The following is a 143,734-nucleotide window of genomic DNA, read 5'->3' on the forward strand; positions in this document are numbered from 1 at the left end:
CCGGCCAATCAACACCCCCATCTTCCCTTCCTATAGTCATCCCTAATTTATTTGTACCTAGTGCATTCCTCCTTTTTCTGTTACAAAAACAAGTATCAGAGGCGGGGTGTTGTATAAACAAGAGAAGTTTGTGTAGCATTAGAGTCCAAGAGCCTCCCTCTGATGAGTGTCTTCTGGCTACATCATGGCACTGCAGGTGGCGTCGGGCTGGGAGTACATGCTGGGGCAGAGAGCCATGGCCAGGCAGCAAGCAAGAGGGCCTGAGGGGTTAGACTTTCTTCTGTGACAAGGAGCAAGGAGAACTTGCTCCTCCTCCTAGCAACAGGAATTTACCCAGCAACATGCATCCACACAAAAGTGACCTAACGCCTCCTCCTGGGCTTCCAACCACCTCCAGCATCATTGCCAAACCCAGGACAACATGGCTAGCCCATATCCACACCAGAGCAGCAATATCACAGCTAGGCCCCAGCTTGGTCCACTATTTCTCTGTGGGCTCCTCTTATCTCCCCAACCACGGCCTGAGCTCCCCTCATCTTTTCATCCTGCCACCGAGGGTACAGGCAGAATCCGCTCGTTGGCTCCAGGCTTCTAAAGATTAGAATTATCCCGGAAGCCCGATCTCTTGAAGTGCTAAGTGCTGAGCTAAGCACCTTTCAAACATAATCTAAACATCTTCAAGAACCCTCACAGTTCGTACAAGTATGATTCCTGGCTTACGGGTGGGGGTGCTGGGACTTCTAGAGATGGCCAAAAGTCACAGGGGAAGTTCAGCAGTTCGCAGTTTATTCCCTTTAGAGTGATGGAGATGGACTGCGGGACAAAAAGGGCCTGTGCAAGTTACTAGGCAAATTAGGGCTTGTGGAAGTCAGGGAGAATATGGTGTAAGACCGAGTGCACAGAGCCAGCTGTGGTGGCTCTGAAATCAACCCCCACCCCGCCACCTTGCACTCCCCCAGCCCCCCAGCCCCACCCCCACCCCAGACAGACCCTCAAGCAGAGGACTGGATTTTCTCTCCCAGCCTTCTCCTCGAATTTCACATAACAGGTGCCCCATAAGCACTCAGAGACCCAGGCAGGTAGAAAGAAGTATAATTTATATCTCCTTCACCTTCCCCGCTGTGCAGAGGTCCAGATGGCAGAGCCTGGGAATGCTGCAGCCCAACCATTGGCACCCTGTTGACCTTTCTATGGCTGACTGAGAACAACTGTGAGGAAGGAGCCTTGCCCTTGGCTGCTCAGGTTGTGTCCTGAGACCCTGGCATTGTCTCCAGGGGAATATTTTTTTCCATAACAGATGACCAGGGGAAGATACTTCACATTCTTCCATAATACGTGAGACAGCTGTGTGGGTTCCAGATCAAGGCCAGAAAAGGCATGTGTGGGGTTGCTGGAACTTCAGGCAGGAGATGAGACTAAGGACTGACTTCAATGATGTGCTGGTGATTCAGAAAATCTCAAATGGTCAGAGGAAAGTTTTCTTTTTCTTGCAAAAACTTTGCCCAAGTGTATGGATGGATGAGTAGGAAAATGTACTTTTTCTGAGACACGATCTCATGTAGCCCAGGCTGGCCCATAACTTGCTTTATAGCTAAGGCTGATCTTGAACTCCTGATCTTCCTGCCTCTGCCTTAGGAGTGCTAGGGTTACAGGCATGCACTCGGTGCATGCAGGGCTAGGGCTCAAACTCAGGGTCTTATACATGTGAGGCATGCACTTTATCAACCAAGCAGCATCCCCAGCCTCATGGGTTTGAAAACTACCAAGGAAAAAGTGAAGCTGTGCCTTGAGCCTCTGTTCCCTTTGCTTGGGGATATTATTAGGATGTGTTTTAAAAGTTGAATTAAGAAACAAAAATTATCAGGGCATAGTGGCACAAGCCATTAGTCCCAGTATCTAGGAGGCAGGGACAGGTGGTTCTCTGTGAGATCTAGGGCAGCCTGGTCTACATTGTAAGTTCAAGGACAACCAGAACTACATAGTGAGACCCTGCCTTAAAAACAAGCAAACAAGAGAAACAAACAAAAACTTCGGCTTATGCACAGGAAAGGGTTTGTTTCCCTCCCAATTCCACATGGTCCTTAAGAGCAGTGAGGGCAGGAACTCAAGCAGGGCGGCAACCTGGAGACAAGTGCTGACACAGAGGCCGTGGAGGGGGCTGCTTCCTGGCTTTCTCCCCATGGCTGGCTCAGCCTGCTTTCTTATAGAACCCAGGACCACCAGCCCAGGGCTGGACCCTCCCCCTGTCAATCACTAATTAAGAAAATATCCTACAGCTTCTTCTTAAGGAGACATTTTCTCAGTTGAGGTCCCCCCTCTTCAGGTGACTCTAGCTTGTGTCAAGCTGACATAAAGCTAGCTGGCACAGGCCTCTGAAGGGAACTTACCCCACGGCCACTGCAGGAACCCTGAGGACAGGTACCCAGGCTTGGGTGGAGGTCCAACACTAGGACTTAGAATTCAGGGCTTAGTTTGTGGGCAGACACAGTTCTCTGGGAGTGGCCTTCAGAGCCCACAGCAGCTGAGCACGAGGGTTGTAAACTGAGCTTTCACACCTCAGCAGGCCAAGGGTGGGGTGCCTGGACCGCTGTGCTAAAAGCAGAACAGCCAGGCATCATCCCAGCACAGAACAAGTGGCCCTTCTTCCACTCAGAACCCTTCCCTAGCAGCAGCTCCCAGCAGTAGGGGCCAGAGTGAGGAAAACCAGACCAGGAGTGAGTCCAACTAAAGTCCCCATCCACCCACTGGCCTGCCAAGCCTTTGGACCATGTCCCATCGTCTGGGAGGCTTCTCACCAGGTCCTAGCTCTGAGAGTCCCTAGGCTGACCCCACTCCTAAGCCTCTGTCTTGTTACAGAACAAGTCCCCATATGCCAGCTAAGCTCTATGGTCGGTGTGATGAACTACAGAGTGGCTTAGCTTTCCAACTTAAAAAGGCTGGCACCAAAAGCCACCATCTCCTTCTCTACCCTTCACTGAGATGTCCCTGCACCCTCCCCTGCCCTAGTCCTTGTCAATTCCAGCTCTATCCACATCCCCAGGCCTTTCTGTGCTGAGGGTACCCCTCCTGCACCAGCAGCCTAGTCCTGTCTTCTAAACACTCGCCTACATTGCCTTCTCTCCTCTCCATCTCCTGACCAATGCTTAGTCCCTCACCTTGGGCATCCTAGCTTCAGAAAAAAGAAAAAACTATCACTGAATCTCTAGTGAGGACTGAACTCCAGCACCCTGGGTTGATCTTGATGCTGGTGTTTCTTTCATTCGTTCATTGATTCATTGAATCACTCAATGAATACTTAGTGTCTGCTAGGTACCAAGACTGCAGCAGTGAAAAAGAAACAAAACAATATCCCTGTCCCCAGGGAGTCTCCATCCTAGAGCTTGTAGGAAGGAGAGTGATAATAATGGAAAGTCAGCCTCAGGTTCATGGCAGACAAAGGAGACAGCAAAACAGATGGGGAATGGGGTGTCTCACAGCTACAGGTGCCTGACCAGGCCAGGCTTCCCACTGTAGGTCCCCATCACCAGAGGTAGAACATATATGACCACTTGTCCCCCCCCAAGAGCCAAGGGATTCTTAGGTGTGGGCACCATATCTCTCCAGAGAGCTCCCCATTAGTCACCCAGAAGTGTGGGTTCAATAGGTCAAATCAAGGCTTCAATAGATTTCCTGGATTGCCCAACTGGCACCCACCAGCTCAGGCCTTCTTAAAGATAGGTCTGAGGGACAAGCCAATGGTGTGCATACAGCTTTGAACCCCAAAGAAGACTCCTGAAGATAATGAAGCAATAAACACAGAGCCCTGGTAGTCAATGTGTATAAGGGTAGAGGTGCAACTTTAATGCCAGTTAGCCAGGAGAGATCCCTGCCTGAGTAGCTGTATAGCCATGCACCACTATACCTGCAAGCCCTCTCTGTCCTACTTATTATTTATTTAACTTATTCAGGGATCCATCTCTGAGAGGGTCAGCTTTAATGCTACTCTCAGAGTAGTTCTTTTCATATTTCATATCCTTCCCCATCTTTTTTGAGACAGAGTATCATATATCCCAGGCTAGCCTTGAACTTCCTATGCAACTGAGAATGGGCTTGAACTTCTCATCTTCCTGCTACAACTTCCCAGTGCAGTGCTGGGGCTGAACCCAGGAAAACACTCTACCAGTTCCAGCCCTCATTTTTATATTCTTTAGCTTGTTTGTTCATAGGGATTGTTTTTGTTTTGTTTTGTTTTGTTTGACACAGGGCATTGTGTAACACAGGCTGCCTCAAGCCTGTTTGTAGTTGAAGATGATTTTAAATTTCTGATCCCCTGGCTTCTATCTCTCAAGTACTAGGAGTGTGCCACCCATGAGGGAGTGTAAAAGAGATGGCAGTCAAGCTTTCATAATGCAGCTTTGTCTGTGTTCTTATGCTATGACAACAGGGTCTGAGAAAATATAAAACACACACACACACACACACACACACACACACACACGAACAAATACCCTAAAGCCACCATCCTCATGTAGAAACAACCCCCGTTGTCTTGGAGCCCAAACTGCAAGAGAAAGCTCAGTCCAGTGTAGCAAGCATGGTATCAACTTTGGTACATGATGTTGGGAGAACTATGACTAGGCATGTTTGCTCAATGAGTATCTGTCCAACAACCACACATCACCTAATATGTGTGTGGAATTGATCTAAGTGCAGTGAGGATTTGATGTACTTGATAGTTGTTTTTCACCTCCTTTGTCCTAAGAGCACTCCATGGCTCTCAGATTTGCTCTCTAGTTGACCAAAACAGACAAAACTGGGGTTGGAGATTGTTCTGGATAGCTTTATGTCAACTTAGCACAAGCTAGAGCTATCTGAAGAGAGGGATCCTCAAATGAGAAAATGTCTCCATAAGATCAAGCTGTAGGGCATTTTCTTCATTAGTGATGGATGGCGGGAGGACCCAGTCCATTGTGGGGGGTACCATCCCTGAGCTGGTGGTCCTGGGTTCTATAAGAAAGCAGGCTGAGCAAGCCATGGGGAGCAAGCCAGTAGGCAGCACTCCTCCATGGCCTCCGCTTTAGCTCTGACACCCAGGTTCCTGCCCTATTTGAGTTCCTGTCCTGCCTTCTCTCAATGCTGAGCCATGCTGTGGAAGTGTAAGCTAGATAAACCCTTTCCTCCACAAGTTTATTTGGTTAAGGTGTTGCATCACAACAATCAGTAACCCTAACTAAGACAGAGATGTAGATCTATAAATGGGGTTGGAGGTATAGATTTATGGTTGAATGCTTGCTGAGCGTGCCCAAGACCCTAGGTTCAATCTCTATGACAGACAGACTGATAGACCCAGAGAGAGAGAGAGAGAGAGAGAGAGAGAGAGAGAGCACATGTACTCACACCTATAATGTCAGCACTTGAAAACTTGAGAGACTGATGAAGCATTATCCTGAATTCAAGGCCATCTTGGCCTTCATAGTAAGTTTCAGGCCAGTATGTAACTACAAATATTAAGTGTGCCAAAATCAATAGTACTAACGAACCACATGCATGAATTATTTGGTACTTTGTAAAGTAACACATTATGTATACCACTTAGATCTCAAAAGACATAAGATACCAGTAGCATTGACGACTGGGATGTAGAAAAACCAGGACACATCTTTCAGCCCAGGCCCCAGAGGCCACAGTGAGTCAGAGGCACTCGGACTTGGTCTTCACTTCCTTCCCCAAGTGACCCTGGCTTTGGGTACACACTGAAGCATCCCAGGGATCTTAGGAAAATGCACAGTGCTGGGCTGCATCTGACGAAAAAAGACTGGGAACCTGAACTTGTAGAAAGCACCAGCTGATTGTGCAGAAGTTTCCCCAGAACTCTATTTGGAATGCATCATGAGCCCTTCTACCAGCCCAGAGAAATTTGGTCAGGTTTCTGAACCTCTCACCTGAGATCTACAGATTCAATACAAACTGACCAACATTTATTTATTCAGATAAAGATTTAAAAAATAACCTCGGGACAAGAAGGACAGGATGCCAACACAGAAGCGGACCCAAATCATAAAAACAACCAGCACTGTTTGTTCAAGTGTAAATGGACCAGTTAGAATACTGCTGGTTGTGACCAGAAAACTTTCCACAACTGGTTAGACACACGAGATGATGCCTCATGTGACATCACAGTGACAATGCATTCACAGAGGGTAGTTCTTGTCTTCTCTGCTTCGGGCACTGTGCTGGGGATGCAAGATATCCAGACAGGGTCCCACAGTCCTTAACCTCAAGGACAGTCTCAAAGAAAGAGAAACCCAACCAATGCCCTTGAGATCGGTGTTGTGATAAATACTAAGCCGGAGCTCATGCCCTGCCTGAGGCCACTAGGCAGAGAGCTTCCTGTTAGAAGCGATGCCTGAGGTGGGAACAGAGCAGGAGAGAAAATGATGCAGAGGAAAAAGGAGTGGGAGCAAGATTCCACTACTTGTATAAGAACTCAGAAGGGAGAGGCATTGGGTGCTGAGTGACTAGACTGGGAGTGAACATGAAGAAAAGGCAGGATCCAACCCTGAGGCGCACACATCATTGGCAAGCCACAAGCAGTGGCAAGTTACAGCATCATCCATGGGCCTTTTCCCCTTTAACGTCAAGCAATAAAGATTCTTACATCCAAATGTCTGGATTCCATGAAATACAGCATTTCCCTTTTGTTTTAGGACAAGAAATAAATACTACAGGCAAAAACACACTTAGCATCAAACACACGCAGTGACTTATCAAGACCTATGTCTTGAATTCCTAATCTTTGAATCTAGAAATTAAAGATTTAAAAACACAATCCTGGGGAGGGGGCACACACCTTTAATCACAGCACTCAAGAGGCAAAAGCAGGTGGACCTCTGTGAGTTCGAGGTCAGCCTGATCTACAGAGCAAGTGCCAAAACAGGGTTTAGAGCTATACAGAGGAAACCTATCTCAAGAAAAACAACAACAAAAACACAATCCTCAGGAAGAACAAATGGCTCAGCTATTGGGAGTACTTGCTGCTCTTGCAGAGGATGGGTTTCATTCCCAGGACCCACATTGGGTATCTCACACCACCATCCCTCCAGCTCCAGGGTACCCTCCAGGGTGCCCTCTTCTGGTCTACTCAAGCACCCTCATACAGGCTCACCAACCCCACACATCCACATAAGGAATAATAAAGTAAATAAATAAAAGTCTTTAAAGAAATTGCAAGTTGTTAGATGTCTACTCTCAGACTCTGTACAACTGACATTCCAGACCTTGGAAGTATCCTTGTAAGAGCCATGTGTGCTGGCTTGGCAGGTGGGGTTGGAAAACAGGTTACAAGACATGAGCCCAGAGACAGAAAAACAGACAGCGAGATCTGCATAAGTAGAGACTCCTAGAAACACAGAGACAAACAAAAGAAAACATTAAAGGTGAATATTAATCTGTTGCCTTGTTGGAGCCTGGGTTGGCAAGGGAAGGTCAGAGATGCCAGCTCCAAGCCTGGGGAAGTGCAGGTGAGTCTGAATGAGGCTCATGGATGCCTCTGCCAAGGGTGAAGTAGAGCACCCAGAAGTATAGTTAGGTCCAGGGGGTTGGGGATGTGAAAGAATTGTTAAACCATGAATTCTCATCATTGTAGAGTTGGGAACCAGGTGTCAGAGTCCCTTTCTTTATGTTTTAATTTGGAAAGCTGGAGGCTATTTACTAGTGCAAAACTAAAAGAAAAGAAACACTATCATTAATATTTAGACTACAGTGCCAGGCATGGTGGTGTGCACCTTTCATCCCAGCACTCACAGGCAGAGGCAGGCAAATCTCTGTGAGTCTGAGGCCAGCATGTTCTACATAGTAAGTTCTAGAACATCCAGGGATATGCAGAGAGACCCAAACTCAAACAAACAAAGCATTAAAAAAAAAAAAAAAAGTAGATCATCTCAACCTTGGTGGTATTTTTGTGGACTTTTTGTCTTTTTTTTGTCTTATTAATCTTTGGTTTGCTTTAATTTCTATTTTTTGTATTTCTTTGGGGTGTGTATGTGTGTTTCTTGTCTTATTGTTGTTATTTTGTTTTTGCTTTAAAGAGATAGACAAAAAGAACAAATTTGGATGGGTAGGGAGGTAGAGAGGATCTGGGAATAATTGGGTGGGAAACATGACCAAAATACATTATATGAGAAAATTTTTTTGAAAACATATATCTGTATATGTACATATAAATTAGGTAGATGGCTAGATAGATAGATAGATTTAGACTATCTAAAAGCCTGGCTTCATCTTAAGTTTATAATCTCCCCACCAACCACTATTACAAGTCTTTTTTTTCTGGGAAGGAAAATATCAGTGAATTACTTTTCGATAGAATTTTCAGTTATGTGTGTTGCAGGCTTTTTTGGACTGCCAGTTCCCAAATCATGACACAGAGACTTATTATTAATCATAATAGCTCAGCCTTAGCTTAGGCTTGTTCCTAACCAGTTCTTACAATTTAAATTAGCCCATTTCTATTAGTCTGTGTGCTGCCACATGGTTTGTGGCTTTTACTTCTCCTCCGGTGGCATTCAACTGGTGACTCCTCCTTTCTTCTTTCCCTTCTGTCTCCAGAAGTCCCACCTACCTTCTTCCTGCCTAGTCATTGGCCATCAGCTCTTTATTAAACCAATCACAGTGACACATCTTCACACAGTGCAAAGGAGTATTCAAAACATAGGTGTTAACTTTATGGCAGGATAAATCAAATGTGAAATTGCTCAGTTCTGAATACAGTTTCACATACGATTCTGTGAATTAGTGTGGCTAATTCTGCTAAGCAGAAATTCAAAGCTAAATGGAAGCCTTGCAATCAGAAAACCCAGATAATACAAAAATGCAGAACTGATTTTTTTTTTTTAAACATAAAATAGCTTGGCAAAAGCTGGGCACAGTGATGTAACCATAGCATTTGGGAGGTGGAGGCAGGAGAATCAGGAATTCAAAGTCATCCTCAGCTACAGAGCAAGTTCAAGGCCAGCTTGAGCTACATGAGAGCAAAACAAAATATAGCTCTGCAATTACTCATGGGTTTATAAATATCTATGATGTAATTTGTCCTTTAATTCTATCAAGATTCCTGTAGAGAAGAATTTTGTTGAAGCAATCGGTAATGGAACTTAATTTGAAATGCCCAGTTCAAAACTGAGTTTTTAGTGTAATATTAATTGGAAACGTTCCAGGCTATTAGGGTTAATTTGCTTGGTAATTTTAACAGGGGCACACAATGCTTATTGGTGAATTCATTGTGTTTTTATGGTTTATTTTTTAAGTGTCTCATCTATTCCTAATCTAGTTTTGCACTCAGGGGTGATTTGTGGTGCCTGGGCCAGTGCACATGAGTGACCAACTAGATATAAAAACAGACTGTAACTTTAATGAAGATGTTACATTGTTAGTACTTTATACCTCACGAAAGTAATTTTTACCTCTTTTAATTTGTAGCTCATTTATTGAATAGTCGCTCTATCTCTAGGCTGACTTCAGAAATGGCTGGGGATTTCATTGTGATGATCCCAGTGATGATGTAAAACGTGTAGTGGGTGTAGAATGGGTATGGTGGGAGGCTGTGGGCTTTGCAGCACTTGTGCTAACACTGACCGAACCTGTGACTCCCCATCCTGAATGAAATCAAACTTCATTTTCAAGGATTTGTTATGGACCACCACCAGCATACTTTGTATACCTTGCATACTGTAACTTTTGTCCCCTCAGACATTGTGACAATACAAGGAACACCTTCTGAATTGAGCCTAAAATATCTGGAGACGTTGTTGTCCTTCTTATGCCCCCCTGGCAAGGACAGGTAATGCCATGCCCATCAGCCTCATCCTCACTGCAGTCCAGGCATGAGTCATTGCATGCTGTCTGCCCAGATCATGCCTGGACTAGAGAGAGCCTGCCTACACTTCCAGGTAGGTCTAATCTATCTTTTCTGGAAGCATCAGGGTGAAATCACAGTGGCTGGCAGCTTCCCTGGGCTCTCTTCCACTGGAGCTTAATCATGAGATGGCTGGACTCCAGGCCATAGCTGCCACTTGAGCATCATGGCATGAGATCTCCATCCCATTTCCTGCAGGGCTCTGATCCCTGGGCAACCTTATTCTAGAAGGTGAGCCACCCCACATGATGGCAGAAGCCACCAGCCACCAGGTGTGGAAGACTCAACTTAATGGCTCTAGTGTTTTGTTCGTGTTTTTTTTTTTTTTTCCCTCAGTGGAGAAATAAATTTGAGTGGAAGATGCAGGCTAATATAGTTTTACCTCCCTTTCTTTCCTGACTCACCCAGTGAACACTGTCTGGCATAGTTTGGCACTGGTAAACTTTCTGTCTACATGCTGCGGGCTTCATTTTGCTGTACCTCTGCCATCCATCATGCTCTCCGTCATTAACATTCATTTGTCTGGATGTGTTCCCCAGGAACATACCTTCACCAAATGGGCAAACTACTTGTACCACCAGGGTTCTCTAGTGGAACAGAACTAAGAGAATTATTATATTCTATAAAAAGGTATAAGTGACTTGTGTGTGTGTGTGTGTGCGTGCGCGCCTGTATTGCACATGAACAGAGGCCAGAGGTTGACTGTGACTGTCTTCCTCTGTCCCTCTCCATCCTAACTTTTTGAGATAAGGTATCCCACCAGATCTGAAGCAATCATCAAGACCCTAGTACCCTCCTATTTCTGCTTCTCAGCACTGGAATTACAGGCGTGCACCACCGCGCCCGATTTAAAAGGTTTATGAAGTTGGCTTGCACAATAGGGACTAGGAAGACAACAGTAACTGCACACCAGAGACACAGAGAACCCAGTTGCTCCTCAGTCTATGAGGCTAGATGCCTCAGCAACTCAAATCCTGCCTGACGCTCCCGGAAGAGTAGCTGGCATTGAATCCACATAGGAAGGCCGAAGAAGCAGGCATCTGATGCCAGCTGAGGAGAGCAGCAGCAACAGCAGCACAGATAAGCGCATGCGCTCCAGAAGGCAGAGGGGCGCACTACATTTTCCTCAGATCTCTATAGCTGAGCCACCCACTGGAAGATGCTTCCTATCTTGAAAGCTGATCTCCCCTTCAGTCAATCCTTCTTGGAGTACTTCTGTAGACATACCCAGAGATGTATGTTGCAATGATTCTAAATTCCTTTAATCAGGGCAGGGGTGGCACACGCCTTTAGTCCCAGCACCTGGGAGGCAGAAGCAGGTGAATCTCAGTGAGTTTGAGGTCAGCCTGGTCTCCAAAGTGAAGGGCAGCCAGGATTGTTACACAGAGAAACCCCATCTTGAAAAACAATAGATAGATAGATAGATAGATAGATAGATAGATAGATAGATAGATACATAGATTCCTTCAAGTTGACAATCAAGACCAACCATTGTTATCACCTAAAATGGGCGTGTTAGCTTTCCATGACTGTGACAAAATACTTGGGAAAAATCAGTGTAAAAGGGGAAAGTTTTATTGGGGTCCTGATCTCAATGACCTAATTTCCTTCCACTAAGCCAAGAGGATCTCCTTGACTGCCACCTGTATCTCCCGATGGACATCTCATTGGGGCTGGTGTCATCTAGGCAGAAGCTCTTACTCACACCCTTACTCATGGATAAGAAGCATCACCTGACTTCCTACAGTCAACATCATGTGAGGCAGGTGAGCTCTACTCTGATTATACCAGGGTAGCTAAACAGTCTTATCCATCGTTTGAGGTTCAGATCTTTGCATCCAAGGCAATTGGGAAAAAACTTGATAGAGGAATTAGCTAGTGTGTGACCATGCCTAGCAGGTCCTGGTGTCTTTGTAAAGAAAGAAAACAGAGAACTTCAAAATCTTAACTGCCTAAAAATGGAGAAGGGGCAGCCCAAGATAAGAGAAGGCCATTTGGAAGGTTAACTAGGGGCCTGGTATATTCTGCATCCATCAAATCCCATGTAGATACTTAGATCCCAGCACTCAGGAGGCAGATGTAGGAGAATCTCTATGAGTTCAAAAACAGCTTGATCTGTGTAGTGAGTTCCAGGCCAGCTAGCTGTTTTGAAACCCCTTGTTGTTGTGTCAACAACAACAACAACAGGAGTTTGGAAAAATGGCTCAATATTTCAGAGCACTGGCTGCTCTTCCAGAGGACCTGGGCTCAATTCCCAGCACCCACATGGCAGCTCACAACAATTAGTAGCACCAGTTCCAGGGAATCTGACACCCTCACACAGACATACACACAGACAAAATGCCAATGCATAGTAAAAAAAAAAAAAAAAGAAATAAATAATAGCAGCAACAACTGGGAACTACCATTTTTCTCCCCAGTGCCCAGACCTTGTCTTGTTACCCTAATCAGGCCCATCAAAATAGGAGGCTGTCACTCACTGATGAAAATTTTCAATTCATAACATCATCACAGACAATTCAGTCTACTAATAACATGAACTTCTGAGAGCAGATAGCTCAGGTGAGGCCCTGTCAGACAGTAAAGAAACCCTTCCAGACATCCTTGAGCCAAATGCTTAGAAATACTGTGGGACACCTCCTGTAGTACAGGCTCATTTCCAGCTACCGTATCTACATCTGTCAAGGGGGTGTTCTAAGTCATCAACTCTCCAATGGCCTTGGTTAGCACCCCAACTCTAGAGTCATGGTCTATGGCTTAATGCATACTAATCTGCCCCCCTTTATCTCCATTTTGTTAAAATAAGTGACCCGGGTCCCTGAGAGCTTCCCCCGTTGCCAGACACTGCTCCTTTGCAGCCAGAATTCACTCTGCTCAGCAGTTGTCTGCATCGCCCTAGTTGTTAACTTTTGAAAAAATATTTTCAATATCACCCCTGGCAACATGACACACAGTCAGCATGACCCATTCCCTTACCCTCCTCTGTCCAGCCTTCCTGATTTGTCATTCTTTTATGGTCCAGAAAACACTTTATCCACAGTGAGTTCAGATTCTCAGTCACCATGAAAGCCTAGCTACCAGTGCCCTGCTAGGCCTGAGAACACGCCGCAGAGGCTGTCCAAGGGTGCTGGGCTGGGGATTCTCAAGGGTTCCCTGGTGATCAACTAGTTCCGGGAACCTAGTTCTAAATATTCTTATTTGACCAAGAGGAGGCAGATTCCCAATACACTTACAGATGGTGTCTCTCTTCACTTGCTGCCTTTCAAACATTCCTGACTGCTCACATCCTGTCCCAAGGGGTCTTCTTTGCCAACTCTCACTTCCCTGCAAAAACACAAAAAACAAAACACACACACACACACAAGCGCGAGGAGATAGTCAGGCTAAAGTCATCCATGTCCTTTTACTTATATTATTTGGCCCTTTACGGCCTCACAACCTCTAGTTTTTAGATCCTGCTCAAGGCTCGCCTTTGTTCTTCATGATAGTTGATAAGTAGTGACTCCTATGTAGCTCTGCTCCAGCCTGCCCTCAGACTTCAGAGGCCTGGACATTACTTCCTCCGTCTGACAGAAGAAGAGTTACCTGTTTTAATACCATTTCAGGTCAGAGGTATCTCAGACCCCAACAGAATAGAGAGATTCCTTTTGCCCTCTTTTTGTATGGTGTTTGTGTATATACAGATTTGTGTGACCGTGTATGAGATGTACAGTCACATATGTGCACAATTGTGTTAAGGCCAGACATCAACATGGTCTTCCTCTAACTGTTTTGTTTTGGCAATGTGTGGCAGTTTGAATAAAATAGCCCCCATAGGCTCAAAGGGCACTATCAGGAGGTATGGCCTTGTTAAAGGTGTGGCCTTTTTGGAGGGTGTGTGTGTGTATATGTGTGTGGTGTGTGTGTGTGTGGTGTGTGTTTGTGTGTGTGTGTGTTTATGTGTGTGTGTGGTGTGTGTGTGGTGTGTGGTGTGTGGTGTGGTGTGTGGTGTGGTGTGTGGTGTGTGGTGTGGTGTGTGGTGTGGTATGTGGTGTGGTATGTGTGTGTGGTGTGTGTGTTTGTGTGTGTGGTGTGTGTGTGTTTATGTGTGTGTGGTGTGGTATGTGGTATGGTATGTGTGTGTGTGTGATGTGTGTGTGTGTGTTTATGTGTGTGTGTTTGTGTGTGTGGTGTGTGTGTGTTTATGTGTGTGTGTGGTGTGGTATGTGGTATGGTATGTGTGTGTGTGTGTGGTGTGTGTGTGTGTGTTTATGTGTGTGTGTTTATGTGTGTGTGTGGTGTGTGGTGTGGTGTATGTATGTGTGTGTTTGTGTGTGTAGTGTGTGGTGTGGTGTGTGTGTGTGTGTGTGTGTGTGGTGTGTGTGGTGTCAGGGAGGGCTTTCAGAAGTCAGGCCCAGCAACACTCTGTCTTCCTGCTGTCTGCACCACCCAAGTGCTTGGATGTAGAGCTCTCAGCTCCTTCTCCAGCACCGAGTCTGCCTTCATGCCACCATATCACACCATAATGAACCAAATTTCTAAACTATAAGCCAGCCCCCAATTAAATGCTTTCCTTTATAAGAGTTGTCATGGCCGCTGGGTGATGGTGGTGCATGCCTTCAATCCCAGCACTTGGGAGGCAGAAGTGGGCAGATCTTTGTGAGTTCCAGGTCAGCCTGGTCTTTAGAGGGTGTGTCTCCTTTAAGACCAGTTGAGCCATGTACTGAGTAGTGAGTAGTTTTAAGGTTTTAGAGATGGATGCCTGTCTGGGAGTGAGGATTCTTACTGTAATCCCAGTACTTGGGACATTGAAGGAGGAGTATCATTATGAGTTTAACACCAGCCTAGGCTAGACACAGTCTCAAAATAAACACATAATAAAGTAAATAACAGAAGGATGCCTGAGATAGAGAAATAATAATACAAAGGTCGATTACTAAACTGGTAAGATGGCTCTGAGGATAAAAGGACTTATTATGCAAGCCTGACTGGCTGGGTTCAATTCCTGGGACCCACAGTAGAAAAAGAGAGCTGACACCCAAAAGTTGTCTTCTAACCTTCCTAGATGTACTGTGGTATATAAGCACAGGCAGGCAGGCAGGCACGCACGCACGCACACACACACTCACAATTACAATAATAAAATAATTTTAAAAGAGATACTTTATAATAAAAATCCAGTACTTGGACCCTGAGGATTAGTACGGATTGGAGAATTAGTATTTGGACTCAGTGGAGTTCGGCATCAGCAGAAGAAAAAATATCCCAATTGGATTCCTTGAGTTCCCTAAGGTTTAGATGTAATGACCTTGGCAATGTCCCTAGTCATGCTTCTTCTCATATGAGGGCATACATGACCTGAGTATTTGGCTGGACTCCTTAGTGGTACACAGTGACTTGTCCAGGGAGAATTAACTCTTGCCTGCCATTCACGGTCTGCTGAGGTGTTTCATCAGTTAAGGCTAACACCAGGTCAGAGTTTCTGTTTGCACAACCTCCACAGGTTCTGGGAGAGAGGCCAGCTGCAAGGCAACCTAAACTCCTGCTAGGGGGTCTATATTTTAATTCCTGATGATGCCAGTCTAGGCCAGTGGAAGGGGAAGTAAAATACTGAGTTGTGGGATGGTAGTGAAATATGAAAGAATGAAATGGGAAATTTGGCGCAGGTGGACAATTGGGGCAACAAAACAGGATGCAGTCCAATTTTGAGACAAAGGAAAGGAAAAGGCTTTTCCTTGATGAGTGGAGGAAGGAATCGATTAAATCTCATCAGACAAAACAGTCCATTATCAACTACCTGCGGTGTGTGAAGAGAAGCAGGAAGCTCCAAGATGCATGAGCAGCACTGGTGCCCAGGACTGGGAAGACGTAACCATACATTGAAACACAGGTTCTTTTTTCTTCTATTTTCTTTCTTCCTTTCTTTTTGGTTTTTTTTTTTTTTTTTTGTTTGTTTTTTGTTTTTTGTTTTTTTTTTTTTTTAAGACAGGGTTTCTCTGTGTAGCTTTGGAGCTTGTCCTGGACTCTCTCTGTAGACCAGAGATCTCTCTGCCTCCCAAGTGCTGGGATTAAAGGCATTCGCCACAACCACCCAGTAGATTCTTTTTTTTTTTTTCTTTTGATAAAGGAAACTCTTGATCACAAACTAAGGCCATTCTCCTTAGTTTTGATTACTGCTTCCCAGAAAACAGGAAGCACAGAGATGTATCTGAGAGTCTTTAAGTTGGATTTGCTGTGTAACCTCAATAAACAACCTCAAGTTGGACTTTTTATTTGGGCTTTTAAGTCTCATGTAGCCCAGGCTGGTCTCTAGCTCTTTACTGTTGAGGATGAAATTGAACTCCTAATCTTCCTGTCTCTGCACAGGCTCCTGCCCTTTCCCACCTCACAACCCTACCCACCCACCCACCCACCCACCCACACACAATATGAGGGCATCATAGTGCACACCTTTAGTCTTAGCACTCAGGACACAGAGAGATACGGGTCCCCAACTGAAAATGAATGGCCCAATATTAATACATGCTAGATTAAAATAAATTGTATTAAGTTACTATTTTAAGAAATAGTGGAAACTGCAATCATAGCACCATGCTGTGGTTATCTAATACCAAGAAAAGAAGAATCAATAAACCTATCATAAGCTCAATGTGATGTCTCATGCCTATAATCTCAGCAATCAGGAGGCTGAAGCAGGAGGATTGCTGTGAGTTTGAAGCCATTCTAGGTTACACACTGATTTACAGGCAGCCTGGATTACAGACCAAAGCCCATCTCAAAACAAATATAAAAACAAACAAACAAATGGACAATGAAAGTGTTTAACAAAGCCCCAGGAACTTGTAGACAGCAAATAATTCCTCAAATGCCTTTTTTTTTTCCTCATAGCCCCTTACTACACAATTTGCATACCTCGTCAAGGAAGCCTAGGTACCTAGAATCGACAGCTCTTTTATGTACCCTATCCACAGCAACGAATCAAACAAACCCAATTATTTCTAGTACTTCTTTCCTTTAAAACGTTTGTTTAGATTTATTTTATGTGCACAAGCATGTTTGCTTGCATGTATATCTATGTATCACGTGTGCATGCCTGGTGCCCTTGGAGCTCAGAAGAGGGTGTCATTTCCCCTGGACCTGGAGTTAGGATGGTTGTGAACCATCTTGTGGGTCCTCTGTTGCCATTTGAATCCTCCCCAAGAGCAACAAGTGCTCCTAACTGCTGAGTCATCTCTCCTGCTTGTGTGGCATTCTCTTTTTAGACAGCAAAATAACAAATTTTGCAGACTTTCTACAAGAAAAATCTCAAAAAGAAGTTTTAGATGTAAAAGATACCACTTAAGATCAATATAGGGTCAGAGGGTGGTCGCGCACACCTTTAATTCCAGCACTATGAGCTGGAGTCCAGCCTGGTCACCGAGCAAGTTCCAGAAAAGGTTCCAAAGCTACACAGAGAAACCCTGTCTTGAAAAACCAAAACAAATAAGTAAAAGGACCTGGTAACAAAATGGCTGGATTACATAGGGAAAGGCAGCCTAGCCCCTGGGATGGAGAGTTTTGGGGTAAGCGTAGGTGTATGCCAGCCACACCCTATAGAAGGTAGGTACTGAGGAATACTGGGAGAACTGGAGGGGAGGCCCGATTTGATATTTAAATAGACAACTCAGCCATTTGTCCTGGGTTTAAGACCTACTGAGCTATCTTTCTAATTCCTAAAGCTCGCTCACTCTCTCTCTTTCTCCCTCTCTCTCTCTCCTCTCTCTCTCCCTCTTTCCTTCTCCCCCCCCCCCCCGTTTTGTTTTTTGAGACAGGGTTTCTCTGTGTAGCTTTGTAGACCTTGAATTCACAGAGATCTGCCTGCCTTTGCCTCCCGAGGCTGGGATTAAAGGAGTATACCACCACTACCAGCTCCCAAAGCTCTTTTTAAGTCTCACAAATGTAGACAGAGAGAGGGCTCAGCAGGTAGAGGCACCTGCCACCAAGCCTGAGGATCTGACTAGGACTGTTATGGTGGAAGGAGAGAAATGACCTCTGACTTCTATAAAGTGCATCATAGAAAGCATATGCAAGCTCATACACACACACACACACACACACACACACACACACGTAAACTAATAAAAAATTTCTACATCCATTCACATTATGCCTTACAGTTTTCTCATTCTCATTCTGAAACCAGTAGTCATTCACATCAGGACAAAAGTCCTGCTCTTCCCCCCTTGACAAAACAACCCTGGATGTATCAGAGCCCAGGACCTTCCCCTTCGTTTCACACAGCCACCCTCTTGTTGGACCTTCATCCTTTTCCTTCTTTGCAACCTCCTCCTCCTGTAGAGAATCTGTGAGTCCACCATGCTGAAGCCTCCCTTGTCTTCCCCACTGGTTTTATCAAGACTGTCCTCTTCAGCTGTACTCCAGATTTTTCTATGGTGAGCGTGCTGGGTGGCTTTGTCATTCTATCTCACTTCTCCCTGTCACAACTGTGGCTCTCCCCTGAAGATGTTGCTGTGCCCAGTAGGTTCACCCTCAGACCTCCTAGCTCTTCTCTTCTAGCAGCTTTAGATTTCAGGTTAGTCTTTGCCTGAGTCACTCCTGTGTGACACAGAGCTTTTTCCTGGTTTTCCTCCCTGCTTCTGATGGCTTCCAGATAATGCCCATCTGAGTAAACAGCCCTATTATCCAAGCACTTTTCCAGAGCAAAACCGGTTTTCTTCCTGGAGTCTTCATTCTTTCTTAACTTCACCAAAGCCTTGCTTACTCCCCTTTAAAAATATCCAGCCTAGCTCAAAAGGCACCACCCCCACCCCCAATGGCCTCTTGTCTGAAAAAGAGTAGCTTCCTATTGATCTCACCCTCCTGGCTTTCCTGTCATTCTGTGTAAGTCTCATTAGAGCGATGTTTGGAATTCCAAAGTACTCATTTGAATTGATTTGGGGGTATAACTCAGTGGTACACTGATTGCTCAGCATGAACAATGCCTCGAATTTCATCCACACTGAAGTCCAGGTTCCTTAGCATGGAGAACATAGCTTTTCATGAATACAATTGCCTATCATTCCAATTTTATCTATTCCTAGCTTCCCAATTCCCAACTCCAAGCTCTATATACACAACTACTTGAACAACATCAGCAGGTCCTCAAACTTAGCATGCTTTTAGAGTGACTTGCATGTCTTCCCTTGAACATGAACCCCATTATTCAACTTACTAGATCTCTTATAGACTTTGCATCTCTCTCCTCTATAATTGCCCATTTGTCCCAAGTGTCTTTGCTGAATGCTGAGTGGGACTATGTATCAGCCTATGCTTCATTCCTGTCATTGGAGGTTATCATTTACTCTCAAGAAGCATATATCAAAAAAAAAAAAAAACAAAAAACAAAAAACAAATTCTAATGAGATTCAGAGCAGGTTTGGTGAGTCTGAGGGTGTGAGGTAGGTGGTGAGAAAGGAAGCAAACGGGAGTGCTGTAGAGTTCAAACTTCAAGAGCAGAGCCATTCTGGAAACTGCGGTGTCAGGGCAGGGCTAGCCTACTGGCTGCTGAAGTGGAGTGGAGTGAAGGTCGTTGGGACAGCCTGTGAGAGGACTTCATCCAATAGGATGAGCTGCAGTGGCATAGCCAGGTGGATGAAGGCCCTGGGTGGGGTGGGAGGGAAGCCATGAGTCAGGCTCCAGAGTCCTTTCCTAGATGGTTAATTAAGGCAGGGAAGTGTCTCTATCCTGTAGCCCAGCCTGGGAAAGGGAGAGAAAGGCAGGATGATGGACCAGCACTGGCTCTAGGCAGATAATGACAACAACCCAGCCTTACGACCCTGTGCTCTGTGGACACAGCATAGGAAGACACAGGGCCCCCGAGAAAGCCCCAAGATGAAGATGGAGAACTTTCCAGAAAGTAGTAGCATGTACAGAAAAATAGTTTAGTAGAAATGGCTTTTCAGAGAGCCCTGCAACAGAATATGGAATATCCCTGCAGTGTAAATTCAAGTGGACATATTCAAACTGGAATTTGTTAACAATCCCTATTCTGGAAATTTCTATCGTCTTTCTGGTATAATTCTCAGCTGTTGTAAATTTATTCAAGTTAACAGGTTGATAAGGAATGCTAGTCTGAGCCATCAAGCAAAGGAGTCCCAACTCTACCCATGGAATTATCCCCCTACACATTCTTTTATTCTGGAGGAAAATGAGTCTTGGAGTATTTTTATGGCTATAACAGAGATGAAAAAAAAAAAAAAAAAAAAAGAACCCTTATCTTAAAACAAAGAGAGTGGTGGCCCACGCCTTTAGTCTCAGCACTCATGAGGCAGAGGCAGGTGGATCTCTGTGAGTTCGAGGCCAGCCTGATCTACAGAGCAAGTTCCAGGACAGCTAAGGTTACATAGGGAAACTCTGTCTCAAAAAAGAAAGAAAGAAAGAAAATAAAATAAACAACAACAAAACCCCAAACTGAATAGGATGGTGCACTTTGTGATATCAGCACTCAGGAGACAGAGGCAGATAATTTCTGTGAGTACAAGGTCAGCCTAGTCTACATAGTAAATTTCAGACCAGCTAAGGCTATGAAGGTGTGTCAACAAACACCACTAACAAAAGCCTTATAAACAAACACCAGCAACAACAATCTCAGAACCTTGTGGGAGGCAAAGTCTTTAATGAACAGAATTTCAGAATTAGGTAACATTTGCTCTACCTTGAATTTCACTTGCCAAAGGCCAGAGGCTGCACCCACTTTCCACCCTTCCCCAGTTCAAGAGAGGAGGGGCAAGACAACTCTTGTCAACTGCCCTCCAGAGAGTTTGGCTAGTTTTCCTTAGAAGTTTTCGAGTGTTTGAGATGAACTACACTTGGTTGAATGGATTTTAAGTGTTACATGCTGGGGTTCTTTTTCTTTTTTTGTTTTTTGTTTTGTTTTGTTTTTGTGTTTGTTTGTTTGTTTTTTTTTTGATGCATTACCACCCTGTTAACATGCTGATTTTTTTGTTTGTTTCTTGAGACATGGTCACCCTGAAACATCAAGAATCACCTTGATTTCTTCATTCTCTCCCCCACTCAAGTGCTAAGATTACAGGTGTGCACTACTATACTTGGCTCATACACACACACACACACACACACACACACACACACACAGGGATGAGGTTTTAGACAAGATCTTGCTATGTGGTTCTGGAACCCTGGAACTCATGATGTAGATCAAGCTAGCCTCAAATTGCAGCTTCTGCTTTCCTAGTACTGGGATTATAGTAAAACAGGTCCTGTTTACAACTGACACCACGATGGAGTAGGATTCAGGTCTTGAAACCCAGGACATAGGCGGCGGCAGCTGCCAAAATGAGAAAACCTAATCTGTCAAAGTCCATAGTTCTGGGAAAGTCCATTAAATGCACTAACCTTGCTTTTTTGGCTTCTTTAGTTCTCCTTCTGGCTAACTGTTCTTGTTAACTGAGGTGTGTCAACCCAGGATATGATTCTTGTGCTTAAAAACTCATCCTGAGAAAGGCTCCGGACAGCACTGTGGTCCTGAATACCCAGTGTAGTCAATGGCTCCTAATAAAGATTTTCTACTGGCTTGAACCAATGTCTGAGTGATATCCTCTGATGGACAGGTCACAATAGGCATGTGTCATCCTTTTAGTCTCCCTCGTCCTCGTCTGGGCTCTTTTTGAACCTACCACTTGCTAGACAAGACCAGCACTCAACACTTAAACTACACCTCCAGCCCTACTTGAGGGCTTCCACAGCCTCTAACTACTGCCCTTGTGGAATTCCTCAGACCCTTTTAATCAGGTCTTCATACCACAGTCACAGTGATCAAAAAAACCCTTTAAAATGTCAAAACCTGGCCCTTTCCTGCTCCAAATCCTATGAATAGCTTCCCTTTCTCAGGTAGAGAAGTCCTCACGGGAGGCTCACATCACCTTCCTTTCTTTAGGGAGCCCCTGAAAATAGCAACATACCCCATCTTCTCTCCTCATCCAGTGCTTTAAACTATCCATTAGCACATATTATTGCTTTGTTTATTTGCACTTTCTCACAGGAGGAAGGACTGCTGAAGGTTCAACCCTTCCCCCCACCTGTAATTGTCCCTAGCACACTTTAGCTGTTCGAATATCCTGTGAAATTACAAATCTAAAGCAAAGAAGCACACATATGTGGCATTTTGTGTACCATACCCTGTCATACCTTAGTAATGTATTATTTTATTTACTCTGAGTATACTTGCATCAGTTACTACTGTAGCTCTGCATTTTTACTTTATTTTATTATTAATATTTGGTTTTTCGAGACAGTTTCTCTGTAGCTTTGGAGCCTGTCCTGGAGCTCACTCTGTAGACCAGGCTGGCCTCAAACTCACAGAGATCCACCTGCCTTTGCCACCTGAGTGCTGGGATTAAAGGCGCCATTTTTATTGTTTTGAGACAGGGTTTCACACAGTCCAGGATGGCCCGGACCTTCGTAGCACAGGATGACCTTGAACTCCTAATCCTCCTGGGTTCACTTCCAAGTACTGGGATTACCAGCATGCACCTCCATACGACTCTCTGGAAGTAGGATTTGTACCTTGGTTGAATCCTATTTCTTTGGAATATCACATGATTGTTTGTTTGTTTCTGTCAGGAGACCTTAAAATGAAGTTGCAGGCTCTTCACAAGCATGAAAGAATCCGTTTGACATTTTCGAGCCCTCCACAGAAATGAAGTTTTAGGACTTGAGGAAGTGGGCGTGTGTTCCTCCAGGAGAAGGGCTCAGACGCCCAGGAGGGACTGAGTACCAGCCAGCAGGTGGGGGGCACATTGAAGACGACTCTAGCTTGGCTTCTGCTTTCTTCTGTGCCCTCAACTCTTCTCTCGCCTGCGTTCCAGGCGTCCTGAGTCCTCCCAATCGCCCGGGGGCGCCCGAGGCTGCAGAGGGCTCTGCGGTGCCGCCCGACGTAGCACCTTCGGCGGCTGCGCAGTGCGCACGTCAAAGCCGGGCTCGAGCCGGAGCTGGGCGCGGGGCGCCAGGAGCCGCGCGGCCTGAGAGAGTCCGGGGCTTCAGTAGCCGCGCGAAGGCGGAGGCGACCTCAGAGGCGAAGGCGGTGCCGGGCCTCAGAGCCACAGCCGCAGCCAGACCGAGCGCAGCAGCGCGGCGGCCCCCGCGGGAACCCCCTGGGCCACCGTCCGCCCGCGCAGCCGCCGCCGCCGCCGCGGGAGCCCGTCGCCGGGAGCAGCTGCGGGCGGAGGACAACGGAGGGCCGGAGCGCCCGAGTCGCGCCGCGGGAACCGAGCGAGCAGCCCGAGGCGGCGGCGGCCGAGGACGGGGACGGCGACGACACGGAGAGGGAGCTCCCTGGCCCGGCCCAGCCCCGTGAGTGACCCCCCGGCCCGGCCCTGCTCGCGACGCGGACGCTCGCCGGCTTCCGCCCGGCCCGCCTCCATTTTCCCGGGTGGCGGCGGCGGGAGCGGCCCGGGTCAGCCGGAGCTCCGGGCACCGCCCCTGTCCTCGCCGGTACTAGGCTCCTGGGGCCTGCCGGCCGGGGCTGCGCCTAACCTGGAGGGAGCTGGTCTGACCAGCTGTCACTCCCGCCGCGCCGGGGACTTCGAGCACCTAGTCCCCGAGGTCCGCGCAGCCTCCCTGTTAGCGGGACGCAGGCACTATCTTTGTAGGGAACCATTCAGGAAAATGCCTAACTGATTTCTGGCTAGGAATTGTGCGGTCGGCGCGTTCCCGGGTTCGGTTGGAGCAATCCAAAGCGCCGACTGCGTGCCGGTGCCGTAGCGACTCGGAGGTGAACCCGGCCGGGAGGTGGCCTCCCTTGGGGAGTTTTAACGTTGTGATGTGAGAGATAAGACGGGTACACAAATAGCCACGATACCAGGCAGGAGGGCATGAGTCCTGTTTAGGAACTACCGATTGCTGGAAAGGTGCTGGGAGAAGAGCAGACCTGCCGATCGTTTGTTTCCGCCTTCCCACGAATCTGGGAGGTTTCCTGGGCGAGGCGGTGCTAAACCGGGTCTGGAAGGCTCGATTGGATTTGGGAGAAGGAGGTTGCAGAGAAGGGCGTGGAGGGGCAACCAAGCTATAGAGGACAAAGGTACAAAGAGCATGGGAATGTTGCTAACTCCATCCTCGATTGCCGCGATAGGAGGGGTAGGAGGGGTAGTCTAAGAGGCAGTTCGGGGGTCAGGTCTTTGAATGGTGTAGAGCAGCTATTTGAGCGACCTTCCGCGGAAAACTTAGAACTCATTTTTCAGTGACTCATGAAGCCGGAAATGTATGCTAGGGCATATTAAAGGCGCTCTCGTGAAAGAGGAGAGCAGAGAAGGCCACAGTCAGGGGTTGACATTGTTCCTTAAGTATAATGCAGTTTGAGATCGATTTTGACAGCGTCCGAGATATTTAAGTAAATCTATGGCCACGCCAAGGAAAATACCTTTGCTGAAAGTGTCTGTAGATACGTGCTTGTCAGAAGTTATGGAAAGAGGTGCCTAAATTAACCTCCTCTGCACGCACAAGGTGTTTGTGTTAGTGAGTTCTTTAAAATTGCATCAGAACTTCTGGTCCCGTCAGTTGGAATTGAAATTTAAACTGCCAATTCATAAAATTAAAAAAAAAAAAAAACTTAGCAATAGCCTAAACACTTGAACATACACCCTTTGCTAAAAAAGTTAAATTTTTGTTTTTAGTTATGAAAATATTGGATAGTCAGAAGTGAAAGAGGTTTGGTTTAGTTTTTGGGTTTTTGTTGTTGTTGTTGTTGTTGTTTGTTTGGTTTGGTTTTCGAGACCGGGCTTCTCTGTATTGCTTTGGAGCACGTCCTGGAACTAGTTCTGTAGACCAGGCTGGCCTGGAACTCACAGAGATCCACCTGTCTCTGCCTCCCAAGTGCTGGGGTCAAAGGCGTGTGCCACCAAAGCCTGGCTCAGAAGTGAAGGTTTTTAAGCTCTTATTTCATTAAAAACAAACAAACAAGCAAACAAACCTAGCAAGTAATTAGTAACTGCTAGGTGCCTTGAGTATATGGCTTGTGGATTGAATTGACTTAGAACTTAATATTGGTTTTGTAAACTCTTGTATGAGCAAGGAAATACCTGCTTTTTTCAGTTTTACATTTTTCTTTATGAAAGTAAGTCATGATCTAGCTGATGGTAGTGGTGTACTTTTAATCCAGCTCTTGAGAGGCAGAAGTTGGACGATCTCTGAGTTTGAGGCCAATCTGGTCTACATAAGCAACTCTAGGCCAGCCAGATAGATACACAGTGAGACCCTGTCTTTTTTTTTTTTAAGACATGCTCTTTGAAATGTGGAAGTAGGAGGAGCCTATCTTCCCTCATCCCCACCCCACACCCATCTTTAGAAACAGGTTCTTATCATGTAGCTCTGGTCCTTCTCAACTTGCCATCCTCCTGTTTTGGACTTCCAAGTACTAGGATTATAAAAATGGTGTGTGTGTGTGTGTGTGTGTGTGTGTGTGTGTGTGTGTCTGTGTGTCTGTGTGTCTCTGTGTGTGTGTATTTGTTATCTTAAATCTATTGCTTAGATTTTGTTGCTGTCAGCAATTTTGCTTATTTCCTTTTTTGTCTTTTTCTGTGTATAGTTTCTTTACATAAAGAGACATACTATGCATTTATTTATTTGTTTATTTATTGACATTTTGAGACAGCATCTTACTCTGCCCCAGGCTGTCCTAGAACTTGCTGTGGAAACCAGGCTAGCATCAAAACTCCAGATAGTTCTTCCGACTCAGCAGCACCACTCTAGAAGCTTTCTTAAGTGTTTTGTTTGCCTTTTACCTGGCAAGGTTGCATTATTACCCACGGTTTCTTGTTTGAAGTGTATTTATTAGCTTCTCTTCAAGGTTTGGAACCCATTGCTACTTATTTAATATATTTTTATTTGGCAGAATGCATGTATGTGATCATGAAGAATATAGAAGAGCACATAGCAGAGGTACTTTTAGAAGGGCACCTAGAACCTGGAGAGATGGCTCAGTGGTTAAGAGTGTGTATTGCCCTTGCAGAGTACCTGTTGTATTTGTAGAATCCAGTTCAATTCATAACTGCCTGTATAGCTCCAGCAGCCCCACACACTTTTGTCTTCCACTGACACCAGAGCTGGTGTCCACATGCCCACATATGTACACAATTTTTCTAAATTTTCTTAAAAGAAGGGTTTGTGAAAAGATTACATTCATGGCTGATACTCTGTTTCCCATATACTATAACGCTGTGGCCCTTCCTACCCTCCACCTACTACTTTAAAAAAAGTCTCTGTACTAAGGCTGATCACAGAGGTAACTGCTTTTATATTATGATATTAGAAAGGCTCAGGGTGAATATATTTCCTATTGGCATACAAAATTTCTTAGTGAAATATATGTTGTCATGGGGGACTTTATTTTTAATTTTAAGGTAGTTCAGTTTAGTTTATTGGCATTGTAGACTGTAGGTCCCTGTATTAAATCAGCTATTTCATTTGTGTTTTACATTCTAAAATGTATTTATACAGTTCCTGTTTCTTTTTCTAATAACATAGAGATAATGAAGTAGACTGGGTTTTTGTTTGTTTGTTTGTTGTTTGTTTGGTTTTTCCTTTCTTAGTTGTTTTAGTTTTTCAGAGACAGGGTTCTCTGTGTAGACCAGGCTGACCTTAAACTCAGATTGACCAGCCTCTGCCTCCCAAGTGCTGGGATTAAAGGCCTGTACCACCACTACCCAGCTTTGTTCTGTTTTTATGAGACAGGGTCTCATTCAGAACCTCAGACTGGCCTGAATTTAACCTTGTTGCCTAGGTTGACCTAGAACTCGTGGCAATCTTTCTACCTTAGCCAGATATTGGGATTACAGATGTGTGCCACCATACCCTGCACTTTTAGTTTTCATATGATTAATGTGAAATAGTTTGAAAAGTCCAGTTACTTATTAGGTTTGGTTTTATGATTTGTCTTATGTGAATCTGTATATTGGAAATGTGTATACTATATAGCGTCTTCGTTATTTTGTAATACTCAAAGCTTTTCTTTTGGTCAAGTATATTTGTGTTAAGTATAGATTTTTATAGCAGTTACTATATTTTACCAAGGGCATACTTTCCCTGAGAAGTTGATCACTGACTGTTAATACGTGTCCTGCTGACTGTATGAATATCTAAGTATAGATGCAGACACAAAATCACACTCCCCTCCCAACTAGCATAAAAGACACAATATAAAAATCCAGTAGTAGACCAGGATTTCAGGTAGTGTCTTTGGTTACTGTTGTTGATGTTGTAAATCTTAACCTCTTTTTAATCTTTGCCTCTTCTTCATGGGTCATTTTAATAAGGTGTTTGCTTTTAATGGGCACTCTTGTGTGTTATATAAATAGGAATGTAATAGATAATATGAATAGTAGCAAAATTTTTATTTTTGTAGATAAAATTTCATCATATGACAAAGCTTGGGAAAATGGACTATGTTACTTCTGACATTGGATGTTTCATTCTAGAGGTGTGAAGAAACTGTATTTGTGTGTGTGTACAGGGCAGACCAGGTAGTTGAATTTTCATAAGGGCATGTAGTCATTCTGTTGACTTTTGTCATATAAGCCTGATAATCTGGACCTTTAGTGAAAGAATGTGTGAGCCAGGCAGTGGTGGCACACACCTATAATCTCAGCACTGGGGAGGCAGAGGCAGGCAGATCTCTGAGACCAGGCCAGCCTGGTCTACAGAGGGAGTTCCAGGACAGCCAGAGCTGTTACGAAGAGAACTCCTGTGATAAACTTTGTGTGGTTTTATTTTTGTGCTTTTTGTTTGTTTTTTTCTGGGGTCCAGGCATATAGTCCATACCAGTCAAATGGCCCTTGTGCTTCATCCTCCTGAGTGTGTGCTTGGGGTAATAGAGGTGGTGGTCTGGCATCATGCCTGTGTAGAGCAGTCTTGACTATGGAACTGGCTCGTCCTCCCTCCCCCCTCCAGGATGTGTTCCTAATTCATAGCCCTGTCTTAGAACTTTAGACCAGGCTGGCCTCAAATTCAACAGAGATCCACCTGCTTCTGCCTTCTAGTGCTGAGATTAAAGTTAGTGCTTGAATTAAAGGCAGGAGCCATCACAAACTGGTTTAATCACTGTGTCAAAACAGTGGTGGGGGGAACAAATGAGGCAGTATTTTTACTACCATTACTTGTAGACTAGTCTGGGGATAAAATCGTAATGTTTTCCTTCTGCTTCTCAGGCCGTCCAAGGATGAGAAGAGTTATTGAGGTTCTTGGGAACAGAGTTTAGATTGAAGGTGCTCATTGCCATCAGCACTGTGTGTGTATGGGCACTTGTGTTGGCATGTATGGTCCTCTGCCATTTTTATCTTACAGAACTTTTGCTGTCATTTTAACTTTCCCCAGGAAGGAAGGGGCGGAGGAAGATAGACTTGTGATCTATAGCAGCTGTGAACTTAAACTGGCAAAGGAAGGGGGAATGGCTTGCAGAGAATTGCAAGAGGTCAATCAGGTGTGAAGAAGTCCCAGAGGAGAGTGGTACAGCCTGTCCAGGCCATTTATGTGACTGTGTCCATCACATACCTATTCCTTGATTATTTATTCTAATTTGAAACCTTGTTACTCTTGATACTCAGACTCAGTGGATTGTTGTAAGCTGTAGGTTTATGTGTGCTTGTTTATATGTATATGTTTTCCTGGGAGTGAGCACAGGGCCTCATTGTGGCCTAGGTTGGACTGCAGTTCACTGTTGCAGACTGGTCTAGCTTCCAGTGCATAGTCTTCCTCCCTCAGTTTCCTTCCTCAGTACTGGCTTACAGGCATGTACCACCACACTCAATTGTGTGTGTGTGTGTGTGTGTGTGTGTGTGTGCGCGCGCGCGCTTTTCAGTGCATATTACAAAGAAAGGAAACCTAATTAACCAATGTTTAGTGGCAGCCTGGCTTTACTGAGTAGCTATTCTTTGGTGCATGGGTATTATTGACTAAAGAAGTACAGTGAGGTTAAAACACGACAACTCATTGATTAGTTTTGGTAAAACGTTTGCCTGAGAATCAAAACATAGGTTTTGTGGCTTGATGTTAAGTCACTACTTTATAGCCTTTTTTAATGATCGATAGCTTGCCCTCTAATAGGGTGCAGTTAATTGAGTTGGTCATACATAATTCTTCCTCCACAGATTATAAACCTGCTGTATTAAGCACAGGGGAAACAGCCTGAACAGGTTGAGGTTTACAAGTCTATTTGGCCCACTTTTGGGTTCATGGGATTTGGAGGGCAGGGCAAATCTCTGGGTTAAAAGCACTGTGCTTGGATTGGGTTTTAACCCCAGGCAAGTTCCTGAACTCCCTTTTAGCTCAGATTCCTTAGGTGGGAATGGTAGGACTATGTCTGAGAGACTTGTAGGGATTGTGGACCTGGCACATACTAACTGTCCAGGCATCATAAGTTTTGTGATGCTAATAATAGACTGTTCTGGGTGGAAGAAACTTTAGAACTTCAGAAACAATGTAGTCAGAATGGTTCTTTCTACAGCTGGAAACACTGAAGCCCACTGTACCTGGAGGCAGTGTTTGATTAACTTTGCAGGTAGGGTTTTCTGTGAAGTGCAGCCACTTGCCCAGGGTTGTATAGCTTATGAGTGGTGGGGCTGGAGCTGGGTCTGTTTGTTCTTCATGTAGATTGCTTGAATGAAATGTTTGTACTTTATGCAGTAATGTCTTTTTTGAATGTATGTTTTTAAAACAATGACAGAAATTGTACTCGGTATATGTTAGTCTTTAGCACATAGTATGTATTTTTTTTTGTTATAGTATACAAGGGTTCATAATTATGTTTGAGGTCAAGTTGGTATGAAGATTAAAGGTGAAATAGAGAATCAAAGGAGACCTAGATTAATTTCCCATGGCTACTCTTACCTGTTGACATGTTAGATAAATCTAGGTTGGGTAGTGTTCTCTCCAACATTATAGATGGGAAACCAAAGTGAACGACTTTTCTAAGGGCAGTTGAGTTGGGGTTGGAAACCGTGTCCATCCCACTTCAGAACAGGAACTCTCTGGGCCAAGCATTACTTCATCATCTGAAACCCTTTTTCTCAGTAAGGGTTTGGTTTCTTGTTGAGCATTTTTGAGTTAGTGTATTAAAATTAAGGTTTATAAATAAAGACAGTTGAGGATTTTTAATAGATTTCTAAACAATAGCAACATGTTATAATTTCAAAAAAGATGGTTTGTTTTAAATGCTTTAGTTGTATAGTCATAATTGCCTAGTAGTTTATAGTTTAGTTAGGCTGGTGGGTAGCATTTATTTTTTTATGTCACTCCTGTGAGAATGAGAGGCATATGGGCAGTAGGCAGGGCTGGGTGACAGGATGACTAATAATGTTGTCACTCTGGACTTCAGTCATCCTTGCCTCTACCAAGAGGCCTAGGTTGGAAACCCCTCAAGTCTATATTCCTCTTCCTTTCAGTGCTCCTGTTGTTGGGATGTGACTTACCTTTTTCCCTCTAGGATTTGTGGTTTGAAGGCTGTTTCTTTTTGAGAACTTGTAGGCATGTGACTCACTGCACTTGGACGGTTTTTCTCCCAGCTGGTCAGGTGCCTGGAGTTACTTCACACTATTTAAGTACTCTCATAGGGTAAAGGTGAACAACAGTCTGTTTTCTAATCCTCTACCTTTGTAGTTATAAAATGTTGAGAACTGGTGTTAAACTTTAGTAAAAGTAAGTCAACTGAACTTTTTTGTTGTTGTTGTTTTGTTTGTTTGTGTGTTTGTGTTTTGAGACATGGTTTCTCTGTATAACAACCCTACTTGCCCTGGAACTCACTTGGTAAACAGACCATGCCAACCTCAAACACAGAGATCCTCTTGCCTCTGCCTTCCAAGTGCTGGGACTAAAGGCTTGAAAAACTTTTTAAGGGCTCTTCTTGCTTCGCTTTGTATTTTTAGGGAATAAAATATTCTGTAAATAATAAATGATCCAGGCATAATAATATAATGTGGTAAGATTTATAGTTAGCTGAGATGGACTGCTTAACTGAAGTACATTTTCCTGTTCATTTAGCCCTGCTGTATTTGTACTTGAAAGTGATTTACATAATAGAGATTATAGTATAAAGTTGAAGCATACCCCTTTCCTGGTAAGTTTATCATCAAGTGTGTTTTGTGGAATATGATTAGTCTTTTGATAGATTAGTAGCTCTGTTATTGTGGATCTTTTGTGGGGGCAAGGTCTCATGTCCAGGCTAGCCTTGAATTTTCTGATTTTTCTGCTGCTGCTTCCCAGGTGGTGGTTACAGGCATGGACCACAGTTGTTTATGTTGTTTTGTTTTAAGGGTTGATCCCAGGGCTTTGTGCATTCTAGGTGGATGCTCTACTACCAGGCTTTATCTTTAGTCCCCATTTTTTTTTTATTTCATACTTTTAATGTAATTTGTTTTCTTTTATGTGCATTACTGTGAAGGTGTCAGATCCCTTGTAACTTGAGTCACAGACCATTGTGAGCTGCCATGTTATGCTGGGATTTGAACTTGGGTCCTCTGGAAGAGCAGCCGCTGCTCCCAAACTCTGAGCCATCTCTCCAGAACCTCCAACATCTCACCCTTTTCAGTTTATAAAAAGATGTATAAATCTTTCCTTGGGCAGTGTACACTGTTGATAAATAAAATTCTGAGAATGACTTAAAGTAGAATAATTGATTAATGTACTGCTGGGGTTATTTGGGATGAATCCCACTATGGAAAAGGGGAGTGCTGTGGCTTCACAAGGGTTCTCCAGAGATTACAATGACTGTTCAAAAGGCAGGTATCCCCAAGGCTTTGCAAGTGGGGTTTCCTCCATCTGGAATATGATGATCTCTGAGTCAGCCTCATGATTTTGTCAACTGAGATCCCATTGTATGATCCCTGTGGCCTGTAGCACTATTAGAAACAATTCACCTTGCAATTTGAGATACATTTTGGGGTTATATAGCTTATAAAGGCAGGGGATATGAGTGCAACTGTACCATAGAGACAGTTCTGTGGTGAAACAGCTCAAAGGCTCAGTGTTTGAAGGCTGTAAGAAAGGGCTTAAATCCCAGTTCTATGCTGCTGGCTCTCAGTTACCTTATATATCTGTGCCATACATACTTGCAGAGATATTTTATGACTTTGAAAGTAGCCTACAGTGAGCCTGGACTCTTGGATCTGTAGTTGATGTGTCACTCGCTGTGAAATCAGCAGAAAGGACACTCTTAAAAGTTTTACCTCCTAGTTACGAGCTTTAAGGAAGTGTTGCACAATTAAAAAGTTTCTTTTACACAATTCCTTAAGTAAACATATAATTAAATACAAACATATTCATACTAGCCCAGCATCATAGTGCATGCCTGTAACCCTAGCTCCCAGGATGTTGAGGCAGGAGGCAGGTTCACACATTTGAATTTAGCCTGAGCTACATTAGTGACCCAACTAAACAGTGTGCACAGTTGCACAATGATTAGTTTCTTGTAATTCTTTTTTAAATGATTTATTTATTTTTATTTTATGTACATTTGTGTTTTGTCTGCATGTATGTCTGTGTGAGGGTGTCTGGCCATCTCTCTCTCCAACTTAATTGACAGGGTTCCAGTCATATGGCAGGTAGTAGTTGAATAGTGTTTGTGTGTGTGCATGTGTCTACAGGTGCTGAGGAGGCCAGAAGAGGGTGTCAGATCCCCTGAAGCTGGGACCCCTTGGAACTGGAGTTATGAGCTACCATCTTTTCGTTGGGAACTGAACCCAGGCCCTCTGGAAGAACAGCCAGTACTCTTAACCATTGAGCTATCCCCAGCCCTGTTTCTTGTAGTTTTAATTCACTAAAACAAAAATAATACAGGTTATTTTAGTTCTCCTATTAAGTAAGATTTCTATTGTCACTGGAGCCTTAACCAAGAAAAGATACGGATGAGGTCAGTAATGGTAGAGACCAAATCAACTATTGCCTTAAACATAACTGGCTACTTCATGTATTTATGTGACCCACAACACATTTGAATGTTCTAGCCCCAGAGTAAATTCTTTCTTGCTTGACATTTTTTTAAGACTTTAAAAAAAATTATTTTCTTCCCCTCAGAAAAGGTCAGGCATATGTCTTTCATCCCAGCACTTAGGAGTCAGGCTTTTAGTTTGGGACCAGCTTGGTCTACATAGAGTGCCAGGATAGCCAGAGCTGCATAGTGAGACCCTTGTCTAAGGGGGAAAAGACATGTATAGTGTATTTGAGAGAGAGAGAGAGAGAGAGAGAGAGAGAGAGCGAGAGAGAGCGCTCATGAGCACACATGCAAGTCTCCAAGTGCCTCCAGGGCACAGAGGTAAAGAAATGCATGGAGCTAGTTACAGGAGGTTGTGAGCCATCTAACATGATGCTGGCAACTGAATTCAGATCCTCTTCAGGAGCGGCAGGCACTCTTAACTGTTAAGCCCTCCAGATCCCTGATGGACATTTTTATGGGAGTTTCTCAGGGTGTCCCTGAGGACGGCTTCTTTGTTGTGTACAGTGAGTAGTCGATGGAGTCACTAGTCTGGAATATGAAATAGCACATGAATTCTGTGCTGGTGTAAGCAGGTAAAACAAGATGAAAAATAACTGCCAACCTGTATACCAGTTGCCTAGTGCATTGTCAAGACATAGGAATAAGTATTCAGCCCATTTGTAAGAACCTAGTGTTTTCATGTATTTAATAAATGAAACAGTAGTCTCAGTTATAAATCTAGAAAGGTTTCTTAATTAAGAACTTTGGTGCAGAGCTTAACCTTGTACACAGCATAGTTTTTTGTATTGAAAAGACTGGGTTGTAGATCCATCCTGGAACATAGCCAGGCCAAGCCTTCTAGTTGGGCTTTGTTACCAAGTTACCATCAGTGCTGATTAAGGATCAGAGAAGAAATGGAGTCTAGAGAAGTTCAAGTGCTATTCTTCCACAGAGAGAAAAGGTAAAATCTACAAACCATAGAGCTGGAATTTAGTACGATTGCTGTTTGCCACAATGAGCTGATTTGTAGACACTCCAGGCCATTTATTAGCCATTTCCTTTCTTTCAGGATTCTAAGTAAGAAAAAACATTCAGACAGCTTTAAGTTGAAATATTTTTGATGTTTTTACAAAGTAATTCTATTTTGCTAGTTAGGTTGGAAAACTGAGTGAGGCAGGAGGATCACGGGATTGGGGCCAGCTTGAGTTACAAAGAGATTTTTATCTTTAAAAGGAAACTCCTCCAATATTGCTATTTTCTCCCTTCACCTAGCATGCTCTTATTCTGGCCGGGACAGCAGGACAGCAGCAGGCACCATCCATGTATCTTGTTTCCTCACGTTGTTTTCTAAGAGCTTATGCTCAGGAAGAATGGTGTATTTAGCACTCTCTTGGAGAATGCTAGACCGAGAAAGCCTGAGGTTAAATATCCACCAGTGCCAGGCCTGGGCTCTGTGGCTCACATCCTGAACCTCTTATTCTGAATTTCTCTATTTGTGTGACTGGAATAATAATTCTCCTGGGGTTGCTGTGCAATAGTACAGGTGAAGTGAATGGAACAGAACCAGTAAATACCAGTTGTTAACCTCTTTAACAATTCTCTGTTTAATTAAACTTGCTCATATTTTATAGTTTCTAGAACCATTTTGGAAAGTGCTGGGATTGTCAATGTGTCTCACTACACCTAGCTAGTTATAATCTTAAAACTTAGTAAAATGAATAGAGTCAAAGAGCTAAAGAGTTCAGCCTAGTAGCTATATTTTACATAAAGATACTTGATTTCTTGCTACCAGTATTATAAATGTCAGGACAGAAATACTTGGCTATGAAAAAAAAAATGAAGTGTCTAAATATGAAATATTTGGGATCACTTAAAAAAAGCGAAACTTTTAAGAAACTGTACAGTCCTAAGAAAAAATGGGAAGACTAAGCAAGAATAATCTCTCATATTAGTATAGTAAATTGTATTTATTTATTGTACATGCACTCACATTGTGTATACATGCCATGGTGTGCCTGTGGAGATCAGAGGACAGCTTGGAGGAGTTGGTTGTCTCCTTCCACTGTGTGGGTTCTGGGGATCAGACTTGACAGCAGGGCCTCTGCATGCTGAGCCATCTCAGTAAAGCCCACTCACAGACTCATGATATTGAGAAACTTACTTAATGAGTGCAGTCAATCACACATTGTGGGGGAAGAGGAGAAACAGGGTCTTTATATGGAGCCCTGGCAGTAGACCAGGTCAGGATGTAGACCAGGCTGGCCTCAAACTCAGAGAGGTACCTACCTCTGCCTCCTGAGCGCTGGAATTAAAGGGGTGCTTCATCATGCCTGGCCCTGAGAAAAGTAAGAGAGACTTGTTTTCATCACTAAGATGTATTTAGGCACAGCTGACCCTGTGGAGGGCTCTTTGCTCATGCTAGATCAGAATGTGAACAGGAACAAAATGGAGAAGTTGGTTAGATCAAGATAGTTAAATGTTAGTAGGGGAAAAACAAATGTCCTGATTTCTTAGGGGAAAGTATGTCTTTGTGTTTGTCCTCACACAGTTGCTCAGTTAATATCCCTTGGTTCACCAGATTGCCTTGGTTTAGACGACGGTACTATTCTTCCATTAAATGATGCAAGAGTACTGCTATCTCCACCTATTTTGACTCTTAATATATTATCAGTTTTGGAGTCAGTCTACTCACAGGTCCTTTGAAACCAAAAGCAGTTTTAATTTAAGAGATTTGCTTCTCAGAATGAAAGCTGTGATGTTACAGTATGTCTAACTATAAAATGTTCTGCTTAGTCCTTTCAGTCTTGGAAGGAGAAATTCTAAGCAAACTGCCAGTATTCTCTCTTCCTTTGGTGTTACAAAGAGAATTTGGAAATAGTGAAGGAAAAATAAAATTCTATGTTGAAAATTTATAGAGGGAAGAAAGTTTTTAATGTAAGAAGTTCTTCCTCGTTGGAGTGTCTCTCCGCTTATTATCTATTCTCTCTTGGCTGTAAGAAACTATTGTTCACTATATTTGATAGAGATTTCAAATGAAAAGGCAGAATTTCCAGTTTGACTGTATTGTGCTGTCAACACATCAGGAGTGGAATGTTCTTTGAGCAATAAAAGAAGTCATGTGGCCATTCTGTAAACAGCACTGGGCTTTTCAACTTTTGCCTCCATAATACCCACGGAGCTTGACAAAATTACAAAATAATTTTGTTTCCATATCAGACTTCAGACTGTGGCATATAGCTCTCTAGCTGACTTCTGGCTTCCGATCAAAAGTATCAATGTCTAAGAGCCAGTTCAGGGAGCATCTTTACCATGGTGCCTGCCTTTAGCATGCAGTATGCCTTGCCTGTCCTCTGAACTTGGTACTGGTAAGGGTTTTCATTGTTAATGGGATGTTCGTTAGTGTTCTGTAGATTTGAAGTCTGCTCTGTATTGTACCTCTCTTCTTATACTTCATACCATGACCTCATCTTCTAGGTCCATGAGCTGAGTTGTTGGTATGTGGTAGAAAATTTTATTTCCTCCAAAAGCACAAGCAACCGCCAGCTTTTGTGTGATCCTGCCAACTAGTGACAGCTGTGAGGTCTGTTTGCTTCTTCTGATGTTAAGCACTGTTTAGCCTCATTGCTTCATTGAGAACTCTTCTCTCAACCTAGGATCAAGCCTTCATATGCCAGTTAATGTGTTGGCATGGAGGGTAAAAAGGATGTGGTGTCTGAGCAGGACAAAGGTTGTCTCAGGTAGAATGTTCTACTTCAGTGGTTCTCCATCTGTGGGTTGAGACCCCTTCTGAGTTAAATATCAGATATTTACATTATGATTCATAGCAATAGCAAAAATAAAGTAGCAATGAAATAATGTTATGATTGGGGGTTACCACAGTATGAGGAACTATATTAAAGGATCACAGCATTAGGAAGGTTGAGAACCACGGCTCTCGATGATCATAAGATCTAAAGTACCATGCAGTTGTGCATTCTTTCTCCAAATATTTTTGCTGAAAAGGGTTTATTTGCACTGAATACCACTATTTAACAGCTTTCAGGTAGTTTTAAAAAGAAAACAAATCTCCAAATCTCCAGCTGTGGTGGTGCAGCTTGGGTGGGTTTTGCAACATGTTTGTGCTTTTATGGGCATTTGTCCAGAACAAAAATAGTAATGCGGACCTTGAAGGAGAATGATTTCCCAGGTTTATATCTGATTCTGTAAACATTTAAGTTTTTTTCAAAGTACAGTTTTTCATCAAAACGACTAAAGGCAAATTTAGAAATTACCTTTGCAAAAATGACTTTTTAAAGTCACACATTTCTAATACACTATTTATTCTTGAACCTAAAAAAAATCTTCCAGAAGGTAATTTTGTCTGACCACATTTAAAATTTGTTTCAGGTTTTTCTCATCTGTTTACAGTTCAAGTTTGAATGCTGCATCTTTCTTCAGGAATTCACTTTCTAAAGTGCAGGGTTGGCTGTTTGCTTTTCTTATTTACAAAAATGTGGGTGAGACTGTGATGTTTGCCCATGATCATATGGACTATGTTTGCACAGTCTTGTGGCAGAGCCAGTAAGAAGTTTACCTGGGGGGGGGGGGAATTAGATTGCAATTCCTTTCTTGAAGATTAATACCTTTTCTTTTTCTTTCCTTTTTTTTTTTTTTTTTTTTTTTTTTTTTTTTGAGACAAGGTTTCTCTGTGTAGCTTTGGACCTTGTCCTGGAACTTGCTCTATAGACAAAGCTGGCCTTGAACTTTGAACTTACATAGGTCCATCTGTCTCTGCCTCCCACGAGCTGAGATTAAGTTGTGTACCACCACTGCCCGACTACTTTCTCATTCTTTCTTTTAAAAGAAAGAAAGGAAGGAAGGAAGGAAGGAAGAAAGAAAGAAAATTGTTGGCTAGCTTATTGTGTGTGTATATGTCACTGCATGTGCAGATGTCAAAGGACTGTTTACAGGACAGTTCTTTCCTTCTACCATGTAGGCTCCATGGATTAAACTCAGGCTTGTTGGCCTTGGTGACAGATTCAAGATGCAAGGGGAAAAAATTTATTTTTACTTTGCTTCAGGGGATGGGTGTGTCTCTGTGTGCTGATTGGTGTCTGTGTTTCTGCATGTATGGAGGACAGAAGACAGCATTGGGAGTCAATTTTGTCTTTCCAACAACTCAGTTTGTCACATCTGGCAGCAGATGCCTTGACCTGCTGAGCCATCTCATTGCTCCCCTCTCATCTGCCCCCAATTTAAAATGTTCTGTATATTGGATCAAAATCAGAAGAAATTTAGTAGAAATAAATGTTCATTCCCACAGGGGTATTCCAAAATGTAGTAGTAAACAAGGGAAGCTGTAGCATACTATAAGAGTACACATGAAAGATTGGAACTGATGGAATTACTCAGAAAGTTTGTCAGCTACATCCTTTGACTGTTCAAACTAACAGTTGAGCAGGGGGTTCAAGACTAAATGTAAGAATTATGTTGATAAAGTCTTGGCTGGGCAGATCCCATGAAGAGTTGAAAATTCAGTTTGGACAAACAGTTGAGGACCATTAGTACCTGGAGAATAATCAAAGAAATCCCCTGATTGCACAAACTCCCCCAGTGCTCATCATTTTTATGTGTAACCAGATTTCAGCTAGATGAACCATACAGGAATTCTATTGCTAAATTGACTAAATCTTGTGCAGACAACTCAAAGGCTAGCATGGAGATGGTAATATGTATATTAATATGTCTGATTTGACTGATCAAACTGCTGTCTTCATGGCATCTCTCATCTTGTTTCCTATAATCCTGCATTCCTACATCCTAGGATGTCAGGATGTAGGTCTTTTCTATCCCATGCCCCATTGCTGCCTACTACCCTAGGAAATGGTTGCCCTGGAACCCCCTCTGTAGATCAGGCTGGCCTTGAACTCAAGAGATCTACCTGCCTCTGCCTCCCAAGTTCTGGTATTAAAGGCATGTGCCCAGCAGTTGCCCAAACTTTTAATGGTGTATTTTGACAACTTGTAGGATTTATTTCTTATCCTAGACTAGTATGAAGTATAGAAATGGGGGGGTTGTTTGTTGGTTTAATCATTAGTTATTTTAATCATTTACCAGAGCTATATGTTCAAAATTTTAAGTAACCTAAAATCAGAGGCTTCTAATTGTAGGAAAATGCTTGAAATGTAAATGATTTTGCTTAATATCATACTTAATATACATTTAAATATAGTTAGTGCATGTGGAAATATATACTATACACCCTCCTGAAGTAACTTAATTAGATGGCTAACTGAATAAAACCCTAGAATTCATGTGACATAGTGGTCTCATTCTCTCTTTAAAAAAAAAAAAAAAAAAAAAAGCAATGCTCTAATGAAACTAGACAATAAAATGACATTTAAAATGGGAATCCATTAGAATAGCCTATTTGTTTAAAAGAATGCCATTACATTGTTTTATATTTGTAGACATAAAAAAAAATCTTTCATATTCTGCATACTGTTGTAAGTCTAGTAGGAAATCCAAACTTGTTTGTTTTTAAAGATTTATAGGTAAGGCTATAAACAGTGAAAACTGAATCTGGAGAAATGGTTCAGCGGATAAGAGTACTTGCTGCTTTTGTAGAGAACCTGAATCTGGTTCCCAGTACCAATATTGAGGGGCTTTTAATCACCTGTAACTCCATGTCCAGGGATCTGATGGGGCTGGCTGTGAAGAGGACAGGTATCAGATTCTTGTCTCCATTCACTCAGGGACTCCAGGGAGACTATACTGTACCTAAGAGACAGTACAATTGGCTGGGTCTTAATGACCCTGGTAAGTGTTGTTAGACCCATTGTGTTGATATAACCCATTAAAGACTATAGTACATTGTCTTTAAAGAACTTTCTTGTCAGCCAGTTACCATGAAATAATGGCTTCCCATTTACTAGTGGTTTTTTTTTTTTTTTTTTTTTTTTTTTTGTTTTTTGTTTTTTGTTTTTTGTTTTGTTTTGGAGTGTGTCGTCCCCCCCCCCCTTTTTTGATTTTATTTATTTACTTATTTATTGAGACAGGGTTTCTCTATGTAGCCTGGGCTGTCCTGCCTCTGCCTTCTGAGTGCTGGATTAAAGGTGTGTATCCCCACAGTGTGGCTTGATCACAAAGTTTTTTAGTTTAAAAAAGTTTTTATTGTTTCTGGGTGTATACAATTTGTATGTGCCCATGTATGAGACTCATGGGGCTTCTCCTGTCTCCAGTTCCCACTCCATTCTACTGTTTGCAGGCTCCAGCTTTAGTGTATGCTCCAGGCATCTCATTGTATTTCAACAGTAGGCTCTTCTACTACTGCAGGCTCTTTTTGGAAATGGCAGAGTGTGTGTGTGTATTCTTGCATTTATTTATTTGTTTATCATTTTAACCTTGGGATTTGAACCTAGGGCTTCATACAAACCAAATAAGCACTCTGTCAGTCCCAGCACCATGTTTGTTTTTTGAGGCAAGGTCTTGCTCACTAGTGCAGGCTGGCTTCAAACGCATGGTCCTGCTGCCTTCTCCTGACTGTTGGGATTGTAGGTGTTTGCAGCCATACACACTGCTCTAGGCCTTTGTCATTGGATGTCATTTGTACAGATGTGTGTAAAATAAAAGAAGGCCATGGTGTTTGGGCTAAGCATTTATATGTAAAATGTGGGAAATATTGTCTAAATCTGGTCTAGAAATGTCAAGTTGATTATAACTAAAGCCTATACAGTAAGGGAGATGAGCCTAGAGAGGAACAGATCACAGGAGACCAGTTTTCTGAATGAAATACTAAGTTATTGGGTGGAGATGGAAGTTGAACAGGGAAGCAACAATGCTTTTAAACTGTTTAGGAGAGGCGTTACATTGTTTTAAATGTTTTTGCTACTGTTGCGGTTCCTACTAAAATCAGGTTCTTGTCTAGGTTGTAAAATTTCACTATCAAGTGTTTGATTAGCATTGGCCAAAAAAGAAGCTTCTCTTTCTCTCTCTCTCTCTCTCTCTCTCTCTCTCTCTCTCTCTCTCTCTCTCTCTCTCTCTCTCTCTCTCTCTCCCCTCTCCCCTCTCCCCTCCCCCCCCCCCTCTCTCTCTCTCTCTCTCTCTCTCTCTCTGTGTGTGTATGTGGCCAAAAAAGAAGCTTCCCCCACTCCGTGTGTGTGTGTGTGTGTGTGTGTGTGTGTGTAAAAGCTTACCTCAAAGTCACTACATCTACCTCTCAAGTGCTAGGATTAAAGGTGTGAGCTACCACACCTGGACCTGAAAGTCTGTTAGTTACAAAACCCACCCAGTGTCTCCTGAGCTTTGGTTTAGTTTTGGCATAGTTGGTGTAGCATTATGTTTCTGGTGGCTTTGGTAATTAACCAAGGCTTCAACCGAGTTCTTAAAGGTCCTTCTGATTAATTCTAATGAAGCTCAGTCATCAGATTTTATTTGAGAAGGGCGGTCCTCCCACCTAAAAGCTGAATGGAGTTTTCTCTTTAGCTACAGGCACAAAAGGGAAGGATATACATTCACTCTATTATGCTAGATAGTACATACTTATAGAGATAATTAACCATTTGTTTTTATTCTTAAATTAGTGTCATGAATCAGAGTTTAGAGGCAAGGGTAAGTAGCTAGCCCCTTCTGTTCAAAATTTTCTGTGTTTCAAACAGCTGTTTTATAATGTGATGTACAATTTTAAAATTTTTTTATTTTTTAAATTACATGTATGCCTCTGTTGTGTGTGCGTGTGTGCAGTTGAGTGCACATGCTGACAGAGGCCAAGGGTATCAGATGCACCTGGAGATGGAATTCAGGGTGGTTGTGAGCCACCTGATGGGGTGCTAGGAATTGAACTCCAGTCCTCAGAGGAGCAGCACACGCTCTTTACCACTGGCCCACCTCTCTAGCCCATGATGTTCAAATGGAAATGTTTGCGTTTGAACTACTTTTATTTGTGCCTCACATTAGTAGCTGTTTTCACATTTCATATCTAAGGAAAGGGGGCTTAGAAGTCTAAGGTCTGGTGAAATCGAGATTTGAATCTAGTCTTGGACTGTCTTTAAAATCCATATAATTAATCACTATACCTTCAATAATTACCCTGTACTCTTAAATATCGCTTAGTACTTAGAAACAATATTGCTTGTTTGGTAATTGTATGGAGTAAATAGCATTAACTATGGTAGTATAGCATTGGGTCATAGAGTTTGTATGTATTTTGTTCACACTTTCCATGACTACATATTTAGTCAGGGACCCTAATGGCCCTTGGATGCAGTAACTTTACAGTGTGTGGGCTTTTTATTCACTTTAACTGCTTGCATTTGACCACCACATTGATGAGTAATATCTAACATGCATGTTAATATACAGTTTTATGAAGTCAGCTGTCTAGGAATGTGTTATCATTCAGCCGTTTGCATTATTGTTTCTAACACACACCCACATTCATGCACACCAGATTTTGTCTGGAAAGCAAGCACTAGATGCCTTAAGTTTGTACCATATACTGTTGAGTGAGTGACTGTGTCCTGATACTGACATATGGGACATTTAATTTTTTTCAGTATTTGTTAGTGTGTGGGTAAATAGCGTGGCACATAACCCAGAGCAGTCCAGGGGCCAAAGTGGTAGTGCCTGACGGTCCTAACTTTAATGGTGCTGGTATTTTGCTGGTAAAGCTTTAAACAAGTGGCCGTTTCTAGCATCTGTTTTGGAGAAGAGAGTGGATACCAGTGTAAACAAGTACCAATATTAAAAGCAAGAAATTAAAAGAATATATTGACCCCTAATAGCTTCTCACTGTTCCTTGATGTTTGAATTTTGCAGAGCGAACAGTAGAACCTTTTCTTTAAAAGCTAGGTGTTTATTTGTCAATGATAGACTTAGATACAGGAACAGATGGGAAATACTCATTTAGACTTACACCCCACCTAAGAAAATGGAAATCCACAGGATTAGGCTTAAGTGGACACCAACTGAAAAGCGGTGCTCCCTGTACAATGGTGGTGGTGCTCTTTTCTCACTCATTGTGACAGTCATCACTCTCATATCCTTGTCTTACCCTGATGTGTACTGCTGTGACAAAATACTTAGCACTAGGTAACAGTTCCAAAGGCTAAATCCATAACAGGTTCTGGTTAAACGAGGGGTGAGGTCTGTATCTTCACTTGGCAAAAGGAAGTGAATGCACTCTTTCAAACTCCTATAAGAAAGGCAGCGTTAATCAGCCCATGAGGCTCCATCCTCATGACATGAAAACCTCCCATTTAAGTCTCAGCCTCGCAGTGTGTGCATTGAGAATTTGCAGCATATGAATTCTCATATCATGACCTACAAATACTGTTGATTCCATCGCCACCTCTGGCCTATATGGAGAATGCCAAAGGGTCCTAAAAAATAGAGATTTACAAAATAGAATTGACTCATAATTGTGAAGTGATTGTATAGAAGAGTTAAGCAGGTGTCATCTGCTATCATGGCCAAGTGTTGGAATGGAATGGAGTGGGGTGGGGCACAAGGAACAGGAAGCAGGACTTGGGGATGATTTTTGAATGCTAGGATAACATGTAGATATCAGTTGTTGAAACTATAGATGAGGCTGGCAGAACAAATAGAGAGCAAGGGAGACAACCAAAACCTTGAAGGACATCAATATCAGAGCAAAGATAAATCATTGAATTAATTTCAGAAAAGTAATAAATGTAGAGAAAAGCAACAGCAAGGCAAAGCGAGGAATAGTGGACACAGTCACAGGTTGAGCTTGCAGTGCCTTAAGTGTTCACTGTAGCTTAGGATTCCAGCATATCTCACCGATTACCACCACAAATATGCACCTTTACTTTAGTCTAGCTTTAGTTTGAAAAACTTAATCATAAAGGAAAGGTGTTTGTCCATCGTGAATATGTTTCCTGATGTGATTGGTTCCTTCGTGGAACTGTTGCCCTAAGTACATGTCAGTACCTGCTTTGATTGGATTTGTTTTTATGTTCCTGTTGGGTGGATCAATTTAAAAGGGTAATTATTTCATAACCTTTCCTGAAAAGAGGAATCTTATATACATGGTCTCCCTGGCAGCTGTGTTTTGTGTTGTGACCTTTTAAACCTTCTTTAACCTGGCCACCTCTTCATGGTCTGGCCAGAGCTGAGAACATCTGCATAGTTCCATAGCACTAACTGCAGAATCCCAGATACAGAACACAAAGATACTCTTTTCAGAGACACTTTTATGTGACCCACTGTGTATTCAGAGGTAGCCTGTCTGCTCCTACCCCCCAAAAAAGAGTTTAAGGGAATGGTAATAGAAGAAAATGATCCAGATTTATGTGTCTTTGAGAAGATAATCAGAGTGTAGCACTTATCTAAACTTGATTTTTAAAACGTTGCTTAGAAGTGGATTTGAGTTATGAGAACCCATGGTGAAGGACATGTGTTAAAACTCTTTCTTTGGTTAATGAAGTTGTCATTTAATCTGACTTGGGTTGTTTTGGGTGGGGGATTGTTTTTGTTTTCCCCTGAGACAGGGCTTTTCTGTGTATCCCTGGCTGTCCTGGAATTTACTCTATACCATAGACCAGGCTGGCCTCAAACTTAGAGATCACCTGCCCCTGCCTCCGGAGTGCTGGAACTAAAGGTGTGCTCCACCACTCCCCGGCTCAGAATAGGATTTGTAAGATGACAGAAACTGAGATAGAAAGTAGATAGGTCAGAAAAGACTACATCAAAACTTGTTGAGAAGTAGTGTATTTATAATTTAATGGTAGGCTTAATATTAGCAGTAAATTTACGTGCCCTTTCCCGTTTGTTCTTTGTAAATAGACATGCATTTCTCTGTATCATATTAATGGGAAAATTTCAAAATGTAAAATGAATCATCAAAGGTCAAAGGAAGTGTTAAGTTGCTGTGCGGTGGAGTTATTAATGTAACATGCATGTTTGTAGACTGAAGTTTCTGTCCCACCCAGTCCCAAAGCCTTTCAGTCCCAAATAAACACACAAAGGCTTACATTAATTATAAATGGTTTGGCCAATTGTTCAGGCTTCTTATTGGCTAGCTCTCTCTTAATTATTAACATATATCTATTAATCTATACATGGTCTTGGCTTACTGGAGAATGTCTGGGCATTCTGTCTTCCCAGTAGCTACATGGCGTTTCTCTGCCAGCTCACTCTCTGTGTTCTTCCTCCCAGAATTTTTCTAGTCTGGTCACCCCCTATACTTCCTGCCTGGTTATATCCTGCTTGTCAATTGGCTGGAACAGCTTTATTCATCAACTAATAAGAGAAGCATATTCATAGCATACAGAAGGACCTCCCCCATCACATGTTTATAAAGGAAAACACAAAACTGGGCTGCAGTATTCCACACCTCCCTCTTACTGATTTGGTGCAAGGGTGGGAGATAAAAAAGTACCTGGTGCAGCTAAAAATATGAAATTGAAATTCAGTTTGAAAGCCACTAAGAGATATGTAAGATTTTTCTGAAAAGTATTATCTTACATTATTTAATGTACATTAATACCTTTGGTTCAACTTTGAAATTTTATTTATTTTTCCCGTTGCTGGGGATCCAACCCAGGGTTATGCAAATATTAGGCCCATTCTCTATCACTGAGCTGTAGCCACTCCCTGCTCTTCTTTTCAGTCCTTGTAATGAAAAAAACCAAAAAGACAAAAAAGCAAAAGCCTGTGACAACCAACATGTTTCCATGTCAGTCACTTCCATTGTTGTCCTGTTATGTTTGTTTATGATTACAGCTCACTCTGTAGCCCTGGCTGCCTGGAGCATCTATGCCAATCAGGCTGGTCTCGTCTGCCTGCCTCCCAGGTGCTGAAGTTATGAGTATGCCTGACTGTTCTCCTGAGTTTGTTCATGGTAGCTTTTTACATAGCTGTAGCCCTTCTTCAAATAAAGTAACATTGTGATTTGTGTAGTTGAAATGTTGGTTTCCACTACCACAAAAAGTTAAGAGCATTGTTAGGTGTTTGATCATTATGGTTACATCTGCACTAGAAGAGTAGAAAGTCCATGATGTAAGAACCTTAAGGATCTGTTGGGAGATTGATCCAAGGTGTTATGAAGGTTTCTTCCAGCTCTGAATTACTCAATTTGTCAAAAGTACACGCATGTAAGACAAGTCTACTGGGGTGTTGTGGGGGAGCAACATGGCCTCTGGGATAGGAGCATGGTGTTGCTGCTGCTGCTATTTAGTCAGCTCTATCTGGCTTCTTTTTCTCCCCCCCCCCTCCTTTTCTGGTTTTTCCAGCAGAGTTTCTCTGTAGCTTTGGAGCCTGTGCTGGCACTCACTGTGTGGACCAAGCTGGCCTCAAACTCACAGAGATCCACCTGCCTCTGCCTCCCGAGTGCTGAGACTAAAGGTGTGTGCCACCAACACTTGGCTTCCATTTGGCTTTTTGCCTCATTTTCCTCGTCTGTATTGTAGACTGTCAATTGGAGGCATAGTATTGTAACTAAGTAGGAACTGGAGCTTGTTTTACCTTGAGCCAGATTGTCAGCCTTACTAACCTCATCTGTAAGAAGCAATAATGACTGCCAGGGTTGTTTAATGAGTAAAGTACTACTTAGCATTGGGCCTGACAGTAGTAGTTGCCCCGTGCAATGTACATCCTGCTGCTACACATGTCAGAAGCATCCACAGGCACCTTTTTGGTGGGTGGTTAGAGGAACAGAAGATTTGAGAGGGGGAATGGTGCTTCTAAAAAATGAAGTGTTTCAAAAGGCTTCTCTGTAGCATTATTTTTACACATCTTAGTGAGCTTGCCAAGTTACCAAAATTTTGGGCATCATGTAAAATGGTTTTAAGTTTTGAAAACATTTATTTTATGTGTATGAGGTTTTCTTGCTTGTATGTCTATACACCATGTGATGCCAGAACAGGATGTCAGGTAGTTGTGAGTGCTGAGAACCAACGCCCGGTCCCCTTAAGTACTGAGCTGTCTCTGGCCCCCAAGGTGGTGTCTTGGCGGATTGGAATGTAAAAAGTGTATCTTTTGTTGGCCCTACTTCTCTCACACAATCCTTGTGCTGTGTTGCAGGTCTAGCAGGCAGAGTGCAGTGGAGGCCTCTGGTGCTGCCGTCATGCCGTTCCCGTTTGGCAAGTCTCACAAATCTCCAGCAGATATTGTGAAGAACTTGAAGGAGAGCATGGCTGTTTTGGAAAAGCAGGACATTTCTGACAAAAAAGCAGAAAAGGTATGCATCTGGCTATAACTCCTTTATTAAGGACCAAATATATGATAGACTGTGGTAACTTTGAAAAAAACAAAACAAAACAATACATTTCCATGCTGGTCTGGAACGTAGGACAGTCTTCTGAGTACTGGGATGTGATTGCCGGTGTGAGCCACAGCACCCAGTATTCATTGACTTGACTCCACTCTTGAAGTGGTAACTCTTGAACTCTTGAGAGCAGTGTTTCCATTAGCTTGGGACTGGGCATTTAATTCACAGCTACACACGTGTGTGTTGAGCAAGTGCTCAACCACTGAGTCACATTTTCTGTTCCCGGTTTTCCAGGTTTTTTTGTTTTGTTTTGCTTTTCTCTCAACCCATAACTTCTTCATCTACTTAATCACTACAGTCAAAAGCCTGGCTTTAATCTCAGTCAGGCCTTACCCACTATTTTCAGAAGAATCCTGTGTGTTCTGCTCCCTGAAGAGTTTGGAATAAAGCCTATTAGTTCCACTTTTTCTTGAAGACAATCCTTATAATCTATCTCACAAACTTTAGCAGTTGTTCCAGCCTCCATGAATCAGATAATCACATAGACGGGAATGTCTTTGTTTGGTTGGTTTTCCCTCATCCTTTTCCACCAAAGCCCCATTTATCTTTCAGAACCTTCACATGTATTTCCTTTTCTTAGAATAGAGTCTCAGAATCTTCCTTCTTCATCCCATTCCTGCCAACCAAAACAAATCTCCACCATTTGGGCATTTGTCTTGAAATGCCAGAACGGACACCATCTTAAACTTGTTAACTTATGTTTTGTCCCCCTTGCTAGTCTGAGAGCTCCAAGCACTGTGTCTTCATTGTCCCCTTGTGCCATATAGGATGTCTTAGAGTAAATGCCCATCATTTATGAATGAGTGGTAGGGTGAAATCTTCTTCCTTATCTTTATTTATTTCATCCTATCTAAGGATGAAAGTTAGGTTACTTAGCCACTACTTTTTTTTTTTTTTTTTTTAAATAAAGTAGTAAGACCTTAGTTTTTAGATAGTGATGTAATCATTGTTTGACTTGATATCCTTACTCTCAAATATTATTTCACAATCTATTTTAGATGTTTTTAAGTGAATTTGTAGAACATGTGACTGATACTTCCTATTCTGAATGGTCTCAGAGAGGCTAAGATGGCTTGGTGTTTAAGAGCACTTGCTGCATCTGCTTCTGACCCCCCACAATTGCCTATAACTCCATTTTCCAGGGGTATGGATGCTTGGAGTCCCTCCTCTGGACTCTGTGGGCACCTGTACTCAAAACATGTAGATACCTGCACATATAAACACATAAGTAAAAATAGCATAAATTCTAAATAGCCCCAGAGTCATTGGATGTGAACTGTCATTCCTGCTGTTTTCCTCTGTGGCTTTATCAGTGTCTTTTGATGTATGGCTGACTGACGTAGCCATATCCCATCTCCTTTTGTTTTCTCATCCTATTTAATATTTCCAGTTGTAAAGAGTACGAGTGTGTGTGTGTGTGTCTGTGTCTGTCTGTCTGTCTGTCTAAAAGAACTGCAGATAAAGGTAAGTGCTAGCATGAACACAGAATGCAGAACTGTCCCATCTTACTAAAGTGATTCATAAGATATAAAATTTGAAGAAGTCTACTTCCAAACAATGGAAACAGGTATGGTCAGGAAATTAGAGAGGCAGTTAGCAGAGCCACAGCATAGGCTTGCATACCCTCTCACTATTGGATGCCTACACCTGTGGAAAACAGCCAGCAGATAGTCCACAGTGTCTAACTTGAAATAGAAGTAGCTACAGCTAACAAGAAGCAGGACTGAAGCCTATGAGCTGACCAGCGTGTCTTAGACAGAAATTTGAAGGAGAACAGACCCCGTAAAAGAGTGATTCATACCTGTAGGAATTGCCTCAGTGGCTGTTCCTTCATCCTTAAATTGTTCGTTGTTGAAAGTATGTATGTATTCCATAAAATGATTCTTCTTTTGCTGCACCTAAAGATACAGTCTACTCCTTAAATTCTGTTCACCAAATTAAGTGTGTGTGTGTGTGTGTGTGTGTGTGTGTGTGTGTGTGTGTGTATGAGGGGTGGGGGAGGAGAGAGTTATTCTGGTAATTAAGTCATGGCTTTGCAAATACTGGGCAAGTAACTCTGCCAATGAGCCACACCACAGCCTCTATCTACCTTACTCCATTTTCGACACTAGGAATGTCATACTTACAAGATGGACAAGGTCTCTGCTTTTGAGAGCCTCCTTTCTAGTTGAGAAGGATGGATGATGGACACATACTGAAACCAGAATTTCAGGTAGTAGTAAGAAGTAATAAAAAAGCAATAAAATGGACTAATAGAGCATAGTGCTTAAGCTTTTTGTTCTCTAGACATCTTTATAATCTCAAATTATTAAGACCTTAAAAAAGCTTTGTGGAAGTAGGATTTGGTATTACCCTATTAGAATTTAAAAATCAAGAAAGGTTTTTTTGTTTGTTTGTTTTGAGACAGGCTTTCTCTATGTAGCAGCTTGGACTGTCCTGGAACTTACTCTGTAGACCAGGCTGGCCTCAAACTCACAGAGATCCGCCCTGCCTCTACTTCCTGAGTGCTGGGATTAAAGGTGTGTGTCACCACTGCTCGGCTCTTTAAAATCTCTTTTACTGTGCTGATAGAAGACCACTGGAGCCTCACACTTGTGCTGGCATCAGTCTTGCACAGTGTTGGTTTAAGTATATAAAGAAAATCTAGTCCCTTATAGACTTACATAGAAAAAGAGGGATAAGGCTAGAGAGATGGCTCAGCACTTGCTGCTCTTACAGAGGACCCAGCACTCAGATGGCTTCTCAGAACTGTAGTTTGCTGGCACTGCCTTGCTGTGTGCTGGAGTATCAGCCCTTTAATGTGAACAGCAGTGCAGTGGGGGCAAGACAAATGTCTTATCATTGATGTGAAAACATCTGACCTTTTGGAATGGTCTCGTGGAGTCTAAGAGCCCTTCCTTTGCAATGTACTGTGATAGTTAGTGGAAATTATGGCAGGAAGAAACTGGCTACAGAGGTGGGGGGAATAATTCTAATTTACATAAGGTTTCAGAGAAAAACCAGTTAGGACAGTGGAAGGAAGTGATGGAACCCACATCCTCTGCTTGACTGAATCAATGATTCTTTGATTCACAAGCTATTTTGTTCTCTTAGAGGACAGTTGGAATGCCAGGGTCATTTTTGGTAATGGCACTAGGGGAAGGCTGCTACTGGCATTCAGTTAGTAAAGCTGGGGATGCTAAAATTAGAACAGCAACAAAGAATTACCCAGTGAAAATGTCATTAGTGTGGAGGTTTGAGAACTCCCACTCTAAGCCAGCATTACACAGGAATAGACCTGCTATGAGAATAGAATAAACATGGGAACTTCTGAAGAATAACTCCATGTGAATTACTTATTCTGAAACAGATAAAGAATAGAGGAGAAAACACCTGAGATTTCTAACTGATTTGTCAATACCTAAAAGGAAATGGTGACTCAGGAACATGGCGAAAGAGAGAGAACTGAGACATGAAAGCAGAGGAAAGACGAAGTTTCTGAGTATTAAAACCGTGAGACACATTGTTAGTACAGTGCTGAGCCATTAAATAGGGAACTAGATATAACCTGCTAGCATTATACTAGAGATTGTGGCAGTACACAAAGAAATTGTGTAAAAATCTAAAATACAGCTATTTAAATAAAGATGAGAGTTTAACAATAATAAGCTATTAATAAATATTGACAAAATGGAAGAAGAGCTAGGCCAGAAGTACAGGCATGGTGACAGGCACCTTTAATCCCAGCACTTGGGAGAGGATCTCTGTGTTTGAGGCCAGCCTGATCTACCTAGTGAGTTCCAGGCTACATAGAGAGACCCTGTCTCAAACAAACAAAATGCAAGCAATGATAGGAAAAGTTAGGACTGCTAAATGAGTAGACTATCCAGCCTGCTTTAAATGTCAGCTGTAGAAAATAGTGTGTCTGTGCCCGTATTGGTGTCATCTGTCTGTCTCAGTCACTGTAACAGAAAGTACAGACTGTCCAGGAATACTTTAATGAGGAAGTATGCTGAACCCTTTTCAGAAGCACAAAGTGCTGGCTGGACCCATGTTACAAATAAGGAGGTGAGATGCTTCAGATGTCATTTCTTCCCTATGTCTTTAAGTCTAAAACAGTTCTATTCAGATCATAACAGAATGTTTGGGGACTTGACAGATGAGACTCCACTCTGAAAGAAAGCATACTCCTAACCCACTTCTGCTGATCTTCATCCTCATGCATGACTCCATTCTTGTAGGCACAGGTCAAAAAGCACCCATGATTCTTCCCAAATCAGTTGTTTAAAGAAAATAATTTTCAAAGAGTTGTTTTAATTTTTTAGTGATTTATTTATGTCTATTGGTGTTTTGCCTGTATGTCTGTCTGTGTGAGTTGTCATATCCCCTAGAATTGTAGTTACAGAGAGGTGTGAGCTGCCAATGTGGGTGCTGGGATTTGAACCTGGGTCCCTTAGAAGAGCAGCCAGTGCTCTTAAGCACTGAATCATCTCTGCAGACCCAAAGAAGAAAATAACTTTTAAACTTAGAGTCTAATCCTACCCCTGGTCTGAGCCATCCTTCGCACTGTTTAGGATTTCTATAGTAGTTATAACCATTATGATCTTGTCAAAGAAAGTCATATAATACTTATTTTAAATTAAGTCCTAAATTGCTTTCTGCAGCCAAAACTTGTCTAGGTCTGTTTTTGTAAATCTTTTGAACAAAGGGTAGTGTTTTACATTTTTAAGGATTGGTAGTCCCAGCCTGTTTCCCAGCACTCTGGAGGCAGTCAGATATTTGTGAGTTTGAAGCCAGCCTAGGAGTTCCAGGACAGCCAGAATTGTATGAGAACCTGTCTCAAATAAACAAACAAAACCAAATACATGAGATAGAATTTGTATGTGTCCTGCAAACCTCAAATATCTAGCACCTTTACATTTACAGAAAAATAATGCTGACCCTGACCTGTTAAACTGAAGTCTTGAGCTTAGTGGCCCAACACAGACACACATTGCCTGTTTTCCCTGTTGTTCCCCTCACAGTCGTGCCTTAAACCTTTGCATTGGACTCTTCCTTCCTTAAGGATCTTTTTTTCAAGTCTTGTGCCACCTTTCCCCCCATTTAAAATGAAACCCTGCCCTGTTTCCTTGCTCTCTTTATCTAGTTAGTTTGTTTCTTCCTCGGTGGAATGTAAACCTTCCAGAGACATACCTCAGTAAGTACTTGTGTTTATTGGAGATGAAATAGAAAGCAGAGTGGATACAAACTGCTGCCATCAGCTCTCCTCTAACTTTTTAGTGACTGCTGAGTGTGATAAAAACATCCACATTTAGTATGTAATTAACAATGCAGAGCTATAACCAAGTGACGGCTTGAATCAATTGAGATGATCGAGAGCATATTTCCTGCCACCTAGAGCTCTGTCCTGTGCTAGAATCATTGCTGAGTTATAGATCTGTCTTGATTGCTTCACTGTTGCTGTGACAAAGCACCACAGTCAAGTCAACTTACAAAAGACCATGTTTAATTGGGCTCATGGTTCTAGAGGGTTAGTTTATAATAGCAGAATGAAAGCGTGTGACAGGTGGCTGGTGCAGCAGCTAAGAGCTCATGCCTTGATCCCCAAGCAAGAGCAGAGAGAACACTGAGAACAGCTTAAGTTTTTTGAAACCTTAAAACCCCCTCCAACAAGGGCACACATTCTAATCCTTTCCAAACAGGTCCACTAACTAGAGACCAGACAAGCCTCAAAAGTCAGTTCTTCTACCACATTGTGGGATCCAGGGCTCCAGTTCAGGTTTTCCGACCTGTGAACAAGCTTTTCTACCCGATGAGCCATTTTGCTACCTTACTTAGTTTACTTTTAAATCCCATCTTACATCTTTGTCTTATCTTCATATCTTTCTATATAAGAACTTTGATTTTCCCCACCCCTCTGTTTTAGACAGAGTCTAACTATGTGCGTCTAGCTGTCCTGGAACTTGCTGTGTAGACAAGACTGGTTTCAAACATATAAAAGTTCTGTCAATGCAAACTGCTGCCTCTACCTCCCAAGGACTGGACTAAAGACATTTACTACCCCCACACCCTACTCCATTTTGTTTTAAATATTTAATTTGAAATTGCTAATTCATTAAAATGAGGTGCACTTCCTGCTTTTGCCCAGTGGACAGTGTGGCCTTTCCCATCTTCCCTCTGCTTGGTGCTGGTGTGGCCATAGCTCTGTGCACCGAGATGAGTGTTAGGAGGATGTATGTCAGGTTAAGGCAGAGAGGCTTTCTGCTTTGGGGAGGTCCTGAGATAGCTAGTTGTACCAGAGTTTAGTTTCCTGAGGACTTACTTTCCACTTTATGTACCTATAATGTTCTTGGGCATCACTTTGTTACTAGGCCAGCCTTGAATTCCTCTGCCTTTTGCCTTGGCCTCCCAACTTCATTATAAGCAGTCTCATAGCATGGGTGCTACCATCCATGAGAACTAGTACTGGACACTACCCCAAGGTTGCAGAACACCCATCTCTACCTTTCTACCCTGGGTAGGAAGGAAGTCTTCTTCTAATATTGTTGACCACAATACAAGAATTAGTGGTGATAGAAGCATTAGGTATGAATTTTGAAGTACTTGTTCTGTTTATATTGATCTAATAACTTAAATATTTTAAATTCCTAAAGCAAAATAAGTTGTCATTTGGTTGTATGTGGGTGTTAGAAAACCTTCCTACTTCAGGAGTCACTTGCTCACCTCCCAAGGGACTTAAGCTCTGTTCTTCTACCTTAGAGCCCACATTCTAAGAAATTCCCATGCACACACTGTTCAACGTGGGCACCTCCAGCCCCTGCTGTATGCAACTATTTCATAGGTCATTTCTCAAAAGTCCTAAGGAAACAACTAAGACCTTAAACAAAATTCTTTCCTTCTCACCCCACAGAGTAAGCAGTGAGAGATGTGTGACTTCATTTTCCAGTCAAATGAGTAACTTGTCACAAGAGATATTCTTGACTAAGTATTTATAAATGGCTGGCTACTGTAATGAAGCAATCTGCCTGTGAAACCTAATATGAGGCTCCCCAGGCATGCAAGAGTAGCATCTGAGCCTTGGAACACCATGTCCACCTGATGAACACTTGAAGAGTGTCAGACAGCTAACAAAATCACGAGGTCACTCCATGTGTAAACTTCTGTCAGACACTGAAGTGCAGGTAGTTAGGACTTGAGTAAAGAGAAGTGTATCCATATGGAACAGAGTTGAGAAAGTTTCCATAGGAAGGTCTCATCAGAGAGGGGTAGAACTAGGTGTGCATGTCCAGAGTAGGATACCAAATAAAACTCAGGAGGAAAGTGCAGCCAGTTTGAAATGTCTTCTTCTAGGAGTTAACTACTTGGAAATCAGTCCAGCTGACAGGAATGCCTGAGCTGTATTGAAGTCAGACAAGCAGCACAAATCATTAGTAAACCAAGTAGTCCCATCACCTTTACAACAGCTACAACTCTGAGTGCTGGGCTAGAAAAGTTGTGGGTAATTATCCAGGAGAGTAAGGAATCCAGAGGTATTGATCTCTTGTTGGGGGCAGCACAGAAACACAACCTTAGCTCCCAGGAGTTGCAGTTAGTAAGGCACCAGTCGATTTCAGTAGCTTGAAAGGGGGAATGTTTACAGGTGCTACAAGTTCACGTGACTAGCTGCTCAGTAGGTGTGAGGACACAAGCAAGAAAGATGGAGTAAAGGAAACAGAACACACACTGACTAGTGGAAACCCTCCAGAGAAGAACACTGAAGAAAAGCAGTTACATAGACCATGACCAACCAGTTCCTCTCTGTAAATCACCCTATCTCTCCCCCCCCCCCCTTCTCTGTGTAGCCCTGGCTATCCTGGAACTTCCTCTGCTTCCTGAGTACTGGAATTAAAGGTGTGTGACACCACTGCCCAGCTTCGTGGCATCTTAAGTCAGTTAATACTTGCTAAATTACTTAGCCTTATAAACACCCCCATCCCATTAAGTGTGTGTGGGGGGTCAGTTTGCTTGTTTTTTGTTTAATCCATTGGAAATTGTTCAAGTAACAGGGATCAAAATTAAAAGACCCTGGCCTTGATTCTCTCACTACATAAATTAATAAACAATAATAAATTAATAAACAATAGCTAGATAAATGGGCAGATCATTCAAACAAGTCTGAAAGTGAGTGAGTGGGTGGGTGGGTGGGTGGGTTAAAGAAGAGGCAGAAGTTACTCTCAATTTGATGTGTGCCCTTTTATACCAGTGGTTCTCAACCTTCCTAATGTTGTGACCCTTTAATACAGTTGATGTTATGGTGGCCCCAACCATAAAATTATTTCATTGCTACTTCATAACTGTAATTTTGCTACTGTTATAAGTTGTGTCTGATATGCAAGATATCTAATACTCCACCCCAATGGAAATGTTTGACCTCCAAAGAGTGGCAGCCCAAAGGTTAAGAACCATTGTTTTAGACTGTACAAATTATAGGAATTAGGTTGTAAATTGAGCAAAAGACACATTTACCTTTGAACTTACTAGTTTCCAATAAAGAGTATTAATAAAGTGTGAATGTGCTGTGACTCAAGATTTCCAACACAGCCAACATCGAAACAAACTGTTCTTTCTTTAGTTAATTGAGTACCAAATGCAGAAATTGGCTTTCCTTGGGGTTAGCTTGGGGAGTTGTCCACACTGACTATATGCCCACCAGGATCCAAGTTTAGAGTACTTGGGACCTTTTGTTGTTGTTTTGTTTTTTGAGCCAGGGTTTCTCTGTGTAACCTTGGCTGTTCTAGAACTCACTTTGTAAACCAGACTGGCCTAAAATTCACAGAGATCCACCTGTCCCTGCCTCTGCTGAGATGAAAGGCATATGCCACCACCACCAGGCTAAGTATTTGTTCCTTAAGTAAAATGGCAGCCTTGTTGAATTAGTTGGCTGGTCTGTCCCTTGCTCACACTGTAACTTGGTCAGGCAGACACTGCTAAAATTAATTGTTGACTCCCTTCCATTGATGACAGTACTTCTCCCCTCCACCCCATCTCAGATGATTTGTTTCTTTACTCATCGTTAAAGTCAAGTCTTATCCAATACCAGAGAGCATTTGATTCATAATTCTAGTGGACACCTTTCTTTCTTCTTGAAAGATTAGCTTAGTTGTTATCTTGCTTTGCCTGTTTGGTGAAACAATTGTGCTGGGAGAGAGAAAGGGGAAGTCTGAATTTAGTGGATTCTTTCTAGAAGTAAACCGAACAATCTAGGCTGCTTCTGGGCTCTTTTAAGTCCTCTTCCTTCTGCCTTCAGTGGTATTTTACAGGGTTGCTCTGTCCTTGAGGGTCTGTATCTACTGCATGTGTAGAGCACCCACAAGCTCTTAATGTAGCAAAAGGGAACAGTAACTGGGAAATGACAAGGAATAGAAGACTCATGCAGCCGTGAGAAACAATGTATGGGAAAACTGGTAGTAGGTGAGTATGTGACAGAATTTACCTGGGAAGACTTCTGAAAAAGTGATCCCATACAGTACTGAGCTAAGCACTGCAGGGAGAAAGGCATTTGACCTAGAGGTGAGTGCAAAGGACATGTGGGCATAGGTAAAACCACATATACAAGTGTAGTGAGATACCCACTCCACTTACCTGTTGCACTGACCATGGCCATTGGGGCGTGGGGACAAGTGGGGGCTAGATCTGGGAGAATGTTAATCTGGGTATTCCATTGCTGCAGTAGATCACAGCCCCATAAATTCATTGCTATATCAGCCACATATGGTCTCAACCTTCCTCTGTCCTTCTGGTCCTATACATTCAACCTATCTCATGCTCTGTTTTACCTGAGGTAGGGTTCCAATCCCTAAGAATTGGACATTTTATTTATCTCTTCCAGAGGTCATCTTGGAGGCCAAGATTTTTGAGTTATTATGGTTACATCAGCACCTGTGTCAAGGATCCCTTCAATCACCCTGTTATTCAATTGTATTCTTATTTTAGGCCTTTGATCATTTATAGAAGTTTGCCAAAATATGTTTTTTTTTTGTTTCCTCCATTTACATTTGATTCATCTTCCATAGCTAATTTGTCATCCATAGTGGTATGATTTTTTTTACAATAGGCACCGGATTTTCTAATCTTCCTGGGGAAGATTGTCCTCTGCAGTGACGGGGAATGTCCAGACCACTTTTGACATGGGGGCCAAGGAGTTTCCCGATTATAAAGGCTGTCCTTGCTTGTCTCTGGCCAATCTACATTCATTGGTCTGGTGTCAGCCTTTGCCATATCTTCTACATAATCCAGAAGGTTGAGGCCTTCTGTTTGATTTGTTCCTAGAGGTACAAGAACTCTGAGGAAAGACATGTATGTCCAGAACATCGTGGATAGAGTGGGGAGAAATTGGAGTGCAAGTCTAAGTTACACGGTAGGGCCCAGGCTTTGTAGGGATTATAGGTCGTGTTAAGGACCTGCAGTGCTTAGCTCAGTACTGTATGGGATCACTTTTTCAGAAGTCTTCCCAGGTAAATTCTGTCACATACTCACCTACTACCAGTTTTCCCATACATTGTTTCTCACGGCTGCATGAGTCTTCTATTCCTTGTCATTTCCCAGTTACTGTTCCCTTTTGCTACATTAAGAGCTTGTGGGTGCTCTACACATGCAGTAGATACAGACCCTCAAGGACAGAGTAATTGTTGGAATATTTTAAACAGAATATCTTTGTCAATTGTGTTAGGATATAGAAAAGAATGTAGGCGTCTAACAGGAAGTCTGCAAGGAAATCAGTGGGTAGGCTATGTAGTAGTTTTGGCAGGGATCATAGAACCTTGATTTTGGTGATGACAGAGGAGACAACAGATGGCTGGATCTGGGAGAGTTGGAGACTTAGCCATTGGGCTGGTTCAGAAGAAGGAAGAGTTGATGACGACCCCTGAGTTCCTGACATGTGCAGAAGCACCTGTATTGGTACCTGATTGAGGACAAGGGAAGAATATTAGACAGTGGGCAGCAACATGAGTTCTGTTTTAGATACATTGGGTTTGAGGTAAGTACTGTACCATAAGACATCTAAATAGAGACATTTGTGTAGACTGCCAAATGGCAAAGCCTGGGAGAGCTGGAGAAGATAGGAATCTGTGAGACATCTGCCTCTAGGAGTTAATTAAAGCAGTGGGTGGATGAGATCACTTAGAAACTACAGAATGGCAGAAGGAAGGAAGGAAAGAAGGCCTTATACTTGGCCTGGTGGAAGGCTTGATATTTAAAGGTTTAGTTAAGGAGGACAAACTGAAAAGGAGACCAAGAAGCAACTAGAGAGGTGGGAAAGGTAAAAAATAGGATAGGGAAGGGTGCAGTAAATGACAAGTATAAATACTGCAGGACCCCAGGCATAATAAAGATGGGTAATTGCTTTTTGTGGCATGCAAGTCACTGATGGGTTAGCCAAAAGCAATAAAGAATTAGGTGTAGGAGCCATGTGGGATTGGGATGATCAGTGAATAAAGAAAGAGAGGTAGATTGTGGTAAACATGGACAAATGTTTGAGAGAATTATGGGTGAAGTGTAGTTGGGAGGTGTTTGTGGTGTCCAAGACAACCTTACTTGGTTCTGTTAAGGGGAGCCCTGGTCATATGTAAACACTGGGAATTGAGAGGCAGGTGAGTGTAGGTCCATTATCACTGGCTCCCCACCACAGTGTGCATCTTCTGAAAAGGAAACTTTCTGGTTTGTTCCTCCCTCCCTTGTGTAAAGATAGCTTTATTGCAGTAGAATTTCCATGCTGTGCAGTTCACATTTTCAAAGTTAAAATTCCACGTCCTTTTAATTTAATCATGGATATATGTGACCATAACTACAATTAGTTCTAGAGCATTTCATCACCTCAAAATGAAACCCTTGCCCTTTAGCCATTACTCCTCTCTTAGACACCTGTTACTGTCAGAAGAAAGGTTATCTGACCTGAATTCATATTTTAAAATCCTAATAATTTCAAAATGGATAAACTAAGAGTTCCTAAGAGGGTCAAAACTCGAGCCTAACCAGAACCCAAAGGAGACCTGCCATTTAGAATCATGGGCATAAAACCACCAGGTGACACACTAAAAAACCCTAGTGAAGTATCAGAATTTTTTTTTTCCTGACAGTGAGAATCATTTGGAATAAAGGTTAATAAGATGGATCTGAAAAGACAGTGCATATAAACAGATTATGATAGAATCAGTCCTGCTGTTAAATGATTTCCCCTTGGTCCAGAAAAATTACATTTGTGGGTTCCTTACTGCATATGAGATGTTGAACTACTCATAATCTAAGTACTATAGATAATAAGGTAGATACTGAGCCAGAAAAGGTAAACTCTGCTGAACATAGATACTTAAGATTTCATAGTAGGATTGATAAAGGGCAGTTTGTAACCATTTAGGAGGGAAAGCCTTAGAAATCAGAATATGTTTGATTATTATTTTTTAAGTCAGAGTCACATTATATAACCCTGGCTGGCCTGAGACTCAAAGAGATCTGCCTCCCCTCTGCCAAGATTAAAGGCATGCACCACTGCTCTTAGTCAAAACGCTTTAGTGAAAAGATTTTACTAAGTTAACTTCACTTTATTTTTTTATAGTCAGAAAATGTGAAAGAAATGCCATTTTATCAAGATATCACACAAAAATCTTTACAAATATAATGTGCAAATAGTGCTGAGTAGCTACACCCAAAAATTATTACATCATTACTGAAAAGAGGGGTAATTCAAAGATATGATGGTAGGCCCAATTGTGGTTCTTTCCTGTTAATCATTTTGGTTAGCAATTTAGGCAGGTCACAGGGGTATAACTAGACATAATTCAACTGTGAGAGTAATGTAATAGGCAATTTACTGGGTATCCTTCAGAACACAGAGTTGTCTATACAGCCAGGTGTTGGGCTGATACTACAATTGCATGGTGATGTGGGGAGAGTGAAAGCCTTACAGTGCACTCTCATGCACTCCAGTTGGCCTTAATAAGGAGCACCTATATGGATACCTCTATGGGTTTACACGGGGCTGGGTATGGACCCCAGGGCTTCATGCACAGTAGGCAGGCATCTACCAAGTGATCCACATCCCCAGCCATTCAGATATTTTACCCATTTTTCACTTTTTTGTCAAAGAGATTCACTCTGTGCTAACTTCTTTCTCCCTTCATTTTGTGATTGCCCAGATTCTTAAGCTGTGTCAGCATCTGTCAGGAAAGCAGTGCAGTGCTATGTGCAGGATCTTCAGTATCATTCCATCTAGGCAGGGCTGGTATATTTATTACCCTCCCTTTCTTAGAAAAGTAATTCACAAAGTTGAGAAGAGATTTCTGGAGATGATTATTTAAAGGAAGGTGGGTGCACTACCTGCAAATAACTCTTTAAATAGGAGAGAAGTTACTGGTTGGGGCATCAGACAATATAGTGAGTCCATGTTTGTCTGATTCTGAGATCTGCTAATACAGCATTGCCAGAGGGAATACTCAAGGTGATGTTGTGTGATCATTTGGTAAGATGTTCATTGTTGGTTGTAAAGGGATTTCGTGGACTGGATAATTCTTCCTAATACTGTCATATAGGTGGTGTCCTATAAATCTGAGTTATTTCGACCCCAGGTTTATTTCTTATTTCTTTTTAGGTAGATTTTTACTGCCTTTTCCTGTTTTACTCTTCATTCCATTCAATTCACCTTTGCTGATCTATAGTAAGCCTACAATATTTTGATGGGTTTGGTTTTTGATTGCTTGCTTGTTTTTAATGAGATAGATTCACACCATGTAATAATATAAGCTAGCACTGAATTTACTGTATAGCTCATGCTGGTCTTAAACTCTGAATCCTGCTGCCATGGATTCCCAAGTCATAGATCATAAGCATTTGCTACCACCTTCATCTGTGTGGGGTTTTTCTCTAAGTATTTGCTGTAAGGCATATGTTAATAGCATCTTTAGCTTCTAATAGTCTCTCTTTGGGAAATAGGATATTGCATTGGTTGCCCCTTACAACACTCTATTTCCATTACTTCTCGAGTTACTTCTGTCATGTATTTTTAGTTCTACATTCAAAACCTTAGACTATATTATTTTTGCTTTAAATAACCAAATTTTCTTTAAATTGATAGTGAAGGAAAACTTCGTATTTACTCACGTTTTTTCTTCTCATTTGAATCTTTTAGTTTTAATGCATCTCAAAGGTTCACTTTCTTGTTTTGTTTTTTGTTGTTTTATTTTGAAACAGGGTCTCACTATGTAGAATTATCTTTATTTATGAAACATTTTCATTGGAGTATAAAATTCTAGGATGATAGCTTGGTTGTATGTTTTTCTCAATAGTTCAAACAAGTCTCCAGTATCTTTTGACTTAGTAGTTTCTGTCAAGAAGTCTCTAGATTCATCACCTCTTTCTCTCCCAGGAAATCTTACCTATACCTCCCACCTAGTTATTTATTGGCCATTCAGTTTTTTATTACACCAGTCACAGCAAATACATCTTCACACAGTGTACACATATCCCACAACTCATGTGAACATGTGGAACCCTGAAGAGGATGTTGAAATCCTCTAAGTTGGAGTTAGAGGCATAATGTGGGTGGTAGGATCTGAACTCATTATTGCACAACAAATGTTTTTAACCACAGCCATCTCTTTAGCTCTTAATCTCCATATAGTCTTTTTTTTTTTTTTTTTTTTTTTTGCTTTTTCAAATTTGTGTGAGTATTTTGCCTACATGTATGTTTGTACACCACATACATGCCTGGTGCCCAGGAGGTTGGAAGAGGGCATAATGTTCCCTATAACTGGAGTTGCCAGACTGTTTTGAATACATGTGTGGGGCTGGAACTCAAACCTTGGTCGCCTGGAAGAGCAGCCAGTGCAGTGCTCTTAACTACTGAGCCATCTCTCCAGCCACCTTATCCCTGTTTTTCTTATTCTTGAGTTTATTTGCCTTTTATCGGTATTTGTCTTGGCAATTTTAATAAAATTTATATTTTTTGATTTTGGGTGTTTTTTGTTTGTTTGTTTTTGTTTTTTTGTTTTGTTTTGTTTTGTTTGTTTTTTTGAGACGGTCCCTCACTATCCTGGAACTATGTAGAGACGCCTGGTCTCCAACTCATAGACGTCTTCTTGGCTCTACCTCCCAAGTACTAGGATTAAAGGAGTACCTGGCAAATTCAGAATTGTTTTCATTCATCACATTTCCCAATATTTTGCCTGCCCTTTGCCCTGCCTATAGTTATATATTACTCTAAGTCACTCTAAAGCTCACAAATGTGGTATCCTACTCTATTTGACCCTCCATGGTTTTTGGATAGTTATTACTACTCATCTTTGCAAAGTTTTTCTTTGCTGTTGATATCCACTCTAGTTTTGGCCTCAAATATTATAGCTTCTATTTCTAAGTCTTCATATCTTCAGTTGCTCTATTTAATATCCTTGGTTTTTCTTAAATGTGTAGCATATAGTTAGAGATTTTTTTAACATTCTGTTAATCAGTGTCATTTCTTTTGGTTGCTTGTATTTTTGATATCTATCTGAGCTTCATGTTAAGCTTTGTTGGGTAAGATGAAATCAGAATGTAGGCTAGGCTTCTTTGTGTAACTATTGAGGTATAAACCACATTGAGTGTTCTGCTTGATGCCCTGTGACTTGGAGAGGAAAGACTATTTCATCTTGCAGCTTACAGTTCATCATGAAGGAAATCAGAGCAGAAACTCAAGCAGAGGCCATGGGGCAATGTTGCTACTGGCTTGCTCTCATGGTTTGCTCAGTTTACTCTTATACCACACCCACAGTGGGCTGCCTACATCTATTATTAATCAAAAAAAAATATCAAGGACCTGTGAAATGGAAACATTTTCTCAATTAAGATTCTTTCTTCCCAGATGATTCTTGCTTGTGTAAGGTTGACAAAAAATTAACCAGTTCAGGTTTACAGTTTCAGAAGTCCATTGCTTTTAGTCATGAGACAAGCCAGAAACATGACCTTGATGGAAAACTGCCTACCTTGTGGCAGCCAGGAATCAAACAGTAAGAGAAGATGGGTCTAGGGAAGGGGCACATTCCCAGTAACCTTCTTCCCCCAACTAGTCCTTAATTTCTCAACAATGCCATCAGCTTATTAATTCATCAGTGGATTAGAGCCCTTCCGATCCAGTCATTTCCCCAAAGTCTATCAACTACAACCAAGCTTTCCATCTATGAGTCTTTTGTGGGTACTTCAGATTCAAACTATAATACAATACAGACCCTGTACTTTTCCCTTATCTCTGCTTTGTACTGTTCTAGATCCCTGACACTTGATGGTTAGAGATACCACACACACACACACACACACACACACACACACACACACACACACACACACACACACACACGCCTCTTCCATAGTGCTTTTCTGAGCTTGAGGAGGAAACTAGTCTTATCATTCCTTTTTCTACTGTATGTTAGCTGGGGTTCCATTTTATAATCTGTGCAAGTCTCCCTTTCTTGGGGAGTGTACTCTCTCTCTCTCTCTCTCTCTCTCTCTCTCTCTCTCGTATACACATGTACAGTATCCAGCTCCTGAGGACAGAGATGGAGCTTACACACAGGTCTGAGAGTAAATAATACAGAAAATGGATTTTGGCTAACACAGATGTGATATATATGTGTTTGTTAAAATGAGTTGTTTTTCTCTTCTACACCTTCCTCCCAAAATCAGGCTACAGAAGAAGTTTCCAAAAATTTGGTTGCCATGAAAGAAATTCTGTACGGCACAAATGAAAAAGAACCTCAGACAGAAGCCGTAGCTCAGCTGGCTCAAGAGCTGTACAATAGTGGACTCCTTAGCACTCTGGTAGCTGATTTACAGCTCATTGACTTTGAGGTAAGAAATGTGTTTCTCGGTCTTCAGAAACTTTCTTTATGGTCCTCTTTCATACATTCTATCCTTTGGAACATTTTAAGATCCCTGGGGATCCAGGGCCTCCTGACCTTTGTACACATATTTCACCACAGTGTATGTGAAGTTTCTTGGGTGTTTGTGATGCCCTTTCATTTAGGTTGTATTTCATAAACAGCTATTCTCTGGGTTAAGGAATGAGCAAATGTTAGAAAATCCTAAAAAAAACGTTCATTAGTGAAGCGATCGTGTATTTTGTGTTTTGTGCTTATTCAACACTGCTTTTAAATTTTTTATTTAATGTAATGTTAAAATAGCAGATTTTGTTCCCAATTCTGCATTTTGGACTTGTGTAAAATTTGTCTCTGGTAATTGGGGTCTGTACTTATTGACCCATCTGCTGGAGCAAAATAACCACCAAGCCTTTTACTCTTGGTCGCCATAGCCTGCTTTCTTTAGGGACCCACTCACCCTCACCCCTCATTTTGTTACCTCAAGTTATGCAATTGGATCATGACATGTTAGGTGTATAGTGAGTTCATGAAGATAATGGTCCTTGATTCCAGCCTGAAAAGCATATATACAATGAACTCTACTTGGTCACAAAGCAGCCACTCTGGCTGTCATGAGTGCAGATTTGTGCAGATTTGGTGGAAAGGACATAATAAACAAAAAATAAACATTTTTGTCCTGCTCTAGAGAAGATAGAACTAAGATACACGTCTGACTTTATATTTAATAGTTTATCAAATTCTAACTGTATTTTTCTGTCTAACTTGAGGGGTGCATTTGGGATATCTAATCCTTCTCCTTCATCTCTACCCATTTTGTTCCCTAAACTGAACACTGAATATTTAATATTCATTTGAGACTTTAGAGGCATCAGGGGTTTTTTGTTTGGTTTGGTTTGGTTTTTTTTTTTAAGTGTGTGCCATGGGGCTGATTTGGATTTGATTACTGCACCTGAGCTAACACAGGCTCCCGGATGATCTGTCTATGGGCTTCAATGCTCTCTGGGCTTCCTTAGCCTTGTGACAGTGGCTGTTCTGAAATATTTCTTGGGGGCCAGTCAGTTCTCCTTTATTAATTTCTTAGGCAGCTTCCTGATTTGTTAAGGTTCAGTAGATAGTCTGTCTGTTTTGTGCAGTGGTGTTTGTAAAGTTCTCATCTCTGAACTACTGTATCGTGACACTTAGTGCTTTTGTTATTAATATATTTTAAGTTTTTCCTATGTGACATAGTTTAATAGAAGAGTTTATCTGCCTGCTATTAAAGCTCAGCTTTTTATAGAATTCTCTGACATCATTACACCCAGAATACAATCTCTTCCCTTTTCTGTAAAAGAAAGTATACACGCTATTATTCACAACAGAAATATCCACTTATGTAGGTTCATACCTCTATAGGTGGTAAGTGTGCTGTCCACATCTGCTTTCCATACTGAGTGTGCTTCTGAGTATTAGTGGTGGTTGAAACACTTTTGGATTGTGATGAGATTTCACTTCGTTGATAAAGTTGTGTTTAAAAAGTATACACTATTAAAACCAAAAATTTGGGTTTATAACTAGATAAAATAAGAATTTTCATGTCTACAAATGTTGTAAAGTCAGATACTCAGTCTTGACTAATACACAATGGCTCTTTGACTTTATATTGAAGGGTGGATGGACATTTTAATATTTAGACAGGTAAATATTTTAATGATTGTATTCCTAATAGGGCAAAAAAGACGTGGCTCAAATTTTCAACAATATTCTCAGAAGACAAATTGGTACAAGAACTCCTACTGTTGAATACATCTGCACCCAACAGAATATTTTGTTCATGTTATTGAAAGGGTATGTACAATGTGATAAAGTTTATATTCTTAGTTGAAAATAAAAAGGAAAAATTGCTTGGGTGGGGAAAGATAAACAGGCTGGTGAATATGGGAAGATTTTCTCTATAGTTTTTTTTTTTTTAATCTTACTTTTCTGTAGCTCTTAAACATACTGCCCTTTTAATGTTTTGACCTGTAAGCTACACTAACACAAACATGCCCTGTAGATGTAAACTTAAAATGGGGTGAATTGTGACCCCTTAGGAAAGAAATAGAGTCTTATTTTTGTCTGTAAGATTGAAACAGTTGAAGTCCATTGAAATCCCAGCCAAGTTGTGAGTGTAAGGATACCTCCTCTGCACCTGACCTGCACACCTCACAGCAGTGGGAACCTCCTAGTGGGGCATGCGTGCTCCTCACCTCCATTCAGCAGAGCATGCACTGTGGGGTCAGCACAGTGCATTTCCTGAAGTTACTCCTGGGCTAGCAGGCATTCATGATGTGGTTGTCCATTTCAGAAACAAAATTTTTAAAACTTAAGATCTAAGTTTAACAAAAATGAAATGATCTACCTGGCTGGCAAGGTAATCAGCAATGCTTGCCGGCTCACCGGGTCATCCCAGCACGGGCAGCGTTGTGCTCAACAGTGGGCCAGCAGCTTGCTCCCCTCCCCATAGGTTTACAGCTTACCTCATGTGGACTTGTTGTATCTCTGTGGTCTAACACTTCCCCCAAGTTCAGACTTGCTTAGACAAAGCATGAGTCAGTGACATGTCACATGCCAACATCCTGCTTCCTCCTTTCTGTTTCTACCCATCCGTGTTGCTTCTTCATGTGTTGCTGAACAGAACTTTTGTTATATCAGTCCTGTGTCCCTTTAGAAACGTGCTGTGTGAATAGCCTGAAATTTGGGTGTTCTTAGAACTGTATTAATGAAACCAGAGGTTTATTAAAACCTATAAATTAGTTAATACTTTGTTATTTCACGACAGCTTTGATGTCAATTTTTTTTAGACAGTGTATTTAAAAAAAAAAAAACTATTAGGATCTCATTGTAACCCTTGCTACCTCTGTTTTCTTTCTGAATGATAAGATTAAAAGTGAGCTGACACTCTAGTCTAAAATAAGATTTTTGAAGGATAGTTTAATATTTAAAGCTCTCATCTGAGCTTGTCAGAACAGAATGCTCAGCCAGAGGCAAGAAGGAAAAGCCTGAGGCTGGAGCTTGACTTGGTATCCTCTCCCATATCCCTTCCACTACAGTCTATTAGGGAACTAAGCACACCATAAAGAAAAGACTGCAAAACTTCCCTACCCAACACCCCTCATCACAGTCATTAACCTTATGCCATTCTTTCTTTCTTTCTTTCTTACACACAATTTGACTGCATTGTTTGCCCATGTCTGTCCTGCATATACAGTGTGCGTACCATGCAAGCTATAACAACCACAGTACCTTCTACACACCTGGTACAATCCAGTGCCCAGCTTTTTGTATTTCTTTAACAAAATTAGTTTGTGTAAAAATTTTTTAACAAGGTCTACAAACTGAATTTTATAGATAAAACTTTTAGCTTTCTACTAATCTATAATAGTTAATCCCCTCATTTTCTAAAAATGTATGTAATTTTTAAGCATGTTAAAAATGTATGTAATTGTTCTGTAGAAAGCTACTTACTTTAGTAGGGCGTGATGACACATGACTATACTGTCACTTAGGAGGCAAAAGCAGGAAACCCCCTCCAAGACCACAGTCATTTTGTTCTGCTGCATAGAAAGTTTAATAGGCTAGCCTGAGCTCTGTAGTGAGACTGAGTGTCTCTGAAAATTATTTTAGTTATGTATTTTAAATTTACATTACTATGGTTTTATTTAGCATGTTTTACCATCTCTCATCCCTTGGATGAGAAATGCATGAGTTCCTTGGGATGAACTCAGTAACAAGGTGCCTGCTACCTGTTTTACTTCTAGCCATTGTCCCACTGAAATGAAGTTGAGAGTAATCATTAGGTACAGGTCTTATCTGTCTGTACATTTTGAAGTTTGCTATCATACTTTCACCTATTTTTATATATACCAGGGATATTATCTTAGTTTAAAATATCAGTGTGGTGTCACAGACTTTTAATCATAGCATGTGGGAGGCAGAGGAAGGTAGATCTTCATGAGTTTGATGCTATTCAGTGCTATATAGCTAGTCCCTGCCTCCAATCAGTCAATTAATAAGTAAATAAATAAATAAATGAGAGTTCACTTAGATTTTGGTATTGCTTCTAATTAAATGTTTTTCTTCCATAAAGCTGACGAACTTTGATGTTTCCAGATAGAATCTGTATGGGGAAAGCCAGTGCCATTATTTTAATTTGTTGGTGCTCTAGCCAGTAACTTGGATAAGCATTGAATATATTGTTTAAGCATTGTTATTAACTCAGATATTGGGTGTTGTATTAGTTACTTTTCCTGTTGCTATAGTAAAATAATCCCAACAGAAGCAACTAAAGGAAGGGTTTGACTTTGTAATCGCAGTTGAGTATAGTGGGAAGCCACAGTGGAAGGAGCTTGGAGCAGTGGTCACATTGCACCACAGCCAGAAAGTGATGAATGCTGGTGCACAGCTCACTTTCACCTTTTTATTTTGTCCAAGACTGAATGCCTAGCTCGTGCAGTGGCAGTCTTCCCATCTCACATACTCAAGATACTCCCTCACAAGCATGCCCAGAGGCTAACCTAGTCTACATTATTCCTCACAGGCGTGCTGAGAGGCTGGCCTCTTAGCGGATTCTTATTCTTTTTGAGTTGATGTTCAGTATATTAACCATCACAGACATGTAAACATTACTTTTTTAAATTTAAGTTGTCCCATCTTAGGCCACTTTGTGCCTTTGGTTGGCTCCTTTGTTCTTTTGGCACAACCCAATTGTCCTGTGATGGCTTCTTTTCTTTCTGATACCTCACTCATTTTATATGATTCCTGTCTGACCTGTAGCATGCTTTAAGAAGCACTGTATGTAAGCCACCTTTTAAGATAGTCTGTCATTGGCTGGTTGTGCTGCTAATTCTAGTGTGCATATGGGAAGTACTGGCATTGGCCTGGATTTGGAAACAGTAGAATTTTACTGGATCTAATGTGATCTCCATTAACCTAGTGTGAGTAGGTTGTACAGGTGTAACTGTTTGCCTTGTACTCACTGGCTTATGGTTTAATCATTGAGAAAAGCTTGACAAACTCCCATTAAGACCTGCCAAACTTGTACCAGACTGCCTTAACACTTGCCCTGCTAGTCTCCTGTTTACCAGAGATAAGAAAGATTAATAGTGTGATCAGCTACCTTGTAAACAGAAATTTTAATCAAATAAGCCAGTCTGCATGCTGAGTGCCATGCCCTCAGGGAGGCAGAGGAGTGTAGTCCTGCTCTGTTGAGCATATGTACAATGAAAGGACAAGGTTAGTGCTGCTAGGCAACATGTTAAGACTACAGGATTTCAGAGGGTAAGTGGGTTTGCAAGGGTCGGTAAAAGGAAAGGATCTTACAATAGGAGTTACAGAGAACTGAGAACTTATGTAGACAGAAGAAGAAAGCATCCTGATGGCATGTCACTGGTGTAAAGGTCCAGGGCAGGAATGAATACCATGTGATCAGCAGCCATTTTATGCCAGGCTAGGAGATGGTTTGTCCCAGAGCAGTAAGTAGATCTAATAAGGGAAAAATCAGACATAAGTCTGTTTGTTTAGCTGTAGTTTTAGACTGCTAACTCAGAAATAAATGCTGGTGGTAAATTTGTTTGTTGGGTAGATGTTTTAAGACAGAGCTTAAGCAAATGTGCTAATATAACACATTTGCAGTTCTTAATGAGTTAACAGCAGTGGGAATAGATAGAAAGAAGTCAAAAAACTAAGACTTCAAAAGAAATAGGAAAAGGCCCAGATGATTCCAAACATAGAAAGTTGAAGATTTGGAGCTAGGATAGGAAGAAGGAATTTTTGAGCTGTATTGTCTAATAATTACTAACCATATATAGTGACTTAATTTTAAATTATGGCTATCCCATCCCTCATTTGCACTAGTCACATTTCAAATGTTCAATAACCACCAGTGGCTTAGAAACCGACATAATGGGCAGCATGTGTACAAAACATCCCACCGTCATGGAAGGTCTGTTAGACCTGACATCGAAGACTAAGCAGTGCTGCTAAAATGCAGACCTGAGTAGGCAGGGGCACTGGGTCTGGCTTTGGAGTGGAGGGATGAGAGATCATGTTAGATATGTTTGGCTTATGTAGACCTTTACTTGAGGCTCTCAGAGACATTGGAAAATACCCAACCACCACTCAGAGTGGAAGGAGGGAAGGAAACTCAGTCACAGTGGTGGGGGCCGTGAGATTGTGGGCTCTCCTTAGCAGGTGAAGACCTCAGAAGGAAGAAAGGGGAACCACCAGGGAGATAAAAAGGAGAACTGGGAGGAGTTTTCTCTTCCCTATTTTTTAAGAAAGGGATAGTACTGGGTAGGGTGTAGCCCAGTGATGGAATACTTACCCAGCATTTGGATTTGATCACCAGAACCAAAAAGAGAAAGACAAAAGATAGACTAGCAAAAGTCAGCACCATCAGAACATTACTTAGATGGATATTGGTTAGTTCTGTTTTAGCCAAGAGGAAGTCACTAGAGTATTGGAAAATGTTGTTTGACTACCAAAAAAAAAAAAAAAAAAAACCCTGTGGGAAAGAAATAGAGCCAATGTGTGTAGCAGGTGTCAGCCTGTGAAAGGCAGTGTGCTTTGAGAAGGGGATGGCCCCTACTCTACTCACTGTGAGGTTTTCTTTCTGATCACAAGGGAAGAGATGCTGATGTGGTGCTGAGAACAGAGGAAAAGGCTGTGTTTGGAGAGTTGGTGAGAAGGCTCCAGGGCCTCAGGGCCCAGGTTCTCTGTGGTGGAGATGCTCTGTAAAATCCTTAGAATGAGGCTTACAGTTTTATGGGATTTACATGTTTCCAAGAGTCTGGAAGTACTGTTGTGAGTGTTGAAACAGTGATGCATAAAATGCTGTATCTTTGATAGACCTGTGTTTATACTGTTTCTACTGAATTCCTGAATTTGGAAAGGGAATTCTCTAAATTCTCTATTACTCTTCTGTTTTGTTTTTTGTTTTTGTTGTTGTTGTTGTTGTTGTTCTGGTTGTTGTGAACACAGTGGGTTAAAAAAAAAAAAAAAGCTCATGGATAGCTGACCTATGACCCTAGCACTTCTTTTTCAAACACAACTTCTGTTCTTGTGGTCCCTGCCATAACTGATTTTTCTTAATTGCAGGTAGCTGTCCATCTCTGCGAACAGCTGTAGGTGCCACATGTAGTGACTTTGCTATGTACTCTTGAGAGAAGTACCTTTTGTAACCTGCTGTGGTCACTTAGGAGTGTGTGAAACTTCTGTTGAGAAAGTTTGAAGTGCTCATTTTTGCTGTTTTGAAAGAGCAATCATACATGGCTTTTATTTGTTTTGTTTTGTTTTTACAGGTATGAATCTCCAGAAATAGCTCTTAATTGTGGAATAATGTTAAGAGAGTGCATCAGACATGAACCACTTGCAAAAATCATATTATGGTCGGAACAGTTTTATGATTTCTTCAGATATGTTGAAATGTCAACATTTGACATAGCTTCAGATGCATTTGCTACGTTCAAGGTAACATTTAAAGACTTGAATTTTAAATACACTTGCAAATCAGACCAGGTTTGCAGTTTCCCCATGTGTCTCCCTCTGCAACTCTATACATGACTGCCCTCTAGTGGGAATAAAAAAGATGCATTTTATATGCTTTGGTATGTTTTAGGTATCTGTAGTAAACTCCCCCGCCCCCCAAACACACACCCTAAAAGCGTGGGAGAATTAAATTCTCATATCTTATCAGAAAGGCAAAAGTCCTCTTAGGTCAAAATTGTGCTTTCCTGTTAAATTATTCTCTAAGTATGGCAACGATAACATTCAGAATACCTAACAACCAGGCTTTCTCTTGTGATGGGGTATTCTGCAGCATTCCTTTGGTTAGCACTAGACATGGAGATGTAATTGGCCTCTGCTCAATTTTTGGAATATATATTTTTGGAATATATATTATTAAATGCAAGAACCACATTCAGTATGAAGAAACTTGTTGACATGCCCCAGGCATGGGCATAACTGAGTCACTGCAGAGAAACGGGATCATCCCTCCTGCGTCCCCTCCCCTCTCCTAACTTACCTCCCTGTGGAGTTGTATATACTGAGTGCATGTATGACCACTAGTTTCTTTAGTTGTAAGCTTCTGTTTATGATATATAAACGAAGCAGCAGTCTTGTATTTTTTTCTCCAGTGAGACTAAGTCTTGATTTACATTCCCTTAAATGACCTTAATACTTACATGTAGCTCACTCACACTCAGAAGCAGTGAACACTTACACTGTGAGAAGAGCTTTCTTTCCTTGTAAGAGCTTAGCTTTTACTAAGGAGCCTCTGGGGTAAGGACTTGGTCTTTGGGTAAAGTACATATGTGAGGGTGCTGAATATATTAGGACAGGATGAGGACCTGGGGACTGGCCAGTACGTTTTCACCCTGCCTGAGAAGAATGTCACAGTGTGAGCAGTGCCAAGGATTTATATCCCAGAATCAATACAAGTTCCACAGAAGCTTTAGGTGAGACCTCACATGCATATATGTAACTGTCATGTACAAAGCAAAGTGAAATGAATTTGCGATCATAACATAGAGTGACCGCTGTGATGTCTTAGCTGTCACTGAAGTGGTGGGATAGGGCTTGTGATTGGAATGCATCGATGGGAGGGAATGCTCCATTCAGGAACAGCAACCTGGCATGAAGGGAGCTGTAGTAGCGCTTATGTCAAGGAGAGTACCCTGTGTGCAAAGACAGCCAGGACTCAGATAGTGTCAGCACTCTGGGCACAGGAGGGTGAGGGAAGAGTATTGAGGAGCAGCAATGGTGTGGGAGCCCCCTGACCACGTGGAGGACATGGATAACATGCTCCTGGCACAAATGGCCAAACTGGCACCAAGGTGAGAGATATGTGCTGGCTACATGCCAGGAATGTGATATCTGATGGTCTTGTGTGGCCTTGCTGGTAATTTCATCTCAGCTAGGGGGTGCTTCTTCCATTTAACTCTCCCCAAGGAGAAGATGGTGGTGTTGGAGCCACTGTGGGTAACATGATCCTGTCAGGTTATGGTAGCAAGAAAGGGGAGGATCTGGGAGAGCCAGGCAGGTGATCTCTCCTTGAAGAAAAAATGCATTTCAAAAACTACTCAGTATTCAGAGGATGAATCGCTCCAGAAGACAGCTCTGAGCCAGTGTAGCTCTAGATCCCAGTGTTCCTGGATACACAGAAAGGGAGAACTCATGAGAGGCTCCGAATAGTGAATAGAACGTGACCCATAGGCAAGACTATATATGTTCAAGGATATATGTCTGGTACTTAGTCAGACTGGCTAAATACCAGACAGATCCAAGCTACCTTATTCCCTGACGGAAGTTCTGACCCAGGGAGGCTAGCTTTATTATGGTCCTGAGTAAAATTCATAATGAAATATTAAGTACTGTCTGCTGATATTTAACAGCAGCTTATCAGGCATTTTGTTTGGCACAGAATATTTTGAATTCTCTTTCCTAAGATTTAATGGAGAACCACCATAACAATACATCTTTTTCTTTTCCTAGGATTTACTCACAAGGCATAAATTGCTCAGTGCAGAATTTTTGGAACAGCATTATGATAGAGTAAGTATGTGAAATATTTTAAGGAACATTTGTCACGTTCTTTTAACAGAAATGAAATTAACTTAAATGGAGGTTTAAGGTAGGTTTTGTATCAGAATATTTGACTTTATGGTATTTGTAAATGGTACTATGATTACTTCTTTACTGAAACAACATAGAGTACTAGTCTCAAGCAAAATTTGATCTTGATTAATAGTTGCCCCTTGCATGTTTTCTTATTTTAGAAGAGGGAAATGGTCGGGTTTTTCCTGAATGACAATCTAATTAAGATGCGAAGAGAATTTAGTCTGTCCCTCCCCCCCTTTTTCTTCCTTTTTCATCAGTTGCTGTATACTGACAGACACAGCAGCTGATGGGCTGTGAGCAGCACTGGCCTGGAGTAGGCAGGACTGCAGCTTTGCTCCTGCCTCTGCTTACTCTTTATAGCCATGGCCAAGGCACTTACTGCCCGGGGCTTAGAGACCCTCCTGTTCATAAGATGAGGACATTGCTTCCAGCTCTGCCAGTGTTGGTCAAGCCCAGCCCTGTGACCTCAGAGAGCTGTCAGTGGTCCCAGGTGCTTGGAAGGCCCACTGCCCTCAGCCACGCCGCTTCTCCAGGGCTTCGGAGCCTGTGTTGACACCTGCTCATCACTGTGCCACGGTAGTTCCCACACACTGCCCAAGACCTGATAGGCACATTTAGAGAACTTAGAATAAATGTCCTACTGGTAGTTTAACTCATTGTCTTAAATATCGTTGATCGTTTATCGTTTGCTTGCCTGTTGTGCATTATACAGTTTTTAGAGACAGAATCTGTGCTTCCTCATGTGTCCTTTGTGCTTGTCTTCCCTGTCTCCCACCATCATCATAGACTATAGCTAAGTGAGCAGCCTCATAAATGGCTTAAACATTGACAGCACTTTAATTCTGCAGTGAGTATTTGGACATGGGTATTTCCTTTTGTGTGTGTTTGGTTTGAAGGCCTCACAGGCTTAACACGGAGGTCCTCAACCTGTAGGTTTCCACATATCTTGCATGTCAGATATTTACATTATGATTGATAACAGTGGGAAAATTACAGTTACGAAATCGCAACAAAATAATTATGTGGTTAGAGGTCACCACAGCATGAGGAACTGTATTAAAGGGCTGCAGCATCAAGAAGGCTGAAGACAGTGCTGTAACATGAAACTGCCTGGATCTAGTTTCAAGTGCTAATAAGACAAAAGCAACTGCTTTCTTCACTCTTTGTGACTTCTTTAACCTCAGGAGTAGCCTGCACCTACCAATAAGAGTGTGTGGAGTGTGTGGCCTTCTGATGCTAAAGCTCACAGAGCTAGTGCTAAAGCATAGCAAGCAGTTAGTAGTAATTGTTACCTATTTTATTGCCACAAGGCCTCAAACTTTCTAATGTTACTATCTTAATTTAAAGCCTCCCCCACACAGACTACCTTATTTAAAGAAATTTACTATAGGCAATAAAGTCTGTTTTAATGTACAAGTAAAATAGTTTCCTACATATTCTTTGTGGATGTGACATCACCTAACAAGATTTTAGAAAGATGTTGATGAGACAACTAACAGGAATGTGTAAAGTATGGTCAGATCTGAGGGAAGTCCTAATGAAAAAGTACATGATTTCTTTTTAATGACTAAAGCATGGGAACAATTAATTAAAAATCCAAAAGATGTGTACTAGTTGCTCAGAATCATCTATTGACATTCTTGAAGGGGAGTCAGATTGCCTGGCTTTCATGTGTTGGCTGGTGACATGTTCTTGTTAGTGTTGCCACTTATCAGCTCTGATTTGCAGCTTTGCACTATCCAAGTTTCTCAAGTGATGACTTCCTTATATTTCTTTCAGGAATATCTTTTCACCTCCCCATATCTAATGTTGCTCTCTCCCCTTCACACTTGGAATCCAGTTCTCTCTCTGCATAGCACTACTGGGTTTCTCCTCAACTTTATTTTCTCTCCTTGCTTGATACACCTTGAAAGATGGGTTCATTTTTATCTTTGTTGTTTAGACGAATTGAGTTCCTGTATATAAAATAAGTAGGGATTTTGTAGTCTAACACCAAGAAATTAGTGTGGAAACTGTGAGAAGGTGCTAATGCTTTAGGCAGATGATTTAGGGTACAGAGAGGGGCTTTGTCTCTGGATCTGGCTGGAGCCTGGAGGGGACCAGTCCCAGGAGCTTCCTGCATTGAGGTGGCAAAGAGCACAGGCCTTTGTTGGTGTTCAAAGTCTGCCCCTGAACTTTATAATGTTATCTAGCCTCCTTTTCCTTAACCCTAATATATGTTTTCTGTTCTCAGTTTTTCAGTGAATATGAGAAGTTACTTCATTCAGAAAATTATGTGACAAAGAGACAGTCACTGAAGGTATGGCAAATTATCTTTCATATGTCATTTCTTCTCTTCATCGTACATTTGCAACTTGAATTTGGAGAATCGGGTGGGTACATGCCGATGTTGGTTGTAGAACTTTAGGAGAAAATACATTTGCGATTTGAGTGTAGTCAGGCATTTTCAGAGTTTGGAGTTTACTAGTGACCTGTATAGGGTAAATACCCACGAGTTTGGGGTCCATTAGTGGTTTGTTTGGGGCAAATTCCCATATGTAAGGTAGAGACATCAAAAGAGAATATAACGGGAGATGGAATGATGCTTCATTTCCTAACAGTGCAATATTTTAATTCTGAAATATTTTTATAAGGATTGAAATTTTTATTGGGCTGGCCATTGGTGGCATGTGCCTTTACACTTCAGAGTTAGAGTCAGGTGGATCTCTCTGAATTCCAGGACAACCAAGGCTACATAATGAAACCCTGCCTTGAAAAACCCCAAAGAAAAGAAATTTTTGTTGGTTTTGGTTTCAGTTTTGGTTTTGAGACAGGATCTTGCTATCTAGCTAAAGTTGGGCTTGAATCATCCTGTCTGAATTTCCCAGTGAAATGACAAACACAAACCATCATGCCTTGCAGAAACATAATGGATTCAAGCCAACTAGATAAAATATCCCATGTCCAGATTGGCAGAAGGGTTGGGGACCAGCATGTGAGCCCTGAAACTGAACTGCACAGCTCTGCCCGCTTTTATCAACACAGAGTATGAACAACCCCACTTGAACCTTAGACATGCTAAATATGAGATTGAAAGTCTAGAGCAAACTTTGGCAAACTAAGGAGTTGGTGATGTAGCTCAGTGGACCAAGTACTTGCTATGCATACATGAGGATTGGAGTCAGATCCCCAGCACCCACATGAACGCTGGGCAGCTGTGGCAGTCAACCTGTGCTTGGGTGGTAGAGACAGGATCCTAGGATCAAGCTGGCTTGCTACACTAAACCAACAAACTCAAGGTTCAAGAAAGACATTCTGCCTCAATATTGCAAGTGGGAAAGTGACTAAGGAAGAGATAAGTATTGATCTTCAGCCTAAACACATGAGCACCCACACACACACCTATCCATCCATATGCCTATATACATACATGAGCATGCATGTAAACCACACATGCAGCTGGCAAACTGCAGCCTAGAATCCAAACTCAGCCAACTGATTGGTTTTATAAGTAAAGTTTTATAGGATTGCAAGACTTTTATACCTCATCTTTGCCTGTTTGAAGCTGTACCAGCTGATTTGAGTGGTTGTCACAGAGGCCATATGGCCTACAAAGTTTAAAATGTGTGTTGTCTGACCTTGTCTGGCCTCTGTGTGTTCTTACAGTGGTTATTAAATATGGAGCAACACATTAAATTCTTTCAGGAAGTAGCTCTACAGGAATTGGGGTAGGATTGCAAGGATTTAGAATCTTGTTTAAATGTTTTACTGGATATATTTTAAAATTCCACTTTGCTCAGAATTCCTCAAAAATATCTGATCTTGTATTGATGAGATACCATTCCTTCCCTGCTGGCAGCAACTTTATGTCCCTGAGTAGAACTTAATTTTCATTGTCCAGATACTTTGAGTTCACAGTCATCTTTTGGGTGACTTGGCTGAAGCCAGTCTTTCTTCAGAATGCCTTTAGTTCTGCAGTAGAGGATGGACACAGTGAGAGGTGCACCCCATAGCGCACCCACTTTTGAGTCTTCCTAGAATGCAAGCAGGCCACTTCTTTTCTTAAAAAGTAGTAGTTATATGCTTCAGAGTGACATGAGGCCTGAAGTTAGTTTTTAATCATGAAAGTTACTACATTGCTAGTACATGCCTTCAATCCCAGAACTAAGGAGGCAGAGGCAGGAAATGTCCAAGGCCAGCCTGCTCTACAGAGTGGGGTTCAGGACTGTTACACAGAGAAATCCTCTCTTGGGAAAAAAGAAAAGAATTATTACATTGCACTTACTTTATGTGGGGCACATGGAGAGGTTAGAGGACAAGTTAGGGGAGTCAGGTCTCTTTCCACCACGTGGGTCTTGAGGACTGAATTCAGGCTGTCAGACTTAATCCATTGAGCCATCTTGCTGGCCTGAAACATATTTTATAAATTCTTCATGAATCCCAGGTAGCATAGATTGGGGTGGTGAGATATGAGTGGGGGTGCTGGAGGAGGCCAAGAGAGCATGTGAAATCCTTCTGGAGCTTTGGTTACAGACATGAGCAGCCCATCCGGGTGAGAGGAACCTCCGCAAGAACAGCAAGTGTTCTTACATAACCACTGAGCCAGGCCTGAAGCCCCACAGGTTTTGAGTCTTGCTTTTTGGTGTTTGTTTTTGTATGATGAGAAGCTATTTGCCTAGAGGTCAGTTGTTTAGAAATGTCAAATACTAGAGCTCCGCTGGGACCCAGCACCTGCTTATATTTCCATATGCTCACACTTGAGTTTCTCACAGAGAAGGCAAGTAACACTCAAGGTTACATATCTGAACACAGGCAGACTGGCACAGGACATGCCCTGACTGTCTGCCTTGCTATCCACAAGGATGCTGCTGATGGATGCCTGCTCCTAGTAGATACATCGCTGACACACTGAACACACTGGACCTCAGCTAGAGCTCAGTACGAGAGCAACTTGGAGGAAAATCTGAACTGAGCAGTAGCTAGCCATTTGCACATTGTGAGTTTCTATGGGATATCAGGAAGCAGAATATAAGACAGGCAGAAGTGGTTTCAGCTCCCTGCTGTGGCTCCCTAACAGTCAGGATTGTCTTGAACGTACAGCTTTGTGACCCAGGTGTGAGAGTGCTTCATCTTGGAAAGTCCTGCTAAGTATAATTTAAAACACGTGGGGGAACTTAGTTGAGATTAGTGAACAGAAATTCCTAGTACCTTTTCTTCTGACCACTTTCTTGGGTAGTGGTTATTTATTGTTGTTCATTTTCATTTTTGTTACTGTTTTTTTTCAAACCAGTTTCTAGTCTCACAATGACTATAAAATGGGTTTGTTGTTTATTTGTTCTTGGCTTGAAGTCTTAATAATGTCATGTTCTAAATGTGTTCTCAGCTTCTCGGTGAACTGCTGTTAGATAGACACAACTTCACGATTATGACGAAGTACATCAGTAAACCTGAGAACCTCAAGTTAATGATGAACCTTCTCCGAGACAAGAGCCGAAACATCCAGTTTGAGGCCTTTCACGTGTTCAAGGTGGGCTGCACTGATAGTGCTTTCCTCCAGAACCGTTTGTTTCAGTTACTATTACTGCCTGGTCCCCGTAACCCACATGGTGCTCAGTTCAGTCAGAGTGTTTGAACGGAAGTGGGGACCTGGAAATGGGTGGGACATTTGGACCTGAGAATAAGAAAGCACAGTCAGAGATGAGCCTCATTATCTTCAGTGTGCACACAGGGTTACTCAGGGGCAGCAGCTCCCTTGCTATCCTCCTCCCCGGCTCACCCCATCTAGGCTATCTGCAGCTGCTTAAGTGAGAACGTGAAGGTCAGAAGTACTTTGTAATGCTTAGCAGAGGTGTGGGGTCGGGTGGGGTATCTTCTTAAGACCTAATCTGACCTTCTGTGCCCAGGAATCAGTCATTTGATTCTAAAATCAGTATTTAGTCCTAACTACTCTGTTCCAGAGTTGGTAGAATGAGCTTGGCAGGCTTTGTGCTAAAGCTTGTAATCATTATTATTTCTCCCTATCATGTAAAAGTAAGCTCTTGTAAAGCAAAAAAAAAAAAAAAAAGCCAGTTACCTGCCCAGGTAAAGGTCCTGTCTGCCCAGGAGCTTGTTGGGTGGACATTGACATTGACTGCTTTTCTGACCTACGTGGTTTCCTTTTATGCAGGTGTTTGTGGCCAACCCCAACAAGACACAGCCCATCCTAGATATCCTCCTCAAGAACCAGACCAAACTCATTGAGTTCCTCAGCAAGTTTCAAAACGACAGGACGGAGGACGAGCAGTTCAATGATGAGAAGACCTATTTAGTCAAACAGATCAGGGATTTGAAGAGACCAGCTCAGCAAGAAGCCTAATTTCCAATAAACACCTACGATATCCCATCCAACTTCAGCACTTGCTGTTAGCTACTCAGCATCAGGCACTCTTATGATTCATGAGGAACATTACTGCTAATCTGCTGTTAAGTGAACGGTTTTCATTTTACCTTTTTGTTTTTCAGTCCAGGTTGGAGAACGTAGCTGCTGCTTGCACATTAGAGCGCACGTGGTCTTTCCCTTGATCTGTGTCATTTCAGAACTCACAGACCCCATTTGCTGCATGAGTTCTGAATGTGGCTGGATTCTCGAAGGCAAATGTACGATGAGAGTGGACTAGGGAAAAGATGTTGACGACATCAGCTGATACCTGTACATTGGCACTGCTCTTTGCAGATCTCTGCAGTATGGCACGGGTACACTTGACATCCCAGAGCCAGATCATCCACCGTCACCAAAGGAACGTGGCGTATACAGGGATTATTTTGGAGATCAGAGGGGAACTGTATCCAGAGTGAGCTTTGGGGGAGGATAAAGTTGACGTGCAAATAAATTGATACTGAAACTTAGCAACTTCTCAAGTGTGGCGCTTCGTGAGGTCATAAGGAAAGTGTATATATGCTTTTCACAGCTTTCTAGAACTTTTTGACATTTGATTTTCTTGAGACTTGTGAACCTGGATGTGTTGAAGGGTATTTGTTAATTTTACTTTTGAAGGTATTTTAAAACAGTAGAGCTAGCAGACACCTTACGTTTCATTTCAACACTGCTCACAGGTTTCTTTTGTATATAATTCTTAGAATGCTCATTTCTTTTAAATCGTTTAATTTGTACAGCAGAGGAATGTTATTGTAGTAGTATGTAACTATTACCTGAGTTTTGCAAAAAAAAAAAAAAAAAAAATGCTCATATGTAATTGAAATACTTGAGATCACATGAAAATGCTGATTTTAACATTAAGGATCACAGCACTAAAACAAAAAGAACCAATTCATTGGGTTCAGTACCCAATGGGGTGCCGTTGGTAGGCGGAACTCAGTCCGCCGCCACATGGACTTGCAGAATATTGGCCTTACTCATTTAAAATGAGTCCTAAGATTGCCATATCTATGAATGACACAGATTATGCTAATAATGCTGATTCTTGATTCTTTGTGGGTTGGGGCCTCTGTAGAGCACCTTTCTTAGAGTAAGTTGATACCCAGTACAGTAGTCAGGAAACTGAGTAATTAAAACTTTGGCTTCTCTTAGGAAAAGAAGAGCCCTAGTCCTAGATGTCCCCTGGGGAAATTGATTGTTTTTAATGTCCTTTTCCTTATGCTGCAAGTTATCAGTATTTATAAAGCAACTGATTTTGCACCACTTTTTGTGACTGTGACCACAGCAGAACAATATCTCCTAAACTGTATCTACATAAAGTTACTAGAATGGTGTCTGTTTGTCTCAGTGACACAGATCACAGCTAACAAAAAAATCAGAGTTTGCCCCATCCAACTCAGCATGGCTGTAGCTGACTAAAACATGACATAATTATTCTTTGCTAGCCTCTCTTACTAACTGAATGATTCATTGGCCAGTAAAAGGAGCCTCCCATCTGGTGTTTTGAGTGGGTTTTAAGGTTTCCTTCAAGAAACACAAGCCAGAAAAACCACTCCAGAAGATACAGGTGTGTTCTATTTCATTTAAATGAAGAGTTTCCAAGGCCCTTTCCGCTGGGGGTTATGTGAGATGGGGTGGGGGGAGAGGGAGAATTCATGTTCCCTAGAAGTAGGGAAAGCATTCAGTCTCCTGAAGGAGGAAATCCTCAGCAGGAGGCAGGCTCAGCTGAGCAGACCCAGCCCTTGTCCAATGCTGTGAATCAGGCAGGATTTAGTGGACAGCAGTCATTACACCTGGCTGGGTCTCCTTGCCAAGCTTGCTCTTAGAGCCTCAGACAGCAAACAGCTTCCATCTGGGCAAACATGAGGAAGTGGAAGAGAAATGTGTGTTACCAATGCATCAGGAGCTGGAGGCACAGAGGACTTCTCGGCTGTTTCTAAACAGAACAATGTGAAAACATTCAAAATTGGAAAGTTGCATTTGATGTGTGATCATTTACTAGGTTCCTACTACCAAAACGATTATCCTGGGTGTGGTTTCTTTGATGTTATAAAGGTTTAATTTTGCTTAAGGCAGTTACTCAATGTGATTTTTTTTTTTAACCCTTTAAAAAAAGTGGGAGATGTATACAATTGTTAATGACATGGAAGTGTTTCCTTTCTCCTAAGGAAAAGTGAATTTCTTATCAGATATCTGGCTGGCCCTGTAATTTAAATTAAAATAAAATTTTTGAGAAACTGCCTTGTGATGTCCTTTAGGCAATCACATTATGTCACTGGGGAGTCCCATCGAGAGACACAAGCACACGTTTTGTTGAAGACTGGACAGGAAACAGTTAAGTCACACTCTTTCCGTCCTCGAGGTGATGCACCAGCCATCCAGCTTCCCCATGCCTTGCCCCTCTGCAGCTGATGATCATGTCCCATCATCCTTCCTTTCCATGTTCAGTGTCATTGCACTATCCCTAACATTTGAGGTGTAGATATGTCTTTGGTTTTGTTCCTTTATCATCAGCACTTAAAGATGAGCTGCTTGGCAGGAAGATCCAAACGCCAGCCACTGGTGAAGGTGAGACCTGTGAGGCCTAGTACTTAGTGGCACCAGAGATGACTTCTCGCCTGTGTGTACAACCCTGCCAACAATTTAGCCTTGTCAGTAACTCTCCATTCTCAGGCAGTGGTGCAAGGGACCTGCTCTTACCAGAGACACTTTTTAGAATAACAGCATCACACTGCCCTCATCTGCAGGGCAATTATGCCTACAAAAGGTCAGCTGAAGCTCGTAGTCCATCAAATCTTTGCAGTCTTCCAGGTGCAGGTTGACCCCATGCTACTTCCATCCTAGCCTGCAAGGACTAGAAGATCTCATGATCATGGAAACCCCAAGGGCTGCAGTCATCCCAAGTCCTAGGGATCCCACAGATGCCAATGAGATCCCATAGAGGAAGAGGACAGGATGATACTGCCTTTGCATTGCTCCTGCCTCCCTCTGCAAACCATCTCTCTTAGCTGCTGCCCTTTCCTGACCATTGGGAACAAGGTAAGTAAGAGTCTCCCAGGAGACATTACTTCCAAAGCCCAGCTGCTTCATCTAAATTTAACTCCTAGAAAGACCTCTGGAGTGGTCTGGACACATTGTACTCACATTCTGCTCTCTACCATGTGTGGCCATCAGTTTTTTCTCATGGTAAGATTCTTTTTCTTCCCCACATGCCTCCTTCCACTCAGCACTTAGAGGTGGAGACTGTCTTGCTAAGGCCTGGAAGGTACCGCCTCCACGGTCTACCTCCCTGCATTCACGCTGCCTGGAGGCTCCCTGTGATCGCACAAAGCTCAAGAGTTGACCACAGAACCTAAATGTCTGGTTTTTCTCTGTGCTTGTCCTGGAGAGGTCAGTAACACCCCACCCCAGGTTCCTAGACAGATTATATCCTCTATATTTTCTTGTCAGTGTCTTACACATGCACTTACACATTTCCACATATATGGCATGTTTTGTCATTTTAGCTGATCAAAATGAAAACTTAGCAACAATAACTTGTTACCACCTGCATCTCGGTGGTCCTCGGGACTGACACACGGGGTAGGAAGGGAATTGGATGTACTTGGTAGTGGCTGGGGTTTCCTTTCAGTTGAGATGCAAGGGTGAACGGTGGCCTGAATGGGTGGCAAGCTGTTTCCAGCAGTTTTTTTGCTTGGTGTAGTCAGTGGATAGGGTTGGATACCAACCTGTCCAGGACCATCAGTGTTTTGTATTGTGATGGCCATAGGACCCTCCTGGACCCAAGTATAGGAGTGACAATACCCAGCAGCTGCCCTACCTACCCAGCAGATGACAACTGTGGCTGGTAGAAAAAGAAAGACCCAGTGCTCTTGAACCTCAGTCAGAAATTTCATCTGCCTCTGGAGTCTGAAGCAGGGTTGAGTCCCAACATCCACTATGGTAGCCAGCTTTGGTCCACCCTGACCCAGGACCTGGTCCCAAATAGATGATAGTGACAAGACTAGCAAGATAGCTCCCTTCCTGCCTCACCTGTAGCAATCTGGCCTCTAGGCTTCTGCACTGAGCTGCTTTCACACTTAGCCCACTGGAGGGCAGTGTAGCTCCTTGGTTTAGGGCAGCAGCTTTATCTTGGCATTGACTCTGAAAGGACCCAGCAGCCTGGAGCTTCCTGGTTGAACAGCATTTTCAACCAAGAGAGCAGCCAGGGGATTAAAGAGACAGGTATGGGGGAGGGGGGGGGGAGTTTGAGGTAGACCTGAGTGTGTGTGTTGTTGATATGGGCTTCACAGTGATGGTTCAGCCTCCTACACCAAGCAGGTGGACATGAGTGGCTGCCCTCCTCTTTTCCAACATATTGGCGTATTGGGACAGTGCAGGGGAACCAACAGCTAGCATTCATTCCTGAGGGCTACAGAACATGTGGACATGCTCCTGTTCAGCATTCTAGTCACTGAGGGCAAGGTGACAACATCTGAGGCTGGGCATGCTCTCCTTTGAATGTCCCATGGCACCCACACTGAGAGGTTGGCTTGAGCTGCTAGTGATTCTGTTGGGTCCCCACGGACCAGGGCCTGCTCGTTTAGAGACAGGCTACTCCTTTGTCCTACTCCCTGATCCTAGCCAATGAAGTTCTAGGAACTGAAGAATATCAGGGAAACATCCCAGGCATTGATACTCTAGGAGGCTTCTAAATCCACTGCAACATGGTTTCTCTTATGTGCGTCTACGTAATAGTCCCCAGAGTCCCTGGCATCGTAGAGGAGGCAAGCATAGGTGTGTGAGTGGGATATCTGTGTGGCAGTTTGCTCCTCATGAGCCAATGGACATGAAAGGGTGTCCCTCCAACTCACGCCCTCTGTTCCCCATGGAGGATGTGAAATTGTGGCCCAGACCTGTGAAGAACCAGATTTTGAGAGCCTTCTCACTGAGAGGATCTCTCAGTTCAGACCTAGTTGTGGTTTTGAAAACAGATGAAGCAAAATGTCAAGGTCGCCTGGGAGCAAAAGTGAAGGACCATGGCAGAACAGGGCTTCCTGCTCTAATCAGCATGCCTTGCTTCATTTCTGCTCTCCCCTGCCAGCCTTGTCACACCTCTGATGGGGAGAAGAGGAAGAGCTAACTCTTGGGCTCTCTAGAGGGGCTGAGGAGAGTGCCCAGCACACAGTAGGTCATCAGTACATGATGGCTTGGGAAGCCAGTGGGGTCTCATCTTCCCCAGTGCCTTTCAGGATACTCCCCAGCTCAGAATCATCTTCTGGTTATAGAGATTAAAAGTAAGTCCTGCTGAGTCTGGTGACACTGGCCTTTAATCACAGCACTCTGGAGGCAGAGGCAGATAAATCAAGGCCAGCCTAGGCTACAGAGTGAGTTCCTGGAAAGCCAGGGCTACATCTTGAGACCCTGTCTCAAGCAACAAAACAAAAAGGCCAGTCCCTTTGCTGGCATTTGTGATGCTAGAATTTGCCCAGGTGCTTTGTTATCACTGTGGCCTGCGCTGGTGACTGAAGGCTGACAGCTGCCACTCTGCATCAATGCACGAAGACTGTGTACATTGGCGTATCCCATCTCACCGGGGCCCAGCAGTCAGATGGGCAGGCAGGTAAACGCAGGACGGCACCATACCAGAATGACGAAGCTCTGGATTCTGCCTCTTCCAAGCACTGTTCAGAAGGTTTAAGGTTCTGGTCTTGAGCTAACAAGATGAACTATAACACAAGGCTGGAGCTCTGCAGACTGCATATCAGGCAGTAGACAGTTACAGCCTCCACTCAGTCAAGATGATCTCACTCTAATTCACAGTTAGTGTACAGACACACACACACACACACACAACACCATTATTCAGCACATCCAAGACACTCAATGAACTCCCACATAAGATCAGTGCACAGGTCCCCAAAGGAGGCCTGCAACTGTGACAAAGCTACAAAGAAGAGCTTTAAAACGAGAGCCAGAGGCACCTGCCTGTGATCTCAACACTCAGGAAGCTGAGGCAGGAGGATGGAGATTTCAGGTCTGACTGATGGACTAAATAGTGAGACACTGTCTCAAAGGGAAAAAAAAAAAAAAACTTTCTGGCAACAATAATATAATCGTTTTTTCTAGAGAGGGTAATAATGATGATTACGTGCCTAGAGTGATAAAACACAAAACAAAACAACCAACAGCCAAGAATTTTTTATACCCAGGAACCAGTGAGATGGCTCAGCTAGTAAAGGCACCTGAGTTTGGTCCTTGGTACACACATGGTGGAAGGAACAACTAATCACAAGTGTGTACAGGCTAATAAATGCAATCAAAAATGACTGAAAAGTTAAATCTAGCAAAGCTGACCTTCGGAAGTACAGGTGAAATGAGGGCATCTTCCAGTAAATAGGAACGATTGCTTCCAGACCCGTCTCAGAAGAAAGAGATACTAGGGAGGAATTTTAGGTTGAAGAATGAGAAGCAGATTTAATTAAATAAACGTACTGGAAAAGAGTCCCAGACACAGTGGATATATAGGTAATAGGGGTTTCTAGTTTTTGTTGGTTTTGTTTTTGGGAGACAGGTTTCTCTGTGTAGCCCAGACTATCCTAGAGCTTGCTCTGTAGACCAGGCTGGCCTCAAGCTCACAGAGCTCCGCCCACCTCTGCCTCCCATGTGCTAAGATCAAAGGTGTGCATCATCACACATCAAATATGTAGGCTTTGAACAAATAAATATGCGTTTCCTCTAACTCCCAAAACATAAGTTTATATGAGACAAGTGCAGTACTGGAGTGTTTCGTTAACATACAGGTTTCGTGCCTGTGACATTATAGTACACGGGAAAGAGGGGCAGAGCTGCCTTATGGTGGAGCAAAGTTTCATATTTCGATCCAATAGAGTTAGCATTAAACTTCAATAAACTAAAATGCATACTGATATGTAGAATAACCACTTTAAATAAAAAGCTGTTTAAAAATCAACAATAGTTAAAATGGCACTAAAAGCATTGAAAACGGAAGACACTTCTAATGAGAAGGGGGCTGGAGGAGAGAGAAGAGCTAGGCAGTTCCTGAATAACAAATGTCTGTTACAGGGTATTATTTTAAGAAGTGTTACATTTATTTATGCTGTGGAACATTCGTGTAATGTTGCAAAGATGTGTTGCATTCTTGTATGTTGCATTTGTTTAACTCTGTGAAGCTGTGGTTCTCTAGACTTGATTGGTCTAATAAAAAGCTGAATGGCCAAAAGCAAGGCAGAAAATGATGGGTGGGGCTGGCAAGCAGAGAGAATAAATGGGAGGAAAAATCTGGGAAGAAAAGAATCAAGGAGCGAGAGGAGGAGGAGGAGAAAAGAAGGGGCCAGCCACGATAAGAAGGAAAGGGGCAAAAGATAGATGGGATAATTTAAGAAAAGCTGGCAAGAAACAAGCCAAGCTAAGGCTGGGCATTTATAAGCAACAATAAGTCTCTGTGTGTTATTTGGGAGCTGAGTGACAGGTCCCCCCAAAAGTACAGACCAACGAGTAAAAACAACCAACTACAAATGTCAGTAACAGTATTAAAGTCTACCCCAACTGAAAGGCGTGACAAGTAAAGCAGGTGTGGTGATGATACTCTGTCCATAAGAGTCATTCCTCAGATTCAAAGACACAAATGAGGGAGTGTATGGCCACTCTGGCTGACATAGTGTCAGACCACCTGGCCTATAGAATGAAATCTTATATCAGGAAAAAATAGTAATAATTTTAACAAAAAGACAAAGCAGGTTGAAGATGAAAGGACAGAGGAAGGAAAACATGGACATAGTAAAACATGAACCCATCGTTGCCTGTAATAGAAAAGTAACTAAAACACCTGGGAAGAAGGCTCTCTGTTGAGGAATTGCCTCCCTCAGATTGGCTCATGATTATGTCTGTGGAGCGTCGTCTTAATTGGCAATTGATTAGGAGAGCCAGATTCCAGGAGAACTTCTGAAGGAAATGGAAGCACCAGTCCCCAAATGCCATGTGCCAAGTGTCTACAGCAACCATCTTCAGAACCACAGCTTTGAAGACAGCTAATGGTCACATGACTCAAGTGTGCCCAGCCCCTACAGGGAACACTGTGTGATGCCTGCTGTCACATGCAGGGACCTGAAAAACATTGCACATTGCACTAAGGGAGAATCTTGGTGTCAGAGACGGTGTATCTCAGCCACCCATGTGACATGGCCTGTGTTTGGATGGCAGAACCTGGAATTGGCTGCAAATGGTGTGAGAAGATATTTTGGAGCGAGTAAGATGTTCTGACTGTGAATTTTTAAAGTACTTTCTCAATTCTACAAATTCACTAAAAAGCATCAAGTTGAAACTTTTTAAAAGATTTAACAACCATTTGCTTTTATCCATCTGTCTTAGTCTGGTGGTGCTTTAGCGTAAAAATCATGGGAAGTGGGGGGGGGCAGTGAATGGAGAGGGAACTAGGAGAAAGAGAAGGGAAGGAGAGGAAAGCATGTGGGACTAGGAGAGAGAGAGAGAGACATGCAAGAGGGAGCCATTATTGGTTTGAAAAGAAAACTGAACCTAAAGAAATGTCTAGAGACCTACAAGACTGACTCCCAACTAACAATTTGAGCAACCGTGGAAAGGCTACCATAAATGCCCTTCCCTGATAATGAGATCAACAACTAACTTATCCACCATCATGGAGCCCTCATCTAATACCTGTTGGAAACAGAAGCAAACACCCATAACTAAACACTGAGTGGAACTAGAATCCAGATGCAGAGAGAGAGAGGACAAGACCAGGTTGCAGAAACACATAGAGACAGCTGACCTGAACAAGGGTGAGCTCATGGCCCCCAGACTGATAGCTGGGAATCCAGCATGGGACTGACTCAGGTACCCTGAACATGGGTCTCAGCTAGAAGGCCTGAGCAGTCTAAGGGAACCATGATGTATCCCTGGTGCACAGAAGGACTTTGTGGACACATCCCCCATGTAGGGATACTCAACCTAGAGACAGGAGAGAAGTCCTAGTCCCTACTTCAAATGACTTGTCAGATTTACATGACCCCACCTGGATGGCATAGCCCTACATGTGGAGTTGGGGGGGATGAAAGGGGAGGGTGGTCAGGGTGCATGTGAGCAGGGAGAGGGTAAGAGGGAGGGAAGGAGGGAGGGGATCAACATGTAAAATAAAAAAAATAAATGAATTTTAAAAGGAAGTTTGCACTTTTTATTGACTAAATATAATTCATTGAGAAATGAACAATGATAAAGTATTCCCTTAGCATAATGCTGCTAAATTATAATTGAGGTAGAAATAAGAATTCTGGGGCTTGGAGGGTGGTTCAGTGGGTAAAAAGCTTTCCTTGCAACCATGAGAACCTGAGTTCAATCCCCAGGGCCCACATAATAAAAAGCTGGGTATGGCAGTACACACATGTAATCTCAATGCTAGGGAGGCAGAAACAGACAGACGCTGGGGCTCATGACCACCCAGTCCAGCCTACTAGGTGATTTCCATGGTAGTGGGAGACTCTTGTCTCCAAAAAATGACCAACACTGGCTGTTCTTCCAGAGGACCTGGATTCAGTTCCCCACACCCACAATGTATGACTCAAAGCTACCTGTTACTCTAGCTCCAAGGATCTCAATACCCTCTTGTAGCCTCTGCAGGCACCACACACACACACACACACACACACACACACACACACACACACGAGTTCCACAGTTGTTTTCTACTTCTACATGCATGCACACGCATATGCTCACACATCCTCACAAGCATCTACATATCCCCACTAGAAATAATACTTACTCCTAACACACCAGTTTTTAAATGAAGGAAAAATAAAGACATTTCTGGATAAACCTCAGCTGAATGAATTGGTAGCCTGTAGTTGGCTCAGGGTGGCTGCCACAGAAGCTCAGGAGCCAGAGAAGACCCAGATGGAAACAGGAAGGAACCAAGAGAGCCAGAAGACAAATGGATGGCAAACATCAAAGGCTATTTTATCTTTCATTAATTCTCTTGCAGGCAATTGGCTGTTCAAATCAATAATCATAATATATTGTGAGAGTCATAACATTCTAGGAAGCAATTTATAACAGATAAGGAAAGGCATCTGTCATACCATGGTAAAATCCTTGTGTTATCAGAAGGTGCTTAACTTCACTGACTCCCTGAATTGACCACTCAAAAACCCAAAAAAAACAAAACAAACAAACAAAAAAACAAAACAAAAAACACCAGAGACAACATAAGATCAAAGGCCACAGTATAGCTCATAAATAGGAGGTAAAGATGGATGGCAGCATATAAATCAGCCAGCAAGATGCTAGCCGAATACTCCGCCACAGCTATATTTACTCAAATAAAAGCAGGTTAAGACTCCCTGTCTAGGCAGTAAAGCCATACTCAGTTCTATTCTGTGTGCAACAGTTGCCTTCTAAATATAAAGAAACAACATACGAGGGCAAAGATGGAGACAGGAGGATCAGAAGTTCAAGGACATCCTCAGCTACATAGTGGCTGTCCCACTTGGCTTTTGTTGTGTGATACAACCTGACCAAAACAACTTGGAGAAGAAAGGCTATTTCATCTTACAATCCTCATCAATGGAAATCAGAGCAGGGGCTCACTGAATCAGCAGAAACTGAGAGCCTGGAGGAATTCACTGGCTTGCTTCCCCTGGCTTGCTCAGCCACCTTTCTTCAACAGCCTAGATCCAAGCACCCAATGATGTCACTCTTCCACCAATTAACAATTATCAGTTAAGAAGCCCTGCAGACATGATCGAGGCCAGTCTGATGGAGGCAATCCCTCAACTAGGATGTCTTCTTCCTAGGGTGTCAATTTTTCTATTGCTGTGATAAAACATAATGACCAAGGCCACTTACAGAAGAAAGGATTTATTTTACAGTTCCAGAGGGCTAAGAGTCACCATCACAGCAGAGAAGCATGCTGGCAGCAGATAGGCATGGCGGCTGAACCAGCAAGCTGAGAGCTTACACCTCCAACCAGGAACACGGGGCAGAGACGGTGAACTGGAAACAGTACATGACTTTGAAACCTCAAAGCCCACTGGCAGCGATGAACTTCCTCCAGTAAGACTACACACTCCTAAACCTACCACCAACTGGGGATCAAGTGATCAAATATCTGAGCCAATGGGGGACACTGTTATTTAAAGCACAATGCCAGGCACCTCTACATTTGTGTCAAGTTGACAGAAACAAGCAACAACCCTGTCTGAAGATGCAAACAGTAACAAAAACTTTAATGGAAATCAGATTCCAGATTAAATTATTAGAGGGCTAGAGACCCCACCATCACCACCACCAAACTGAGTTTACAAAAAGCAACCTTTAGAAAATGCATCTGGAACAGCCTTTGTGATGTATGGGACAGGGGAGAGGACCCTTAGGACTGAGGGTTGGTGTGTAAAGGTGACCTCCAGGGATGCAACTAAAACAAGGCAGGAGAGAGTGAGCACGATAGAAACTAGCAGGAAATGTCAAGCTTGTGGGAGGCCCCTGGGGGACAGGGTGTGACTGGGAGGCCTTCCAGAAAGGAGACAGACAGTGTGGATGGTAGTAGCTTAGAACCAGCTGTAACTGGCCAGATCAAAAAAGGATGCCTCCCGGGGGGCACTTGAAGGAACATGCAAAGCAAAGAGATCCTCTAAAACAGTTTGAAAGGCACCAGAGGTACATGAAATTAGCTGAAATAACGGATGCTTTCTTATGTCTTTGGTGGGCGTAGGTTCCAGCAGGAACGTCAAGTCCTTTCTGGATTAAAAAAAAAAAAAAAAAAAACCAAAATCATTGAATGCTCACTAGATCCCCAATGGAGAATTTACCCTTTACTGCTGAAGGAGACTAGTTCCAAAGCAGATGGTAAGATTAACAATGCTGGACACCAGGAGAGCACAAGCCAACATTCTGTTAGGAAAACTCAGCTGACATGTGGGCTGTTACCAAAGCAAGCCTGCTTGTGAGGGAAGAAAGCTCAAGATTGAAAACCCTGTGGGCTTCAGAAAAACCTTGGTCATTTAAGGAAAGTTACAGCATAGACTAGTTAAATAAAATAATTTAAAATTTAAAAGAAGGGCTGGTGTGAGGGCCAAAGATAATTATGTTTTAGGTTTCAATTACCACACTTAAGAGATCTAGGGGAAAAAAAAAAAAAAAAAGTCTGTTAACTTGTAAGTCCTGCTTGCCCAAGGACAAATAACACCTAGAATGCTGGGGGCTGTAGTTCCTTTAAGATGACAAGCCCTGTGTTTTTCAATTCTGTACACATGTTTGGTTGTCCCAACTACACAGGATGTGCTTGGTCACATGTAGGCAGGAAGCACGTCAGGATGTATGCTTGTCCTCAATTGGATGAAGGCAATCTTGTGGATTTTGCCTTTGTTAGCACCTGACTAATGTATTTGGCAACCATTTCCTGGGAATTCTGGGTGTAGACCTGGCAAATGTCCATTGTCCTGGCCAGTATTTAATAATGCTTGCTTCGAATTTGGCTCAAAAATTGTGATAGTGGCCGCATTCTCACCCAGGAAGATCAACACTGTAGAGATAGAGTTAGGAAAATGCTGGCTATGCAAGCATGAAGACATTAATCCAATCAGCATAATCCACACATAAAGCCAAGTGTAATGGCTAGGGAGGCAGAGACAGGATCCCTGAGCTTGAATGGGCAGCCCAATCCAATTGGCAAGTCCCAGGCCAAGTGAAAAACTGTCACAAAACAATACCAAAGGTTGACCTCTGACCTTCACATACACACAGGAAGAAGGGGAGGGGAAGAGGAGGAGAGAAGGAAGAAATTAAGAGCACCAGCATCCCTGATGCTCCAAATAGTCTCTGGGCAGAAGCCAGGTTTAATACTGGTGTCCAGTTCAAAACGATGTATTCGCACTTGGGAACAGAGGCAGACAGAGTTCTGTGAATTCAAGGCCAGCATGGTCTACAAAGTGAGTTCCAGAACAGCCAGGGCTGTTACACAGAGGAAACCCTGTCTCAAAGAACAAACTAAGCAAACAACAAAAAGACTTTTATACTATAAATTATTTTTTTATATCTGAAATACAAATTTCTCCATGATTATCTCAGGGAGTGCCTGAGCTCTTGGGTCCTCTGGCCATGCCTGTGAGAGGTCATCTGGCATACCTTAGCTGATGTGAGAAGCCCCATCTTAATTGTGGGTGGGGTTCCGGAACACTTCACTAGGGACAGAAAGGGAATGAAAAAAGGATGCACGTGTGTGTGTGTGTGTGTGTGTGTGTGTGTGTGTGTGTGCGGGCGCACACGCGCGCACACAGAGAGAGAGAGAGAGAGAGAGAGAGAGTGCACATACAATGGTGTGAGGATTGGGAGGGGTTCTTCTACTGCTCCTTAGGAGCAACACAGGGAGAGGAGTTAGCTGGTCTCTGTAGGGGGTCTCATCAGGGAGTGGGACCCCTGGGGAAAGCGTTGACCCCATCAGGACTGCACGACAAGGACTCTGGAGCCTTGTTTCTCCTGACAGCCCCAAGCAGGGGCAGAAGTAGGGTTGATAAGCATAAAATTCACAAGCATTTGTTGCCAAGTTAAGTTACAATTTTCACCAATCAGGTTGGAGATTAGGGGCTTCCTTGAGTGTTCCATCATTGTTGATTGATATACAATGCAAGCCTTTCACTCCAGCCAATCAGATTCATTTGTCTTTCTGCAGTTAGGAACAGCCATGATGTTTCTAGAGAACTAAAGATGCATAACGACTATTTCTATGGCTTAAGGAGGAGGTTGATCAGCCTTTGCAAAGTTCTCAGCTCCCCTAGGGCTTGGGAACATGAATTTTATTTCACCCTGCAGGTAAAATGGAGTCTGAAGTCAAAATATCAGTACTTAGGCTAAGGTGCTTTTGACTGTTCACATAAGAATGGCACAACCCTGTTCGGCTAGATGCACCAGGCCTGTGGATGGATGGATGGATGGATGGATTGCATGAAGAAATTTCCACATATTTAAGAGGAGATTTGGCTTCAAAGTGGCCATTTTAACATTCATCTTTCAAGTTGTGTTTGCATTTTTCTGAATACAAAGCCTTGAGAATCATCTCCCTTCCCTTGAAGAATATGAGTCAAGCATCTAAGCAAGGAGAAGGGAAACAAAGTGGAATTTAAGTGTAGCAGAAGCCAGGTCCCAGAAGAGCCACAAGGGGGTGATCCCCAATAATCTCAGGCAAATCTCATGGGTACCCGAGTGCTGCCCAGAAGCTCTAAGAGGCTGTCAGGCAGGTCTCTTGCTGCCGCCCTGCCTCCAAGTCCCTTGTCCACAAGTGTGTCTGCACTGTCCAGGTGCCCTGGGAAATTACAAAAGACCATAGTAATGATGATATAATAAATACAACCACAAAGATTTACCAAGAGCTATAAAGCTTAATAGACTGTATTAATTATTTTTGTGTCAGTGACCAAAATCCCCGATGGGCTTTGGGTGTGGGGTTGTTTTACAAGGGCAGAGATGGTCCAAAAGAGGTGATGTAGTAAGACCAAGATGTGATAGATGTAAGAGCAGAGTCCAGGAAACAGTGGAGAGTGAGACAGAGGCAGCAAGAATGATGATGTCAAGGTTTGGGTCTCAACTGCTAGATCAGCATCAGCTCCCTGAAATATGGAAGGTGGAGACAGGAGCAAGTGTGGAGGAGGGGAACACTTTAGTGGAGGCGAGGGTGGCAAGACAATGCTTCTGAAGAACATGCCATCAACACCACTCAGATATTTTGCAAGATGTGTCCTGTATCAAGCATCTCTGAAACATTCGCTACATTGCCATCTGCTTTCTGATTAGCCATCATCTTATTTTTTTTTTTTTCCACCTCTCTCTTTCTCACCCTGAACTCACATGCTCAGCCTCAAGGCCAGCCAGATTTCAAGATATCAGCACTGGCAGGACAGGGTTTTCTGTCAGCTTGCTTCAAACTACCCAGTGGCTCTCCTGGAGCCTGGGAAAGTCTAGGCTACCTCTCCCATGTACCCTCTGGCCTCATTCTGTGTATACACATTTGGCATCTGGATGGGCATGGGACACCCCAGGACCTATATAATAAAACTTTAATTTCCATCTTGTGACACTCCTTATCATGAAAAGGACGCTTCTCCATCTTGGAGATGCTAATTGAAGGTATTTTGACAGATTGGATGGGATGGACAGGGCTTCTGGCACTCAGGAGCCAAGGAATACCACAGGTCACAGTAAGCATAGCAGCAGCTTACAGCCCTGCTTCAGGGAAAAGCTTCTCCAGTCTATCAGCTCTGCTCAGGCAGGAGGAGAGGGTTTCCCTGGCGAAGCTGTTACAGTTCGGCTCCAGTCCCGAGAGTGGAGTGTAACAACTTTGCTTTGTCCGCTCAGCTCAGGGTCGTCTCTGCATCTTTTTTCCGGCAAAAGCCAAAGAAAGTTTCACTCAAACCTCATTCAAGAGCTCTATTGCAAGAGAAGGAACCAGAAGAGTGGCAGGCCCAAACAGCCACAAGCTAAACAGCCACAGGGTTTATATAGAGCTTCTTAGGCGGTGGAGTTTTCCCAGGGAGATTCCCAGGGCAGGGATTGGTCAGATTTCAGTCCCTCAGCTCAGACTGGCTAGATCTCATGCTCGGGGATTGGTTGGTTTTCTGCACAGGTTTAGGATCAGATTTGGCTCTGGTTTCAGGGCCAAAGTGTGTCTCTTTCACTGGTCCTTCTTAGCCTTTTGGCTCTAATTTTAGGGCCAGGGTGTACTTCTCTTACTGGCTCTGATTCCAGGGGCAAAGTATGTTTCTTTGGCACTAGTTTCGGGGTTAGGGTGCATTTCTTTGGTTCTGGTTGCAGGGCCAAAGTGTGTTTCTTTGGCGGTGCACGGGGTGTGTTTCTTTGGTTGGGCCTTTCCCCTTTCACTAATTTAAAACCCACCCTTCAAAAGCAGTTGGCCCATGAACAGCAATTCAAACCATAGGGAAACAGCAGGCTAGGATCCAAACCTTAGGAAAACAGCAGGCTAGGATTCAAACCTTAGGAAAACAGCGGGCTGGGATTCAAACCTTAGGAAAACAGCGGACTAGGAAGAAAAGACTGTGGCATGTTCATAGATATTGCCACTGCTGCTCTGCTTGTCAGAGAAAGAATTTGGGAGAACAGAGGCACTCTTCAAGTCAGTAAAACACAGCATATCAAAAGACGGAAGCTTGAGTGATCATTAAGATAGGATCTGTGTTTGATGACACAGAAAGTGTTCAGAACATTTTGTTATGTGAGCAAAGCAGATCAAGAAACAGCCCGGCCCTGGATTCCCAGTGCTCAACAGGATGAGACAGGAAGATTGTGGGTTTGAGGTAGCCTGGGTTACATAGTCTGATTCTGTGTCACAAAACAAAACAAACAAAACAAAAAGCCAGGAAGGCTTGGAAAAGGAAGAAATGAGGGGAGGGAGAAAAACTTGTAGTTTACCCCCCCACACACAGTTTATTTTAACTTAGTGGGCATGGGCATGTAAAGAAAGCCCGGCAGCTGTGAAGAGTGGCTGCTGACAGAAGTTATCCTTGGGAGTGACGCAATGTCTTCACTGGGCAGTTCTCTCTTTCCATCCTACACTGATGCCCTAATGCCCAGGACCTCTGAATGTCCTAGAAAAGGGTTATGACAGATGTCCCTACTTAAAATGTGGTCGTAGAGAAAGCCTGAACCCAACCTGAGGTTCTTAAGCAGACACACGGGAGGATGATGAAGGAGGAGGCGAGGGGTGCGTACTTCACATCAGCACTGAGGACCCACAGTGTGGCAGCAGCAGCAGAAAGGCCTGGGAGAGTGGCGCCCCCAGAGGCAAGAGGAGGGGCTGCCCTGCTTAGACCACACTCCAGGGGGGGGCCAGACTCTTGTGTGCCCATTTGTGGACTCTTCCTCCCATCAACCTTTAGCAATTTAAGCTGACTTTCCACACAGTCAGAAAAGTCTGTTTCTGTGCATTTATTTAATTGATCCACAGAAAAAGAAATTGTCTCCATTTTAAGTATTATTTTTAGTTTAAAACTGAATCCTCTGACTTCAATTAAGGAGACAAACAAAACAAAATAAGAAACAAAAAACAAAACCACCACTTGCCTCAAAATTTTAAATTTCCATACTTGTGGGTGATAATTTTGTCTTTTGAGCAATATCTAAAAATTGCAGGGGTTTTTTTTTAATGTTTTAAATAGAAAATAATTAACAGCACTACAGGAGTGGAGTGGAGGGCATAGGAAGGTTTGCCCCGAGTGAAGGCTAAGGAGGTCATAGCAACATTGTTTACATTAATGAAAACTGGTAGCTGCCCAGACATCAACAGAGAAAGTTATTTAAGCCTCCAGGTTCTATGCTGTTTACTTCTCAATGCTCCTTTCCTTGTAAAATAGTCTAAGTTTGTTTGTTTGTTATGAGGAGGGCACAGAGTGACAACTAGTGGCAGTCGATTCTCTCCCTCCACTATTGTGGGTTCTGGGGATTGAACTCTGGTCAGTGGGCTTGGCAGCAGGGACTTTTACCTACTGATCCATCTCTAAATGGTCTTTATTATTTTGTTTAATGCTAATACTACTACTTTGTGAAATACGAAATGTTTTCTTCAGACTGTAAACAGAGACCTGGTGAACATGGTTTTTCTGTGTGTGTGTGTGTATATATTTTTTTTAATTCACTCCCCCTACCCCAAGCAACTTTTTAAGTTAGGAAAATGGAATAGAACAAAGAAAGAGAAAATTAGATTTTTAGAAAGAACTGAAATAATTGTAGAATACAGAAAAAAAAATCAATAAATCCCAAAATTGTTTTTAAGTAAGTAAATACATATAATCTGTAAATATTTGGTACTTCAAATATTTTTTAATTAAAAAAATAGCAAACTGCAGTTGGGCATGGTGGGGCACATTTTTTTTTTTTTTTTAATCCCAGCACTCAGGAGGTAGAGGAAAGAAGATTTGTGTGAGTTCAGGGCTAGGCCAGTCTGGTCTACAAAGTAAATCAGGACAGCTAAGGTTGTTTGTTATACAGAGAAACCCTGTCTTTAAAAGAAAAAAAAAAGTAATATCACAGATAGGGGTGTTTGTTTGTTTTGTGACACCTGAGGCTTGTGCATGATAGGCTCTCACTAATTTTCCAGGCTAGCTTTGGACTTACCCTGTAAGACAGGCAGGCCTTGAACTCTTCATCCTTCTGCCTCAGTCTCCCAACTATCTAGGATTACAACAAAGCACGGTTTAATTTGTCAAACCGAAGGGCATGCTTTGAGCTGCTCTGTTTCTGATCTTTCAATTTAATACCCCTCCTTAGGGACCTGGGGTCCCTGCTCCTGGGAGGCCCCACTACATAGATGCAGATTTAGAGCTCATACCTGAGCCCCAGGTCAAATAATCCTCCTGCCTCAGTCTCTGGAGTGATGGAACTACAGGTACCTCACCATGACTAACAAGTGCACATCTTAAATTACAGTCATGCTCAAAAAGCGTGCAGGAGAAAGCATGCAGGAGAAAGATTTCTGAAGGTGGACATGGAATATTTATTTAAAAGCCTGTGACGGTCTCCCCAGTTTCTCAGGAGTCAGTGAATAGCCTCTGGCCACACTTGGACAACTGTGTCTCCACCCCTCACCTGCTGGATCCATCTTCACATGGGCAGCTATGCAGCATGGAGACAGCCCTCAGGCTTCTCCACTCTGTCTTCTGCCTTTTCCCTTACTGTGGCCACAGAAGCTTCTCTGCCTTCAGGGGTGTATATGGTAAAAGTGAACCCACTGGGCTACAGTAGGTTATTCTCTCCCTGTTAAATTTCATGAGTGAGTGACATCCAGTTTTCCACTGTGTTAGGTAACCAGTTCTCAGGCTCCAGAGTGTGCAGCAGGGGAAGAGGTGCCTGCCAAGCACCGAGCCGGGTAGGGCAGAGATGCAGCCGATGCTGAGACATCTTACAGAGGAAAGGACCAAGATATTGACCCAGGTACCTTGGCCTTGGAGCTATTGACATTTTAGACTCTATGACTCTTTGCTCTGGGGACTGTCCTGCACATTATGGAATGCTCAGCAATGTCCTTGGCCTCTACCCATCAATGGTACAACTGTAAATGTCTAAATATTGCTAAGTGCCCTCTTTGGCTGAGATCAAAATAACCCCCCACACACAGACACACACTCACACAGAGACACAGACACCACATACACACACACACACACAGACCCAATTCCATTAAAAACAGTGTACAAGCACACGCTGATGGGGAGAGAGTTAACACTGTTGGAGAGGGCTGAGGAGGACTCATATGGTAGTGTTTGCCTAATATGCAGGAGTCCTGAGTTTGATCCCTAGCATGACACTGTAGGGTGTTGTAGCACATGCCTGACATCCTGAAGTTCAAGTGGTAGAGAGGCAAGAGGAGCAAAAGTTCAGGGTTTGGGCTGGAGAAGTCAATGGTTAAGAGCACTGGCTCTGTTGATCAGGCTGGCCTCGAACTCACAGACATCCACCTCTCTCTCTCTCTCTCTCTCTCTCTCTCTCTCTCTCTCTCTCTCTCACACACACACACACACACACACACACACACACACACACACACACACACACACACAAAAGGAGGAGGAGAGAGCACTGACTGCTCTTCCAGAGGTTAAGGATTCAATTCCCAGCACCCACACCCACAGAATGGCTCCTAATGGTCTGTAACTCCAGTTCCAGGGGATACAACACCATCTTCTGGCCTCTTCAGGCACTGCATAGACATGGTATGCAGACTTAAGCAGGCAAAACATGCATATACAGAAAATAGTTTAAAAAAATTAAATGTCATGTGTTCATAGCAATTCTATGTGCTATGTAGCAAGTTTGAAGACAGTCTGTGCAATGCAACCTGTCTCCAAATATTTTAAATTAATTGGAAAATAATAAGCAGGGCCATTGTGGCTTTTATCATAATATTCTCCCCACTGAGACTTTCAAATGTGGAGCGTTAGCTGTTTTTTGGAGGAGATCTGCTGATGCCCCTCCCTGTTCTGAGGACTGTGTTGTTTCCTTTTGTGTTTCTCAAGATTCCTGTGTCAGAATGTATCTTTACCTAAAATTAATTGACACACCAGTAGAATTTGCTGTTCCTTCCATTTGAGAGAGGTATCCAACTGGATGGCTTGCCTGTTCAGAGCCATTTTGGGAGAGATAATTGCCTGAGAACATTTTTCAATAGTTTTCTCGATTATAGGCTATTCTGAATTTCTGCTTCTTCTCTAGTCCATTTTGGCCATTTATAGTTTTCTGAAAAAAAAAATCACTCACTTTACAATGTTTATCAGAGAGGACTGTATGTAAAGGGCTCTTATAACTTGTACATCTACCCTACCTATAGTTTAAAATCATTCTTTTTGTATTGACATTTTCTCCCATTGTTAATTATATTTTCTAGAGACTATCTCTCTTGTTGATTCTTTCAAAAGTACCCTGCCTCCAATATACTTATGAGTTCTTCCAGTTTTCCATTGGATTAGTCTTTTATTATTATAACAAAATACGTCAGGCAGGCCAACAATGACTGAAGGAGGCATATTGAACTCATGCTTTTAAAGGATCAAGAGCATGGTGCTGACGTTGCTCCTGGACACCTAAGCAGCTTGTAAACCCAAATCCAGAGAGACTGAGTAGAGCTAGGTTCTAGCTTCCCTGACAGCCTTCCCACAAGAAAGGATGAGAATCCCATAAGAAATACCTCAGTTCCTCCAAGAGCAATGACCCCAATTAGGACTGAAATACCTCCACCAGGCCCTACCTCCTAACATACCCACAATAAGGACCAGGTCCCCAGCACATGAGCCTTTAAAATACATCTACACTGTATTCGCCATGTTCCCACAGAATGCAAGGCTATCATTCATGATACATTCAAATATGTAAATATTTCAAGCGTCCATCAGGAGTTGTGGTAAACTTGGAAAGTCCCCAGTGTGTGTTTTATCTCGTTAACATTTCCTTCTCACATTGTTACTTTGGTTGCGTCAGCTTCTCCAGCCATCTTACTTCTGCATTAGCCAGGGTTCTCTAGGGGAACAGAACTGATATAAATATATGTGTGTACATATATACTTGTATAATACATATGTGTGTGTGTGTGTGTGTGTGTGTGTGTGTGTGTGTGTATACACTTATAAAAGGGAATGATTAGAATGACTTACAGAATGGGGTTCAGCTACTCCAACAATGGCTGTCTACTGGTCTGAAAACCCAGCAGTTGTTCAGTCCATGAGGCTGGCTGTCTCAGCTGGTCTTCAGCACACACCAGAATCCCATAGAAATAGGCTCTAATGCCAGCAAAGGAATGGACTTTCCAGCTAGAGTGAGGACAAGCCTGCAAAGAGAGCAAGCTTCCTTCCTCCATACCCTTTATATATAGGCTGCCAGCAGACAGTGTGGCCCAGAATCGGGGTTAAAAGTGGGTCTTCTGTCTTCCAATGATTTAATTAAAAAACTGAATCCCTCACAGGCATCCCAGATGCTTGGGTTTTAGTTATTTCAGATGTGATCAATCTGACAACCGAGAATAGCCATCACACTTCCTTTTCTCTTACAGTTGCTGGCAATTGTAGCGCCTGGCTTTTTAAGACAGAATTTCCATTCTCTCCTTGTTATCTGTCCCCCCAAATCCTTTAGGGCTTTCATCACATCTGCTTTACTTTGAGGGAGAACCAGCGATTTTATTATCTTACCTTACAAGAATGTTGTATCTTTCCACCCATTTGTATTATAAACCGGTGGTGGAATGTTGTGCCTTTTAAAAACTTAGGTTATTCTCTGTAAGTTCAAGGGTGGCCTGGTCTACAGAGAGAGTTCCAGGACAGCCAGATCTACACAGAGAGACCCTGTCTCAAAAAACAAAAACAAGCCAGTGGTGGTGGCACACATATTTAATCTCAGCACCCAGGAAGTAGAGGCAGGCAGATCTCTGTGAGTCTGAGGCCAGTCTAGTCTACAGATGGAGTTCCAGGACTGCCTCCAAGCTACAGAGAAACTCTGTCTTGAAAACTCAAACCAAAACAAAACAAAAAACAAAAGGAAGGAAGGAAGGAAGGAAGGGAGGAAAGAAAACAACCCAACCAACCTAATAAACAAACAAAAACCTTAGGTTATAAAATTTCTTACTGAACTAAGATGGCTCAGTGGGTAGAGTTCTTGCTATGTAAAAGCTTGAGGAGCTGAGTTTAAAATCCCCAGAGCACATGGTTGGAGGAGGGGACAGAGTCAGGTGACTCCTGGAAACTCACTAGCCAGCAGTTTCAGGTTCAGTGAGAGACCCCATCTTAAGGGAATAGGGGCAAGCAATAGCGGAAGACACCCAGGGTCAACCTTTGGCCTCTGCGCAATTCACACAGTTTATTCCACGTGTATCGCGCCAAGTACATAGCCCCTCCACTCACTTATTAATAGAGTAAAATGAAAACGATTCCAAGAAATGTTACATCATAGTCACCACTGTGGAGGGAACTGTTTGCCTGTGATCTTTCTAGCTTAGTACTGATGGTATGTGCCAGCCAGAGCAACTGGGGTAACTGTCCTCTATCACTGCTGCAGACCAGCCTTCTGGGGAGATTAAGAAACTTCGTGAGGAGGCCCCTGTGTGAGGAAGTGGTGGGGGCCCAGATCTGATCTTCCATCTCCAGGCAGCCACCATATCCCCTTCCCTAAAGCCTTTCCTCCAGCTAGTGCAGGGGCACGCTAGCTCTGTGGAGCAGCCCTGGATCCAGTGTGTGGCGTGATGGCGGTGAAAAGTGCGAGTGGTCTGCTCTATCACCCAGGCCTAGGCACTTCTGGAACTCAAGTCATCTGTCACAAAGTGAGACTCACTTCCCAGGGAGGTGCCCCACAGTGAGTGTTCATCAGTGACTGGGGCCAGTTGTGACAGCTGTCTGTGATAGCTTTTTTTTTTTTTTTTTTTGTGGTAGCTTCTATCTAGATAACATCAAAACAGCTCCCAATTCTGGAATTGAGAAACAAATTGTGGGACACACTAGAGTATTACACAACATGAACGACCTGGCTACTGGTTCCCACCACAGGAAAGACTCCCACAATCCTAGTGTTCAGGATCCAAACACGCACAAAAGTCACATACCATGAGACGCGTGTGTATGAAGTGTTTGTTTTTAATAATCAAGGCTCATATAGGAAATGAGCATAGTGGTTGTTCTTGGATCTCAAGCTGTGACAGAAAGAAGGATGATGGTCTGTGTGTCTGTTAATGTTCTCCTGTCTCTTGGTCAGGTATTTCATTAAACCAGCCCTAAGCAATTCAGAGCCACACAGAGCAAAAGGAAGGCACTGGGAATTAGTGAATTTCATCTTGGAGTGGACTCCAGAGGGCGAACTTGCTAAATTACAGTGGTGTCCTGTGACAGAGACCAAGGGAGAGTGTCGTCTTGTTTACTGACTGTTCTCCACTAAAGACAGGCACTAAAAGTGGCATCATTGCCATCTCCTTCTGGGACAACTCTGAAAGACACCGGGGAAGGGGACCTTCACGGTGGGCAGAATGTCAGGCAGTACACATGGTCATCCATTTTGTTTGGGAAGAGAAACTGCCAGATGTGCCAATGGATTGGCCACATGGCCAGGACTTAGAAAGAGCATGGTTGGAACATTGGTGAGAGAGACATCTGGGGAAGAAATGTGTGGATAGATCTCTCAGATGGGCAGTGGATGTGAAGATGCTCGTGTCCCACATCATGCTCATCAAAGTGTGACTTCAACTGAGAAGGAGCTCAGTAATCTGATAGCTAGGATGATCCATCCTGTGGAAGGTCAGCTTCTTTCTCCAGCCATCCCCACCATGAACAAAGTGGCCATGGTGGTTGAGATGGGGTTATGCGGGGACTCGGCCACATGGACTCCACTCACCAAAGCAATCTGGCTGCAGCTGTGGCTGAGTGCCAGATCTGCCAGCAGCCGTGGCTAACACTGAGAACCATTCCCGGGGTGACCAGCCAGTACCATGGTGGCAGGTTGTTTACACTGGACCACTTCCTTCATGGAAAGGGTAATGTTTAGTCCTCACTGGAGCAGACACTGAGTCTGGTTCCGTGTTTGCCTTTCCTGTATGGAGAGCTCCCTCTCAGTTCCTCCAGTGCCAGTAGCTTAACATCATTTACATGTTCTACCTTCTTGAGCTGTCTGTCTCCTGGACTGCCTGGCTCATGCAAGATCTAAACCAAGGTCTACTGGTCTAGCACCTGGCATCAAAGGCTTAAGGCTGTCCTCAATAATGAGCTGGCACAATGTCCTACCTTCCATTATCAGCACCACGGCAGAACGGACACCAAGTGCCACATGCTGGGTGCTATCACAGCCTGGAGGAGGGACAGTGAGAAAAGATCCAGGGCTTCGTTGTCAAGAGACCCGCAACCCAAGCCTTGGCTTCTCCCCAGTACCCAGTACCGCTGATACTTTGCGTGAATGGAACCCCAAACCTGTGATCTAGCCCCAGTAATTCTCATTATCTTCCAGTCACGACTCAGCTCCTGCAAGGTATCACTGGTCCTGTGCACCACAAGTTCCCCACCCCCTCTCCCTGAAGGTTTCGCAGGATGAAGGATAAAGAGGCATGGTGGAGAATGGAGGGGGAGGGGATGAATACAGCATACAGGATAGAGGCAAGCAGTTAGGCTCTTGGACTTGAAGCCCTTTCCAGCCTAAAACATGTTGAACATGTTGGAAGAGGAAAGCCCAGGAGCAGATGGGGGGGGGGGGTGTCAGTATCTCCAAAGAGGAGGCAAAGTCGAGGAGCTGGGAGATGCAGTTTGTTAGAAGCACGTTGCCAGGCAACGCCGTGTTGAACGACATGTTAGGTCATGGGCAGGGAGAAAGCAGGGGACCGAGCTCCCGCGCGACGCCTGAATGACTGTGAGCGAGAGGTGGAAAGGAACCTCAACCTTCAGCTACAGCGCTGGGAGGTGCAGCTCGGCGCAGGCGTCAATTCCTTCCGTGGAGGGCGGGGGCGCGTTCGGGGCGGGGTTAGAGGCTAGGACTCCGGAGCCATCTAAACTTCCGGTGCCTGCAGCGCAGTAAGAGGCAGCAGCCGCACTGATCGAGGTTGCACAGGCAGAGGCTACAGGGAGCAGGCGCGGGTCAGCGCAGCCATGGTGAAGATCAGTTTCCAGCCCGCAGTGGTGGGCATCAAGGCCGATAAGGCCGAAAAGGCAGCAGCCTCTGGCCCGGCCTCGGCATCTGCCCCGGCTGCGGAGATCCTGCTGACGCCGGCGAGGGTGAGAGGCACCGGTTCTCGATGGGGGTGGTGGGGGTGTCGAGGGATCTAGGCACACCCCAGTGGCAGCGAGAACCAGTGGGACCCCGGAGCTACGAGCGGAGTCGGGGAGAGAGGTCTGAAAAGGCTGGTACATCCCTAGCTAGAAAAGGGTCTTGGGTCCTACCCCAAAGCGGCATCGAAAGCAAAGCTGTCCTAAAGTGGGGACGCACACAGAGTCTCTTCCAAATGTGGAGACCCCTAGGTGCCCAGTTCCAAGATAAAGGGAGGTGGCAGGCCCATGAAAGTTTGGGGAATGTTGATGAGGGTTTGCGTCTGGTTCTAATCAAGGGGGAGGGGCCGGGAAGCCAGTCCCTGGGTGGGGGATGGGAGGAGGGTTGAACGTAGTTTCCCCATAGCAGGGTGATGGGGCCTGATTAGTTGGGGAATTAGATGGGAAACTCTGCTTAGTAACAAAAGGGGGGGTGACATTGGTTTGGTCCCCAAATGGGGGGCTGTGGTGGGTGAAGGATGGCGTGGACGTGGCAGACCTTAAAGTGATGAACCTTCTCCGATTTCACAACTGCGGGTCCAGCTTCCTTATCCAGCCTCCAGCTGCAGTTACTTTCTGCTGCGTGGGATGCCCACTGCCCCGGTGCCCCTGGCATCCCTAGTCACTCAGCTGGCTTTGTGCGGGCGGAGTGGCCTCGGTGTACTCCGCCTTCCCCTGGCTGAGCGACCCAAGCAAGTCATTTCCGCCGTGGAAAACTGTGCTGTGTGGAGTGTTTTGTGGGGAGGACTCGAGGCAATCACCGACCGGAGTACAGGGAAAGAAAAGCTGACCCAGCCGAGCTTCATTTTGCTTCAATAAGGGTGTTTTCTTGTCACACGCCCCCAAGCGGTCCTGGGCCACCCCAGGCAGAACTAAGAATGCCCCAGCACTTCCTCCTCCGCAAACCAAGTTTGGAAGCTCTGTTTCAGTCTTGCCCTAGCGAGCCAATACTAGAGAATGATCTAGAAGAGAGGGTCATGCAGAAGTGGGCCAGTCTAGCAGACTATGACTCCGAAGAATGCCAGGGACCTGGGCAGTACCGGAGCCCTTGTTTTAGTCACTGCAGCATCCCGCAGTTCATATACCAACAAGAATTCCGTGGCCACCCAGGCCGGGGTTGAAGGGTCCCTGGGCACCCCCACATGAGCAGCTCCTTCATCTGAAGACTGGATAGAGTCTTTAGATACTTGAACTGGTTTGCAATGCAAGGGTTGGCCCTGGGGCTCTTAAGCCTCTTTTATTACTTCAGGGAGGGGCCCTCCTCCTTTCCTGCCAGCCTTGGTAAGGGGCCCCAGGAACTGGTAAGTGGTAGATTGTCTGGTCTCAGGTACCCAGTTAAGACCTGGGACTGGAACCCAAGTACCTAAAAGCCACAGATCTAAGGAAGGAGGACTATGTTGAGCAACCAGAGAATGTCATTATCACCCCTTGAGAAGGAAGTCCCCGAGGATTCTACACAGGGCATGTACTAGGGCAGCCTGCTGATGGTGCTGGATAGGATGGCTGAGCCCAGTGTGAAGAAATTACAAGTTTTCTTATAAACCTCGGAAGAGTTAGTTATATAAGTCTGTGTAATAACATGGCAATATACTGATTAACACAAAAGACACCTTAATAATCAAGAAGCCGTACAGAAAATATGAGCCTCATTGTAGTTGGTTTTTACATAGTGTAAGTGATCAGAGGCTAAGTGAGGGGAAGTAAAGTGTCCCAGAAACAAAAGAGGCCTTATCCAAGCAAAACGTCCCTGGCAACAGCTGTCTAAAGACCACCAATGGTTGTCTCTGTGGGCCAAGTGCTCACCCTTTAATGCCTTCTTCCTATGAAATGATCTTTTCTTTATCATTGGGGGAGGGGGAGGCTTGCCTGTATCCCTGAAATTGCTCTTCATATCATTTTTTGGTGGATTCAAATCTCCCCCACGAAGACAAATTTTCAGTACTGTTTCAGCAGCCCCTCTTGGTAACCATTTCCAAATAGGCAGCACGTTTGTTGAGAGACAACCAGTGTCCAGCTTCCTGCTTTTATTAGACTCCCCAAGCTCAGCAGCCCACCTTGCCCTCAACCAGCGGGAAATGGAAATATCAACCTTGCCCTGCCCTGTGTGCTGTTAGTAATGGCCTAGAGCCTGCAGAGCAGCCTCCTCTATCACGATTGGCCTGGTGGGATCGTAGGGAAGCAGGCTGGACAGTCAGGAGGGAGGAGGGATTAAAATACCTACATTTTCAGACAGAACTGTTTATTGGTTAACTCGCTATGGCTTGCCCAGTCTCTGAGCTGGTGTCATGGAGCCGTTGATGTTGAGTGTTGGCTTTGTCTGTCTCAGCTGCAGCTAGGACCTTGAAAGACAGCGCACTCCTGCAGGCTTCTTCTTGTTCTACAATGCCAGCAGGCATGTTTCCCCTTGCTCAGTTACTGGCTTGGCAGTTAAGAGCAGGCAGAGGCCCATGTGTAGTTTAAGACAGCGTGAGCCATTGGCAGGGCCCTGAGATGTGAGCCGTGGGTCTAGAGGGACTGGTTGGTGGATGTAGAGGCCTGAGTGCCCTTTATCAAGGCAAGGCTTTTAGATTTTGTTCCATACTGATGACGAGACATGAGACAGCTTAGAAGAAGGACTCTCTAATTGTCAGTGACCCTGGAGCCCCACCTTGGTGTTCTGGCTCAAAACCTGTGATCCCAAGAAAGACCACTGAAACAGATGGGAGAGCCAGGGCCTTTGGGCTGCTGTCAGCCTGTGTCCAGGCGTGGTGTGTGTGGAGGGAGGAGGGTGGTGAGGGAAGGCTGCAGCAGGGAGCCTCCCCACAGGGCCTGCCCCTCCTTGTGAGCAAATACTGGAGCAAGATTTGTCCCCAGACATGAGGCTACAAGGAAGGGCCTCGGCTGGCTGGAGAAGGGGTGGGGTTGGGGAGCCCGCCGGGCCTACAACTACCCAGCATCTCCCATGACAGTTAGACGTCAATAATGAGGAACCTACAGCTGTGGCATGGACCTGAGTGGGAAGCTGGTCATTGGAGCATGTGTTCGAGACCGCCTGCCCCAACTGCAGCATGGACCCAAGTGGCCACTCCCCCCCCTCCCCAGGTCCATTCTCATCCCTCTCCCACCGACTGACTGAGCACACATGTGTGCACATGGACAAGCCGCAGGGCTGGGGGCTGCAAAGAAGAAAACACATTCAATTCAGCAATCTTCGCAGCCCTGTAATTTTCTCATTGGCATTTGTCTTTGATTAATGGCCCTTGAGTAACTCCCCCTCCCTCAGCCCACATACCTGTGGGTCAGATTTCACTGTGTGTGTGTGTGTGTCCGTGTGTCTGTCAGTGTCCCTGTGCCTCTGTCTTTAGGCTTTTGGCAGGAGGACCAGTAAGGAGAAGGTCTGTCTGTTCCTTGCCAGCTAGGAGACCTGGTCTTCCTGGCTGGGAGAGCTGGGCCGTAATGACCTTCAAAGAGGCAGCCCAGCCCGATGTCCTTCCCCATGTTAGTACAGTGGGAACTTCCAGGAGTTGCTCTGCCGGGTTTTTCTGCACCCCCCCTCTCCCTCTGCTGGCTCCCTCTCCTTTCTGTTTTCCCCTGGCTCTACTGTTCAAGGCTGTCAGCAGACTGCTTGTGAGGGGGAGTTTCTGTTCCCAAGGGGGGGAAAAATGTTTATGATTAAAAGCTCAGTCACACAGCTGGGCTTTACCCTCTGTCCTGGGAGTCCCTGGTTCTTTCTTTGTGAGTGAAGGCTTTTCCAGCCTTCAGCCTTGTGTCTTTCTGCTTCAGACCCTTTCTGGGCCTTTGTTTTCTGGAGAAGCCTGGCCTGTCAGGATGGAGGAGAAGAGAGAATTCTGGGTCCAGCCGAGCACAGTGATTCTCATAGCTGAAACCACCCCAGAAGCCTCAGGCTGGAGTGGGTAGGGGTAGGAGGTCACTAATAGAAAATCTCTGAGCCTTGGCAGATGCTCAGGTGATATCTATGCACTATTGCTCGGGGAGAATAGGCATTTGCCTCCCTCCCACCCCCAGCAAGGCCTTGGTCTGTCTGTAGGTCTGTCTCACACACACCCTTTGGCATCCTCTGTGAACTGCAGCCTGCAGCCTAGGAAAGAGAAAAAAAAAAAAAAATGCCAAGAACAGAATTGGGGTGGGGACCACTTCAAAGTTCTCAGACTTTCATTGGTGCTTGCAAAGTCTGTATCTGCTCTCCTCTGCCTCCCACCAAGTAGCCTGCAATTGTAACATAGTCCACTTAGATTTTGGCATTGTTACTGAGGGGCGGTAGAGTTCTTTGAACTGTGTCTCAGCCTACTTGTGTTTCAGTTGGTGGTTCCCTATCCATTTTGCCCCAGGCCTTGCTAATTATCTCACAAGCACTGTTGAAAGGACCAAGAAAGCCTGAAGGCTGAGGCCCAGGTCCCTCTCAGGTCACATCCCTAACTTGAGGGTGTATATTCGGGAGAGGCATTTTGCTCAGAGGGCTTGTTGCCTTGGAAACAGTATGCACCATCTTCCCACTTTCTAAAGGGAAGTCCCCCAATGCCTGGCTGTTGATAACTATTCTAGGGCAGGAGGGGGATCAGGACAAGAGGGGGAAGCAGCTAGAGTGGAAGTTATGCCCTCAGGAAGGCTGACTGGCCACTGCTCCCCCATGGTCCTCATACCCCAAAGGTCTCAGCTTGTGTGAGATCACAGACTGAGGTAACCTCAGCTTCCAGGGTTGGAATTTAATCCTTGGCGTTGATTGTGTCCAGCAGGCCAAAGCAGTGCTGGGGGTTTTTGTCTTCATTCATGGACGTCCTAGGTTTCCTTGTCAGCCCTCACTTCCAGCCATACTTCTCCGTCCTATGTCTCCGACGGTTCGGCTCAACAGGCCCAAGTGGTGGATGGGCAGCAAAGCTGGAGGCCCCAGCTTTGTGTCAGAAGAGGTGAACAAGGGCCATTGTTAGCATAGGAAAGATTTATGCTTTCCTTTTTCCCTCTGAAGGACTTGGTAATTTTAGATCATGAAACGAACTAAACAGACAGGAAACGGATTCACAGGAGAAACAAACTAAATTTCATATATGCATCAAAATAGGAGCCATAAACAAAACCGAAGGCTTAAAGAAAAGACCATAGCTGACCATAGCTGCTGAGGCAGCTGTCGGTGGCCATGCAAGTCATGGGGCAAGGTGAACATCTGCAGAGCATGTTTCCCAGGTAACGGTTACTTGTGGGAAGACCACGCAGGGCAAGCTGTGTGTCTGAGGTCAGTCCCTGCTGCTCTGTTGCCGGAAGATCTTCCCCAGACAGGCATGGGATCTGAGGGACAAGTACCTCTGGGTACTCCTCTGGTGCAGATGGATGACAATTCCTTTCATAAAAAGAGCAGCTTTCAGAGCCAGCCCACATCTGCAGAGGGCTGTACTTTGTCTAATAACCAACTGGGAATCCATCAAAGAAATATCTTTAGAGTGGAATGTTTTGATCTCCCTCCTTGTTCTGACTCCTGAATGTGTGGAGTTACCATCCCAGCTGGGAAAGGTGAGGGGGATTCCCAGTCTTTCCAGTCAAGGGTCCTGGCCAGAGCATGACCATTCTTCCTTCACCTGGGGCCATTGCAGCCTCAACTCCTGCCTGCTAGATCCTCACTGACCTTCCCTGCCTCCCTTCAGGAAGCCTCTGCGCCCATCCCCTCCCTCAGTCCATGCAGACCTGGACTGGCCCGAGCTTCCCAGGCTAGCAAGTTGGCCACAGATGTAAGACTGGACAGCCTCGGCTCATCTGTGATTTTTATGTGGGTAGCAGGCTCTCACTTGTAGTTCGCCTGTGCCCCTCCCCCAATCCTATTTTATTTCCTTGCTAGCTTTCCCAAGCTAGCTTTTCCGATTTTCCAGAAACACAAGAGGAGAAAGATTAGCCACTGTGCAGCCTCAACAGCTGGCCACAGTGGCGGCCCTAAAAGGAAAGGCCCGGCCCATAGATCTACTATTTTTATCCCATACTGTATCCTCAACAAAGAGCTTTCAGGTTCACTGTCTCTCTTAATCCCTGAAGGCTGGTCACCTCAGATAACCCCAAGATGGATGTCCTATTGGCGATCCCTGGCCACCCCTGCTCTGGACCCTGTGTCCCTACCAACCCTCTAGATACAGTGTGGTCTTGGAATGTATTGTGCCAAAGGGCAATCCTTCCTGCCTCTAAGCTAGCCACCATTTTTGTTTGTTTTTCAAGACAGGGTTTGTCTGTGTAACAACTCTGGCTAGCCTGGAAATCATTTGTAAACCAGGCTGGCCTCAGATCACAGAGATCCACCTGCCTCTGCTTCTGCCTCCCAAATTCTTCGTGCCACCATGCCAGGCCACTAGACGCCTTATGATCACAGGAGCAGGCTAGTACAGCGCCTTTGGCTGTCTTGTTTATAAGAACCCCGGGTGGCTTGTTCATGGGAGATGCTGAGGGAGTGTAGATGTTGATGTCACCCCATAGGACCATTGCAAAGTGCAATTGCAAAGCCATTGCAGCCCCTTGCCCCTCTGGTCAGCAGCTGTCCTAAACCAGTTTCCTTAAGGGTGCAGGGTGGCCAAGGTTTGATCTTGTGGGAGGGTCCCCACTGTGAATGTGGGAACCCAAGACGTTTTCTGTCCTTTTCCTAGAGGTTGGGTTGGAGAGTACCAAACTGGGGAATCAGACCCTCTGGTGGACATCCCAGGACCCCTTTGCTGTGTTAAGATAAAGGCTTGTCCTAAGTAATTAGACAGAGCCATGTCTTCACCCACCCAACACCTCTAGAAAAAAAAAAGAGAAATAACATAATCCCACACTGTGTAGAGGGGGTCAGTGGAGGAGGGGCCAATCAAAACCTGTTTATTTAAGGCCAATGGAGAAACTCCATTCCCCAATCAGCTTCATCTTCCCAAGACTGGGAAGGGAGTTCTGTGGATACTGACCTTTGACCTCTCTTGGCCATGTCTGAGCAGTGTAAAAAAATGACAGGGTAAGTGGTAGAGGCAGAAACAAACCTGGTGATACCTGTAGCATCACCAAGAATAAATGAGGGCCAGCCTGGGCTGCTGTAGGGGGAGAAAGGTCATGCAAAGAGATAGTTAAGAGGTGGCCCACAAGTCCGTTCCAGGCCAAGTAGTCCTGTTGAGTTTATACTCATACACAGACCACCCACCAGCACAGACATGTGTGGTCTAGAGATGGGTCTGAGAGCCCTGCATGCCGAGCCCAAGTCTGGCTCCTGAAGGAGTTTCTTTCATGGGACTTGTGGCCTCCCAGACAGTCGTGTTTCTTTCCTAGTGAGACTTCCAGGAGCTTCAGGTTCCGTCTTGTAGACTCTGCTTATGACAGCCTGCCTGACACAACAGAGGGACAGTTTAGTACAGGGGACTGCAAGCCAAGGGCTACTTGGTTAGAGATAAGCACCTTTGCCCACATCCTCTAGGCCTCTCTCAGTCAGTGGCCACCTTGGTAGAGTTCAGAACCGTCTACACCCGCCTGTGATTGGCTAATTTCACTTGTCAGCCCAATTAGATTAAGACACACTTAGGGCATTAATATACATACCTTTGCATGTGTGTGTGTGGAGGCTCTCCCAGAGGCATTTAATGGAGCGGGGAAAGACCCAGCCACCCCGAATATGGGTAGCACTAACCTATGGGCTGAAGTCTCAGGCTGAATAAAAGGGAAAGTGGAGGAAGCTAGTTGAGTGCCAGCATTCATCTGTCTGCCACTTGATTTCCCAGATGCGAGCATATACTGTGCAAGTCCACACCGTGATGGACCGTGAACTTAGACAGACTCTCCTCTGGTGGTTTCTTATCAGGGTTCATAGCAATAAGAAAACTAGCTAATACATGCCCCCATCACCCCCTGTCCTCATCCCAGTCCATCCTTTGCCTCCAGTTGGGTTGCATCTTGTCACTCTCTAGCTCTGCTTTCTTGGCTCCCTGTTACCTAGGACAGTGGCACCTAGCCTACCAGATTCATTCTCCTTCCCATGAACTCCTTGGACTAATCCAATCGCGCAGGCCGTCTGATGTGCCTTAGTTTATGTTTGAATAACTAACACAATGGTTGTCAACCTTCCAATAAACTACTAACTGTTCCTCATGTTGGGATGATCCCCCCAACCATAAAATTATTTTCATTGCTCCTTCATAACTGTAATTTTGCTGCTGTTATGAATTGTAATGCATATTTGGGGGGGGAAGAGACTTGCCAGAGGGGTGGAGAACCACAGGTTGAGAACCACTGGAGTGGTTAAGCTGGTCCAGTAACAGGATTGGCATTCAGGCAATTCAAAGTGTGTGTGTTTAGTCCAGGCTGATTGTCTTAGGCCTTTCAGGCAAGTCTCAATTTCTTTCTAGCTGGGAGGGGGTCCGGAGACTTTGTCAAGGCTCCTTGCCTTTCAGAAATCTGTGTTGCCCTTCTGCCCTCACCCCCACCCCAGCGCTCAGCCCAGACGGAGGGGTGATCCCACTTAGGAGATGAGGAATTCAGGAGAGTGGGGCCCTCTGGGCACCTCACTGACCACAGCACTTCTGTTCACAGGAGGAACGCCCCCCCTCGCCACCGCTCCAGGAAAGGGGGCTCTGTGGGTGGTGTGTGCTACCTATCAATGGGCATGGTTGTGCTGCTTATGGGCCTTGTCTTTGCCTCCGTCTACATCTACAGATACTTCTTCCTTGCTCAGGTGAGGAGCCAGGCGGGTGGGTGGGGGAAGGGCAGCACCAAGACATGGGTAAAGGGAGTCTGCTGAGGGTGTGGGAACAGTGGAGAGCATGAGGAGAGACAGTAGAACCCCCCCCCCAGGCATGCCTAGAGGACAGTCCTCATTCCTTCCCAGGGTCCCCTTGCCCGGGCTCACCTCTTATTCTGGAGAGTCAATCAAGGATCCCCCCATCCCCATCCCTACCCCTCACCAGTGACCAGTGGCACTCTGAAGTGTTGTCACTAAGAAAGAAGTCGGGAGCTTATGATTCTCTCTGGAACACAGACCCTGTATCTAGGGGTCATACATCATGGATGGCTGAATTGTTCCTTGCATTGGACATTTGGGTTTTGAGCCCCAGGCGGCTTATGCATGGTTGACCATGGCCTGCTTCAAGCAATGGTAGGTCTACCGAGGAGCTTTCTTGTCTTAGTCCAGCACACACACACTGGAGAGCTAAGCCCAAAGCTGGATCACCCAGACTGGGGGGGGAAGGGAAGGATCACCATTCTTGAGTACTGAAATCAGTTACATTATAAGTAGCTTGAGAGATAAAGCATGGATATATCAACGGACACCCAGGGCGACTTACGGGCTAGGGTTTCCTAGTCACTGGGGACCCAGCTGACCGCCCCCCATATCCCTTAAGTGTTTAAGGTTGTTGCCATCTAGCTTTTGCACACTAGACATTACCTGAGTGTTTGTGCTCTGTGGGACTGTCCCCTAGAGACCTCAACTCCTACATCTCTCCCCTTTGGAACTTGCCCTGAAAGCAGGCTAACTAACTAAATCTGCAAGGCTAGCCTTTGCCAGGTACCTCTTCCTTCTCTGGTACAGGACTCTCTCCTGGCCTTTTCCTCCGGTGTCCCTGCTCTGTCTCCTTTCTTCCCAGACCCCACTTGTACTTTTATAGGATTGGTCGCCCCGCTCTACTTCCCAGGTAGTGTGGATGCTCCAGACTGTCCCCAGGACAGCCTACAGTTGGCCTGAAGGCTATATCGTGTCTGCCCCAGCATCTGGTCTTCCTTGGGCTTCCTAAGCCCTCAGGGCTCCCACATGGTCAGGGTGTTTCATCCCGGCAGAGTTTCTCCTCAGACTCAGAAGTGGGAGGGAATTCTGCCCATCACGTACACATCATGGAGCTCTAGGAGCCTCTGAGTCCCTACAGGAGACAGCGCTGGTCCCATCACTCAGTTACTTCCCCTGGATGATGGGTGATGTAGCCATCTGCCTGATGGGGTAGGGCCTCAGGGCCAGGGGGTGGGGGTGGGATTTATCCACAGGAAGAGCATGGGGATGCTGTGGCATTGTCTTGGAGCTTGCCAGCTTCCCACCTTATCTTCTACCCAGGTGTCTGCAGGTGGGCAACCCTGGTGGTGCCCCACAGGCACAGCCTGTTCATCCCTTGGCTTGTCCCTCCTGCCTACTCAAGCTTTCTATGGGATTTACTGCTCTGTCCATCCACAGGGCTATTTGCAGGGCCATTTCACAGACTCTAGGGCTTTGAAGCCTGGCAGACCTTTGAGATCATAAGCTTTACAGTTAGGGAAGCTGAGGCTCAGAGTGGTCTTCCACCTAGGAACCTGTTTATCCAGTCCTCCATTTGTGAGGCTGAAGGGACTTCCGCAAGACCCAGCTTATCTCCTCGCTAGCAGATGTGGGACCTACCTCCCCGTTCTGTTTCTCTGTCTCTGAGAAAGTCTTAGGTCTTGCCCTTCCTGCTTCCAGGGTCTGAAGTAGGCAGATAGGCAGTGTGGCCATGTCACTACCCTGTGTGACCGTCTGTCTCTCCCCTCACCATGTGCAGCTGGCCCGAGACAACCTCTTTCACTGTGGCGTGCTCTACGAAGACTCCCTGTCCTCCCAGATCCGGACTCGCATGGAGCTGGAGGAAGATGTGAAAATCTACCTTGAGGAGAACTATGAACGCATCAATGTCCCCGTGCCCCAGTTTGGTGGCGGCGACCCTGCGGACATTATCCATGACTTCCAGCGGGTGAGGCTGATTTTGTGGGTGGCTAGTAGGTGGCTGGGATCTGGGTTAGGGCAGCGGAGAGTGTTCTGGGCACTCAGAGCAAGGAATAAGAGTACCAAAGAATCCTTGGCTTGTGTATCGACTGTACAGCAGATGTCTTTGGTCACCTTGACTGGCCTTTCAATACCGTGTTTACCATGAAGATAGTAGTCCTGTTGGTTATTGCCAGTGGTAGACTGGGGTGGGGGTAGACTGCTTTGTCCTGGGCTGTCTGATAGCTACAAGGCTTGGTTGTCCCTATGAGGCCAAGGACCCTGGGTCTGCTCGCATTTGTACATCCAGCATCAGAGTGAACAGCTGAGTGAACATCTGTGTAACGCCACCCAGATGAAAGTCTGGTTCGCTGCCAGCACTCTGGAAGCTTCCCTCTTAGTTTTTTTCCAGTCAGATCCTTCCTCCTTGAGGTTACCACTCTCGCCTCTGGCTGGTTTTGAGGTCAGCAAGACATAGGCCCGGCCTTCTTCCCTAGGTCTCCCAAGCATCTGTGTGTTCTGTAGCAGTAGTCTCTGGAGCCTGGTGGGGAGCTTTCCTCCCTGAGGCAAGGGACCTTGCTGGGGGGTCGGAGGTGGTCGGACCCGTAAGGGTCCTTTCTTCCCCAGGACAACTATACCTCACTATTTCGATGAAATGCATAATGGGATATCAACATATGCCGTTCCCCTCCCCTAGCTCTGAAAACCCCAGAAAGATCATCTGTAGCAATGGAGGCATTGAACAAACCAGTGTGCTCTCATCTGTTAATGGCAGATCCACCAGCCTAGAAAAGAGCAGGAGGACGGGCTGCTCCTAGGTCAATGTCCAGGAACTGGGGGTGGTGGGGGGCACAACTTCTGAGATCCTGGGCCCCATTGATGTCACAGGAGGAGTCAGGCCTCTGTCGAACAAAAACCTTCCGCGGGCTGGCCTGGTCCAGGCCTGTGCCTTACACAGAGACTGACAGACACCCCCTCCCTCTCAGGGTCTCACTGCCTACCACGACATCTCCCTGGACAAGTGCTACGTCATCGAACTCAACACCACCATTGTGCTACCCCCTCGGAACTTCTGGGAGCTCCTCATGAATGTGAAGGTCGGCAACACCTTGTTCATACCTGCCCCCTCCCTGAGGAGGCCAAGCCTAAAGGGGGAGTCCTGGACATTGTCCCTGTACCCCAAAGAATCGCTTCTCCACCGCTGTCTAGCCGCGCCCTCGGTGTTATCTCTCCTTTCCCCTCCCCAACTCACAGAATGTCAAGTGCAGCTCCCTCAGCATTCAGACTCATGCTTTGGGTCATTAGGGAGGGAAGTGGAAGCTCCCTATCTCCAGGAGCACACGTGCCCACATGCCACAGCTCACCGCAGTATGGGACAGGCTTCTGGGAGTAGAAAGTAGTGAGTTGGGACAGTAGTCATTTCAGATATAGAACGGGCGTGTGGGACCCCCAGGGAAAGGTGGACGGTGGGAGGGGCCTGGGTGCTGACCCTGCGCTTTGACACTACTCCCATCCCTTCTTTGCAGAGAGGGACCTACCTCCCACAGACATACATCATCCAGGAGGAGATGGTAGTGACAGAGCATGTCAGTGACAAGGAGGCTCTGGGTTCCTTCATCTACCACCTGTGTAACGGGAAGGACACCTACCGGCTGCGGCGCCGGGCTACCCGGAGGCGTGAGTGTCAGATGTGCCCCAGGCTCCAAATCCCAGCCAGCCTCTGACAGGATCTGGCCCAGCCATCCCAGCAGCAGCTGTGAGCTAACTGCTGCGGATGCCAGTCGAGCACTCAGGACATGCCAGCATTGCCTTTCTCCCCGCATCATTATCACATCGGCTCCGTTGAGTCTAACTGCATTTTAAAGGAAACCGAGGCACAGAGGCTAATGTAGCACCCAGAAGGTTTTACAGCAGAGCCTGACTTAGGAGCCCTCTCTCCTTCATGGTGATGATCGGGGTTGTCGCTTTCCGGGTTTCCCACTGCCTGCCTTGCTAGGTCCCAGGGTTCCTCTCTGGCTCAAAGGCTGGCCACCTTTCTGGGCCTGACACAGGCATAACTGGGACTTTTCTTTTTCTTCCCAGGGATCAACAAGCGTGGGGCCAAGAACTGCAATGCCATCCGCCACTTTGAGAACACATTCGTGGTGGAGACGCTCATCTGTGGGGTGGTGTGAGGCCTCCCCTCCAGGCCCACCCCTGCCCTCTTTCCTTCTGGCCACTCTCTGGCCCTCCTCCTCCCTTTGCTTAGCTTGTACCTTGGGCACTTTTCCATAGATGTGACATGTCTCACCGTCCTTTCCAGCCCCACCCTCCTCCCTGTACCAGGGCTGTGATCTCTCAAGGGGACCTCTGAGTCTGCTGGTCTTTCAAGTGTGCAGCGGGCGAGATGGGACAGTCGCCCGAGCTGGTTTCTGTAACCCATTGTTTTAAGTCGGCTCCCCAGTGGCTGGGCCAAGGGGAAGGACTAAAGGGAGGAGCTGGGCACGTGAAAGCCTGGGTAGGGGCAAGCGCATGGATGTAAGGCTTGGCATGGGGTTCAGACATAGCCCCCCACTTTGGGGGAAGTCCTGAAAGACTTCTTTTTCTTGCACAGCACACTTCTTCCCTCCTCCTGGTCCTTGGGCCTAAGTGTGGACTAAGGATGGGGAAATGTGTCCTGGGTTGAACCCGTCAGAGCACAAGAGGTGGCGGCCATCATGGGGTCTCCCCGGGATCCCTGTCAGTGCCTTCATCCCACCAGCGGGAGCCTGGTGTTTGACGGTGGGATGAGTCTGCCAAGCACAGTTCTCTGAGTGGAACCAAAGAGATGAGGAGTTGGGCCACCCTGGCCTGGCGCCTGGGAACACGGGAGCAAGTGGGCACAGAAGTCATCGGCCACAGAGCCCCGCCCTGGGCAGTGGGTGGAGCCCATGCCTTCCTCCATGCCAGGAAGCTGGAGGGAGAGCCACCTGGTACTTTCGTCCCCGCTGCCTCTTCCGTTCTGGATCTATCCCCACCGTCCAGGGGTGTGTGATGTTTCTCCTCCTCCTTTTGCATGTTTTTAACTGATGTTCGTGCTGGCCGTCCTCAGCCCTGAGCCTGGGAGAGGCTTTAGTGCCTCAGGTCAGACTTGGGTTGTCCATGGCGGTGAAGCTCTCAAATGCTTTGTATATTTTCTCTATTAGATCTCTTTTCAGAAGTGTCTGTAGAAAATTAAAAGAAAAACAATCTTATACTTGTGACTTTGGCCCTGGTGTCGTGGCTAACTAGGGGTATCTTATGGGTTGGGGATGCTCTGAGGACAAAGTGGTAAGGGTGGTGGACAGGAAGAAGCCAGCAGACCTTGGCATTTCTGGGCCAGCAAGGGAGTGTGAGGTGTCCCTTCCATGGTCTTCTTAGATCCCTTGGTCTGTGGCCTGAGTCAAGTAGTGCTGACATTTCCCAGAGAGCTTCAGGAAACTGTTCAAGGTCAAGCTGCTTTTAAGTGCACCTTGCTGCATGGTTTGTGACAGATGACATCATTATTTCATGTCCTTAGGCTCAAGGACAGTGTCGTATTTGCCACAATGTCTAGGAAATTAGTAATTGTTCCTGGTGGATCAGAAATAGTCACAGGGTCATGTTCTCCAGGGAAGGAGGCGGAGCGAGCTGGCTGGGGCCTTAGTTAAATGGACACAGACAGTAGAATTGAACGGTGCCCTGGGATTGAGGGTGGGCAGGATCCATACCCCTGGTGCTGTTCACAGTGTCAGCACCCTTCAAGAGGACACAAGAGACTCCAATTCATGCAGACACACCTTATCTGGACACAGGACCTCTTGCATGATTCCTTCTGCTTACATTCTAAATATAATGCAATCTACCAGAGTGCCTGCTAGATTTGTTTCTGGACTTGACCCATTCCACTCTTGGGAAAGAGTAAACATAGGATAAGCCAGATAAATCCTGCAAAGGTCAAAAATCTGCCCTTCAAATCCATAGCAGGACAAATAACAATAATTATGGAGTTTGGAGTGGCAAAGAAGAGGTCAGTGGGACACAGTGGGGGACCTAGAATTGGCTTAAATTACACGGAAATTTAATACACAGTTTCCCATGGCATGTTAAGTTAGTGGGGGCATGTGGGTTATTTTTAATGAAACAATTGATTAGACATTTTGACCAAATAAACCTGGATCCTGCCTCCTGAACAAAATTGATTCTGAATACATAAAATAAAGCCAGTGTTTGAAAGAAAACAATGAAAAGTAATATGAGCATCATTCCCACTAAGTAAGAATTAATAAAGAGTTTAAATTTATATATGGCAAAGTCTTACCACAGCTTATAAACAACATCGGGGAGGTAATTATCAAATGGAATGTAAAAGGGCTAATTTCCTAAATATTCAGAGCTTTTGTGTTTATTTTTAGTTTGGTTTTTTGTTTTTGTTTTTTTCAAGACAGGGTTTCTGTTTGTCCTGGCTGTCTGGAACTCACTCTGGAGAGCAGGCTGGCCTCGAACTCACAGGGATCCTCCTACCTCTGCCTCCTGAGCACTGGGACTAACGGTGTGTGCCGCCACCGACACCATTACCACCCCACTTCAAAGCTTTTATTTATCTATTTATTTTTAAATTAGGCTGAGATGTTTAATTGCAGCTGTGAAGAACACCGATCAAAACTATCGAGAACATTTTTACTCATCAAGTCAGGGTTAGAGTTTCCATTTGGGGTTGTAGTTTGTGTTGTGAAGCACTTGTTACATACGAAATACTTGACATCATTGTGTGGCATTATCAATAAGATATGAAACTTTCTAAGTGATGCGTAGTTAGAAACCCACCAGACTTAAGACTGCCACATGACCACGCTGCAAGTTGTCCTTTGAAAAGCCATGTCCCTCTCCCTTTCTCATTCTAAATGTTAAAGACAAACCCATCTCCGTATGATTAACATGCTTATAGTTGAGCAGGATATGGTGGCTCAGGCCTTTAATCTCAGCTCTTGGGAGGTGGAGGCGGGTGGATCTCTGTGAGTTCAAGACCAGCCTAATGTATGCAGTGACTTACAGGACAGTGAGGGCTGTGTCTATAGATAAGTAATGATACTAATTGTTGATTTTTTTTTTCTACAGCTGTCCAGAACTCAGAGTGTTTAGTTACCACATGATATCAGAATGTCTAAGGCTCCTTTGTTTTTTAAAGAGAGAGTGTGTTTGTGTATGTGTTTGTGTATGTGTATGAGTGGCAGTGCCTGCAGAGGCCAGAAGACGGCATCAGATCCCCTAGAGCTGGAGATTCAGATGACTGTGACCTGTCTAACATGAGTGCTCAGAATTGAAGTCATGTCTTCTGCAAGAGCAATACACACTCTTCTATTGAGCCATCTCCCTGACTCCCTTTATGTGCAAACAAATAAAGCATATAAAATGCTTTGAGGCAATTAACTTGCAGAAAATAAACCATGTTTGTATAAATGAAATGCAGACCTAGCCTCTAGGAGTCAATGTTAATAGCCATGTTCTTACCAAAGAGAAGAAAGAGGAAATACACACCATAAAGGAGGAAGACGGTTACAGACTCTGCTAAACCTTAGCTGGCACTCACTGATTGCAGTCAGCACACTGCACCTGCTTTTCCTCTCTCTGGAAATCCCTGTGCCCCAGCTCTCCAGGACAGTGCTCTGAGGACCACACTTCTTTCTGTCTTCTTGGGACCAGTTTTGGGATATGTTTACTTTTCTTCCTGTTGGAGTTTGGCTTTTGAGGACACGTTGACAGAGCTGAGTCTGGCTTGACTGGTCAACTGGTTGACTCAAGAACCAAGCCATACTAAAAACAAGTTTGGCTGTCTGCTGGGTGAGCGTGCATTGGTTTATCTAGCACCACAGTGGCTTTTTGTGGCCCTTTGTTCCTCGTATACATTTAAAATAAAAAATCCAATTTCACGAAATTTCCCTAATGAGGGAGAGTTGGAATTATAATTTCATTATCAACAGGATATTTACATTTTTTTAAATTTTGGCTTTTTATATCTTCCAAAACAGTTTTCCATTTCCCTGAGTGAAATTCCTGGCAAAGCTTTCATGAATTAGCTTGATTCACAAGTTCCTTATATGTATTAATATATGTAGATTATTGTTACAGTTTATAAAAACACAATCTGAGTTGTAGTAATGATCCAGCAAACTTATGTGTGGTTTTTTTTTTTTTTTTTTTTCTGTTTTTGGTCTTTTGAGACAAGATTTCTCTATGTATTCCTGGCTGTCCTGAAACTCACTCTGTAGACCATGCTGGCCTCAAAGGCAGAGACCCACCTGCCTCTGCTTTGCCTCCCCAGTGCTGGGGTTACAGGCGTGTGGCCACCATCTCCCAGCTGTGCTTCTTATTCTAACAAATAGATGTTGTTCTCTTGATTATGAATAAATTTTATTTCTTTCAAATAATTCAACTTTTAATTTTCCTTTTGCCTGATCTATTTTATTTTACTGTGGAGTTGGAGATCACACTCTTGAGCTCTATCAGCAAGCACTCTCGTGCTAAGCCACACCCTCTGCCCCAAGATTTACTCCTTCTAGGCTTACCACACAGACAAGAAGTTCAGGTACCATGGTAATAGCTACCAGAATATTGCTTTTGACTTTAAAAGGAATTCATCTTGAATGTAGTTTTCAGATGTTAGGAAAGCATTCTGTTTTTCAAAGTGTTGTTTTTGAAATCAGAGATTAGCAGTGAGCTATTTTATTAAGTGTTTTTTGTTTGTTTTCTGTATCAATCCATTGACTTTGTTGACTGATTTGTCCATTGTGCATTTTGGATGCTTCTGTGCTATGCATTTCACTTCCCATGCTTTTTTTCAGGAGTTACAGATATGCACTGATCAGCACCGCTGCATATGCCTTTTTCTCTTCTTATAGAGTCTTTGATGGGGGCTTTTTGTGTCAAAGTTTGGCCGGCTTGAGTTGGGGGGATTGCTCTTGTGACTTATTTATTTTTGCCAAACAAACAAGCCCCGATAACAAGCTCTCTTCTCACATTCATACAAACCCTTCCTGACCAGCGCTAGCGCTGAAGCGGTCTGACAGTGGAAATTCTACGATGTGATGCATTTGTCTGACCCAGAAATTTTGCAGCTGTGCAACTTCTTTGTATCACATAGATGTAACCAACAAGCATATGGAAATATACATACAAAGAGGAACTGTTATGGTTGTAATGGCAAGAGATTGAAAGCAGCCCCTCTATTAGGGATGGGGTTTCACAAAGGGTACAGTATTTTGTTCCTGTTGCAAACAGTGAGGTAGGTTTATCTGTGCTGATTTCTCTAATATCCATAATTAGGGTTAAATGGTGGCAGGCGTGTGCGTGTAGGTGCCTATTTCTCACATGTGTGAGTTTTAGAAAGCTCACTATACAAATAGATGGGCATCTGCTATTGCATCTGCTGTTTCTGAATGGCTGCTCTAAGCCTCAAGACACCATTAGGAGAACGGGGCTGACCGTGAGATGTAGGAGTTCCCATCTTCCCATGCCATGTTAAAATTTCACGCTTGTCTCTGTCTGCACACCTGCCCCTGGACTGCAGGGAGCCTACTGGCAGAGAGGCCCTTCCCTTTCAGCTAACTGCAAGACTCACTAGATTTCCCCCTGGTCCTTGAATTCTGTTACTGTCCCAGAAAGGAAGCCTTGAATTCAGTCTAGGTTTGGCCAAAAGAATAGAGCTGTTGGAAATGTTAAGTTGACATAAATAGGAAGCTGCTGTAACCTCATGAAGTGTTGCCTTGGAAACCAGAGCCTGGGTGGTCTCCATGGAAACCATTCTCAGCCTTCTGCTTGAAGGAGTTACCACCCACTGATGCTGGAGTCTTACATATCACAGACTCAGATCCTTGATACATTCTTAGGAAATGATGGCAGAATAGCCCCTGGCCACCCAAACATTGCCTGCTGTAGGGTACCAAGGGGCCATACACACCCTCACAAACAAACACAGGAGACCACCAAGCCAGTATTTGTGCTGTTCCCAGGGCAAGAAGAGGATCCATGTCTGAAAGTCCAGGGGTCTGAGTCTAGTGTAGATCCCAGGGTGTAGCAGAACAGCTGTGCTGGGCTAACACGCTCTCTGGACTCAGTTTGCCCTTCTATAAAATGGAGGTTTTGAACTAGATTATTCTGAAGGTCATTTCCAGCTTTAATAACATTATTTGCTTGTGTCCTGGCTGTCCCAGGAGGGAGAAATCAAACACCAAACAGAACAGGTTTCCTGGGGTCCCCCTGAGCTCTGAAGTTTCCAGGAGGAATGCCCAGAGGAGGGGGCCATAGAAAACACACAAGAAGAGCGAGCTCCTCACTCCAGACAACACAGGCAGGGTAGAGTCTAGGACCCTCCAAAGCAGACATTCCTGAGGATGGACTTGGGGACTGAAAGGGAAATTGATTGAGTCAAGGGATAAGAGTCAGGGAGCAGGCAGAGGCAATGACACCCTAGAAGGCTCTGCCCTGCCTCTGCCTCCCACCATGGCATCTCTCCATTCTTGGGGCATGATGCACAGACTCCAGCCACCAGGGCAAGGGTAGAGAGATGTGAACCCAGGTGATACTGGCAGCACCAGCTTCCCACCTCAGAGACAAAGGATCTTGCCTGTCACCAGAAGCTAAACTGTCCTATCTTGACCCTTGGGAGCCGGGGCTCTGTACCTAGCAAGGACCAAGAGAACGGGAAGAAAGTGGCAGTAATGTGGAGGATGTTGGGAACAGGGAACAACGGCTCTAACCTGCATCCCTGTCCACAGTTTCTCAGGGCCATAAATGCTTTTCTACATAGCCGAAGTTTCTGGCTGTGCCATTCATATTCACCCCAGGCATAACAGGTGCAGTGAGGACCATAAAGCCGTGCAAGCTGTGGCCACGGTGCTTGAGACCTTACAGTTTGCACAGCTGAATGGGAATGTCTGTCTTTGCCTTGTCTGTCATTGGCTAAGCCATCTTTGTGATAGCACAAGGATCTTCTAAAAGCTCTGTGTGTGTTTGGAAGTCATCTGGACTTGCCAGCTGAGGCCCTTATTCTCTCTAGATGGGCCTTTCCACTCTACTGCTTGGGTTTCCCCTCCAATGTGGAGTCTTCCAGAATGAAGAAGCAGAGACTGTCAAGTTTTCTTCCTGTTTGTCTCCTTCGCCCTCTCCACCTTCTTTCCTTCCTTTCTTCCTTCCTTCCTTTGTTCTGTATTTTGGGGTTCTCATTCGGTAGCCCAGGCTAGCCCAGAACTTGGTGTCTTCTTTTTGCCTCAGACTCCCAAGTGCGGGGATTACAAATGTGAACCACTGTGCCAAGCAAGCCAAACTTTCCTGACACCTGAACTCTAAGACCCTCACATCACTTCCCTACATCTGTTAAATTTGGGACCCAATCCAGGTTCAAGGAGATGATCTCCAGTTTTTAAAGAGAGGGAGTGGCATGTGTGTATTGCCAGGGGGAAACATTTGGACCCATCTTTAGATACTTGCTATTCCAGGTAAACCTGGAAAGCTCACGGGCTCTCTCCAAGTCTCAGTTTACCTTTGTATTAAATAGAGATAGTAAAGTAGCTGTCCACATCTAGGGATTCAACCAACCTCAGACCAAATAATTCCAAAAGCCCAAGTTACATTTGTCATACATAAAGCTCTTTGCTAAATCCATATGACTAAAGGGATGTGTAGGTACAACCTGCTGGAGGCCCTGCCTCCTGTCCCTAGATTCTCTCTAGCATTCTTAACATTGTTCACCTTGTATTTCCTTTATATTTGATGTAGTGATGACTGTGTAAAATCAGTCTGGGCCTGCCCTAAGCTATTCCATACAATAATGATGGTTGATTTCTGTCAAATTGATACTAATCTAGACATAACTGGAAAGAGGGAATCTTTAAACTAAGAAAATGCCTTCATAGGGCCAGCCTGTAGGCAAGTCTATGAACATTTTTCTTAAGATTGATGTGGGAGGGCCCAGCTCAGTGTGGGCAGTGCACCCCTGGGCTTGTGGTCCTGGGTTGTATAAGAAAGCAAACTGGGCAAGCTGTGGGGAGCAAGCCAGTAAGCGATGCTTCTCCATGGCCTCTCCTTCAGACCCTGCCTCCAGCCTCCTGCCTTGTGGTGGTGTGAATAAGAATGCCCCCCCCATAGGCTAAGAGATTTGGATACTTGGTCACTAGAATGTAGCACTATTTGAAAGGATTAGGAGGTGTGGCCTTACCGGAGGATGTGCATCACTGAGGGTGGGCTTTGAGGTTTTAAAACGTCCATTCCAAGCAGTCTCTCTTCCTGCTGCCTCTTGATCCAGGTGTAAACTCCCAGCTCCTTCTCCAGCACCATGTCTGTATGTATGCACACCACCATGTTCCCCTGCCATGATAATGGACTGAATCTCTGAAACTCTAAGCCAGCTCCAATTACATGTTTTTCTTTACAGGAGTTGCCTTGGTCACGGTGTCTCTTCACAGCAGTAGCACACTGACTGGGACAGGCCCTGAGTCCTGCTCTTTCCTTCCCAAGTTGCTTTTGGTTACAGGATTTATCATAGCAATGGGAACCCTAACGAGACGGGAGTTTTTCAGACTGTCTCGCCCATTTTACAAGCAGCAGCATCTGCTTCCATTTGGAGGTGGAGGATGGATGCACCTGGTGGCCGTACCATCTGCCTGGTACCACCCACATAGCACAGACTGATAAATGACTTATTCCTGGGGCTGAAAAGAGCCTCCCTATAAACATTTTGGGGGGTGAACTGGGAGATTAGGGGGCACATGGGAATATCAAACCCATATTTTAAAAAGCCGAGTTCAGAAACTTATTGTGGGGCACACCAGGCAAACAAAAAGGTGTAAGCCCCTCACCTGGACCCTTGCAAAGATTTGGACACCTAACACTGAGATGATCCCCAGTCACCTGTCACCTGACCTCCTGAGGTGTACATTGACAGACTAACAGAGAAGTCCTGACTGCCCCCGAGGCTTCAGCTTCTGTTCAGTTAGGTCCCTTCCAGTGACGTTATCTACTCAGACAGCCACCGGTCTATCCTCTCTCTCCATTTGTCCATGTGGACCATGTTGTCCACTCATCTCCCCATATCTCCCCATTCATTTGTCTGGACTCAGACTGCCCTTTCACCTGGTGCTAGACTCAACTCTGCAGCTGCATTCCAACCTATGACCTGGTGGCTGCAGCTGATGCATCATCATCATCATCAGCAGCAGCAGCAGCAGCAGAAGCAGCAACCTCCAGGGCTTCTCCAGAAATCTCCTGGCTGGCTTATTTCACTCTCACAGACTCTTACATTCCTATCCATTTCCAAGCTCTTCTTACATATGCCTCTTCGAGAATCCTTGCTTCTTCAACCCCTTCTAGCCATTCTGAACATGGATGGATGGATGGGTGGATGGATGTCCTTGGTTTGGTCCCCTCCTCATGACTAAAGAACATCAACATCCCTTAGGCCTGTCTTCCTTTGCAATTCATTCCGAACACACAAAATCATCCATGGCTCCAGCCTTGGCTTCTAGAATGGCTTTAGAAGCCATCACTTCCCCAATCGTGGACACACTTTCATCACACTATGAGACATGAGTGACTGCATCTTTCTTCCCATTGGCTCTCCTACGTGCCGGCTATTTATTGTTGTAAATCTATTGCTGACTTCTGGGGTGACTCCAAAGGGCTTCACCTCCTAGGAAAATTAACTGGGCGGGAAAGCAGAAGAGAAAGAAGTGTAGAGTCCCTGGCTTTAAGGACAGATGCCACCCTACCCCCACTGCTGCCTCTACCCCAGCCCTGGAACCAGCAAACACTGGCTTATTATGCACTGCCGCGCCTGCGCAGGCCTAGGGCCCATTCTGCAGGCTGGCCAGCTCAGTCCCACAAAGCAGTCTCAGCAGGAAGCAGGGGGAGTAACTGACTTGTGCCAGGGGCATCTTCAGGGCCCACAGGAGTGAGGCTGTTGGTGGTGGCTTGGGAAAGTGGGGAGCTCCTAGCCTGTCTGGGAAGGAAACATCCTTTCTTCCTATTTCAAGAAGAGATGGGAAACACGATTGTCCCTCTGTCCTTGGTGTCCAGTGGATGGGGGCAGGGCAAGCCATGGAAGGAGGGCATCCTGACCCCTTGACACCCCATGTGCACCCACCTCTTGGGCCCACCAACCCTTTTCGTGCCTTAGGTAACCCCTGTCTGTGCAAGCAGTATTGCCCCCACAGAGGCTACTACCCAGCTGGCTCCAGAGACCTCCTAGCAGGGCTGGAGCTCCCAAGGCTTGTCCACTGTTACCAAGGAAACCACTGTCCCCAGCCTCTAGGGCTGAACTGTGCCAGGAAGAGACTATGCATCGGAGACCAGGAAAGTTTCCAACTGGACCGTCTCTGACTTGGTCCTGCTGCTGTTGTTGTTGGTAATAAAACTCACATTTACCAGAAGGGAGACAAACACAGAATGGAAAGAAAAGCATTTCAGTGGGTCCAGCCAAATCCTGTGGCTTTGGTGTCCTCGTGCTGGCAGCTAGAGGCTAGGACTCTGATGTCTCTGCTCAGGAGGGCTATGTTCCACTGGTTCTGTGTGCATGCAGAGTGAGCACTTACAGAAACGCCGCTCTTGGGAGAATCTGTGCACACTGCTCATAAAACAGATCCCATGCTACGAGCCCTCATGGAAAGGGGAGGTGGGAAGACACCCCAGTGCCTAACTCTCGTCCTGCATGGAGAGAGTGTTGCTACAGCTTCTAAGCTGTTGTGAGAAATTCCTTCCCCAGGCCTCCAGCTCCTGGGCTGCAGGGCTGCATATGTACATGGAACACAAAAAGGAAGGAGTGGAAGCCGGTCAGTATTGTAGCACTCCTGTAGGCTGGGAACAAGACGCACGCATGGCCCATTGGCTCTGCCCTCCAGGAGCTCACGGGCCTGGTGACCCACCGATAGCCTGGATTCTGTAGCCTCTTTGGCAGATCTGGATGGAGATCAAGGTGTAAAACACAGCACCGCTGATCACTAGGGTGGAGGAACTTGCTGGATGAGGTTAGGCTGGGTGCCCAGTGCTGCAAAGGGAAAAGCCCAAGGCATTATGAGAGAGGTCAACAATGAAACAATAAACAGGGGCCCGTGTTAAATGCCATCCCATGTCATCAAGGCCACACCGGCAGCGTTTTACGATGCTCTTGTGTGATTATTCCTGGGCTCCCATCAAAGTGGGCTTTGTGGAACGATGGATAACACATGGATAATGTTCCCATCAGACTGCAGAAGAAATGACATCATCCCCACGCAGGTGAGTGGCAATCCCCTCTGCAGGCAGCCAAAGATGACCACCATCTCTCCCAGCCCTTGAGGATAGGCATGAACTGGTACTCCTTGGGTTCCAGGATTTCCTAAATGCTTCAGGAAGACTGGAATCCACCCAGGATACAAAACGCTGAGCAGGCTCCTCACACTGTGGCCTCTCCCCAAACCCTTTCTTCTTAGCCTGCAGTTGAGCTAATGTACCCTGCCTCTTGGTTACCCTCTCTCCAAATCCCAACATTGCAGTCCTAGTTGTTTTGAGTCCCACTGACCACCACATCGTAGCCACTGTTTGAGGATGTCTCTACTTGCAAGAAGACAAGGCACTGGTTTTACAGCTTCTGCTGAACTTAATTGACTGTTTTCTGAATGGTATTTATAGATCCTTTCCTGGTTCCACAGACAAAAACTAAAGGTTTTCCTGAGGAGGGCGCTAGAGCTTGTTTTGTCTGATCCATGCCCCCCCTTCCCTCTTTCAGCCCTTACAGACCCCCTCACTTACAGAGAGAGGAGCCACTGCCGAAACCATACATTTGTGTAGACTGAAACCAGCTTCACTCAGCATCCCCCGGCTTTAGTCCCAGGCTGTGAAGCCCTTACCTCTGGGCTTCATTGGATATCCGAGAATAGAATATTGCATCCGCTCATGCACCACCACCAAGTCCAGGAAATGGACTTGACCAATAAGACCCAATGGAGTAGAGTTGGAAACACATGTACATGACCTCAGAACACCCGCCAGGTCCCTGCTGAAGGCAATTGCCCCAGGTAGCTCCACAAGTGGCCCTGTGGTATTTTACCTGGCCCCATCTCCCCTGACTTGTGGCAGTTGACTGACCCAGCAATTGACATTGGTAAACCAGCAGAGACATTGACAGCCGGCTGGAACAATGGTAGCAGAAGACAGAGTCTGAGTGGCTGGAAAGGTCTAGAGCAGTGTGAGCTGTTCGGGAGCCTTCCAGCCCTTCCAAACCCTGAGCCACTTTCCAGGACCCATGAGACCCAACCTGGGGAGACCTGGCTTGGACCTGGGTATCCGGTTTTCTCTCTTGCCACATATAGTTTGTCTTCTGTGTTTACAGTTTCTATATCTGAGGGAAAATGTATGTTGTAAAGAACACATGCAGAATTTTTTTCTTGTCATTGTTTTTTAAACAATATGGCACAAACTGTTAGGATTTATATTGTAGTGTATATCACAAGTAACACAGAGATGATTTAAGGTATGTGGGGGGGGGGTGGCAGGCTGACTCAGCAGGTAATAGTGCATGCCACACAAGCTGGGTGACTTGAGTTTGATCCTCAGAACCCAATTAAAGGTAGAAGGAAAAAACTGACTCCATAAAGTTGTCCTCTGACCTCCACACATGTGGTAGCATGGGTTCCCAACACATTCATGTCATACACATATGCACATACACCATATATATATACAATCATCATCATCATCATTAAAAGTAAACAACCTTAGCTGGGTGGTAGTGGCACACACCTTTAATCCTAGCACTCAGGAGGCAGAGGCAGGTGGATCCCTGTGAGTTTGAGACCAGCCTTATCTACAAATTGAGTTCCAGGACAGCCAGAGCTGTTACAAAGAGAAACCCTGTCTCAAAAAAAAAAAAAAAATAATATAAAACAAGCAATTTAAAAACACTTAGAGTAGTGGGATTTGAAGATAGGTCCCATGTAAACACTACACTAGTCCCTGTAAGACACTGGGACCTCTGTGGATTTGTTCAATACAATCATTTTTAGTAAGCTTGTGAAGCTATGCAAGCACCAGTCTCTGTTAAAAACCTGCTTCAGGTTGAAGCAATGTGGGTGAGGGTTTCCTGTCACCAAAACCCTCAACCACCCCAATACCGCTTGGGAAGGGACCAGGAGCACACAGGATGGACCCCCAGCTGGAGAGATCCAAGGATGATGACAAGAGAAAGTCCCCGGGATCTGTGGGAAAACATCTCCTTCATCTCTTTACCTTTAAATGACAGTGACCAGGTGCCCACATCTGGGCCAGGAACCCCCTATAGCAGACATGGTATGGAGGAAACCTTCCTTCAGTGCTACACACCAGCTAGATGCGTACACACAGCAGCCCCGATTCCCCCCACTCAGGTATGGACCATTGGCCTGCTTTTGCTGTCAGTGTACGGGACGTCCAAATCCCTTGGTGCTGTAAGTCCCCGCCACAGGAAGGGGATGGGCCCATACTCATCCCCAAGGTGGTGAGGACTGGCTTTGCGGCCAGTACCACCCTCAGAGATAACATTCAAACAGTCTCCTATCCCAGAGTTTCCAAGGAATTGAGATGGAAATTATCACAAAAGTCTGATACCTGCCATTCTGAGGTTTATAGGAGAGGTGTAGCCCTACAGCTGGCCTCTCCTCTTCTGTCTCCTCTGTAGGAGAAAAACCTTGCAGTCTCAGCCATGGCCCATGGCCCAGCTCTCTCTGCTCACTTTCCATAGCTCTTCTCACTGTAGAAACGTCATTCTGCCTTTAATTAACAGTGGCATCCTTTGTTGCCTGCAAGAGGATCCAGTTGGAGCCAAATCAAGTCAATAGGGGCTTCATGGAAACCTGGAGTAGCTTGCAGTTGCTGGGCAACCAGTATTGCTGCCTCTACCCCAGGTGACTCCAACAGCCTAAGGCCTCCTTCAGCTTCCTTCTTGACAGAAAGCATCTGATGGCATAGTATGGTGTGAGGGTCCCTAGCCTTGGGCTTTATATCCTGCCCAGACAGGAAAAGAGGGCCATTATCCCAGACACCATCTCTGGAAGATGCCACATTGTCATGGCTTGAATATAAAATTTCCTAAGGATTCTGGGAACACTTGGTCTCCGGGTGGTGAAGCTGTTTTGGGGGAGGTTCTGGAAATTTTAGGAGGCGGGAAATAGGTCATTGGAGGCAAGCCTTTGAAGACCACACCAACTTTCCAGTGTCTAGCTCCATCTTTATTTCCTGTCTGCTTCCTCCATACCAACCCCTCTGCCATGATGTTCCACATAGGGTCAAATAACCATGAACTGAACCCACTGAAACCAAACCAAAGGGAAATCCTTCCTCCCTGCCTTGGTTTCTCTCGGGTATCTGCTCACAGTGATGGAATTCTGACAAGTCTGCATTCCAATCACTTTTTGTTTGGCTGTGTATGAGAGCACCACGTGTGCGCAGGCGTGCACAAATGCACAATGCACAATGCACATGTGACGATCAGAGGACAACGTTGGGTGTTGCTCCTAAGGTGCCTTCCACACTTTGTTTGAGACAGGATCCCATTGGCCCAGAATTTTATCAAGTAAGCTAGCTTCTGGGGGAATCTGTGTGTCCCTGCTCCCCACCCTTTCACTGCTGGGTTGACACCAGCAGTGGGTGGGCACCACCATGCCCTGCCTTTTACACAGGTTCTGGGGTTCCAAACTCAGGTCCTCATGCCTGCGAGGCAAGCACTTCACTGGTCTGGCCATCTCCCCAGCCCCCTCGTGGAGTGTTTTTAAAATGATTTTTTTAATGTATGTATTTTATGTATATGTGTGCTCTATTGCTAACATCACAGAAGAGGGCATCAGACGAAGACCAGGTCACATTACAGATGGTTGTGAGCACCATGTGGGTGCTGGGAATTGAACTCAGGAAGAGCAGCCTGTGCTCCTTTTCCTTCTTTCTTCTTTCTTTTTTATTTTATTTTATTTTTTTATTGAGCTACACATTTCCCCCCACTCCCCTTCCCTCCCCTTCTCTCCCCTCCCACCCTCCCTCCCCACCCCCATGTTCCCAATTTACTCAGGAGAGCTTGTCTTTTCCCTTCCTTAGTGGATCGGTGTGTGCTCTCTCTTAGGTTCCTCTTTGTTACCCCAGGTTCTGTGGGGGTTGTTAGCCAATGCTTATGGTGGAATAATAAGGATCAGGAAAAACAGATAGGCTGAATAGATGTTTACTCAGGGAGAAATAACAACAGAGACAGATGAATGCCAACAGGTTCCCCCTTCCAAGGATGCCTCCCAGTGCTCTCTGTCTCCCTCCAGTGCTCTAGGGTCCCTCCCTCAGACCTAGTTCCCCCAGGTCAGGTCTGCACCTGTCCCTACCCCCCCCAATGGGCGTGGCCAATGCAACAGATACTGACAGAGTGAATATCTCACTACAAGCGCTCTTTTTTTTTTTTAAATCTTTCCCTAAAAATTTAAGTTAGAAATAATCTTATTTTACATATCAATCCCAGTTCCCTCTCTCTCCTATCCTCCCATGTCCTGTACTGACAAACCCCCATCCCACCCCACCCCCCAGCCACTTCCCAGGGAGGGTGAGGACTTCCATAGTGGATCATCAAAGTCTGTCATATCATTTCAGCCAGTGCTCTTAATTGCTGAGCCATCTCTCCAGGACCAGAATATGTGAATAACCTTAACTTGTCACTAGCAATGTGGCATCTGTCTCTTCATTATTCTGAAGGCACTGTTTGAACCAACAGCGGTTCACATGGCCTCCCTCCCAGCTCAGGGAGAGAGACGGAGCCCATTTTGCATGCATACATAGCAATGGCACTATCAGCCACAGAGCTCTCTCTGATACTGTTAGAGGGCTCTGGAGATGTTATTTTAATCTTAAGAAAAATGTGACCATCTTGGTAACTGATGAACGTAGGCCTACCTGTCACCACTCCTACTGTGAAGGCTACCCACACAAAGAAATGTGAGGCTTGGGACAAGACCCATCCTCTGTTGTCATCAGTAGGTGCTATTGCCAGGATCCAGGAGATGAGCCTCCCCCTGCCTTTTGGGTTTGAAGTGAGACCTGGGGCTGTTGCTTGGCAGCCAACCTGTGCCAGGCAGAGAGGAGCCTGTGAGGCCACAGGAGGGATGATGAGAGTAACATTTCTAACTTGGGACACACGCCTGCTCTGTGCAGGGAATCTTGGAGCTGGCTTCATTTCTGCTTCTTGGAGAGCATATATCTGTCTCCCTCCAGCGTTCTTAAGGTTTGGACTTACGGCTGCTGGGGCATTGTGTGTACCCTTCTGCTGCTGAGAACCTGAGCTGCTCCCTCCCGGGCGGTGAAGCACACAGGCCACCTGTGTGTCTCTGTTCTCGAGAGGTTGGTGAAGCATGCAGTACTTGGCTGAACATTTAATATCAGACACTCATCTTGTATACCCTCTCAGGCTTACAAACTGCCATTATATCCTAGTATGACAGGTGTATAAAAAGTCTGGTTGCTTGAAATAAGCTTGTCTCAGTCTCCGTCTTGCTGATCCCTTTGATCCGGCCTGATTCATTTCCACCTAGTTTACCAGGAGACCCTGATTGGCTAAGTAAGAGCTGGTGCTTACAGCTCTGCACCATGGATGAGTTAAATAAAGTGCATCTGGTGAGGAGAGCATCCCAGCCAGGTTGTGTTGAACTCTGTTGGGGGTGCAGAGCACCCTTGGATAGCTCATGGCTTTGAGGGAACCCAAGAGGTCTTGCAGTAGAGACATTGGACCAGGGCACAGAGACCCAGTAAGGATCCACATAGTGTGAAGGAAAGAGTATATGAAGAACATAGGGGGAAATAATCCCCCGGACTCAGTTTCTCCTTCCTTCACTCAGCAATCAACATAAAGCTCCCTCTCCCCTTCCCTCCTCCCTGTCTCCCTGTCTCCTCTCTCTCTCTCTCTCTCTCTCTCTCTCTCTCTGTGTGTGTGTGTGTGTGTGTGTGTGTGCGTGTGTGTGTGTGTGTGTGTGTGTGTGTATGTGTACACATGCCCTTCAGTGGCACCAGCTGGGTGGCCTCTGACTCACTTCGGTTCAGGATTAATTAAATCATTGGCTGCTGGTGATTAGCTCAACCCTCAGTTCCCTTTACTTCCCAGAAGTTTGAGGCCTGGATCTGAGAGTCCCAGCTCTCTAGTTCTGCACTGGCTTCCTTCTCCATGACCAGCTCTCATCCCAGAGGCCTCTTGGAGTTTCTTACCATTAGTCATCTCATTAATATACAGCTCACCACCATGGTGATTCTGAGGATTTTAGGAATTACATGCCAGGAATCAGGGCCGAGAACACTGACGTATTTCATAGCATCACTTTGGGGGATGATGGTGGTACCCAGTGTCTGTGAGCTCCAAAGCCAAGGCCCTTCTGTGTGCCCCGTTTCCCAGCCCCAAGGCCATCTGATTTATGAGATCACTCCTTTGTCATTGCCAGGTCTATCACAGAAAGACTTGGGATAACACTCGGAGTTCAGCATCCCCCACAGTCCTAAGGGGAAAACTGGCCAATTATGCTTCGTCCAAAGTCAAAGTAATCTGCACCCACCCCTCCACCCCCACAGAGTGTCTGACCCATGTGATAAAGGGACATTTCCCTCTATCATCAGGACATTCTCTGGAACAAACTGACAAAGACCAAATGAAACCAGAGGGGAGCACACACGCATCTGTGACAGAAGAAATGTGGAAAAACCAGACCATGGAAAGTCACTAGTGCATGGCCACCCCACCAGCTCAGCAGGGCACAAAAAGAGGCATACCCGACTCCTGTTGGGGAGGCAAGAGTGTAGACAACTTTGAGATGACTCATACACAGCTTCTGGGGGGAATCTAATGAGCTTTGAACATACCACAGAAGCCCAGGACAAAGTCTCAATGAGCCGTAAAACAGACAGTGGTTTGTAAATGATCCTCTATGGGACCGAAAGAGGACATGGTGTGTGACGATGAGTCTATTCTCCACATGCGTAGATCTAATGGAAAGGCAAGGTCAGAGGGGCCTTGGGAGTGTGGGGGAGTCGACGGAAGGCCCCCAACCTCTCAGAGCATTGGTCTTTGCGGTCCTGTTTCCTGGGCTCGAGCCCTCTGATTCTTTCTAGAAGGACAACTGACAAGGCTATAGCTTCAGAACTTACCAAAGGCAGGAAAGGGCTCTGATGCTTCAGGACATAAAATGCATCCAGGTTGCATCAGCTGCTGGGGACACCTCAGCCACCCTGCACCCAGGCTGCCCTCCTTCTGAGTTTGATTATTTCAGCTGTAGCTTGGCTTGGGAAGGAAGGAGGCAGTAGCTCACCAGTTCAGCCTGCTGTTAAACTTCTGAGGGACTGGGGGGCCATTTCCACAGGGGTTTTGTTCTTAGCGTTGCTTTTGAATGATGGCTTTGTCCTCTTCCCCATTCCTCAGAAAACAATGGGGTAGGAAGGACCCAAGGGAGGGGAATCAGAAGGTGGCAACTCTGAATTCACAGCTGTGCCAAAGGCAGGCTCTGCTGGGGAGTGGGTGGGCCTTGACCATACCCTGGGGGATGGCAATTAGGGGTCCCTAGGAACCTTCACATCAGGTCAGGTAGAGGACATCCCAGAGGGTGGAATTTTTGATGTCATCAACTCCTAGGAAGGGACAAAGATTAATGAATATGTTTAAAGATGACAGTGTGACTAGCGTGACCTGTTCAATGACTTAGATTACAAAAATCCTCACATTAATTGTAATTGCTGAGACTCAGACTTTGGTCCCCATGTGTCCTTCAGACAGGGAGATGGTCCCCAAATGATTCAAAATTCCCCAGGTCTCCTCGTTTAGTCCAAAGAGTCCAAAGGGAAGTTCAGCTTTGCTTGCTGACCCCTGAAGAAGGCTGAGCCATGTTGTCAGAAGGTGTCACCCTTGAGGCTCCAGGCAGGACCTCTCCAGGGGAGAGGGGAAGTAGGTAGTCGTGTGTGTGTGTGTGTGTGTGTGTGTGTGTGTGTGTGTGTGTGTGCACCAAGAGGAGCTGTAGGCTTCAGACCAGCAACCCCACAGGCTTATCGCTCACACCACAGACCGGGGAAGCCTGTGGGTATTCGTTTACCACAGGTAAGTGCTAGCAGGGTGAGAGGGGCGGCCCCTCTCCCGTGCTTAAGTCTTGGACTCCTAGTCCCTCCACCTAAACCGCTGAATACTAACCTATTAGTGGTGGTGGGGGCACTATTGCAGGCATCCCAAGCAAAGCCCATGGCAGGTGTGGGCTCCCGGGTTCCCTGTTCCTTCCTCTTCAGGACCCACTGGTACCTCAGAGAGCTGCAATCCCCACCCCACCCCCATTCTGTCCTTCTTGTGCCATTCAGGACGTGGCATTTGCCCAGGACACACAAATGCCAGTTATTTTGACTGAACATGTTGGAGCTCCCTCATGCCGTCCTGACACCATGGTTCCATTTTCTCCAACCGGGATCATGATTTCAAGGGTGGGAGCTAAACATCTACTTTGGATATCTTCCAACTTCTCCCTGTCTTGAAAGAAGCCAGGCGTCGAGCCCCAGGTCCAGATGAAGAGAGTGCCATCTGTGGGGAGAAGGCGTGGCCGTGGTGTTTTTGGTGTGAGCCCTTTGGGAGAGACATTGGAGCTGGTGGGAGGAGCAGCTGCAACCCTATGGGAACTGTAGGAGAAAGTCTTGAAACCACATAACATGGAAGCCTTCCTTCACAGGCCTGGCTATTGGGAACTGGGTCTGTGACCCTTCCTCCACTATTTCACAAATAAGGACCCTCACTAATTTGTTTATTTATTTATGTTTGTATGGGTCCTTTGCATCATGTGCCTGCAGTTCTTGAGAAAGCCAGAAGAGGGCATCAGATCACCTGGGACTAGATTTCCAGACTGCTGTGGTTACTGGGAATCAAATCCAGGTCTTTTGGAAGAGCAGTATAACTGTTCTTAACTTTGGGGCTATCTCTCCAGCTACCTCCACTTATCTGTTTGTTTGTTTGTTTGTTTGTTTTTGAGACAAGGTTTCTCTGTGGCTTTGGAACCTGTCTTGGAACTAGTTCATGTAGACCAGACTGGTCTCGAACTCCTGAGATCCACCTGCCTCTGCCTCCCAAGTGCTGGGATCAAGGTGTGCGCTGCCACCGCCCGGCTTCCATCTTATCTTTAAAGATTTACTTTCATTTTATTTGTGTGTGTTGTGAGCCACCCTCTGAAGGTACTGGAACTGAACTCAGATCCTCTGCAGGAGCAGCAAGCGCTCTGGACCACTGAGCCATCTCTGTGGGTCCTAAGGAAACTTTCTTGCTAGAATTCATGCAGGATTCCCAGAGCAAGAGGGAATCCCAGTGACAACAGAGGTGGCATGTCTTTGTTAAATGTCATGAAGCTCAGAGCTGGGTGTATTGAACTTGAGGAATGTATGTTCTATTCAAGTTCACAGAGTAAAGACACGTGCCTGAATGTTTCCACCTAGATTCAGGCATCGAAGCCCAATGCTGGACTTTAAGGGAGGCAATAAAGGTAAAATGAAACTTTTAACGGTGGAGTCTGACCCAAACAGACCAGTATCCTCACAGAAGATTCCAGAAAGCTTGTTTTGTCTCTGTCATGAGTGGACATAATAAAAAAGCAAGCAATTGCGGCCCAGAAGAGAGCTCTCACCAGACTCAGGGCCGGGGCCAGACCTTGTGCATTCAGCCTCCATGATGGAGAGGAATGTTTTGCTGCCATTTAAGTGGTACCTCCTACACTCCTATCAGCCCCCTGGCTGTATCTATGGCTATCTGAGTGCTCTGTAGAAATCCCAGGAGAAAATACCAACAGCTCATCTCTGTTAACCACCAACCTTTATCTGTGTCCATCTCAATGGCTTAAACCCCCCTGCTTCTGGAGTTAAATTGCCTATAACACTCAAGGCATGCTGGCCTGATGCCATCCTCCATGGATGCCAGAAGCCCATCTGTCTGGTTCTGAAATGTTCCTGACCCTCTGATCCAACAGGTGCAGGCAAGTCTACAAACCACCTGTGTTTTGGGCACCTTGTCCCCTGCCCCACTCTATAGCAAGTGATTGTCCTTGATCACCTTCAGTGAAAGCAAAGCCCCAGCTGCCCCTTTAGGGGGTGGAGAAGGGGATATGCGTGCTTGTGTAGAAGAACAGGGCAGAGGCCCTCCTGTAGCCGGACTGGTCCTTCCCAGTGCCTAGGTGTACCAGCCTATCTTGTGTGTTTATGGGGGCATCTCCTCATCTCACCAAATGCTTCTGAAGTCCCACTCCCCAAATATCCCCTACCCTGAAGCCTGTCTGGAGCCTTCCTTAACCATCCTAGGACTCCTGGCTCGTAGGTCCTCTCTACTGGAGAGGGAAGGGGAAGAAAACTGTCTTCTCCCTGGACCTTTGCCACTAGCATTGAGTCTCTTGCCTTAGTCCTATCCGTTGGGCAGGCTCAGCTTGTGTGAGAGATTCTGTCTCCTGAGAGTCAGCTCTTGCCATCCTCAGGCTTAGTCAGGGCTGGCTTATCCCTGAACAACGAATGGCCCTAAGTGCCTAGCCTTCTTCACTATCAACCTTTCCCATCATGTGACTTGGATGGGAAACAGAGTGTTTGAGCATCCAAACCATCCTTAGAAAAGGGTTGTACCACACTCTGCAGATCACCCTGAATACCCTCTTTTGGTGTCTGTGCTCTTCAAGGCCCCCTCCCACACTCTCCCATCTCCTCCCACCCCCCATGACCGCACTGCATCCTTGCAGACAAGTTTTGGTTATGGTTGCTCAGGTGACTGCCTTGGAGCAAAGGCGCCGCCTGGGGCCCTCAAAGGTGAGCTCAGGTTTGCTCCGACAAGCATTCCTTGAAGTCTTTCCTTTCAGACATCAAAGGACAGCCGGCCTCACTTCTGTTGTAGATCACAGTGAAGGTTGTCCCCCCCACCCCCTGGCCCCACCCCAGCCCAGCACGAGGACGTGAACATGCTGTGTTCACCTCTGCTGTGCTCAAGCTCCTTCAGCGCCTGTGGGAGCTCTACCCTGGTCTTACCGAGAGGCACGTGCTGAGAAGTGAGGAGGAGCTATGGTGATAGTTTCAGGGGCGTACACCCCAAAATCAACTTTTGTGACTCTTTGGGTCCCCTGTCCTCAGAATGAGATTCTCATAGTGGCCTCAGTCAGCCTCTCTGTGGCCCCAAAAGGATGCTTTGTCCACAGCGTAGCTGGCCCTCTGAGGACCATAAAGGACCTTACAGGTAGCATCTCCACATGCTGACACTCACTTATTTATTTATTTATTTGACAAAATTGGTAACACTCCAAAAATTTGGGTGTCATCCTTGTGCAAGGGCCATGCTAATCTTCTCTGTGTAGTTCCAGTTTTAGTGTGTGTGCTGTCAAGTGAGCCTTTTCATCCCTGGTTAGAAGGCTCACCAATGATCTGTTAAGCCAGTCCTTTCTAATCCTTGCAAGTCTCTGCAGCCGCTACAGTCATTTCAAGCATCTTTGAAATTATTGGTGATTCATTGTAACTTTCTAGAGGCTAGAATCTTCCCTGTGGGCGTTCTCAGAAACCCAGGGCATCTCCACTGTATGCTGTAGTGACTTTAGCTTCAAAAGGTCCACAGGGAGGGGACACGTGAGGAACATAGCTGACAAATAAATGCAGCTGATGTGAACAGGCATTTGCCAATTAAATCTTCCCTGGAAGGGTCCACAGGGAGGGGACACTTGAGAAACAGCGGCAAGTGCAAATGATAAATAGATGTTGTCCAATGTAATCCTCTGGGAGCCAAGGGCGCCATGAGGTAGCTAGGATTAACAGAAATTGACGGTTAAGGAATGAGGCTGTCCCTGGTAGCCTTCCACACCCGGGTCATGTCTTGGAACCCGAGTATGTAGGAGAAAAGAGTAACTTAGGCCTAGGCCATGCCGGCAGGGGCTTTGGTAGGTGAGGAGGAGTTCCCCCATGAGGAAAGATAGATTTATACCACTAACTGGCCAGAGAAGGAAGTGTTACCTTTGGAGGACGTGTGGTCAGCAGGCCTCTTGGGCTGGGCCCCTCATGTTTACAGAGCCAGTGTTGTGATGGTTCAAGATGGAGGAACAGGCTAAAAAGGACTGGAGCCGGGTGCATGGGGTCTAAGTGACTTAGTGGCTACTACAGCTAACTGAGCACCCACGAGACTGCCACTAGACACCCCCTAGGTGTCTAGCTCCTGATCAACCGGGAAAACCAGTTGAACACTTGAGAGGTGCCCTGTGACATCATGCTTGGTGCCCAGGTGTCTGGTAAAGGGACCACAAGTGTTGAATCCCTTAGCGGGGCCATTAGAGACCAGTTCTTCTCTGGAACCAGAAATTAAAGCCCAAGACAAGGACACAGTGCATTGAATGAATTTATTTATTCAGTAAATAATATTAATCAAATCGATTTTCCAGTTAATGTTGCTAGATTTTACAACTGTACATGTAGCTGATGTGTCAGGCTTCCTAGCCTGGTACAGATAAGATCATGTTTATGGTTAAACAATAGCTTCTAGCCCCATCGGCTTTAGTTACAGGATCTAGACTTTTCCCACAACTAAGTCCTGGGTGTCCCCACTCACCAGTGCAATATGCTGCACTCCGACTTTAACACCGACCCTCCTCAGTTCCGGTACAGCCGGCCAATTGCCAGTTGAGGACCCATAGGACCTGGTGACTTGGGCCCAGAGTCTGGACACACACCAGGTAAGTCTCCACTGGAAAAGACAAGAATTGTCTTCCCTTCACTCACTATTTTGGAATGAATCAGGGGTTCTCAAGCCCTACTCCCCCCATCTCCAGGTCCAGGGTCATCACACCGATCTGACACTGTCCCCCTCCAGGAACTTTGTCCTTACCTTTCCTCAGTTCATGGCTCAGATTCCCTACCCTTTTGACAGAACTCGGAGGAGGTGGTCCCACGACCTACCCGGTCACGGGGCTAACCTACAGCAGCCACAAATGTTCTATTGTACGTAACAGTCAGGCTGTCTCAGTGTTACAGATGGTGTCTCTGTCCAAGACAGCTGAGAGACAAAACAGTATCCACTTCTGGGTCTGCACAGCCCTGAGACCGCCAAAGAGGTTCCTGGAGGCCCAACCCTGGCACTGGGCTCTTGTCCTCGTACCCCTCTCCTCTGCAGACACTGCCAAGGTCCTTGAGTCTCTTCCTTACATTTTCCTTCAGTGGCCCACAGGTGGCTCCACAGTGACACTTAAACATTGCCACAGCCACTACGGCCTGGATGTCCCACCCTTCCATGGCTTCTAATCCATGACGGGAGGAAGCTGCTCTGCCCCTAGCCTCCCTACTCACCTTCCTTACTCTCTCAGGGCCTCAGCCCTTCCTGCCCATCTCCCTTCCTCCTCTCCTCCTTTTCTGTCCTCTCCTTTCTCCTTCTACCTCCCTCTCCCTCCCTTCCTCTTCTTCCTTCCCTTCCTGCTCCTCCCTCCTCCACGCCTTGTCTCACCACCATCTTCTGCTTTGCGGGCAGGTCCCAAATTACAGACACATCTCCATCTTCTCCCGTCCTTCTCACGCCATCCCCCAGCCCCCAGCCCCTGCAGGATCCAGTTAGGGCTGTGGTGGCTTCTCTTCCTAAAGACTCGTGTCTTATTCATCGCGAAGTCTCACGGGTTTCTTCTCGTCCCACTCCTTCCGTCTTGCAAAAAACACCCCACAATTTATCCTTCTGATCATTTCACTCTCTGGAAAGGCTGAGTCATCCCAAGCTAGACTTTCAGCTGTCACTGTGAGCTCCTTTGCCAGAGTAAGAGGAGCTGATGAAGGCTCCCACACTGATTCAGCTGCCTGTAGTTTCCCTCCAGGAACTGGTGAGCGCCTACCACCTTCCTCCAATCCAGGTCTTTGTGAGGAAAGCCTCTCCCTCCCCTCCAATTTCTGGCCAGCTCCCTAGACAGTGTCACCAGTACCAGCTGTCCAAGTAGGACCCAAAAGGACACCTTCTTCATTCTGCTATGGCTGAACCAGTTAAGTTCAATCCTTTCTCATCCCTTTCACACAGGTCTATTGAATCTGTTCAAGGCTGTTCAACATGGAAGGCTGGTCACCTTTAAGAGAGTTATATTTTTAGGCTGTCTTAGTCCTGGGACAGCACTACTACAGGATGGCAATAGGAAAGGGGCCATCCAGTTCCAGCTCCAGTGTGTCTCTTTCCTTCCCTGGGTATATTCTACACCTTCTCACTCTGCTCACTTTCCACTCTGTCCCTACTGGCCCCATAGTGTCCCCCCCTCCATAGTGACCTACTTCACACTGTCCCCTCCATCTAATCCTTCTCAGGGGCCTGAGGTTTGGATGGCCTCTTGTGCCTTCTAGGGCTGGAAGGGAATTTGTTCAGCCCTTAAAAGCTCCCTTGTCATCATTTCTGTGAGGTCAATTGCCAACAGAGCTTCAGAAGGGTCTGGAAAAAAAGTACCGCTTACTCTATCCTGAAGGCATATTTCTTCCCTATCCCTAGATCTCTACCAAAATGCTCTTGATTCCCTGCCCTAATCCTTTCTCCATCTCTCTCTCCCTTTCCTAGACTCTTCCAACAGAATGGAAAGATAGAAAAGCTGAGAAACAGATGTCTAATGCTACATTTTCTTTTCATTTCTTCTGCTTCATACATATTGGATTTAGAAATGAAGAAGTCACCTTGTTCTTTAGCAAACCCAAACCAAAGGTGATGTACCTCAGTCATCCAGGTGCTGTGGAAAGGTCTTAAGGGTACACAGAACAAAGATGTTACTCAGTGAGTGTCAAAGAAGCCAGAATGTTCCTTATAAGATCTCTTTGGGACTAGGATCTCCTT

At 44.7% G+C, this 143,734-nt stretch overlaps 2 protein-coding genes and 1 non-coding gene across 5 annotated transcripts; 2 read left to right on the forward strand and 1 right to left on the reverse strand.

The window, feature by feature from the left end:
* The first annotated feature begins 23,078 nt into the window (after positions 1-23,078).
* Positions 23,079-82,224, forward strand: Cab39 (calcium binding protein 39). Of its 3 annotated transcripts, none has more exons than XM_051190630.1 (9): positions 23,079-23,221; positions 46,848-47,004; positions 63,760-63,924; positions 65,659-65,777; positions 71,270-71,438; positions 73,464-73,523; positions 75,823-75,888; positions 78,952-79,095; positions 79,735-82,224. In XM_051190630.1, the coding sequence occupies exons 2-9, from the start codon at positions 46,891-46,893 to the stop codon at positions 79,921-79,923; spliced, it is 1,026 nt and encodes a 341-aa protein (XP_051046587.1). In that variant the 5' UTR covers positions 23,079-23,221; positions 46,848-46,890; the 3' UTR covers positions 79,924-82,224. The 3 variants fall into 3 exon arrangements, with proteins under 3 accessions (XP_051046587.1, XP_051046588.1, XP_051046590.1); XM_051190631.1 differs by lacking the exon at positions 23,079-23,221 and adding an exon at positions 23,344-23,642; XM_051190633.1 differs by lacking the exons at positions 23,079-23,221; positions 46,848-47,004 and adding an exon at positions 49,224-49,309.
* Positions 82,225-104,993: 22,769 nt separating this feature from the next.
* On the forward strand, positions 104,994-119,150 carry LOC127226526 (integral membrane protein 2C-like). The gene is made up of 7 exons (XM_051190634.1): positions 104,994-105,224; positions 108,755-108,756; positions 113,775-113,913; positions 115,739-115,927; positions 116,925-117,035; positions 117,465-117,615; positions 118,021-119,150. The coding sequence occupies exons 1-7, from the start codon at positions 105,099-105,101 to the stop codon at positions 118,110-118,112; spliced, it is 810 nt and encodes a 269-aa protein (XP_051046591.1). The 5' UTR covers positions 104,994-105,098; the 3' UTR covers positions 118,113-119,150.
* A 21,042-nt stretch (positions 119,151-140,192) lies between these two features.
* Positions 140,193-140,297, reverse strand: LOC127226563 (U6 spliceosomal RNA). The gene has a single exon (XR_007834894.1). It is a non-coding gene; the product is annotated as a U6 spliceosomal RNA (small nuclear RNA).
* Between the last annotated feature and the right edge of the window lie 3,437 nt (positions 140,298-143,734).

The sequence above is a fragment of the Phodopus roborovskii genome, unplaced genomic scaffold (genome assembly GCF_943737965.1).
Source record: "Phodopus roborovskii unplaced genomic scaffold, PHOROB, whole genome shotgun sequence".
Taxonomy (NCBI): Eukaryota; Metazoa; Chordata; class Mammalia; order Rodentia; family Cricetidae; genus Phodopus; species Phodopus roborovskii.

What these genes read in the sequence shown, in the direction of transcription:
- Cab39 (XM_051190630.1), top strand. Translation starts at nt 46,891, where the DNA reads ATGCCGTTCCCGTTTGGCAAGTCTCACAAATCTCCAGCAGATATTGTG. An exon ending in TTGTTCATGTTATTGAAAGG is followed by an intron (nt 65,778 to 71,269) that starts GTATGTACAATG and finishes TTGTTTTTACAG; the next exon opens with GTATGAATCTCCAGAAATAG. An exon ending in AGGCCTTTCACGTGTTCAAG is followed by an intron (nt 79,096 to 79,734) that starts GTGGGCTGCACT and finishes CCTTTTATGCAG; the next exon opens with GTGTTTGTGGCCAACCCCAA.
- LOC127226526 (XM_051190634.1), top strand. Translation starts at nt 105,099, where the DNA reads ATGGTGAAGATCAGTTTCCAGCCCGCAGTGGTGGGCATCAAGGCCGAT. An exon ending in GATACTTCTTCCTTGCTCAG is followed by an intron (nt 113,914 to 115,738) that starts GTGAGGAGCCAG and finishes CACCATGTGCAG; the next exon opens with CTGGCCCGAGACAACCTCTT. An exon ending in TTATCCATGACTTCCAGCGG is followed by an intron (nt 115,928 to 116,924) that starts GTGAGGCTGATT and finishes CCTCCCTCTCAG; the next exon opens with GGTCTCACTGCCTACCACGA.